Source organism: Dermacentor variabilis, chromosome 7 (genome assembly GCF_050947875.1).
Source record: "Dermacentor variabilis isolate Ectoservices chromosome 7, ASM5094787v1, whole genome shotgun sequence".
Taxonomy (NCBI): domain Eukaryota; kingdom Metazoa; phylum Arthropoda; class Arachnida; order Ixodida; family Ixodidae; genus Dermacentor; species Dermacentor variabilis.
In genome coordinates this window covers 115,694,258-115,817,776 of record NC_134574.1, presented here as the reverse complement: position 1 = coordinate 115,817,776, position 123,519 = coordinate 115,694,258, and the positions used below count along the sequence as shown (strand labels likewise).

At 44.9% G+C, this 123,519-nt stretch overlaps 3 protein-coding genes and 1 non-coding gene across 7 annotated transcripts; 2 read left to right on the top strand and 2 right to left on the bottom strand.

The window, feature by feature from the left end:
- The first annotated feature begins 20,410 nt into the window (after window positions 1-20,410).
- LOC142589142 (U1 spliceosomal RNA) lies at window positions 20,411-20,573 on the top strand. The gene has a single exon (XR_012829836.1). It is a non-coding gene; the product is annotated as a U1 spliceosomal RNA (small nuclear RNA).
- A 9,571-nt stretch (window positions 20,574-30,144) lies between these two features.
- Window positions 30,145-86,257, bottom strand: Gnpat (dihydroxyacetone phosphate acyltransferase). Of its 2 annotated transcripts, none has more exons than XM_075699091.1 (14): window positions 85,738-86,257; window positions 84,138-84,401; window positions 80,227-80,403; window positions 78,746-78,875; window positions 77,206-77,409; window positions 73,142-73,293; window positions 71,004-71,134; window positions 65,952-66,202; window positions 58,436-58,747; window positions 46,862-46,941; window positions 45,465-45,602; window positions 43,973-44,172; window positions 41,764-41,825; window positions 30,145-33,188 (listed from the first exon to the last, which is right to left on the bottom strand). In XM_075699091.1, the coding sequence occupies exons 2-14, from the start codon at window positions 84,330-84,332 to the stop codon at window positions 33,124-33,126; spliced, it is 2,097 nt and encodes a 698-aa protein (XP_075555206.1). In that variant the 5' UTR covers window positions 84,333-84,401; window positions 85,738-86,257; the 3' UTR covers window positions 30,145-33,123. The 2 variants fall into 2 exon arrangements, with proteins under 2 accessions (XP_075555206.1, XP_075555208.1); XM_075699093.1 differs by lacking the exon at window positions 85,738-86,257 and adding an exon at window positions 85,390-85,691.
- A 2,422-nt stretch (window positions 86,258-88,679) lies between these two features.
- Window positions 88,680-115,501, bottom strand: LOC142587810 (cytoplasmic dynein 2 light intermediate chain 1). 3 transcript variants are annotated; one of them, XM_075699088.1, is made up of 13 exons: window positions 115,372-115,501; window positions 115,019-115,071; window positions 114,695-114,747; window positions 113,658-113,762; window positions 109,614-109,702; window positions 107,591-107,777; window positions 104,736-104,804; window positions 104,018-104,181; window positions 102,849-102,919; window positions 102,033-102,069; window positions 98,867-98,915; window positions 91,531-91,620; window positions 88,680-89,457 (listed from the first exon to the last, which is right to left on the bottom strand). In XM_075699088.1, the coding sequence occupies exons 1-13, from the start codon at window positions 115,377-115,379 to the stop codon at window positions 89,389-89,391; spliced, it is 1,044 nt and encodes a 347-aa protein (XP_075555203.1). In that variant the 5' UTR covers window positions 115,380-115,501; the 3' UTR covers window positions 88,680-89,388. The 3 variants fall into 3 exon arrangements, with proteins under 3 accessions (XP_075555203.1, XP_075555205.1, XP_075555204.1); XM_075699090.1 differs by lacking the exon at window positions 115,019-115,071 and having other exon boundaries at window positions 104,018-104,211; window positions 115,372-115,457; XM_075699089.1 differs by lacking the exons at window positions 113,658-113,762; window positions 114,695-114,747 and having other exon boundaries at window positions 104,018-104,211.
- On the top strand, window positions 115,378-117,767 carry LOC142587808 (KIF-binding protein). Its single transcript, XM_075699087.1, has one exon. The coding sequence runs from the start codon at window positions 115,378-115,380 to the stop codon at window positions 117,361-117,363; it is 1,986 nt and encodes a 661-aa protein (XP_075555202.1). The 3' UTR covers window positions 117,364-117,767.
- The last annotated feature ends 5,752 nt before the right edge of the window (window positions 117,768-123,519 follow it).

Sequence of the window (123,519 nt, the reverse complement as noted above, 5' to 3'; positions counted from 1 at the left end):
CGCGTTTTCTTTCTCGTCTGCCATTACGACGCTCTGAGCGCCCCCGCTGCCCGTCGCCTCTTGATAGTGAGCGAACGGGGTGCACGGGGTAATAGCCACTGGCAGCGAGGGTCGATAAGCCCATTCGGAAAATCGGAAACACTTCGGCCAGGTCACTCAGTGCGTGAGCATGTAATCGTTTACTACCCAGAGCAGTTATTCTGCACAGCGTACGGAGGCCGATGGCATGGCGAACGCTTCCGCGGAAGAGGATGGCGAGGAATGAACGAAGGGTTCTAGTAGTAAGCATCCCTTCCGTGTTAAATGCCCGCAGCGGGGTGCTAAAACAAGCTAGATAGGATAACATTTGTCCTAGAGTGCATGGTAATCTGGACGCTGTTCTGGAATTCCACCATGTTGGCGCTTCGATCCAATCAGAGTAAGAGTAGCCAGGCTGTGAGCCAATCACAAATGACTAGACAGCAAACTTGGGCGTCTAGAATTCGGCACTGGCCTGCAACTGTCGGTAAGGTTACAGCGAATGCAGTTGGCGCTTCAGCCCATTTCAGTGGAGTCTGTAGTGCAATTAACCTTCCGTCAAGGTAATTGTAAGACACTCTCTAGTTTCTCACGCTTTTCGTTGGCTTCATTGTCTCTTGACTTCTTGTGGTTGTTACTAGAAACGATGGAGCCCTTCAATTTCCCTCATTCCTCTTGTACTTTAACAGTTGGCGTCATCACCACATGACAGACACCTTGCGCCACTTCGCGTGTTTTCATCCTCTATTTGCGGGCAAAAACCTGCCGATACGTTCAATCATGCTTTGCCATCCGAAAAGGTCACTAGAAACAAAGGTGATACTTGTTTTGTTTTTTACCCGGACGTGTGGGGCACGACTTGCGAGCTATCACGCCGTCTTCGGAGATGTTATTGTTCTCAGGCAATAACTACTGATGTTTTGTATGACACGTGGAAAAAAAGTTGCGATGCCACTTTTATTGCGATAGTTTTAGAAGCGAACATCACCTGAACCGTCGGCTGCGGAAAAAGATTGCGGAGCTAAACCGGAGCATCGAACAGCACAGCTCCACACAAGATAGGCAGCAATGGGACGATATCTGCAACATGACTGACGAGTAGGTACGCAAAGGCGACTCTTGGAACCTTCTGAAACACCTCTTGGACGGCGCGAACACCAAGACCTCGCAGAGGGACGCGATGAGCAAGCTGCTATACGAGGCATGCAAGACTGAAACACCGGCAGAGCTCATAGCAAGACTGACGGCCAAGTACTTCCCCGTGGCAGATTCAGCAGCTCTGGAGGACGCGACCTCCCAATACTCGGGTGGACCTAACGCGTAGCTTGAGGCCTACTTCACCACGGAAGAAACTATACAAGCGTTCAGAGGTCTCAACAGCCGATCCGCACCGGGGCCGGATAATATTACCAACAAGGCCCTCCACAATCTGGACGAGAGCGGCGCGGAACAGCTCACTGTTATAGTTAATGAGACGTGGCGTCTTAATACCAAACGGTCTCAATACCAAAACCCGGCAAACCTCTCAGCATGGACAATCTGCGCCCAATCTCGCTTACGTCGTGCGTAGGTAAGATCATGGAGCGTGCGGTGCTTAACCGTACTTACATGGAAGAGAACGAGATATATCCTCACAACATCATTGGCTTTCGTCAGGGGCTGGCGACGCAAGACGCTATGAAGCTAGTCTAAAGCCAGGTACTAGACAACACAACAAGAGGCGTCAAGGCCATCCTAGGCCTAGACCGAGAAAAGGCCTTTGATAATATACGGCACTCCTTCATTCTACAACAAATCTCAACACTCGGACTTGGTCAACGTCTCCATGACTACAACCGTGACTTCCTGAGGGGAAGGCAAGCCTCGCTACGAGTCGGGTCTCTGCAGTCGGAGCCAGTCGTACTGGGCGACAGGAGTACCCGGCAGGGCTCGGTGATATCCCCCTACCCTCTTCAACCTGGCCATGATAGGACTGTCCAGGCAACCGACTCGAATCGAGAACCTCCAACATACCATCTGTGCAGATGACGTGACCATGTGGGCGGCAAAGGAGAGCGAAGGACAAATCGAGCATACTTTACAAAATGCGATCCGAACCACTGAGGAGTACCTGAAACCAACAGGCCTGCGGTGCTCGCCGAGCAAGTCAGAGCTGTTGCTATATAGACCCAAGAGACGAGGTCGAAAACCGAAGGAATGGGACACAGGCGCAAACCCATGTGTCCGCCTGTACACCGCTGAAGGCAACGCGATTCCGGTGGTCGGTCACATCAAGCTGTTCGGCATGACAATAGAGGCATACGGCTCGAACACCATCGCAGTCGCTAAGCTCACTACGAAAGCCGAGAACGCCACACGCCTATTGAGACAGGTGTCCAACCGGCATCACGGGCTCAAGGAGAACAACCTGCTTAGACAGGCACAGGCCTTTGTAATCAGACACTTCGTGTACATCGCGACCATGCACAATTGGTACAAAGTGGAGAGAGAAGCTTGACACGCTCCTGAGTAAGGTCGCCAAGAGAGCCATGGGTTTACCCGCGCACACGAGCACGGAGGCACTGGTCGCATTAGGCATGTACAAGACGCTTAGCGAGATTGCGGAGGCACAGGAACGGGCACAGATAACCAGGCTGTCCAGCACACCTGCGGGCAGGTGGATCCTACGAGAAATCGGCGTCGCACCTCGAGAGATCCAGTGTAACAGCCACGGGCTAACACCCGAGCAGAGGAAAAAGATCAGGGCAGCCCCTCTGCCCAGGAATATGAACCCAGAGCACAGCATTGACAGAAGACTTGCTTGAGCCAAAGCACTCCTCCGACAGGCAGCCACCTCCGGGAAAGCATGCTGCTTTACAAACGCAGCCAGATATTCTGGCAGACGAGCCTATGTAGCAGTGGTGGTCAACAAAGATGGCACAGTCAACAACGCACGCACGGTCCGCACTGATAGTCCTGAGGTTGCCGAGCAGGCGGCCATAAGCCTTTTACTCCTAGGAGACGATAAAAGCTTGGCATACTGTGACTCCAAGAGGGCAATTCTGTCCTTCGGAACAGGGAGTATGTCCCCGACCGTCGGCAGAATACTTGGTACTCATCACCTCACCATCATTTGGTTCCCGGCACACATGGGACCATTGGAGGGGTCGCTCCCTAACCTCAACGAGACGGCACATGAGGCCGCACGATAACTAACTCACCGTACGAACCCAGAATCTCTCTCGGCAGGATGGGAAGTGAGTGCGACCCGCTCGTCACTTACAACCATCTCAGAAGCAGGCATCCTACTAGCAAGACGCATAGGCAAGTCTAAGTCCATCCTTATAACCTTTGCCCAGGGACCCACCCCCCTTAGAATTATTTACTGTGGGTGAGTGCACCCGTGCACGCCATATACGGCGCGACCAGAGGCCTGCACGAACTGTCGCGCCCCAGGACACAGACATGATGTGTGCCCACAAGAAAAAATACCGAGAAGTCCAAGATGCGGCGAAGACCACGGCGAAGACAGAAGACATCAGTGCGTGCCCCGGTGCATCCTGTGCGGCGGCGATCACCTTACAGGAACAGGATGGTGCAAAGCAACACAGCGACAACAAACAACGAAGCCTTCAGTTAACAAGAGCACAACCGGAAGACGGCAGCTACATCCCGAAGATTTCCCAGACTGGAATCCATCCGCCCCCACGAAGGCCCCCGAGGAGCTCACATGGGCAGAACGAATCGCCCGCAAATCAGACCCCCGGGACGAGGAGTTGGCGCGCCATTGAGAGGAGGTAAGAGGCTTACGACAGGCCATCACCCCAATCCAACCCCTCACCCATTACCCAAACCATCACCCAGCCCTCGCACCTACGTCCTGGTCACCCTTAATCCGAAACAGCTGAGACTGAACCATCAGACAAAACAGCTGAGATGGAGGGTCAGTTTGAAGCCAAACTTGAGATCAAATTAATTAACAGCGAAACTAGCAGACTTCCAACAGCAGATGCGCGATCAATGTCAGCAATTCCTTGAAAATTGCCTACAAACACTGGAGGCTCGATTTCCAACACTCGAAACTCGCATGGACTGCCTCTTTGACGAACGCTTCAAAATGTTAGAGAACAAACTAGATACCTTCTGTACCCAGCTCGGCACACAAATGAGCCTAATGGTGGCGGAGGCAGCCAACCAAATGCAGGCGGCCTCCCTACCCATAATCACCCTCCCCCCCCCTTCCGCTTCCAAAACTTCTGGCCAGCAAAATGGCAGGTGATTCACCTAAATCGAAGACTACCACTCCCCTTTTAAAACTCTGGCATTGGAATTGTAGCAGCATACGTCGTAAACGAGAAGCACTAATCAAACTCATACTAAATGAGGAACACCCACCAGACCTAATACTGCTACAGGACCCTAAAATTAGTGTTTCGCTCCCGAGATATACTGCTTATCACTCACCAAATGATAGTGCTCCAGTTGTGTCCACCTTTATCAAGCTATCAATAAGGCACACACAACTTACATTCCCACACAAAGTCCGAAACGTAATTCTTGAAGTAATCCCAGTCGACATTCAACAGAATTCCTTGCTCATCGCCAATATCTATAATCCACCAAGTACACCAGCAACGCGCTGCGCTAACCTAATAGCGCAAATAATCACAGCGGCAAATAAAACACCAATCATAGTGGCCGGAGACTTTAACTGCGCACACATCGACTGGGGATACCAGAAAACTTCCGGCAGAGGGGAGGTTCTTATGACACAAACTCAACAGTCTCAGCTCACGGTGTACAATGATTTCGATTGCCCCACCAGACAAGGTACAACAGGAATGATGGACACAAGTCCGGACCTCACGATGGGCAGACGCATCAACGATTTGGAATGGAATAGAACAACACATACTTTAGGCAGTGACCACTATATTATCGAAGTTCAAGTCTCAGGTCCCCAAGCGTCTCGTACGAGAATAAAGCATAAGCTAATCAACTGGGAGAAATTTAGAAAACAACGGGAAACAAACCAAGAAACTGGGCCGGTGAATGCGCGAACCTGGACAGCACAGGTCCCCAAGGAATATAGCCCAGAACAACAAGTCCTAGTTATGGACTCAAAATTGGCCCATATGATAGAAGCACATGAAAGTCTCAAGAAACGATACTTTCAGCAAAAATGCAATACGAAACTCCAAAACAAGATATCTGAGCTTGCAAAGCAAATTCAGATTATAGCCAAGAACTTTGTAGGCAGAATTGGCAGCCGATATGCGAAAGTCTCAGAGGCAATCTTAGTACCGCTCGAGCATGGCATCTTTTAAAACATCTAATTGATCCCATGAAAAGTCAACAACATACTAGAAATATCGTCGCTCGACTAACACACAACCATAAGTATGACACGCAGGCGCTGGAGACACTCAGGAGCCTACACACCTCGCCGGGCCCTTCGAATCCCTTACCGGAGTTCGCCGGCCCACCGAATACTGAACTGGACAGGGACATAACTATACAAGAATTTCGAGCAGCACTTCATGGACTCCGCAACACCACGCCAGGCGAAGACCGCGTAACAAATGCCGCTCTTAGGAACCTCGATGACAACTCCCTGCGAGAACTTACCAGTATCTTCAACAAGCATTGGCAGAGCGGAACACTGCCAGAGGAATGGACGCATCGAAGGGTTATTCTAATACCCAAACCTCGCAAACCAGTTGCGCCAGAAAATATGCACCCCATCTCCCTTACCTCTAGCTTAGGCAAACTCTTTGAGCAAGTTATCCCAGCTAGACTGCACGGCCACATGGAAGACACCGGGCAATACCAACACTCAATAATTGGATTTAGATCTGGCCTATCCACACAAGATGCCATGTTTCAACTCACGACAGCTATGCTGGACCCCCTCATACCAACGTACACCAAAGCGGTACTGGCGATTGACCTCAAGAAAGCCTTCGACAACGTCACCGACGAGGCCATCGTAAAAGCTATGTTATACCTAGGCGTTGGCCAACGAGCATACAACTACATAAGGGCTTTCCTGCAGAACCGAACGGCCAGCACGTGTGTAGACAGCCTTCGTACACGCTGCTACACTCTAGCGAATGTGGGCATACCGCAAGGCTCCATGCTGTCCCCTTTCCTTTTCAATGCAGTACTTATTCCACTCACACGGAAGCTGCAGCAAATTCCCCATCTTCACCATACTCTGTACGTGGATAATATCACCCTGTGGACTACATATGGATCAAACGCCCAAGTCGAAGAAACACTGCAAAAAGTCGCAATGCTAATACAGGACGAAGTCACCAAGGTAGGCCTCACCTGCTCACTGGAAAAACCTGAACTTTTCTTGATCCCGCCAAAGGGTAAAACGTATCATACTCCTATCAGAGTCTACGTGCACAATAGAGAGGTCCCATAGGTCCACACCATACGAATCCTGCGCCTCTACCTGCAACAAGATGGCAGAAATACTGAAACAATCAAACGTTTAAAGAACACACTAGCGGCCACCACGCAGCTAATACGCAGAGTAACAAATAAAGCTCACGGCCTGCGTGAATCAGATACTCTGCAAGTGGTACAAGCTTTTACCATGAGTAGAATATTGTATTCTGCCCGCTACCTCAACCTCAATGCAACCGAAACTCAAACAATAAATTCTATAATCAGGCAAGCTACCAAGGCAGCGCTCCGTCTGCCCAAAAACACCAGTAACGAACGCGTGGCGGAGTTAGGTGTGCATAACACCATACAAAATCTAACCGAAGCACACCTACAGGCATAATATCCCCGATTAGCCAGCACCCCTACCGGAAGGCATATACTTTCTAAACTTCAAATTAACATTCCTGCTAATCATAACTCGCTAAAAGCCCTTCCCATGGCAATTTGTCAAACGCTACGCATTCGACCGCTCCTCCGTAATATGCGCCCCGACCAAAACCGCGAGCGACGAAAAGCCAGAGCCGCAGCCCTTCATAAAAGGTACGGCGATGAACAGAATCCGATATGGGTAGATGCTGCATGTGATCAGCACGGAGCCACAGCGGTTGCTTAAACACCATACACCCCTCCCTTAATACAGAAACTACCCCCGGGAACACACCCAGAGGAAGCGAAAGAGATCGCTTTAGCGCTAGCGCTCGGCAGCTTCAGTGCTACCTACATTCTGAGTGATTCTAAAGCTGCGCTGCTAAATTATGCTAGGGGCAGAGTTCATCCTGCCACCTTCCACATACTGACCCAGAACCATCCCTTCTCCCGCAGCGCTGAGCTCATCTGGGTGCCCGCGCACTCGGGAAACCCCGGCAATGAGACCACCGATTCTTTAGCCCGAGAGTCGAGAAACCGGGTACAGGCGGACCTCATGAGGGGGTTTCTCGAGAGAGCGTGCCTGTACCTGCGCTGACCTCATCGCGAATGCTCATGCCGAGAGGCAAATATACCCCCCCCCCCGCTCTTCCCTCACTACCAGGGAGCAACACTTACGGCGCCGCCTGCAAACGCGCACGCTGCCTACTACCACAACCAACCTGTCCCACCTTCTTGCCCGCTATGCAATGCACCGAAAGCGAACCTCACCCATATACTCCTGGCCTGCCCGGCTTCTCCTCTCCCCGGCGGGCCGGTACCACTTCAAACCTGGGAGGACTGGGAGATCTCACTACGCTCCACGGACCCGGCAAAGCAGAAGATCGCCGCCAGCCGGGCTGCCAGCGCCATGGAAATGTTAAACATGAACGTTTGAGTGCAGTGGGGTAGTGCGGGGACCCAGGGCGCCTGGGAGGTCCAGAATTCCTTTGCAAAATAAAGTCTTTTCCTCCTCCTCACCCAGCACTATAAGTTAGCCAAGATAACCATGCCGCTACTGCACGAAGCCCTCAATAAAGCATAAGACGTCCCGTACAGGCGGCTTCAGACGGGCACCTACCCATGCCCGGCTTTCCTGCACAACATCTTTCCGGACGCGCACCCTCACAATGCGTGTCGCTTTTGTAAAGGCATAGCTAGCCTTGCTCACGTGCTCAAGGGTTACCCTCTGGCGCCGGGATCCAGGACCACCAAGGAAGAGTGGGATCGAGCTCTACGCAGCTCGGACCTTGAAGCACAACTCTGGGCTGTTCATCAGGCCCGCGACGCAGCGGAGGGGCATGGCCTATCTCTCTGTCCCGACATCAGAGCGGCCCGCTGCGCGCTAATCGCGCGCACCGAGGAACCTCAATTAAGTTATTCATCCATCCATCCATCACCTATTTTGGTGGTACCTAACAGAAAATATGGGCCGATAACGAAAGCAGTGCAGTCTAATGCATCTTTCAAAGCGCTGGATGTCAAGAGGGACGAATGCAAAAAAGTGGCACATGACGCACGCGACAGACGTTTTAAAGAGCGGCTTAGATACGCAATAATCAAGCCTGTTCGATCGTGGGCTAACGGTTAGAATATCGGGCAGCTGTGTTGAAAGACGAAGAGGTTTGATCCCACCATCTGTCATGCATTTATAGCATTATCGGCCCAGTTCACCCACTTTGCTGTTATTTAACGGAGAACTCGCGGTGTGTTGAGAAATCGCAAGTTTGTAAGATATACGATGTTTATAGGAATGCCACTTCGATAAATGAAAGTGTGCAAGGCCACGCATGAAGCACGTGAGTGCAGATGTTGAGATATTACAATCTAAGTATATGCTATAGCTTACTTTTAGAGCTATAGCGGTGCTAAATTTGGGTCAAGTGTTATTTTTTTTCGACTAGATCGTTTTTTAGCAGATTTTGATTCGCAGCAGCCCAATAACTTCAGGAAATGATACCTGCCGGTCGTAATGACATAGAGCCTCGTTCCCAGTAACATTTCATTCGGGGCATAATCGAGAACACTCTGGCCGAGTCACGCAGTGACGGTAATCTGTCCCGTTACGCAGTTCGTCTACAACGCGTAACGTGTAATTCGTTACATGGAACAGCAGCCCCTGAATCGCAGCATCGTGGTTGTTAGAACAATGAGAGGATTTCTTCAAACCTTAAGGTCATTCTGCGTCGCCCTGCCTGATGGTTCGCCCGAGCCAAATCGGCAACACGCATGCTGGTTTGGACCAGCAACCGCGTCCAACACTTCTCTCTCGTACGCGTTAGCTCGTCGCTATAATGCCTTCAGAAGTTGCATGGGCCGGCACGTGGTGTTTTGTGAACGCGCTTGCCGTTTGCGACCAATACATATGTGCTCAACTGTGAAAGCCGTCGCATCACTCTGGTGCGAGTTGCGTTACGAGCAAAACCAGAAAAGTTATAGGGCTACGCTCATGCCCTGAACGTGCGTAATGGACAACGAATACACTTCGGTATACTGCGGGACAAGTTCGAGTGATAGAGTTCAACTTTATTGGCGAAAGGTTGTTTGACCGCGCCTTCGGCAATGGTCCATCGCGAATTTGAATATTGGGGGACTTCACAATCCAAAAATCACTACATAAATATTTATATACGGGCGAGCCGGAACGAATTCGTCTATCCAAAAGCTACCTCAGTGATACAACACCAAGAAGACATAGAACACAGCTTTAGCCACCACTGAAACATGAAGACTTTGCGGATGTCTACTTACTCAAATGATAAAACGGAACTCCTTTTCTTCCTTCCGCTTCCGACTTTATCTGCTATAAACACGCCCTTTACGCTAAAAGAACTGCAGGTCATGCCATAAGCCCTCTCCATCCACGTTGCGCCCCTGGACCGTGATGGCATCACCAACCGAATGATTTCCAGTTTGTATGAAGAACTGAGAGGCAACGGTCTCACCTATTTCGATCATGTCTGGGAGACAGGAAACATATACCTTCATCATGGAAGGTAGACTGAATTGTGTCGATGCTGAAGCCTGGAAAAGACGGTACAGACCTGAAATCATATCTACCGGCATCCCTGACCTCGTAAGTAGTGAAATTGATGGAGAAGCATGCCTTTGTCCCACTAACGATGACAATCATGAGAATCTTCTAGCATGTGTGAGTGGCTTTCGACAACCCTTGAATGCCCTGGACACTGTCATCGAGTTGGTAAGCCATGCAGAACGCCGGCGCATATATTCCTTTTCAACGCTAGCCATATATCTTGGCGTTTCCAAAGCGTACGACTGTGTATGCTCCAATGTTCTATAAATACTCACCTTATGATTATGTGAATGACAGGGCACCTTCTCCGATTTGTGCACGCATTCATCAGTGGCCGAACGATGCAAGTGAAGTTATAGGGGCAGGATAGAGTAGTTCTAGGGCATCCACGAGAGGTATGCCGTAAGGTAGAGTCCGTCCTCAATGTAATTGAATGTGTCCATGGCTGGTTTACCCGACGCCTTGGAGAAAGTTTGCAAGACAGTATGAGTATATGAGTATATGAGTATATGAGTATATGAGTATGAGTATATGAGTATATGAGTATGAGACAGTATAACTGTCGTGAGTATACACTCACGACAGTTATGCTGAATGCAATTCTGTGCCATTGCCGCCAGTGCTTTGTGTTATAGGAATACGGCTTACTAAGGTTAATATGTGTTATAATGCAATCATATACACAAGCATGTCTCGAAGTAAGAGACTGTTTATAACTGAAGTTAAACAGCGCGAATAAAACAAGGACGCAAGGAAACGAATACCACAGACAAGCGCTGGTATTTGTTTCCTTGTGTCCTTGTTTATTCGCGCTGTTTAACCTCAGTTCTAAATATGAACCAACTAGCCCTCATCAAGATCTTACTAAGAGATTGTATACACAAACTCCTTCGCAAATCATAACGTAAGAACATAAGGTGATGCTACAATGCAAGAAAATATTTAATTGCCCGTTAGTTGAGGACAAAAGGGACGCAAAAGACCACAAAAGAAGCAAATAGCATTTCAGGACATTGGAAAGAAGCTAATATTGCCAAGAACCCACTGCTATGCTGTTTGTGAGTGACCGCTTTCGACGAATTGTCGCTTCTATGAGTGCATTGCTCTCGTACAAGACACGCTTACCGCATCCTAAACATCGTGAACATACTAGCAGCTTCAATAGTGAGACAAGCATGTCTAGTCAGGTTGCACGCACGAAGCGAGTATTGTGTTCTCCAGTCTCCACTCTATATACATTTCCGAACGGAAGCGCCATGCTATATGTGAGACGTGAAATACCACATTGCATTCTACCAGTTCAAGACCTTTGCAGCAGTGCTTTGGAAGTCACTGCGGTACAAGTGAGGCTGGGAAACCGGAGCCTCAGCGTGGCCTCCGTGTATGTGAGCTCTCGCCTGAAGGTCTAGATGGGAGAAATTATAAGAGACCTCTGCAGCCGCTGCCCAGCTCCGAGGATTATATGTGGGGACTTCAACGCGCACCATACTCTTTTGGGCGACAAGGCGACTGATGCACGTGGAAAGCAAATTGTTAGTGCTTCAAACACCGAGGGTCTCTGCGTGGCAAATGACAAACAGCCAACGTTTTTTCGACCACCGGCCTCTTACAGTGTCATTGAATTGACGTTACACTCAACGGACATCCTCGCATCGTCAACGACTAGCAAAGATAGAATGGGCAGTGATAATTTTCCTGTCTTCGTTAACATTGCTGGATATAGAACCAACGGCCGAAGATCCTGTCCTGTGACGCATTGGGAAACGTACAGGGACGGCCTAAGCGAATCATCTGGAGACCTGTTCGCGGACATGCTACATAACAAGAGCTTAGCTACCGCTGAGCTGAAACTACCCGACCACTTCCCCGCTCCGGATCTAAAGCTCAAAAATCTATGTGTTGCCCGTAGAAGAGCGGAACGGAGGCTGATGAGGACGAAGGGTGACCCACCAATGAAGACTATATATAACAGGATTGACGCAGTGATTCGACGTTATACAAGGAAACTGAGAAGAGGTCAATGGGCATCATTTTGTGCAAGCCTATCAGTTTTCACGCCAGTTCCAAGATTATGGTGGGTCGTTAATAACCTTGCTGGAAACTTTCGACCAAACAAGCCATTTGAAGCCCTAGCATTGAAGTTAGGCAAGACACTCGCTTGTCTTGCGAATGCCTTCGCTGAAATATACTCTTCCGGCAGGTCAGCCGGCACAACCAACCCGCCTCCGCCGCTATCGTCGTCTCTAATGGATGCTCCTTTCACACTCAGAGAGCTCGAACTAGCTATGAGCAGCCTCCGACGTCGCTGTGCGGTGGGATCGGACCTTATCAGTAATCAGATGCTGACTAACCTACCGGTTGAGAGACGGCGTGATTTGTTGGCATTTTTTAACCAAGTCTGGGCCAGTGGGGCTATACCACATTTATGGAAGGTAGCATGGGTGGTACCGGTTTTAAAGCCTGGAAAGAATCCTGCAGCTCTGGACTCATACAGACCGGTATCACTGACATCGTGTGCAGCGAAGCTAATGGAGAAGATGGCGTGCACAAGACTCACTTGGTGTGTCGAGCAGGGTCGAAAACTACCATCGTGCATGACTGGGTTTCGGCAGCGTCTAAGCGCTCAAGACAATGCGCTGGACCTGCTAAGCCACATAGAACATTACAGTGCGGATGGCCTGTCGACACTTGCTGTTTTCATGAATGTTTCTAAGGCTTATGACTACGTGTCTCAAAGAGCCATCATCAGCCAGTTACAAGTTATAGGCGTCACGGGTCATCTCTTGCACTTCATACATACGTTCCTCAATGATCGTAGCATCAGATTTCGTCTTGGCGACACTTTGAGCGATGAAATACGTATATTTCGCGGTGTGCCACAGGGGAGTGTTTTAGTCTCCCTTATTATTTAACATTGCCATGAGTAGCCTACCAAGAGTACTAAACCATCGAACACCAGTGAAGATATCTATATATGCCGATGATATCTGCATATGGGTCTCCGGCTACCAGCATCGCCGCCTCGCAAGAATAGCCCAGGGAGCAGTAAAAGTCATTCAGGGCCACTTGGCCGTGATTGGATTATCACTATCAGCGGAGAAATCATCATTCGTACTATTTCCTGGAGTGAAAAGAAAATCTACACGTTTGACGCTGAATTTGGACGGATACCAGATTCGACAAGTCTCCAACGTCCGATTTCTGGGCGTTACCTTAGACCACAGGCTACTCTGGCGCCGCGGTGTTGACCACGTTGTGGCGTCATCGTCCCCCAGGCTACATGTGCTCAAGCGAGTCGCTGGCATAGGCTGGGGCAACCACGCGACGTCGATGCTACGGCTACATACAGCGTTGGTTACCAGTCGAATCCTGTATCAGCTACCTCTGATGTCACCCTCAGACAGCCAATACGAGCGCTTAGAAGCCATCCACAGAAAAGGTATCCGACTTTGCCTTGGAGTCCCTCAGACAGCGTCAAACAAGAAAGTGCTCTACGAAGCTGAGTCACGCCCTCTACGACTTCAGGCTTCCCAGGCTTTGATGATCCAGCTACTACGATTGAGTGAGTCTACGCCCGGTAGAGCCCTCTTACGACGTATACGTAACAGGCCGCTCTCACATTTTTATGCAGCATTGAACACGCTTCGCGTATTAGGATTGCGCTGCTCGAGACAGAGGGAAAGGATAGAACCACCCTGGACATTCGAGGACATCACATGCAACTTAAGTGTACCACGATTGCAATCAAAGAGCTGCATTCCATCTGCAGAAGCCAAGTCATTAGTCCTGGAACACCTGAACACGACTTACCCGAATCACCTACAAGTATACACAGATGGCTCTGTCAAGGCAGACGAAGACCGCTGTGTAGCTGCATTCTATATTCCCTCTCTAAGATATACGTGGTCAGGCCGTCTAGACTGTATAGCCTCATCGACAGTTGTGGAAGGCGTAGCAATAGCTTCTGCTCTGCGCAAATTAAAGACTTTGCCTCCGTAGAATGTGGTTGTCCTTACGGACTCAAAGGCCGCATTACAAGTATACCGTGGTTTGCCATCCCTCAAGTTCCCACGCAAATCACTAGCCATCGTGAAAGAACTCAACAACAAAGGCTTCACAGTAAAGTTTCAGTGGATTCCCTCCCACATTGGTATCTCAGGAAACGAAAAAGCTGACGCGCTTGCATACGCAGCGCTGTATCATCCTCCCAAAATCAAGGCTCCAAAGAGTAACCAAGTGCAAAAATCTGACATTCGAAATCACTTTGCGTCGCTTTGGGTTCCACCACATATGCCCTGCGTAACCAAGAGATTGCACCGAGAGGAAGCCTCACTTCTATATCGAATAAGGACAGGATCTGCTAATACACCGGCCTGGTTATATAAAACTCGGCGAATCAATTCCCCGAACAGGAGACATTGAGCACTTCTTGTGGTCCTGCCAGCAATTCCAAGATGAAAGAGACACTCTCCTGAAGAATCTGCAAAACAAGGACCTTCCGCATGCGCTACTGCAACACCTTATATTTCCCGAGGGATCACTTATAGCCCGCAAAGAAACTTCACGTCTCCTCATCGAATTCCTAAGAGAGACTGGTTTGGTGGACATATGGTGAAACCCTTAAGCGGTATTGTGCGAGACGCTCGGGCGGAGCAATTGCCGCCTTGTTCGCCAGGCTAAACCCGCCTGTTGCTACAATTCACCACCACCACCATCTGTATACGTCTCAACCAGCGACTGACTCTGGAATGTACGGAGCTTACCGGCGTGCAAACATTCGAAATTTTCAATGCGAATCAAATGGCTTCTGGTATTTCACTTGTGTTCGATCCGTATTAGAATCGCTTTGAGTCCGAATTCCATTGGTACACAGTTCACTATTCCGGATTGTCGAATATTCGCTTCTGTTCGAGCGTAAGGAACATGCAACACGTATTGGACTCTCGAGGCAGAGAGATAGATGCAAGTGATGCCATTTAAGAAAAATTCTGGCTGCATGAGAGCCGCGGTCGTTGCGCAGAAACATCAGCTCCTACGCGAACGCGTTGGGCAGATAACTTCTGTTCCTTAATTTCCAGCCAGTGGATAATTCCATACTTTGAGGCCACCCATATGCGAATTTATTGTGTCAATTCAGGCAAGGCAATTCATTATTTGCCCAGTCTCACTACATTTGACCTTGTCTCCTTCAACGAACACAATACTCTACGCGCATCTGGTGGTGTGTCGTGCCCTTGTTTCATTGCTATTAATTGCAAAGGTGCATCAGACAACTCAAAGCAGCTCAGCAGGATGCGTGGTTGGGCAAGTTGGGTTCATTGTATTTGGAAAGATCGGATGCGCTTTGTGGACGATCACAACGAAGAAGACGGGACAGGCGCAAACTAACAACTGAGGTTTATTCGAGGGAAACACTTAAATATCAGTTCATGCCAGCGCAGGCGCATCAGGGCATCAGCAGCAGATAAGAGGAGAAAAAACACAAAAGCAGAAAAACCTAATGGTGTGACTCAGCTAATCGCTCAGTGTGTATTTCCCTCGAATAAACCTCAGTTGCTAGTTTTTTACCCGCCGTGGTTGCTCAGTGGCTATGGTGTTGGGCTGCTGAGCACGAGGTCGCGGGATCGAATCCCGGCCACGGCGGCCGCATTTCGATGGAGGCGAAATGCGAAAACACCCGTGTGCTTAGATTTAGGTGCACGTTAAAGAACCCCAGGTGGTCAAAATTTCCGGAGTCCTCCACTACGGCGTGCCTCATAATCAGAAAGTGGTTTTGGCACGTAAAACCCCAAATATTATTATATCAGTTGCTAGTTTGTGCCTTGCCTTCCTTGTAATCGTCTACAAAGCGCATCCAATATTTCCAAATTCAAAGTAGCTCTTCGACCCGGCGTTCCTTCGCGAACGGCTTTTCAGGCACGTGCCAAATAATGGCAATAAGATAGCTTTTTCAACCACATCGAGGGCATGCAAACTTTATTTTCACTTTATTTTTTTAGAAATCAGGAAATATTCTATATTTGATTCGATATTAGGAGATAGTTTTTCTCGGATTAACCATTTTATAGCGAAGCTCGTCATGCCGCTAGAAGTGCTCGAAGACGCTACGTGCCCAGTTTTAACTTTAAAAAAACTATATCACTCGCGAAGTTTATATGCTAAAAAAAATGCGGGGGATGTGAGGGGCAATTCGCAGGCAAATTTTGAAATCTGTGTGTCCGTTAGGAGTTAATATTGTTAAAATTCTCGTTTCCAGCCCGTTGAGCAAGGTTAAGTAAAACGCTTCAAAAGTTTCTCCGATTCTCTGGAAGGCGATCAAAAACGGCAGGAATTTCATGTTTTGAAAAAGCGGAGGACACGTTATTTGGGACGTGTACCCAAACTTGCAGTGTGTAGGTCAATTAAGTGCTTTGAAAATAATTGCAGGCTACTCGTCTTCTCATAATTTTTACGTGTTACACGAGGCGTGCTTTTTAACCCTCTCAGGTACGTGAGCCAATGAGCCGAGAAATTATCAATGCACTGTATATTTTTTTTCGTTATTTTGGCCTTCCAAAATATAATGGCACACTTTTCACGAACATATTTTTGATAGCTTATATGTTGCACTATGTGACCTATGTGCCACTGAACGAGAAGAAACGGGGTTATCCGAGGGGCCCAATTTTTTAATAATTTTATCACAAGAAGCCAACAACCAGACACCAAGGACAACAGAGGGGAAATAACTTGTACTTACTAATTGAAATAAAGAAACTATAAATTAATGGAATTGAAAGTGGATGAAAAGACAACTTGCCGCAGGTGTGGAACGTTGCCACATCCTGCGCATTTCCCGTGCTGTGCTCTACCAATTGGTTCTGAATTCAAGACAAATTCAAAAGGAGAATTCGTTTTTCCCGGCAACCACTGCACCAAATTTCACGAGGTTTGTTGCATTTAAAAGAAAAACTTAAAACCTAGTGACGGTCAGTTTCGGATTTTTCATTTAGATTGGCAATTTTTTATTAAAAAGTGGCAAAAATCGAAAATTTTCAGAACACGAAACTATCAAGTTTACAACTGCGTAACTCGGCAAAGAGAAACGATATCACAATTCTGTGAATTGCATCTAATGGTGCATCTAAAGCGGAAAAAATTGATATGTTGCACATGAATCTCAATAAATTTAGCGATATGAAAATACAGCTTTTGCTGAAATCTTGTACACAATGCAACAAATTCACGTAAGATACAAAATAGAGACTTTTAGCGTGTCCGCTATTCCGGCAAACTGGGGCGGTTTGGGCGGATTACCGGATGGTCGGGGGCGTAAACGTTAGCGGCCAGATTTGTGCCGCCAGCTGGTGGCGCAAAGCTCAACCACCTAAACACAGAGCCAATTACTATATTCTTCTTAGCTGGGGTGTAAGTTTTCGACAGTGGCGTAATTGTGAACACAATAACGCCACTGCCGAAATTTGCACCAGCAGCGAAGCAGAATAAAGTAGGTTACTGCAATTTTAGCTTTATGTTTGTCTGATTGAGCTCTACACCACCAGGCGGCTTCACCACTCCGGCCGCTCACGTTTACGCCCCCGACCATCCGGTAATCCGCCCAAACCGCCCCATTTTGCCGGAATAGCGGACACGCTAAAAGTCTCTAATGACATAATAAATTTGTCCGCTTTCAATGATCTAGTGGATGCCGTTTACAGAACCGCGACGTCCATTCTTGATGCAGAGTTATTGATTTCTAAACTTTCTGTTTCTATTTTTTTTTCAAACGTTCGAATTTTTGAAAATCTTTTTAACAAAATTCAAGTCATAAATCAAAATTCCGCTTCCAACAATGACTAAAGTTTAACTTTTTCTCTAATGCAACAAATTTCATTAGAATCGGTGAAAATTTCATTAATATTTCGAGGGCTTTCGTTAAACGCCGGAAAAAATCACTACGCTGCATGTACGTTGCCATAAAAAATTGGATCGGTCGATTTCGAATGTCCTCTACAATTTAACAAAACGCACTTGACCTTAAAGTGAATATTATTTTTGTTGCCTAATTGATCTTAGTTAAACAATTAAGCTCGATACGCTAAGGAGCGTCACATGACGGCAAACCAAATGTCGTTGGTTTCATTCACTTGCGGTAAACCACTTTTTAAAATCATTGGTTCAAGTTACGTGAAACACCTTGTATGAGAAATCTACGGCTTAAATAAAGGAAACGCTCCACGGGCCTCAACGCACTGGCTGCACTCGAAAAATGCGTCCTTCTAACGATTATAGCACCGGGCTGCTGTGCTAGGGGTCCCCTGTTTGAACCCTACTGTCTTCCAATTTTATGTGTGTGTATTTATTAATATGTTATGATTGTATGTGTAATAATACACATATCGATGTATATTTGGAACATCGCGGCGACCAGTGGTCTCCGTAGTACATATCGGCCCACACTTTTAGGCGACACCTCCTGATCCACCTGATCTGAAATCAGTCCACGATAAGAGGCTGTTGAATTGATCTATTTCATCATCATCAACACCTTCATCATCATCAGCAGCAGCCTGTTTCATGTCCACGGCAGGACGAAGGCCTCTCCCTGCGATCTCCAATTAGCCCTGTCCTGCGCCAACCGATACCAACTAGCGCCCGCGAATTTCCTAATTTCATCACTCCACCTTGTCTTATGCCGTCCTTGACTGCGCTTCTCTTCTCTTGCTATCGATTCTGTAGCCCCAATGCTCCAACGGTTATCTAACCGGCGCATTACATGACCCGGCCAGCTCTATTTTTTTTTATCTTAATGTCAATTAGAATATCGGCTATACCCGTTTGCTCTCTGATCCAAACCGCTTTCTTTCTATCTCGTAACATTATGCCTAGCAATCTTCGTTCCATCGCTCTTTGCGCGGTCCTTAACTTGTTCTCAAGCTTCTTTGTCAGTCTCCAGGTCTCTGCCCCATATGTCAGCACTGGTAAAATTCACTGATTGTACACCTTCCTTTTCACCGATAATGATAAGCTCACAAGGTCAGGAGCTGACAATGTCTGCCGTATGCGATCCAACCCATTTTTATTCTTCTATGAATGTCTTTCTCATGATCAGGGTTCCTTCTGATTATTTGACCAAGGTAAGCATACTCCTTCACAGACTCTAGAGGCTGTTCCCTTGCCAGGTTATTTATCATTATCTTTGTCTTCTGCATATCAATCTTCAACCCCACTCTCACACTTTCTCTGTTAAGGTCCTCAATCATTTGTTGCAATTCGTCTGCATGGCTGCATAGAGCAGTGTCATCGGCAAACCGAAGGTTGCTGAGATATTCGCCGCCGATCCTTACTCCTAAGCCGTCCCAGTCTAATAGCTTGGATACTTCTTCCAAGCACGCATTGAATAGCATTGGAGAGATTGCGCCTCCCTGTCTGACCCCTTTCTTTATAAGTATCTTCCTGCTTTTCTTGTTTAGAATTAAGGCAGCTGTGGAACCTCTGTAGACATTTTCCAAGGTATTTACGTAAGCCGTCTCTACTCCTTGATTACGCAATGCCTTGCTGGTATCTCTGCTGAATCAAATACCTTTTCGTAATCTAAGAAAGCCTTATAGAGAGGCTTATTGTACTTTGCGGATTTCTCGATAACCTGATTAATGACATGGATGTGATCCACTGTAGAGTATCCCTTCCTGAAGCCAGCCTGTTCCCTTGGTTTAGTTCATCAAACTCAATCACAAAAATACACATGGACTTGATTTGAAGTACAGCAAAAACATCGCCAACAATTTCACATTACACCGACAGCTACGGCACGTTATGATGAAACAGCAAGCATTGAGGTTGCATATATCTGGCAGGTGGTGTTACCTGCCTGGAATTAACGTGTAACAGCCACGCAGGGAACTCGCTAAATAATACTGTCTTTACTAGGCTGTTCTTAAACCTCTTTGGGTGCGCCGGTGGCACGGGGCTCAGTGGCAGCGCCAAGTGCGATCACGCGCGAAAATGCAAGCGCCTCTGTTGCCGGTGATAGACCGGCAATACTTCTATTTCGTTCCTTCGTGTACTTTTGATTCAATCATGATTCGGCAAGCACGACTGCCGGTGGTGTGGCCGCTATCTTGTACGCGTTCGAAAAGCCGACGTTCGGTTTCGCCTCACGCGATTGGCCTAGATTGACCTAGACCGCGATATCTGCGTGACCTGGACAATCGAATGAGGCGAAACTGAACGTCGGCTTTTCGAACGCGTACAAGACAGCGGCCGTTGAACGCTACGGTGCAACTGAACGTTCGCCCCTTTTGTCGTTTGCGTGAGCACACAGTTTTTTTTCTCAACGTGGCCTTTCGAAAACGATTGTGCCGCATTCTCTATGTATAGGATTGCCTGCAATACGCTCCCGAGTTAAATTGTTCGACTTTGCAAGCTTTAGCTATTTCGCTGCCCTTTCAAGTATGCTCTAATCAAACTTACCCCCTTGTTCCACATGCTGCTGTTCCTGGAATGGCCTGTCATCCCGTCGCGATCTATGGCATACTTACCTGGTGTCGGGCTTTCCGGTGACCATTAAGGCCGGGATCCCGCGTCGAGGCCTACCATTGCACTGCGGTTGGCTGAAGCACGACACTATCCCAAACAGAGATGGGTGGGGCATGTAATTTTTGGTAGTGGGGCTTGGCGTGCGCGCCAGCCCCTACACCTCCCCCCCCCCCCCCAATACCGAATCCAAAGTCAGATTTTTCGAGTTTCTACATCTAGCTTCACCGCACAATGGGTATACCAGTTCACGCAGGCCAGTGGCGCATGGAGTAGGTCGCCTACATACTCTGGGTCGGCTCCTATACTCTGGAGGCGCCGGACATACTCTGGGTCGGATGGAGGTCGCCTACATACTCTGGGTCGGCTCCTATACTCTGGAGGCGCCGGACATCCCTGCGTCGCTCGCGGACGAGTCAAAAGGGTGACTGTCTACGTTGGCAGAGACGCTCGCCTCCTGGTAACATGGCAACGCAATATTTCATGTTCACTCTCCTGTAACACTAAACCAACTAAATAAAATTCAGTGTCGTTCCACTCTGTGAAGGTGGGTGACCAGCGAAGCTATGTGGGCGCCTTAATGGCGAACTGTCCATTGCCGTGCGCCAAACGCTCGCTCCTCCACGATGCTGAGCCTCGGAACATGATGAGGAAACGGGGCGTATACATATTCATGCATGGTTGAAAACGCGGTACGATACCTTTTATTAACGAATCCTGGCACGCAGAACTGACACGCGCTTCACCGCACTCCGAGGGCACACACTGCTTCATTGTAGCCAAGACGATCGTGTGTTGGTCGACGTCCCACAGTGCATAGTTGCGACGTCACTCGAAAACCACAAGCGGTCGCACAGAACACAGGCCACACCAAATGGGCTCCCCACAAACTTCCTCCTTTGGTTATATTTATATACGCATGTCGTTATACATGCATACATACATACATAAATATATATATATATATATATATATATATATATATATATATATATATATATATATATATATATATATATATACGTTCGCGTGGACGACGGGACCAGCGCCCCGAGGGGCAGGAGGAAGAATTGGAGGACGCTTAAGCTTCGCCTTCAAGAATGGAACGCAATAGCATTATCGCACCCCTTTCGCACCGCCCACTCATTCGCTCGGCATGCTCTTGTCGAGACAAAGGGGACAAGCGGGCGAGTGGCGCGCCACCTGCGAGGAGGGGGCCTTCTGTGTTTGCCGCAAGATGGATCTGCGTGTGCGCCAAGCGCAGAAGAAATGTAGCGGAAACGTACTTCGCTACTCGTTTAACTGCGACTTCTGTAATTTACATGCTCATAATTACCCATATACACAGCCGTATAACTTTCTACGGCACGTTTCTAAGGCAACACCGCATTCACTAGAGGCGCTTTTGTCGCGCTTTGAACCAGCTGAGTGGTAGCGTCTCCGTCTCACACGCCGGAGACCCTGTTTCGATTGCCACCCAGCCCATCTTGCAAGTTGTTTTTATTTATGAATTGCCTTCCTGGATTTTTCGCTCACGGCCAACGCCGACGACACTGGCTTTTCTGCGGCACGAGCTCCTTAACGCTGTCGTGTTAAAATAGACACGCGTGACGTTTCGATGGAACCGTCACCCCGGAGAGCGGAAGGAAAGGAAATACGCAAGCGCCTGGAACGCCGACAAAGAGAGGGTCGTGCGAATGTAGACATGGAAGACGCGGGACAAAGTGTAGTATACGTTCTTATGAGCTTAATAGCTGATACTGGTTGTATTTGGACCCAAGATATCAAACTTATTTTTGCAAGTTGGGACCGTATAAACGTGTAAACATTCGCTTACTAACTGAATCAAAGAGCATGGTGCCGACACGCAAACATGAACACTTTACACTCGCTGTCAAAACGCCTGGTGTCGGCAAGCGCGGCAGCAGCAGTGAGCGAAGTGGCCCTTGCCTATCGCTTCAACCCAAGAGTGGCGAGGACACAGCTTGCACAAAGGTACGAGCCGTCTGCAGATCCCTTTCAAGATAGCGCGCGCGACCGCGCGCGGCCGTGGAAAGTGCGCACTTGTCCCCACTCCCTCCCGCGCTGCCTCCCCACTTTCCTCCACATATGGCGCGCGAGAATGAGCCGCGATCGTCAGTTACCCTTTCGCACGGTCGCGAAATACACAGTTGCTGCCGGAACACAATTAGGCCACCTCCCGTCCCATCCCATCACGGCCTTTCGTGCGACAGAAGACGGCGCTCGTGCTCTCCGCCTTTCTCCCATTGAGCCGCCCGCGATCGTCGGCTCCCCTCGCGTATTTTCAGTCGCACATACAGCATAATGCGCGACAGTGTTATCGCCCTTGGACTTTATGCGGAACCTCACGGCGACGGCGAAACCAACGGCAATAACGGACCTGGAGTGTCCTTATAATTTCTATCGCAATAAAGTTTGCAAAACAAGTGCTTAATTCGTCGACTTCCAAGTACCCGTTTGTGGTGTGATTGCACCAACTTTTCGTCAGCATTTTCCAATAGAGTTGTCAACCGGCATAAGATATTTCGGTAATGCAAGCTACCTAGTTCAGTAATTGCCCTCAGTAGGTTTCTAGGGGTAGTTCTCTCATTTATTTAACGTAATGTTACACACGAGGTGTTTAATGCAGAACTAGATGAATCTGGTTGATAGGCGCGTTTCGAGCGCGGTCCCAAGGCAGCTTGGCTAACATGGTCCTCTTCTTTCTTCCACTTGGTTGTCTGCGCGAAAGCCGTGGTTCATGACAGAGCTCGTGACAGTATATATCGAAACGTGCTTTACATTCAGGAACATATGTGTTCCTTGTACGTTAAAGGGACACTAAAGGCAAATATTAAGTCAAGCTAAAGTGATAGATTAGTGCTCGAGGAACTCTACGGCACCAATATTATCGCGAACAGAGCCTTAGTGTTCGAGAAAGAGAGGTAAATGCAGGTATAGAGGGACCTTAAATGCAGGGCACGATCAGAGAGACCCCCAGGCTATTTAAGTACTAGCCCGATGACGAAACCACTCCTCAGTTAAATTCTGTCACTAGTACGCAACTACTCCTCGCGAAAAACATCCTTGTATTGTATTATAAGACGAAGTAAAATGCTCTATGTCCAGTTCAATTTCATTTTTTAGAAAAAAGAACTTGAAATTACCCTTGACAACGACGCGGGCGGTCGAAAGGTTTCGTTTTTCTGGACTCCGCGCTGCCCACGTTTTCGCCTTTCAATAGTTTCGTTATCGCGTAGTGCTGCGCTCGTTTTGCTGGCTCATGAAACTCGCACAAACTGCAAGTAGCAAAGAATTCAACTTCCGTGTCATGTCACGAGATGCCCGAAAGGTCTACTCAACTTGACATAGAAGCAGCTGAAGCGGCTCGGTACCGCCGTCTGTCGGGCCCCGTTTTACTCACCGACGGCAGGCAGCAAAGAGTGGTGATGGCGTATGTGATGTCAGTAGTTATGGCGTATATGATGTCACCACTCCTCGGCTGGGTGGCGGGAGATTTCAATTTCGAAAAAGATATTCAGACCCGTCAGATGCAGTTTTCTCGTAAAGTAAGTCTTTGTACGAAACAAGCGTTGCGAGGTTTCTGGAATGGTATTTAAACAGTCCACGATGACTTAGTATTTGCCTTTAGTGTCCCTTTAAAAGGCCCCTCACCAGGTCTGGCCATTTTGAGCTGACAAGCGCAGAGCATATATTGCGCGATAACGATCGTGTCTGCAAAGTATTACATCACTACGCACAGCGGAAAAATCTGAAATTTATAAACCGAACGCCGTTTTTCCTTCTCCAGGCGGCTGCCGCGCTTCAAGCCGGACGGTGACGTAGTTGTGGCCCTGCTCCTACGTAGTCGTGTCCGCAGTGCGACGTCGCTCGTGGTGACACGTGACTTCGAGAACTATTCAAGACATCTGTTATCTGTGCAATATCTGTTGCTTGAATTGACGAATTCAAGTTTAGGAAAATAATAAAACACGCAAACGGAATGTCCGAGTGTTTTTTTTTGTTTTACTTCGCACCGAAGCAAGAGAAATGTACTTCCGCTTAGTCTGCTTGTTCCCACGGTCGTGTGGTTACGTGCGCAGGTACCGAAACTGCGCCATTTTCTACCGTGTTCCAACGCGTGATCATGCTCTGCGATCCACTTGTTCTGCATCAGTATTCGTGTACACAATTATACCGCGTCATGTTTCCTTGTGCACAGCGCGCAAAATCGTACGCTGCGCGAACGAGACAACAGCGTTTTCGAATAGGGGCCCCAATAGTTTGGAGCCCCAAAGAGCTTTGCGGGTGTTAGCGTTGGGGCACGCAGGAGTGAAGAGTTTTAGAATAGGGTTTTACGTTTGCGGATAGCATCTTGCGCTGACAGCGCCACTACGGCGTCAAAGAAAAGCTATTAGAAATAATTAAATCTGAAATACCATTTTATGATAAGAATAGTAATTTTGACGCGTGTATTCGCGTTTAATTACAATTTAGAGGTTATTCTGTAAGCAGCAAACAATTAGTTGAGCTTAGTTTTCAGAAAACCAACTTTACGTGCCTTCACCAGCCAAGCTTAGCCGTGTTAGGCCTACGAGGCATAAAATCCACAATCGAATTCTGAATTAGCGGCGTCTAATGAATCAATCTTCATAACACACGCTAGTTGAGAGAAAGCGATAACCGCAGTCACTTCTCCTAGCTCGCGAACTTCACGCGTTGCCACGAATCGAACCCAGTTTAGTGCTAGGTTAGGGCCGTCGCTTCGATGGGTGCCGCCATGTTTGCTGACGCAAAGCTTTTGGGGCCGCTATTTGGGCTCCCGCTAAATCGGTGAAATAGCGTTCCCAACGCAAAACCCAAACGCAGTTTGCGTCTCGCGCATGCGCACTGGCTTCCACGCTATTTCTGTGGGGGTCCCAAAACCTTTGGGGCCCCTATTCTAAAACTGTCCAACAGCTCGCACGCGACATCGTCGACGGAAGTGCGTAGCACCGAAAAAAAGAAAGCGACGAGAAAAATAAGGTGAGCTGCTGCGGCGTATGCGTCACGCAATCCTCGAGGTCCGGGGTACGGGAGAACGCAGGGAAGGAATTTCGCTAGCGCATGCTAGACGGGGCGATTGAAGAGAGCGTCTTGCTTGGCAGTGGAGCCCGCCTGCCGAAATCATGGGTTCGCGGCACTGAAATATTTCCGCAGCTATTAACGAGCCGATTTGAAAAAATTATTGCGGCAGAAGGCTCCCTGGAGGACACGTAACAACTTCCAGCGTGTAATCAAAATTTGCCATGGGGCCTGGTGAGGGGCCCTTTAAGAGGTTAAAGATCTTCCATGTGCATGTTGTTTATATATCGTTGATATGTAAGCACGTTGAGCTACCAACAATAAATGTTTAATCTGTGAACGTTAATTACAGCATTTGTGGAAAGTTCCTTACACAAACGTACCAGACTGTCATACCGATTTTATCCGCACTTCTCTCCAGAGTCATAAGGCCACCCCAAGAAGACAATCTTGTCTTGTAAAGTGTCAATAAGCTTCCAATTCGATTAAACTTTTACGTTTCTGCCTGAATAGAAGTGTTGCGAACAATTACTGTATCCTCGTTTACTGTATTACTATATCCCTAATTTCATGCGTTATACAAGGCGTGTAGCTGGTTTCTCCAGTGTTCTTGGTGAACTAAACAATACCGCTCGTTTACATATAGCGATAATAAGGGATACATTATGGGTAAAACTTAGACAAAGTTTAAAGTGTGTGGGTTTATTGTAGCTATTGCAATTAATTGCGTATGCAAGTACTCTGGAGTTTTAATAATTACGAGTCTGTTTTATGAGCGGCACAGAATTTAGCCTCCCGCCCTCGCACAACTACAAAATGCCACCAAGATCAAACTCGGCGACCATAGGGGGAACACTACTGCAACTAGTGCACAATGCTAAATGCATGTGGATCAAATACAGCATCTGCGAAAAATTATTTTGGCAAGCGCTCGAAAGGGTTATATGGTCATTCCCTGCTATGTTTTCCAGCGTCCCGAGGAAACCGCTCACTTCACGAAGTTTACATCTGGCAAGAATTAATAAGAGACACATTATCACGTATATGTAGATAAAATTAAAAGTGTTTGGGTCAATTACGACGTGAGCGATGCATAACTTATTCAGGTGCTTTCGAGCGTTATCAGTGTCTTACGAGAGGAGTGAAAGGTCGTCCGCTGCCCCGCTATGGGGAACCAGCGCTGGAGTTTTCACGACACCTACAGCGCCGCCCTGGCGGTCAGAACGTTCACAACTCAGCCGCTCCCGCGGACGAAAATTGCTACTGGTAGTGGCGTTGCGTGCGCTGAAAGTCGAAGGAAAACAAAAGGACGCCGGCGGTACTGTTGCGTATACAGGTGCCACAACTACGTCGGGATGAGGGAGGATGTATCCGTCTGCGTCTTTCCATCTGAACCCTACGAACAAGAACGGAGGCGGCGTTGGATACAAGCAGTCAGGCGAGCGGAGTAAGTTCCTGTCTTGTCGCCCTGTCAAGCGGTGTCGGGCTGGTTTCTAAATCGAATTTCGCGTGTGTGCTTGGTTTATTCGATAGTGAAGGCGGTCAGCCGTGGCAGCCAGTACCAAACAGCAGAATGTGCAGTCGGCATTTCGTCGGAAATAAAATGAGCAATAGCATGCACCATCCCGCATATGTACCAACCATTTTTCCTTCGCAATACCACCGCCAAGCCCCTTCCAATGCCACCGCACGAAGCGAACGATATGAAAAGTAAATATTATCCATTCATTGCCAAGAATTATATGGGAGGGAAGCTGCCTTGTAATACGAGTTGTGTGCGCATACTGCCGGCGCACGCGCGACTAAGCCGCTCATGTGTTTTTCAAAATGCGCATGCGGGTGAGAACTCGGCGCTGAGATGCATCCGGTAAATTTATGTAATTAGTGCTAAATGTAGCCAGCGTTGTTACGGATCCAGCAGCGGAGCACTCAAACCCTTGCTTGCGCGAGTCAGCTGATGCGACAAAGCTTTTCTTCTCCATTGACTGCTGTGGTGAAGTAACATATGAATTTTTTATGTCTAGCCAGAGAAATACGGAAAGTCTTCAGGCCAACTAATACTTCCGAAACCATAGCGCAGTACGACCGGAGCCATAGCTTCTAGATTTGCGAGGCAGGCTGCCCCGCACGCATGGCAACGGCACACGCGCAACCATTAAAGAAACACACGTGCTCGCCGCGACACACAGTGAAAAATATATAAAGCTTAGAAAGCTTCTTTCGTCATTTCTTCACTTGATGGCGCTAGCTTCTTTACGAAAACTGTCCACTTGAAGCGGCGCGAAAACGGAAACATACGAACTATAACACGGCCGCGCACGTGTGTGTCGTCTGGTCGAGCGGCTGGGATATGCCGCGTTTCGTCGCCAGGGCGGCGTGCAACGCACTCTTTTCGACGCGCCGCCTATCCAGCGCTGGTTCCCCATAACCAGACATCCCACAAAAATGGAATTTAGCGAACGTGGGAGGAACTCTATGGCAAATTTGTGCACCAAGTTGTATACTTGCGTATTAGATACAGATTTTGTAAAACATTTAAGGTGCTTGAACAGATGATATTGCAAAAAACGCAACATTTCTCAGTGCCACGAGGGAACTCTATGTTACACGAAGTTTATATTCGACTCAAATAAGGTGCATTTTATTGGGTATGCATAGACTAAATTCAAAGTGTTAGGTTTAATCACGGCGTCTTCAATTAATTACATATTCCAGCGCTCGGAAGCATGTATCAGGGAGTTTTACGAGCGCCGAATAAATTTATCACGCAGCCCTCCACAATTACAAATTCCATGCAAATCAGACTTAGTAGTAACAGACGGACCACTATGGCAAATATGTGTGCGAGTTAAGAGGAAGCTTTAGCTCTGGTGCTCCCATTTAAATTCACGCAAAAGGAGAATTTGTTTTTCTCGGCAAACACAGCACCAAACTTGACGAGGCTTGTTGCATTTAAAAGAGAAACTCAAAATCTAGTGGCTGTTGGTTTCGAATTTTCGATATAGTTGTCAATTTTTAGTAAAAATTGGCATATATACAAAACTTTCAGAAAACGAAACTATCAAGTTTACAACTCTATAACTCAGCAATAAAAAATTATATCATAATTCTGTAATTGCATCCGATAGTAAATCTAAAGTGGACAAAATTGATATGTTACACATGAATCTAAAAAAAATTCAGTAATATGGAAATACAGCTTTTGCAGCACCCTTGTACAAAATGTAACAACAAAATTAAATTATGGGGTTTTACATGCCAAAACCACTTTATGGTTATGGGGCAAGCTGTAGTGGAGAACTCTGGAAATTTGGACCACCTGGGGTTCTTTAATGTGCGCCTAAATAAATCTAAGTACACAGATGTTTTCCCATTTCGCCCCTATCGACATGCGGCCGCCGTGGCCAGGATTCGATCCTGCGACCTCATGCTCCGTAACCCAACATTATAGCCACTGAGCAACCATGGCGGGTACAACGTAACAAATTCACTTAAGATATAAATAGACATATCGAATTTGTCCACCTTGAATGATCTAATGGATGCCATTTACAGAACCACGATATCTGTTCTTGATGCAGAGCTATTAATTTTTATAAACTTTGTGCATCTATATTTTGCGAGCTTGTGAATTCTATCAAATTATTTTAACAAAATTCAGGCCCTAAATCGAAATTGCCCTTCTAACAGTCACTAGAATTTAAGTTTCTCTCTCAAATGCAACAAAATTACCTAAAATCAGTCCAGGGGTTATCTCAGAAACACATTTTAGCGTTTCACATGTATTTGGATAGGCCGTGTCAGAGTTGGGCCTGAGCTAAAGCTTCTGCTTAAGAGCACATGGATTAAATACATGGGAAAATGTAATTAATGTGAAACCAACTGTCATGTATCCCAACTGCTGACCTCATGGAAGTGAATCAAGAAAGTTTTGCGCGATGGCAGCTATGGTGCGGCATTCATTTCTAACCCCTTAGCTTAAGCTTTTCGCCATCGCAACAAAACAAAACAAAACCTTCCCAGATGTATGCCAACCTGACAATTAATTCTTCGGAGACAGTGAAGTTGTACGTGCGAGTTCTTGGAAGTACTAGGAATCCATTTGCTTGCTCAGGGCGTCGCTGGAATGCAGCAGCAGTCACTGCTGCATTCTGCTCACCACAATGTTGGCTTTCACTATCTCAGCCACAGAAACACGTAGCTGACCTCCAACGTGGGGGGATAGCATAATGAGACACGAGAAATAAATGACAAATTACCGGTTAGAAATACAGCGCACATAAGTTGTCTGTTTGAATTAGATATATACAGGATAACTGTTATTTTAAAATCATTCATCATTACATTTCAATGCAAATTCGGGGCTCTGACACATTGCACTGCATTTATATTTGACATTGACCACCCTGTCACAAGCTGGCTCTCGCGCAGCACAAAAACCATCGCGGAGCTCTCCTCAACAGACTCGCTGAACTTTCTTGAACGCACATTGTGCTTGCAACCAGAATAATCCTAACATCCTGCTCACCAAATGTTCTCCTGCTAGGCTAACCAGTTCCATCTGTTCAAAGTCATAAATGACAAGCACGTTTCATAAGCGTGTATATTAAACACCTGTGAGGTCAATACTCACTCACTCACTAAATGAGGTTATTCATAACGCAGGAAACAAAACAACAACGGCCACTAGGGACCCATTTAATGTTGTCTATGCACTTTCACAAGGACAACAACCACACCACAGGACAATGAAAGACTGTCACTAACGAAACGCTTTTTTTGCTGGCTACACAAAAACACCAAAATTGCATTACAAGGATGCATCCAAATTGCAACTTCCTAATGATGTGACTAAGCAGACAACAATACCTTAATTTGTGGCATTTTAACAAAGGCCAATTTGAATGCATTACAAAAGCATGTGACAACACATACAAGTCAAGTATCGATAATTCAAACTCACCGGGACTACATGTTATCATCTGAATTATGAGAAATTTGAATTACATACAGATTAATAACGTACGGCCCCAAACCGAATTGGGAGTTATTATACTGCCATGAACAAAAAATTCACACAGTTCTGCTTCTAGGGATAGCACACACTGCAGGCGACAGAAACATAGTACAGTCGAGCCCATTTATAAAAAACGGTTTTGATCGTTTTTTACCATTTTCTTATGGTTAAACCAGTTTAACCATAATATGGTCCTTATGCCAACCATTTTTTCTTTCTGCGCGCACATCCAGTCGCCAGAATTAACTGCTTTAACCGATAATGCAGCGTGGGAGCACTGTAGTAGTAAGTGGTTTATTTTTTCATAGAGCACAAAAAAGCTGCTCGTTGTTAAAGGGCCCCTCACCAGGTCCGGCCATATTGAGCTGACAAGCATAGTTCATACAATGCACGCTAACGATCATGTCTGCTAAGTATTACATACCTACATGCCGTTGAAAGAGCTTAAATTACAAACCAAACGCCGTTTGCCTTCCTTCCAGCCAGAGAGTCAACGTCAATCGCACAAGTGCACCTACATACATGGCCGTGCTGTGGCATTACTCACAGTGACATGACTTCAAGCATTATTCAAGGCAACATCAATTATTTGTTTCAATACACAACTTAAGGTTTAGAGAAATAATAAAACATACAAACAGACTGTCTGCGTGTTTTTGTTTTGCTTGGCACTGTAACAAGAGACAGGTCTTTCCATTTCGTCAGCTTATTCCCATGTCGTGCAGTCGCATGTGCAGAGAACGAAACTACTGTCATTTTCTACCGTGTTCCAGCACCACGATCATGCTCTTTCATCCTCTCGCACCTGCCTCAGTGTTTGCGATTGTGCCAGACTTATACTGCCAATCAGATGTTCTCGTGCTGAGCGTGCAAAATCGTTTGCTGCGTGAAAAGAGACAAATGCGACAGCTCGTGCGTGAGACCATCACTGGAAGTGCACCAGGCAGCAAAAACATGAGAAAAAAAAAGAAGGCGGGGCCCGTGACGTATTCGTCATGTGACCCTTTGGCTCCAGCATGGGAGAACGCAGGGAAGGAATTTCGCTTGCAGAGGCTAGACGATGCAAGCGCAGAAAGTGTCTAGGTTGGTGGTGATGCTCGCTTCCTGAAAGCATGGGTTTGCGGCACTTCAAACATTTCTATCTCTGCTATTCATGAAGTACTTTGAAAAATTCTTCAGGTAGAACACTCTTAGGGGACACGCAGACACTTCCAGCGTATAACCAAAATTTGCTGTGTGGACTAGCAAGGGGCCCAGTAAAGTCGGCCGGGCTATAGGTGGGTTCAACTGCACTTTTTGTCTGTCTGATTAAAATGTTTGGATGCTTGTCCCCCTTGCCCTTTTTCGTGCAACCCAGTAGTAAGAATTATCAGTTATAACAATCAGATTTTCTTGGCACTTTAATACTGTTTTAAGTGGATCTGATTGCATTACACAATCTCATAGTAACACCTGTCCACGTACACAGCTGCCTGATCGACAGATGTGGGCATTATTTTGACAAATTCATACCGTACGAATGCCCTTTCATCAGCTGTCTTGGCACTTTTCCTCTGTAGTAATACATTAACGTTCGAATTGAAAGCTTTGACGTAATGATGTGGCTGTAATATGCCATGAGAACGTTGGAGGCCAACCAATATATTCTATTTGGTATGAATTGCCTAAATTTTAAATCATTCAAGCTTGAATTATTGCGAGTCAGCTGTATTGCGGCAAACAGTGTGATAAGTCATGCTTGTTGCTTGGCATAAATGTGAAAAAGGACAACCATCAAATAAAGAAAGCATTCTATCTTTGCAAAATAAAGTTAGAAACGCGGGCAGCACTTCGTCACAAGTATTTTGTTAATTACAAACTTTCGCAATCGCTTCAACACGGAATGTGCACGTTGTAATCAGTGTGACCTCAACACACCGAGGCAAGACCGTGTCTTTGCGAGGTGCGCATTTTTATTATTGTTGTTCTAAGATTTGTACCACCTTAAACAGTGCCCGCACCTCTGGCTTCACTCTCTGCATACAAACTTTAGGGCTCGGTCAGCAATACTTTTAAACGTATAGCAGTGAAACCAGTGGCCTTGCATAATGTGCATGCAAACTCATTAGTCAAAGCAGCTTCACTTAAGTGAACACACCACATTAAAGACTCACCACCCACTAACACAACACCAAATAATGCCACAGTGGTATTCAATATGCAGAAGACGGTAGTCTTAAGCCATTAACATATAATGAACACAAGGACATCGTTAGTTGCAGAGAACTGGGAAATCACCCCGTCACGCTGTCACAAAAATCATGTTATGTTGCATTTCCCGTAATGTCGTACGTAAGTGCCACTAAATGTCATCAAAACATAACAATGAAGCAAAAGCCCCACATTGTTAAATCTCAATGTAGAAATGAAAGAGAAGAAGCATAAAAACAAATGTATAAGTGCAGTCAACACTAACAGTGCAACTGTGCAAAAGGCGCACAAGGAGTGCAAAATTACATCCCGTGACTCGTAAAGATGCTCATATTTGGGCTATACAGACTGACTGCAGCGCATGACGCCTAGGTGTTCATATATCACAATGCCCCTTGTCTCTACAGGAAGGAAATAAATAGGCTGCAGCTTCTCCTGGCTACAGCTTGGCTTGGCAGAGATCCGCGTTTCTTGGCGACCTTGAGGCCACGGAAAGGAAAACATCTGCATGGAAGCAAAGGCCATGAGCTATTCCCAGTATCATTTCTGTGTGCACTGAATGCAACAATGTGTTAACTCGATTTTTCCAAACAGTAAAGTTGACAGTTTGCATGTTCTAAGCTCCCTGCTGCATGTACAGGGATAACAACTGGCTCAGATGTTTGCGAAAGTATCGCCCAGTGATTAGGCATGCTGTTGCTATGTTCATGAAGTGTTGTAGGACCACTCAATGACAGCACAATGTAAGCCGCAGTTTTGTAGCAAGCTTCACTATTGCACCGGGCAAATCACCAATTGAACAACAACTGTTTGATGCTCAGTGAAGCAAAACACTTCCTATCATAGTCCATTTCATAGTTAGTAGGCAATGATATGAAGGCTAGGAACTTTCTTTCATCAACTGTTCGATGCTCAGTGAAGCAAAACACTTCCTATCATAGTCCATTTCATAGTTAGTAGGCAATGATATGAAGGCTAGGAACTTTCTTTCTCTGTTCACATTCACAATTGAAAAGATAGTGTACCATATGACAAAAAGATGTTGGTATGCATCTGTACAGTAACTGATGCAATTTGTAACACTATACTACGTCACAAAATACAACATAATGATTACATAGAAGTGCCACACACATGAACCTCCAGTCGATTGCTATTAGTCCGACCTCAGTTATTACAACTTCTGGCTCAATTTGAATGCACTGGCAAGTCCCAGCGGGAAACTGTACATCCCTATAGAAGGAAAACACAGTAATTCAAACACGAAAGTACGCCATTTTCATAACCCGACATCCACCGGCACTCCCTCATGAATGCAGTGGCCACTAAAAGCTTGAAAACAGAAGAAATAAGCACACGCCACAACTGCTTCGCTAGGTGTAAAGCTGTTTGATCTATAACTTCCAGCAGCCGGCGCTTTTTTCACCCATGAAACCATCCATTCCTGCCTGCCTGTTTCATGTCATGTCTAATGCGGAGGCAGCATTTAAACATGTCGGCGTACTTCTCAGCATGCTGGTTGAGTTGCACTTTAAGAACAAGAAACAATATGAAATTGCAGACTAGTTCAAGCAATAAAAAAAAAGATTTGAATCAGTTGATTTTGGCACAGTTTGTTAATTCGACCGCACGGATAGACCGACCGAACCTTGCGGTCTCACGAGGGTCAAATTAGCAGGAGTCGACTGTGTTTAACACTTGTGTAGTGGCACACTACTGCAACTTGCAGCTACAGCACACTCTTTACGCTTGCGACCAAGACATAGCGCAACACATACTGGACGCACGAATGTGCACAAAATGCCAGTTGTTGCAATACGTGATGTAGCTATTCTGTAGAAAGCATCGCAGGTCAAAAACAATTGCGCTGCGAAAGATGCAGAGCGGAACTTCTATAACCCCAACACCTGCACAGCTCTAGCAGCATCGCCTGCTCAGTACGAAACAGCGTATAGGCTAGGCAGCAGCACGGCTTGCAAGAAGGCAAGAAATTCCCTAGCCAAGGCAAAAGCGTAAGTGACATTTTGTTTCTGCCAAAATACAGTAGAACCTCGTTGACATAATCCTGCTTCATACGATTTCCTGGTGCCAACATTCGCGATCGTGAACAGAAACTGTTACACAATACAGTTACGCTTTTTCTTTACCGGTTCATATGTTCCTGGAAAACACAATCCTTCAGCACCAGCATTCAGTACATCACCAAACTGCAGCATATGATAAATATTAGATCCCATGATAACAAGTGATAAGATCCCAAGCGATAAGATCCCATGTCAACAAGAAAAGGCACGAGATGCACGCAACTGAGAACAAGAAGTGCTCGCTGCAGCAGCTACCTCTCAGTACTCGCCTGCCTGTCTCATGTAAAAGCACTGGCAGGCACTCAGTTTCCTATTCCAGTACCAGCAAATCTCGTCCCATGTTGTCACTCGCCACATTTCCAGCTATCGCCCCCCACCCTACTGCAATAAGCATCTATTTGCTTCACGGTGCGTACAGCATATTGCCGTTGGAAGCGCTTTTAACCCTTTCCCAACCGAGTTTCTCAGCCAAAAATAATGCAAAAATACCAATGCATTTTATTTGCCTAAATAATTCTATGTATCTTGACACAACCAAACAATATCCTTAAACGTAACAAGGTTGAAACATTTAAACAATGTAACAATATCCTTAAAAGCACTTTACTTGTAAGATACATGGAAAATATTCTTTTTTAAGTTTGGGGAGAGGATTGGCTTCACTGCACTGCACAGCGGAGAGTCTCCGACTTTCTGTAATCCTCTTTGCAAAGAATGGCTCTTTCGAAATTCAAGAGCAATACTGTAAGCTCATACTTGTGGCAAGAAATGTCAGTTCCCTAAATTGTAGACTTGGTGTGGTGCAGTTCAAAGCACGAAATGGGGCAGAGTGCTACTTCAGGTACAGGTAGCGGTTGGTTTCGCGGAGAATGAAATCTGTTAGTTCATTCATTAGAAACAATTCAAAACACCACGCACAGTTCCCGTCCTCTGTCACAGGCACCTTTCTGCGAGGAGCGGTCACAAAAACAAACCTTGGAGGCGCCGGTGGGGGCCACTGGACACCCTCTGCCAACACGCTCAGACGCTGTCGTCCGAATCCGACGACTGAGAGAAGATACGCTGCTCAGTGTCATCGCTGCCCCCCTTGGAGAAAAACCGAACTACTTATTCACTGTCCGAGTGCGACAAAACTTCCGCAAACAAACATTCTTTACCATTTTTCTGGAGCACAGCCGTTGCCGGCACGCACACGCACAGAGGATGCCATTTTTAAATCCCAGTTGCCATCATCGAAACGCTTCCCGACGAAACTGCAAGCTTCGAGTGTGTTTTTTATTTCTTTGCTGCACCATCTGTTGAAGTCAAAAAGAACTAAACAAAATTTACCAGGGTAGCTAGACTGCGGCAGTGCACAAGCGCTTGTTTCAGCGTGTACAAGCCCAGCTTGTCTTCGGTGGGAGTGGTACAAACTGTACGAATGAGCTCAGCTTGTCTATGGTAGGGAAAGGGTTAATAGCCGATAACCCAAATGGGCTGCCGTTCCGTGCTGCAGGATGCACGAAATTAGCGTCATGGTTCGCTCTGGCGGCATCGTAGGCCCTGTATCCTGGCATCGCCCACAACGATGCAGTAGGAAAACGACAATGTGCATCTTGGAGTCGCTCTGGCTCCACCAGTTCAACGCGCACTGATGTCTCATGCCGCAACGACTCGCACTAAATAATGTTCCTTTGAAAATGCCCCTCTAGAAGAAGCTTCTGACTTAAGCTGAATTTGAGGAGCGCAAACGTAAGCATGCCAAAGCCGCAAAATGACAGTGTGCATCTCGGGCCACTCATCCCACACCAGCTCGGCACACGTTAGCATCTCATGCTGAAACAATTCGTGCAGCACTTCACATTACGCTGTTCCAGTAGTTCCATGCAGCACTGCAAAAGCTACAGGCTCTTTGACCAATCAGTTGGGCGAACACATCTTAAAGGTGCCTTCCGTGCCCCTTTGTCAGCTAGTGGTGAGCATTGCAGTGCAGGTGGTGGAAGCATCCACTAAGACTGCAACCGCGCAACGAGAAAAGCTGTTGTGATAGCAGCAGTAGAAAATTCGTTCCATGTTCGCTCTGACACCAAAAATACGGGCGTCTTCAAGATATGTTGAGATACAGAGGAGAAAGAGGGTTGCAGTGACAGTGGAAGTGGAAGGTTAAAGAAGGAACGCTTGGCCAAGTGCCATTTTTGATCCCTCTTGTAGCCTCCACTACTAAATGGTGGTGCGCTCTGTGACATTCTAAGTGCAGCCTTTTCTTAATTAGAATTTGCACACATTACCACACTCCTTCTATACTCTTCCAAGCATGTTCAACGCCAACTTATTCGTTCCTTACGCTTGAAAGAGTGCAGCTTGGAACGATACTACAAAAGCAAGTCTGTGGATGCCATCCTTGCCAAGGAAAAAGCACTAACCAGGAGAGAGTCCTTCACGGTGTTGTGGCAGGGCCAACTACACGTATGAATTTAGCCAATGTCGAAGCAATTATTAAATTGTACTTTTGAAATGTAACTTTTTGTTTGTACGGCAGCATTGAATTAACTTCCTTGTCCTTTGCATTTTCATTCTAAGAAATGGAGAACTCTATTTTCAGTGTCATAGAGCCTCAACAAATAGTTGATTAAAAACAAAGCAAAATCGTGCAATAAACCACCCTACGGCCTGCACAAGAGCTTCCAAGTAAACATGTACCTGCCAACAAGATCACTTACAATTGTCAAACCCATTTAGTCAAGTTTCCGAACTGTTGCACTACATCTCGCTGTGCAAGAATCTGCACTTGCAGGTCATGTAGCCTTGGCTCTGCTGCAAGAAACTACTGGAACAGAGTATAGATGTCAACTACAGTTGAGTCTCCCAAATTTTTAGTGACTTCTGATCGTTCGTTTTCATCGTTAGTAGCATAGTAAACCCTCATTAATTTGGATTTCACGGAACTGAAAAAAATGTCCGAATGAACCAAATGTTGAATTATTGAGGGTGTCAAGAAAGCAATGAACAAATGTTTACCAAGTGAACACACTTTTATTTACTGAATGAATGAGCCAATCTTGTCTCTATATTGCAGAAAAGCAATGCGGAAGCTGCAATTCTCGTCATCTCGTGGCTGATTAGCACTCACAGTGGCAAAGGCCTCGAGACTTCCTTCACAGCATGGCTGCGACGCGCGTCTTCATCTGAGACAGACTTTTTACTACCATGCAGCCATCCCAATTATTTTTTCGCCAGTGAGCTGGTCGCTGTCTATCTGGTCGCTGTGTTCTTCATCCTTGAAAGCTTGTGAAAACAAAACTGCTGTTTGGCGCAACCGCCACGGACTAAACTGCGGCCGCTGTTGGTGCAATCATGGACGGCGACCTTGCAGTTTTAACGCGATAGCGTTAAGGAGCTCGTGTCGCAGAAAAGCCGGTGTCGTCGGCGTCGGTGTCGGCGTCCGCGGCGTTGGCCGTGAGCGATAAATCACGGCAGGCACTTCATAAATAAAAAGCAACTTCCAAGATGGGCTGGGTGGGAATCGAACCAGGGTCTCGGGAGTGTGAGACGGAGACGTTACCACTGAGCCACGAGTTCGATGCTTCAATGCGGTACAAAAGCGCCTCTAGTGAACGCGGTGTTGCCTTAGAAACGAGCTGTTTCTACGGCTCAGGTGTGCGTCGCTTGCTCAGGCGCACATTTCGTTGTCGCGCCGAACGCTGCGTTGCTCGACGCTCACCGCGTCCGATGCAGGGCGCGTAGTCGCTGCGCCGCAGCCCATTGTCTTACACCCCTTGGCGGGTCGACGGGAACGCTGTCGCGTTCCACTCTTGAAGGCGAAGCTTAAGCGTCCTCCAATTTTTCAAGGCGCGGGCCGATGCACGCACCATGTCAAAATTAAACTACCATTTGCTGCAACTGCAGAAAAAACCGCAGTCACTAATGATGCGGCCATGGATGGCGACTATATGCAGTCATGAAGGCACGCAGCCGTCGTGCAGTGCATAGTGGGGTGAAGGCTTCAGAGGCACAAATAGGCACGAAGCCTTCTGGCACTTTTGTCATTCATGTGTGATTTCCACTGATGACTATGGTGACACAGACTCTGCCGCTTCGTTTCAGTGGACACTAACGCCATTTTCGCTCTTTTGCGGCGCACATTTACGCCGCTCCGGCATTCGCCAAGCTCCAAGCGTTGTCCAAATTAACTTACGTGCGGCCAAATAAGTCTAAATTAACGAGTGTTTTATTGCATTAAATAACGCATACGCCTCCCGGGCCCAAAGGACGAGTCTGAATGATCAGATTTTCCAAATAGACGAGGGTCGAATAAACGATGTTCTACTGTACATCACAATTTTCCTCACAATTTTTCTCACAATTTTTTTTCCCCCAACGCATGAACAAGATTCTACTGTATTCACGACTTGGCTGCTACACAAAATTTCTGAAAAATCAAGTTAAGCAGCATACAGCATTCAAAATTTCTATCACCGCTGCACACCTACTCAATGGCGCATGTTGCGGTGCTGCCAGAGTCAGCACAATCGAGCATGTTAAACAAAAACATGTCTGAAATATCAGCTTGCAACAGTATATCCCCCATGGAGGAAGAAAAAAACTAAGGAGAGGCCCTACCCCACTACACGCTAGGAGAAAAGTGTGGAGGAAGTGACATGGTAGGTTCTCCTCTTCTTGCTTTCTTTTTGCTTTCTTTTGCTGTAGCGGCCATGCTTTCGTGCCACAATGGTGGCTTTGTTATGGTTCTGTGTGCTCAAACATGTTGCTCCATAGGTTTCGTACCGTAGCAAAGGCGTCGTATGAGTAGGTTTGCGTTAGTCTCCGTGTTTTGTTGCGCTGTGTTATCTGGACTGTGCTCTCCCGGATGTTGCTGTGGCCAGGTGGGACAAGAGGAACTAAAGCTCGTGAAATGAACGCGCATGCAACACTGTACGCAATGTACCATGCCACGGCAATGGCAATGGATGAAGGAATATCTGCGGGAAATTTTGCCCTCTTCGGCAGAATCATGCTAACGTGCCATTGCAGGACAAAGCCGATGTGTTTCAGAATCTGTACAATGAATGCCTTGCAGGTCAGTGATTCCTGCTTTTGACAGCGCATGGTGCATTTGCAGCACTTACAATGTACATTATTCAAGAAAGCGTAATCCTGGTTTTAGAACTTCGCATTCAGTCACAACTTGTTTTTGTGCATATTAAAACACATGTACTGTTGCTTGTTTCTTGTAATACTCTCAACAGCATGAACTCTTTTAAGCAGAGCGCTTTTAAGGTCCGCACCTGCACAGGTGTACCACGATACACATGCTGATAGAGTGTTACGCAGAATATGTGCATTTTGCTGCCCTCGGCACCGTCTGCCGGCCAGTCGACGCTTCATCCAGGAAGAAGGGAAAGAAGCGGTTGCTTAGACTTAAGGATCGGATCCTCCCTACCGCAGGTGTATCTTATCTGTAGGCGCAAGAAATGCAGGGAAATGAAGGTTAGCAGATGTGCTGCAAGGGTAAGCAAGGCTAAACAAAACCTATGCCAGCGAACACATCAAACGGCTGTTCCATGGTTGCGTGTAGGCCAGGTCCATGTCCATACTGTTCGGTACCGTGCCCCGGCTATCACCAAAATTCGGTTCAGTGAAGTTTCACTTACCGTGGGAAGAAGGCACCTCATGCCACAGTCAATGAATCTAAACGTGGAGTCAGACATGGCATTCTGCCTCCTTGCCGGTGCGCTGTCGTAATGATGCGTGGCCACTCGAAATTTGTTCAATAAAGCTTGATGATTCCTCAAGCCACAGCAAGAATATGTGTTTGTGCTCAAACTCCAGATAATTCGCAAATGGGTCGGTGTGTCGTATGCATCTCCAGTGCATTTTTGCAGTGCCGTGAGAATGCGTACATCTTTTCGTATCATCAGATGTCTAGATCACAAATCCGTCCGAGAGCCCCAGGAAGTCTAAGTAGAGAAACGCAAGTAGAAGGGAGCAATAAAGGTGACCTTATTTAAAAACACGCAGAAACTTGGCAGCGGTCGGTACCTACGGTTGATGAGAATGGTTCAGTTGGCTGGGCTGATAAATCGTGTTTGTTTTCATAAAAGTTGGTAAAAGCAGCCGATTCAACCTCACGGTACAATTTGCGAAGCTCATTACGAACTTCTTTCAGCATGACTTCAACAGTAACATGATTCAACATGGCAACAGTAATGTGATGAGACATCGCAATTATATCCTTTCGTTTAGTGTAGCTGCAGGGCGTGCGCGTCTGAGCAGCCCGGTTGCACGCAGCGCCGCGTGGTTTCGCGAGAAATATAAAAAAAGAGAGGATAACTGGCCCGACATGATGGCGGAGCAACGCCAACTTCTGGCTTCACGTAGCTTCACAAAGAGTGACGTCAGGGCCCCTCCTCAATTTTTTTTCCTTCCTCTATGATATCCCCGAATAAGGTGCTGCAGCAAAAAAAAAAAAAAAAAAGAAAAATAGCAGTCAAGGTATCTGCGATATCTTGATTGCTTTTCTGACAGTCTTGATATAGACTCAACAACCAATGTTTCGGATGCTTGATTTTTCCCCAACATTTCGGACATCTTCTCAAGCACCGCCAGGTACCCCTGGAGCCAGTGTATGGAACATCAGAAGCTTCGGACACAGAAACCCTTTGCTGTCTGATTTTCCTGATATTTTGCCGTGACGGAGTCCGAAACAGCATTATTCAAAGCCACCACCACCCCCATTTTGATTATCTCACAGCCTCGAACCAGCGCTCTCGCATGCCTATTAACTGCCAGCCGCAGTCAGCACCGTGGCAGGGTTAAGCCTACATGCTGTATGTTAGCTTTCTACAAATGAAAAAAAAAATGCATTTTGTTAAATGGGCACACCACTAGCCATGACGACTATAGGGTCCAACAATGTTGGGTGCACTTCTAACGAAATTTTCCGGCAGAAATATAAAACAAATAAAAATGAAATGAAATAATGCAAAGGCAGCCTTTACAAGTGCGGCTTCTCTCACCAATGCTCTCCAGGACCTTGGCAACGGTGTCGGCATTCGGGACTAAGACGGCAGCACCGTTCCTGCAATACGATTCAAAAGAATGTTTCGCAAGTGCTGCAGCAAAATCATCACAAGCAACACCTAACCTGTTCTCAAAAAAAAGTCGGCGTACGACACTTCGATAGGACTGAGCCCAAAGAACCATGCGTAAAAAGGCGCGTTCCTTACTTAAAATGCATCAGCGCAGCTTCATCTTTGTTTGCACTCAACCAAGGTGTTGCTTTTGAACATCTGGTTATGACCGGTGAATGCACAAGCTCCTTCTTAGGACGTGGCTGTAGCTGCCCAGCATGTGGCCTCCAAATTGGAAACAAATTTCTGTGTTCATTCCTGACTGCGAACCACTGTAAATAAGCATTCGCCTTGATTCAAGAAAAGAAAGAAATGGAAATGAAAGTGAGTGAAAAGAGAACTTGTCACTAGTGTGAGCCAGGCTCTAGCTCAGCGGCTATAGCATCAAGCTGCTGAGATCAAGGTCACGGGTTCAATCCCGACTGTGGCAGCTGCATTCTGATGGGCCCGGGAACGATGGGGACAGAATTTTGAGGAGGCCCGACAATCAGGTTGTGGCTTTGGCACGTGAAAACCACAGAATGCGTGTAACTCTACTGTTGACCACTACGACACGCAGAGAGGCTGTGAGTTTGGCTTGCGCTGGTCGCAACTCGTCTCCCCTTTATTTTTCATTCTACTTTTTTTAAGAGTACGAAGTTAATAATAAAATTAACTTTCAGCTGTAATTAATTATGCAGCTCAATTCTGTTGAAAATTTAATTTCCCCAGTACTTTTCCTGGCTTGTTTTTCAGACTTCACTTAACTACGACTAGAAATTAAGCCTCTCATAGTTCCTTTCATCCTTGTCGCTCATTTCAAACCAGCCTTTCAGGATAGTATGTATTTTATTAGTGACAAAAAGACAGGGAGGCTCAAGCCCATACAACTGTCATAATGGTCTTCATAATATTTTTGCCAATTTTTACACACAATTTTGATAACTTCATACTGGTCTTCATGAATCCAGTTTCTAGGGACAAATATTTATGCTGATACACTGTACGCAGTGACAAGTGAATGAAATAAGTGAAAAGAAAGCAAAGAAGTGGACGGAACGGAAGCCTTACCATTTATTTGCTACTATTTATGTTCACGTTGCACCAGAAAAATAAACTAAATAGCAGGATGAAAGGCAAAAATCTCGTGTGCAAGCCAATTTTCAGTGACCCTGCTTGATGCAGAAATGATGCCTCCAGACTCCGGTATCATCAGCTGATGTCTGTTTTGCTATTTTTGTATTGCGAGTGGTTGGTAACAATTTTTATTTCTTCGTTATCCTTGCGTGCCGTTTTCGGCTGTTTGTCATCAGTAAGGAGCACACACGGTCAACAAGGTTTTCAAAAGCGTGGTCATTCAGAATGCAACAGCAGGTAGCACGGAGCTGATGTTGCATTCCTTTTCATGCTGAGCTGCGCTGTGGTTATAAAACGGAAGCTTGCCAACTTTCCCAGCTCTGTCATTTTGTAATAACAGAATTAAAACAAATATGCTCGAGCTAAATTAAGAAGCCAAGTATAGGCAGCTATCCTGGCTGAACCACTGCCTCATTAACGTTCATATTTCACACAGAGATGGCATTTCGCGGTGCATTTTTGTTTCAACACCATCTTTGGATGCAGCCAGTTGCCTGTTTTTGTGCAGAACAAGTCACAACTACAGGTAACCTGTAGTGGTGCGATACAGAAAACATCACTGTTCGAGTGAGAGAGACAGATATACCATTTGTCACAATTTATGGCCCAGCAAGGAGTGCACAGTGTTTTGCCCTAACAGTTCCGGTGGCGCCACCATGTTGTCACCGAGAGTCTACACTTGTCCGGCTCTGCCACAAATGACACAAACCTCCCCTTTATTCTGAGTGAAAAAAACACCTGCATATTGCACCAAACATGGTGCCAAGCAATGTACGCTGCTAAATGCCACCTGTGTGCAAAATGCAAGTGCAAATGAGCCGTCGGTCTAGCTGCAAGAGTCTTTCACACCTTTCAGTACAGGCAACGAAAATGAGAGCAGACGAACAAACCACATCAGTGCCGTGTCCCTCCCACTACTGTGAAATCCATACAATGCCAACAGGCCTGTGCTTTTGCGCCTTGGAAAGGGGCTCCGTACCGCTTCTCCTTGTGAGCCGCCCCCAGGTTGCAGAGGCAGATGAGGCAGTTGTTGAGCATGTCGAGAGAAAGCACCCGATAGTCCGTGAGCCGGCCCTGGCGCAGGGACTTCTCCGCGGCACACTGGCACTTCCGCACTAGCTCGGGCAGGGGCACCTCCACCACATCACTGGGCTGATGGCGCAGGAACTCGCACACCGTCTGCGCAGGACAGGGAATCGGAAGGACGGCACCGTTAATGCAAGCCAACATGGTCGTCGTGAGTAGCCTCTGGTCTATCATTACCATCCCCAACATCGTCCTGCTTAAGGGGCAATAAATGCAAACATTAGGTCAAGGTAAAAATGGCTGACAAGAGACCCGAGGTGGCTGAAGCGTTGTTTTGTTGAGAACAGAACCTTTGTAAGTGAGAAGACGATGTAATTGTGAAACGGGATTGGTGTTGCCACTCTTGAAGCATGGCATAACCTAGCATGATGCAACATGTTTTATTTGTAATTTATGTGCTGTAGCCAACCAAAGAAGGTATAGTTTATTGCATTGCATTTTCAAAGTGATCCAATAGACACAATAAACCTGACTGACAAAATTCACTGACATCTTCAACAGAAGCCATTTATGGTTCACACCACTCGTCAGTGCTCGGTGTTCTCTTTACACACAGCTCTCACTAAAAGGTAAGCTGCAGTGCATTGCACAGCATGGCCTATGAAATTAAGATGGTCAGTACAGCTACCCTTAAGAATGAACACTCACCACGAGCGACTTAAATTGTGGAAGAACTCTGCAGCCCCTCCGGCCACCAATGCATTCGCAAATGAGTGAGTTCTTGTCGTAAAACAAATGTCTAAACGTCTCTAGACAGGTCATCTGAGACTCTACATAGACTCAGTGTTTGCACATAGTGCCCCTTTTACACAAAATGCAAAATGAAGGCCTCTCTCAACACACTCCCAACGGGCCCGCCCGTTGTGCTGCCTGGCCGTTCACTGCCCTCATTACTTCACATAATTCTCTGGATTGCTATTTTGGCCTACACATCCAGTTACCTTTTTTTTTTCGTATTCTTTTTTTTTATGCACATCAGCATACACAACAAATCTCTGTAGCGTCTTCTGCATCATACTCATCATACTATTTACCACACCTCAAGGCATCTTGTAGACCTTATACGCTCCTTACAAATTAAATGCCACGAGAAAAATCTGTTAGGGATTATGCTCTGTATCATTTTGATATAGGTTGTACTGTGCCTTCTGGAAAGATACAGATGTTATTGTTGCAGTCTCCGTTACTGTGATGCTCCTGGGCAGCATGCAGCAACTTAAACGAGAATAAATTTGAATGAATGAATGAATGAATCAATCAATCAATCAATCAATCAATCAATCAATCAATCAATCACTCAATCAGTCAATCAACTTTTAAAAAGGGGCACTGATTCATTCAGAAAGAGAGAACCAGTGCCCACACTACCTCAGGCAACTGCTCACCTGAAGCCCTTCGAGGAATGGTGCCATGTGACTAGCGAGGAAATGCAAGCTGTTTGTGCTCTCCGGAGAAGCCGGCTCTAGCCTGAGGACGGCAAGCACATTGAGACTCTGCAGGGCATACGTTGCTTCCAGGAAGCTCTGCAACAGACGTGAAGAGGATGCCATGCCTCGTCAGCGAGACTGCATTGCTGGAGAAAAAAAGCTGGCCACTTCGAAAATTTTTGAGATTACCATTCTGGGGTTCTACATACCTAAACAACAATCTCCTCGTGAGGCACACTATAGTGGGGGGAACTTCGGATTAATTTTGACAACCTGGAGGTCTCTAACATGCACCTAAATCCAAGTGCTTGAGTGTTTTTGCATACCGTCTCCACCGGAATGTGGCCACCATGGCTGAAGTCGAACTTGCGACCTTGAGGTCAGCAGCACAAACCTATCGCATCCAACTTTGAAGTGTTAGACAGAACTGTAGTAGGTAGTCGCAAATACAGTGGCAAATATTGTCTGGGTGGCTAATTAGAAAAATTAATTATTTCCTTCTTAATTATTCCCTTCAGGACACTTGTTCTTATTGCAAAATTGAAGACAAACGGTAAGGAAGTCGTGTTTTCTCAGCAACTATCTTAAGCCCAGAGCCACTTTCTAGATACCCGCCTCCAAAAACTGCTAAAAGGTGAACTGGTTTTACAGTTAAGATCCCCCCTAACTGCTTGGCGCAAGCTTTTGGGAAACTGTTAGCCCAAACACATAATTCATAGCACACATTAAGGCCGGACATCTCAAAAGTGGGGATATACTTAGGATTCTGCTAAGGAACCATGACTGCACATACTGCACGGCTTCAAATTGCAACCACAACTCGCACCTTAAAGTGGATCATTAAAAAGTGAATTATTCAATGGTGTTAATAAGCTGCCTAGACATTGAAATTTGTCGCACAAGTAATGTCCACCTCTTCCATAAAGGTGCCTTGAAAGGCGGAACGATGCCAGTCACAGACGATCATACAGAAATCTGTTCTCACTAAAAAAACACAGGTGGTACAGATGCACCAGCCAATTAAGCTTGCTTAACGTTAAGCTTGATTAAGGTTTTCAAAGAAAGCCTCGTTGTTCACCCATAGCGCTTGTACATCCCAGTAGCTCAACTTCTGTACATTCATCACATGCTTTTCTCACTCTCCCCATCTCATTGTACGGTGCACATAGTGTGGTGCATAGTGCACAATGTACGGTGCACACTGGATTTTAAGAGCCAATTCCTCCCCCCTCCCCCTACTACTATGCTAACTTGGGCAATACACAGGTATGTGAATGGATAAATAAATGAAATTTTGAAAAGCTGGGAAGTGGACAGCACGGCACAAGTGCACAGCCCAGAAAGATCCCACTCACCTCTTCCAGTTTGTCCACCTCAAAAACAAACTCTCGCTGGAGCAAGCTCTGTAGCTTCTTGAAGTTCTCGTACACGGAACCTGAAAGCAGAGAGGGCCGTGTAAACCAAGTGGGCAACTGCCCAAAGGTGTTGTTTGCCACGTTATGGAAGCCACAAAAGAATCAAGTATAAGATGTTGCACTAACTGCCCACATATGTAAATAACCTTTGTGCTCATTTCACTTCCACTATAACAATCATTCTCATCACCATGTCATAATCATCAGCCTTATCTGTGTCCACTGCAGGGCTAAGGCCTCTCCCCACAATCTGAAACTGCACCTGCGTTGCGGTAGCTGATGCCATACCATGCCTTGGCATTGAACCCCCTAATCCTCTGCTGTCCTCTATTGCACTCCTTTCCCACGACACCTATTAGGTTATATTATCCCTTTCAGGAACTGCGTGAACAATTGTGCGTGCCAAGCAAAGCATTGATGAAAATAACAATACTTGAAGGACCCTTGCAACACTGTTATAAAAAAGCTTCCCTGGGCAATATCAGATAGTGTCAATATCGATGGCAATATGAGGATGCAGCAATTTTATGCACTTCGTGTGACGGAGTTAGGCCGATGTGTCGCACTATAATCACTGGTTAACAATGTAACGCATAATCTAAATTAGCATAATGTTGCAAGTACTGTGTAAATTAGGGTTGTGTGAAGACTGAATAGTAAATTTCAAAGCGAACATCGAATCAAATAAAGAAAAAAAGATTTGAATATCAAATTAAATATTGCATATCGGATTTTCTAACGAAATTTATTTGTCAACAAAGTCTCGCTGCATATAGATTCCAACTTGTTCGATCTGCTGCAGTTTTCTTTTCCTCTGAAGCTAATGAATTACTGACGTTCTGTTGTACTGTATATCAATCATGTTCTCAGTATAATAGTCCACTTGTGTTTTGCAGTATTTATTTATTTATTGCATAGAAAGCCTTGCTTTTCAGTTTCTTTTTTCCAAAATACAGAGGGCCTATCCCAACTTTACAGCAGGTCGGTTATTGTAAGGCCAATCTGTGCGACAGATGGAAGAACTCCACATCACGTAATTTGCTCTCCACTCCATACGTAGCTGCAGCACCGACAGTAAAAGCAGGTGCCATTGTGCTGTTTTATTGTCAGGTTTGGTGTTACTTGCAGCCTGTCAATGATTCTGAAATCTGAACGGTCATGGAAAGTTCATGCAATGCTCGCTCCCCCCCCCCCTTCCCTCTTCCATTGTTCATTCGCCGTCCTCGCAAATTCCCACTAACAGGTCATGACACTTTCTCGGCCGCCGTGTAAATCCACAGCTAGTCTAGTGGAGGGTTGCTCGAAGCTACAATAAGAGACCAATGTGTGTCTATTAACAGCGTCGGGAACGAGAAGTCACCATACGGTGCGTTGCAACATTGGCGGCCGTGAACATTCATCAGTGATCGGTTCTGAAATCGTGTGCGTGGATTAGATTGACGAGCAGCATGAAGTTTGTGGCTGCGCATCCAACACAATCTAGGAGCCCTTCAGCGGCTAATCAGCCCAATCTTCGCACATGCTCGTACTTTACGAAGTACGTGCAGCTTCTGTTGCTGCACCCTCTGTCCACATTGCGTTATCATTTGGATTGTTCTTGTCGATCGGGACAAACCTTGTACCAACAGAGGCGGCCCATCCGCAGCGCACTCGGTCCTCCTTTTGCATCAAAAATAAGGTGACACACTCCCTTGGGCAGCATCGAGCACAAGGGGTGCAGCGGCGCACGCGACATGTGACACTGCACGGGTCTCTACACCGAATATGTCGAATGCAAGTAGACATCGATATAACAAACTTCAGTATAACACAAATCTCTATAGAACAAAGTATTTACCTTTCTATAACTTCTTGTCCCTAGAACACCACATATTTATAACCTTAATATAATGAACTGTGTCTATACACAATTACAATATAACGAAATTTCACTGCCGCCACGAAGGAATACTGAGACAACAAATGGAAACTACCACGGACACAGATGGTCAAATGGTTGGATTACAAGTGGCAACTGCACCTCTCAGATCACACGCTGCTCGACCAAGAGCGGCCATCAAAACAGAGCAGCATCATGTTACGTATAAAGTCATATCATACATGCAGCGCCTGCTGTATGCTTTGAGTGTGAGTGAAGGCATGCAATGGTCAGCCGAGAAGAATGGTGAAGTGACGAGCATCGTGTGGCTCCTTTTTTAGCACGGCCGTGGCTTCGCACGGCTGTCAGTGAGGCCCAGCACATACGCAGCTCACACGTGCTATTTCAGAGATAATCTGCCGCGTATGCAAAGGTTGGACGCGCCGAGATGGCATGGCATCATGTGTGCCGTCTTCCCATGCATCTAGTACTGGAGGTTACGTAATCTTGAGTTTCAGAGATGTGTTGAGGCGTGATGCAGATGAAGCATTCGCTACCAGCTGCTGGCGCTTTTCGTGACAGCGCTGTCCCACAGCGGGTGATACTATCAGCCATGGTGGCGGAGTGGATGCGAATGCATGGCTGGCTTCTCTTCTTATCGCCAAATTGAAGATGTTGTCGACATGGCATGCAACTGTATCTTTCTTAGCTCACTCTCAAATTCAACAAAATTACAATTTTTCATTCAAGTTTGCCAAAAATTCGGCAAATTTTGCAGCCCCTTCTGTGTAAGAAAATTAATCGCCGACTGTACTTAATTGCATAAAAGGTCGAATTTCGATATAACTAAATTTCAACATAGCGAAGCAAATTGTCAATTTCACCAACTTTGCCAATATCGAGGTAACTGTATTCGAGAAATTTTATAGCCGATATTCGATTCACAAATAAAATTATTTTAACAGTCACTATTCTATTCAATTTGTTGATATTCGAGTACTTGGACACCCTTGCTTCTAACTCCCAAGTTTTTCTTGAAAAAGTGCATGGAATTTCCTTTCTTTCTTTCTTTTGCAGTTTTCTCGCACATTACGTTCTTAGTGATAAAAATAATTGTCTGGCTTATTTCTTGCACTCAATGGAAACAATGAGTAAGAAATCAGCAAATAGTTCTTTTTTTCATGTACACAAATGTCCACAATAACATTCTTTACAATAATGACAGCAAAACAAATACAAACTACAAAATGATGAGCACAAGTGCCCGATGCAAGCAGTTATTGTTGTAATGAGTTGATATGCATGACCAATTACCACAGAGCAAAACAAACCCAAGAAAGCGACAGTAGACTTGTGCGACCTGGCATACTCGCAGCCCAATTTCCAGAAAAGCTGTTTCTTTCAAGCGGCTGCAGTAAGTATTTCAGGTGCTTGAAATTACACCATATACTTTAAAGCTTGCCTGCATTTAGCACTTCCAAGCAGGTCTCTATAAAGGCTGCATTTCAGCTACACAGATTTGACTGCGCATCCAGATCTGCTATAGCATATTCTCCTATATTTCACAAAATTTGACCTCGGTGGTGCTTATAGCTCTCCCGCAGTAGCGGGCAAAATTGCACACCATTTGTAAAACACATTCATAAAGTTCTGGATTGCTTGCTTATGTCATTTACTGCTAAGTCCGTAATAAGTCCATCCACTTTTAACTTCGCCAACACATCATTCTTAGTCTACCCCCTGTTAAAGTAAATAAACACAGACCACTTATAGCGTAAGTCACCGGAGTCACAAATATACATAATACAAGCCGTACCATACTATAACTAAAGCAAAGGCCGAACACATGCAAAACATGTAGATCAAGCAGCCATGCATATCTGAGAATCAAAGCACGGGAGCACGTGAGTGGGCACGGGAGAGCGGCAAAAATGATGTCGCTCACGAATCTGTTTTCTTTTCATGTGCAGGTTGGTGGTACTTCATCTCTTAATTCTAAACGATCGAACAATCTTTGCCTGCTGCTGCTCCCGTGCCCCAGTGTGCTTTACGATACTCTGTGCGAATGCCTTTTTGTTGCGAAACTTTTACTGCTTTGCGGGGATATAGAAGAAAATCCCGGTCCGCTAAACGCTGACTCCAGCAAATCGCACAAAGAATTGCTTGACGCCATAGGAGCCCTTTCAACGAAAATCGACAGTCGCCACTCAGAGGTGATGCATGCATTTGCTGAGCTAAAAGAAAACCAAGAGGAACTTTCACATACAGTCGCAGATCTTGCATGCAGATTGGCAAATCTTGAATCTACTGTCGAATGTCTTGAAACAGCGCTACCTACAGCAGATATCAGTAGTTCTGTTGCCCAGGCCGTTAAGTCTGAAAGTATTGCGTTGGCCTCGCGTCTTGATGATCTAGAGGATAGGTCACGGCGACATAATTTACTGTTTTTTGGCATCCCGGACGGCGTTTCCGAGACTTGGACACAATCGGAAGGGCATATCTGTGAGCTTCTCTCACGCCATTTAAATTTGCGTATTACAGATGGCATGGTGGAGAGAGCACATAGGTTGGGTGCTTATGTTGCAAATAAGACACGCCCAATCATCGTGAAGTTTTCTTCCTTCAAAACCAAAGAAAGAATTCTCTCACAGAAATCTAAATTGAAAAGTACAGGTGTTTCCATTAGCAAAGATTTCTGCAGGGCAACGCGATTGACACGAAAAAAACTTCTCGAATTCGGCAAGTCTAGCGGCCAGCCTTTTTCACTTCGTTTTAATAAACTAGTCATTAACAATAAAGCCTACATATACAGCGCAGTCACTGACACTGTTTGTGAACTGGTATCCACTGGAGAGGCGCGTGCAGCTTCCACTCGCAAAGCACCTGCTAACCCAGCGCATGACAGATCGGCGTAGCTATCTCCCCTATCTCCAAATGGTGCTTCAATCTTTTTCACCAATGCACGCAGTATTCTCAATAAACGAACAACTTTATCATCTCGCATTGACGCATGCTCAGCTGACATAGTTGTACTTTCAGAAACCTGGCTTTCGGCAAAAATAAGAAACGCTGAGATTTTCGAATGTGGAAAAAGCTACAAGATCTACCGGTACGACCGTGATGTTCGTGCTGGCGGGGGTGTTTTAATTGCTGTGAATGATCAACTTTCTTCATCTAATGTTCCAGTAGTGTCTGCTTTAGAACTTGTGTGCGTACGTGTTGTTATTGATAATCGTGACTGCATTTTTTGCGCTTGCTATAGACCCCCAACAGCACCTAAATCTTTCTGCGATGATTTACATGATGTTCTCAACAATCTAACTGTTCGGTACCCTACGTCACCTTTGTTTATTCTGGGGGACTTCAATTTTCCTAATATTTTGTGGAGAAGTGATTTTGGCTTCCATACCCTGGCAAAAAGCTCATCCGAGGACGCACAATTTCTGAATATCTGTTCAGACTTTAACTTGTCACAGTTAGTACATGAACCCACCCGTAAAACTTCTACGTCATCTAACATCCTGGACCTTATTTTCACCACTGTGCCTGACCTTGTTTGTAAACTAACTTACCTCCAAGGTGTAAGTGATCACTCCATTATTAACTTCACGTTGAAAATGCATGTATCTACCAAGAGACGATCTAAAATTATTGTTGACTATAACCGAGCTGACATACCCTCAATGACCAGTGAACTGGAAACGTTTACCAGCAACTATCTTATCAAATTCGATGAACGATCTGTCGAATAAAACTGGCAGCTCTACAAAAATAAATTGCTCGATTTAATTAACCGATTTGTACCTCGAAGGCAGATTCCTTATGACTCACGCTCACCTTGGTTCAATAATGACCTTAAGCGACTTCGCAACAGAAAGAAACGTATCTTCCGTCGTGCCAGAGAAACCAATTTTGCCGATCGCTGGGATGCTTACCATCGTGCAGAAGTCGAGTACGTTTATGCGGTTAGCAATGCCAAAAAAAACTATTTTAATGTCACATTGCCATCCCTCTTACTAACTAACCCACATAAATTCTGGAGTATTGTTGGCGACAAGAAAGCTGACTCCATTCATTTAGTTCATGTAGATGGCAGTGATGTTGACGAAAACGAGTGTTGCACTGTGTTAAATGAAGTGTTTACCTCATTCTTTTGTGATGATAACTTTGCCGATTTACCAAATATTCCTGATTCCTTGTTCTGTGCTATGCATCCCATATTATTTGATTGGGTTGGTATTAACCATTTGATTGATAATCAAAAGATCTCAGCTTCTGCAGGTCCTGATCTTATTAATTCAAAAATGTTAAAATGTACTGCATTATTTTCATCTATTATTCTATCTAAACTGTATACTCAGTCAGTACAGTGCTCATCGCTTCCTTCAGACTGGAAAACGGCGAGGGTGGTTCCAGTCCATAAATCAGGTAACGCATTATGTCCCGAGAACTACCGACCCATCTCATTAACCAGCATTCCATGCAAACTCTTAGAACACGTAATCTATTCTCACCTCATCGATATCCTGGAAAGCAACTCGTTCTTCCATCCATCTCAACACGGTTTTAGAAAAACCTTTTCATGTGATACTCAACTTCCTTGCTTCACTAACGATTTGTTTGCCGCCTTAGATCAAGGATTCGATATTGACTGTATTTTTTTTAGATTTTGCCAAAGCTTTCGATACCGTATGTCATAACCTACTTATCCATAAACTTAATCAGCTTAATATTGACCCAAATGTGTTGTCTTGGATTAAACAGTTTCTTTCTAATCGAACTCAGTATGTCACAACCAATAACTCTTCATCTGCATTGTTAACAGTTACATCCGGAGTGCCACAAGGCTCCGTCTTGGGGCCTCTACTCTTCTTGATTTATATTAATGATCTCCCTAACTGTGTAAAGTCATCATCAATTAATTTGTTCGCAGATGATTGCGTAATATACCGAAAGATTACTAACCCTGATGATTCAGATAAACTGCAAGGAGATCTTCACAATATATCACTCTGGTCTAAAAAATGGCTCATGAAACTTAACGCTAACAAGTGTAAATCAATGCGCATATCACGTAAAACCAGCAATAGCAATCAGTGTCGATATGTACTGAATGACACTTCATTAGCATCCGTTAACGCTCACAAATATCTTGGCCTCCACATAACTAATGATCTTTCATGGAATTTGCATACTAATTATATTACTGCTAATACTAATCGTATGTTAGGATATCTTCGTCGTAACTTTTCTACCGTTCCTACTTCGGTAAAACTAACGCTCTACAAAACCCTAGTTCGCTCAAAACTTGAATACGCATCTGCCATTTGGGATAACAATCAAGCATCACTAACCGTAACGCTTGAAGCAATTCAAAATCGAGCAGCTCGCTTTATTTTATCTAACTATTCCCGCCATTCCAGTGTTACATGTATGAAAATAACCCTGAATCTGCCAGATCTTTCTTTACGCCGCAAATGTGCTCGTCTTTGCCTATTTCACAAGGTTTATCACTCAAACCAGGTGCTCAAGAATCAACTTATCACCCCACCTTCCTACACTTCATCCCGTTCAGACCACAGATATAAAGTTGCCGTCCCATCCTCCCGAACGAACAAGTATCATGATTCTTTTTTACCCCGCACAAGTGTCGACTGGAACCACCTTCCTGCTTCCATCATTCAGATCACAGATGTAACTTCATTCAAGACAGCAGTCTACCACGCTATCGCTTAACGTTGCCTGCATACCATTGTCTGCATATTACATTGCTTTGTATGTACCACTCCTTTCTGTAGTTTCTTAGGGCCTTGAAAGTATGTATAATAAATAAATAAATAAATAAAGCGTGCGACCTGGATGTTTGCATCCCTCTAAATTTACAAACGTTGAAAGGTTATTGCTGAGGACCCATGGCATTTGCGTGAAGCAGACTAAAACGTTTGTTCGATTCAGAAAAGATGCGCGGTACCAAAAAGGATAAAGGTGCAGGTGGTGCCAGTTATAGTGTGCCGGGCTGCACCCGTTCACTGCAAGGATCAAGGGCGCACTGCACCGTGGCGGCACCTTACTTTGCACCCCCTTCGATCAGGCATGGGGGTGCAGGGCACACCGCTGCACCTCGGGGAATCAAAGGCCTTGGTGCAGACGCACTGTTACTAGGTGCAGAAGGCACAGAGAAACTTGGCTGAATCCAATAAACCTAAAGCAACACAAAAATAAATTTTTTTAAACTACATAGAGGAAAGTAAGTTGCCAACTAAATTTTGAGGCCTGCTCGATTATTCAAAATTTTCACCGGCTCAATCATCAACTTCACAGAACTAACGTAGAACGGCGACCGAAATTTTGGATGTCGTACAGTGTCTCGTTCCATTTCTTGGACTGACTCGCGTGCGCGCGACGTCGAAAACATGAGGACCGTGAACCAAGTTGCTGCAATTCGAGTGTTGCCCGTGCCACCTTTGCGCTCACTTTTGTTGTCAAGGGGGTTTCTACAGTACCTAAGTGCCATACAGCCACTGCGGTACGTTTGATTGATTCTCCACCAAACCACAACTTTAATCACCGACTCCCGAAGAGGCCCGCGGGTTAGGTCTAGCCGGCAGGGGCAGCGGGCGGCATGCCATCACGGGAAGCTCGCCATTCATTTGTTCGTAGCTGTAGGCAATTACATAGAGATTGAGCATGTGATAACGCACACACAGCATGTTTGAAACAGTGTTTGGTTTCTGGAGCGATCAGCTGCGGCAACTACTGCAAACGCCTGCCAAGTTTGTGTGCCCGCTTACTCGCAATAACGGCGGACTGCACTATAAATTGTATGTTTATATGTGAAGTTCTGTGACAGGATAAACAGGAGCCTGGAAGGTTCTGCACTATTAAGCAGTTACGCTATAAGTGCTCTACGCTGTATAAAGAAACAGCCTTGTTTAGTTTGCATCATATAACACATGAAGATTGTGAGAAAGCTTGCAAAAATTGCAGTAATTATTTCCAGAGTACGCAACAAACCTACACACTCCAAGCTTTCAGTACACATCGCTCATGGCGTGGTCCATGTTCTCTCTAAAAATGAAATCACTGTCATCTTTTGTCCTCTCAAGGGAACATTGTAAGCATTTCATATAACACCTCTACATAGGCAGAGAATGAAGGTTTAGCAAATTTCGTTTATCTCGAAATAAATCCCCACATTTCAAAATTTGCCTGCTTATCACCCCGCATGTTTGCCACATTTCCTCAAAATACAAACTTTGCAAGTGATCTAGTTTTTTTCAGAAAACAGTGAAAACTGGTGTACAAAGTTTTTAGCGCTTTTGGTCACACTAACAGCTTTGCTGTAAAATGCGGTGTGAATGAACAAAACTAATTATTGTCAAGATTGGTACTAACTGGCAGAATGAATACAGCTCAGGCTTAAAAGCTCAAAAGTTAAAGATCCACTGGAAGCATCTAGTTTCTACTAGGAGTGTCTGAACACTCCATTTAAGACATACACTCGATTACTCAATTTCAAATGAAATAGTGAACGTTCGAATAATTTGTTTTGTGAATCAAATATTTGGTGTTTGATTTTCGAATATTTACTTTTTCGAATATTCGGTATAATCATTGAATGAGCCAGCCATGATCGGTTGGGCACAATTTAACATTATCTCGAGAAGGTCGTAACACTTGCCATTGCCGCAGGTAAGCCGGTCTCACCACAACACCCCGCGCCCACTCCACCCCCACACGCGGCCCCCTTCCAACCGTCGGGTGCCCGGGCCGACCCCCACAAGCATCAAGACGGCCAGGCCAGATGAAGCGTTCCGCATCTGGAAGTGGACTGCGCGCTGACGTCCATCCTGCAAGACCTTTACTAAAGTTTGTCCAATCCAATCCAGCCATGGTCGGTGCTCTGACGCGCACAGTGTTCCCACAGTGCATGATCTCTATTGGTATAAGGTTCGACCAGGTCAACCAAACCGATGAAAACGATTAAAGGGGCCCCGAAACACTTTTTTTAACATAGCAAGAAGACATTGCCAATCTGTTAACGTGGCTCCTGTGTACATGTGAGCCAAATATTATTGCACTGCGTGCAGCAGGGAATTTACAATCTTGTGTCAAAAGCAGTGAAACACCGCTTGCCCTCGCTTCTGCAATGTCGTCATGCAACATCGTGGCAAGCAGCTGAACCCACAAGAGATTTTGGCTGATTCCATGACCGCCAGAACATTCTCAGTAATAGAATGATTGCTCATTTTAGTTAAATAAACTAAACCTATACATATGACTGCGATCTCAAAAAGACAGCAAAACCATTTCATCTTTGCAGTGCCGGTCTAAACACAACAGCCGTGTGTTGCTACGTCTGCTGTGCATGGCCTCTGTGATGAAAAGCGCAGCGTAGATGCCACGGCTGCGATGAGGTGCCACCATGAGCCATCTCGCATTCTACCTTTGGACAGGGCCAGCAGGGCATTACTCCCTTGCATTCTCTCACCACCTCCCCTGTGCAACTGTAAGCACGCCAGTGGAAATGGGAGAGAGAAGGCCGCTCCTCGGTCTAATAACTACGTCTAATTTCGCTTGTGCTTGAAGAGTGCAAAAAAACATTTTTGCGGTGGAATATTTGCGAGGTGACGTAAATTAATAGTGATGGGATTCTGTGATTACTTAAAAAGTGTTTCAGGGCCCCTTAAACGCTACACGAACAGAGGGAACAACAAAACAATGTGTGTGGAAAGCACAGAAGCATGTGTGAAGATTGGGCCGATTAGCTACTGGAAGGCACGCTGATCATATAGAATATGCAAGTTCAGTGTTTACGCAAGCAGCTTCGTGCAGTTTGCAGCTCTCTACCTAGATGAAAGCACACAGACGAACTTGGTATGCGTACTCGCAGTAGTTGTCGGCTAGCGAACGTGGACCCGAATGCAGCTTCAACAGCCATCAATCAAACCAATGCACGGGGTCTCCCAACTGATCACTGACAAACCATTCAAAGAAACATATTAGCAACAGGCTTTCTGCAACGGTTTGCGACCTATTATCACATTGGCCGGCGCCAAATTTTCGTCACGGCCACATCGCCTAGTCCGTTAGGCCTAATTGGAGTTGTGCAGTGGGTGTCTGAAGGTTAGAGTTTCATACCGAATCAATGAAGATCTATTCACAGCGGTCGCACCACCCACAGAAAGCTGACTAACCACCACATCGTCAACAAAAGCAAGTGCGTGGCATGACCATTCTTCACGGCCATCATCTTTGTGGAACACTGTGCGATGGCCCCTCATTCCAAACACCATTTGTAGGCGTGCAATGGTGTATTTTCGTAGCTTCGGGCAACCTGTCACAAGACTAGCCTTGGGTTTACATGGAGGGTTCGAAAATATTATGTGACTGCTGCACTGAGCCCATGGCTGCAGATGCATTTACACAGACATCAGATGGCTGCAGTGGAGCAAACAGCTTTAGAGGAAAAAAAAGCACGATTCTATTCGACATACATTCTATCACTAAAAGATAGTTTCCAGACCTTCTTACACGAACTGAGTTGTTACCAAAGCTGGCATACTAATTTGGTGTAGGTGTAATTTGGTGGTGTCATGCATTATTTGCTTCATAGGACCTCAATAAGGCTGCAAAGAATGAAGGGGATGCCTTACCTTGTGACCTAGGAGGGGGGGTGGCCAGAAGTGCGAGAGACGCCATGCACACTGGTGCCACCACTTGGAGCGCCTGGTTCCCATAGTGATAGAGCATCATCTCGGGCACGGCTGTCTTCACCGTGTCGGCCTCTATCCGCAGCAAAGCACCGGTCGGCTCGGCACTGGCTTCAGCTCCCACTGGAAGCATTGCCTTTGTGTCAGCCGGTGCTAATTCGATGGTGCCTTCTGGCGTGAGCCGGAACACGTTCGAGTGCAGACGGACCTCGCGACGAAGCCAAGTCACTGGGTTTGTCTGGTTGCTGTTTCCTCCTGGAAAACCAGATGTAGCAGCAGCACTAAGGAACTCCACTTTTGCATAGAGTAAAAGAAAGTGTAACAGAGAACAAAAAATCACCAGGCTGATTCGATCATTTCAAATTCCCTGTAGAAGGAGACAGTTGCTGCATAAAGTTGCTGAGCTCAGTCACTGGACGGGGCAGCATTCCTATGTGAATCCACTACATAGTTGGTTGCAGTGGCTCATCAAGCACTTATGGAGCCTTGTGTCATTTTGTAACAAACCTGAACAAGAGGAATAAGGGGACCAAAGGGGCTTGATGCTATGTTGCATCAGAGGCTTTATTCATGCATCCAAGGCTAGCTTCCTGCCCCTAAGCTCACACTACAGTTGAAAGGTGTGATAATGACACGTGTACTTAACTTTTATCAGGCGACCCTGTGCCCACAAAACATGCTACACATATAGCACAACGATAGTGGCAAACACGGTCGGCGATCGGCGAAAATCTGATCAGCGGGTCAAGCGCGTCGGCGTTTATGGATCGGTCGTCGAATGTTCCAGATTAACCGCTGGGACCCGCGTGTCTTCCACAAAGTTCTACACTATTCGCGTCACGCATAGATGCAATCAGATTACACAAGTTGCAGTGAAAGATAGTGGACAGAACCATCGATAACATTCCAGAAACTTCTTTTACATGCAGGCGCGTCCTGCGCTGTGCGATAACATTTGTTAGGCGGCAAAACGTGGTCGCTCAATAAAGTTAAGTACACGTGTCATTACCCTCATCAACGTCGTCCAAGAACACCGAGCAAGCCGCCGGCTACAGCAGCTGCCCCCGGAACACGGTCTTCTACCAGATATGACCAAGAAGATAGTCCAAGAAGATCGTCCAGAAACGACCAAGAAGACATCCCCAATGGCAGCCACAGCGGCCCAAATAATTCTTCAGCCCCCCCCCACCCCCAACCCCAGGGAACCACCGACATTCCGCGGTTCCACATTTGAGGACCCGGAAAGCTGGCTGGAAACGTATGAGAGGGTGGCTACGTTTAACAGCTGGGAAAGCAACGACAAGCTGCGACATGTCTATTTTGCATTGGAGGACGCCGCCAGGACGTGGTTCGAGAACAGAGAAGCCACCTTAACGACCTGGGACCTGTTCTGAAGCGCCTTCCTGCAGACATTCGCAAGCGTCGTACGCCAATAACGAGCCCGAGCACTATTAGAAACCCAGGTGCAGGTACCTAATGAGACAATCGCAATCTTCACGGAGGAAATGAGCCATCTATTCCGCCAAGCCGACCCTGAAATGCCCGAGGAGAAGAAAGTCCGCCTACTCATGCGTGGTGTGAAGGAGGAACTTTTTGCGGGACTGATACGAAGCGCACCGAAGACCATCGACGAGTTTCTTCGTGAGGCCACCAGCATCGAGAAGACACTCGAGATGCGAAACCGGCAATTCGACCGCCGTCAACGCTCCGCGCCCGTAGCAAGGTGAACACCCTCGCGATATCGCTGACTACCTCACCACTACTCAGTGGAGCTCTCGACGACCGTCGTGTTTGCCATCACCAGGCCGCTACCTGTCGCCACAGCGCCAACCACACACTGGCCCAGCCCGGGGCCGGTCAGCGAGCCCATATCCGGAAAACTAAAATCAGCTACCAATGGAGGTGCAGTCAAACTGACGAAGATCCTCCGCCGCCGATGAAGACGACGAAGAAACTACCTCGACGACATAACAACACGCCGCCGTCCCGACGAAGTCTGGAAGCAAAGAATGCGACGACGAAAGACGACCTGACGACGTCACATACCAGCCACAGGTCAACGCGACGCAGTCGTCATCCGACGCCAAGACCGAACTGTAATGCAAGACAAAGAACCACCGACCTCGACGTGCTTCTCGACGGGTACGCAGTCACCGACTTGGTCAACACAGGGGCTGATTACTCCGTCATGAGTGGACACATCGCCGCCCAGTTGAAGGAAGTTAAGACTACGTGGGAAGGCCCTCAAATTGAGACCGCTGGAGGACACCTTATAACGCCGACTGGAATGTGCACGGCAAGAATTACCATTCACGACCGGACTTACCCTGTCACCTTCGTTATCCTCCAACAGTGTTCATGAGACGTCATTCTCGGCATGGACTTCCTCAACCAACACGGCGCAGTCATCGACCTGAAGTCGAAGTCAATAAAAATTGTCGGAAGATCATGCGATACCGCCGAAGAGCCTTCCTAGTCACCGCGCCTTGAGTGTGCTCGAAGATCAAGTGAGCATCCCGCCTCGCTCAAGCATTGTTATTTCGGTCGGCACCGAAACACCCGCGGACGTAGAAGGCGTCATCGAAGGCGACCAACGTCTACTGCTCGACCGTGAAATTTGCGTCGCAAGAGGGATCGCTCGACTGAACGGAGGAAACACGAAAGTGTTGCTGACAAACTTCAGCCAGGAGTTCAAGCACATCAACAAGGGCACGACGATCACATACATCGAGGAAATTCTGGAAAACAGCAATGCATTTGTCCTCTCGGATTCTGCCACATCTACCCCGACGACTGTAGTTCCTGAGCCAGACTTCGACATAAATCCAAGTCTCCCCACGATTAAGCAACAACAGCTCAGAAGTCTACTTCGACGATACAAAGAGTGCTTTTCGGCGAACCCCAGTCGCAAAGCATTGCATAATAACCGAAGAGTGCACTCGACTTCTCCGCCAGAGCCCATACCGAGTTTCGACGCAAGAATGTGAAGCTATAAGGCACCAAGTCGACGAAATGCTGCGGAACGACATCATCCAGCCGTTCAAAAGCCCGTGGGCATCTCCTGTAGTCTTGGTGAAAAAAAAGGACGGAACCCTACGCTTATGCGTCGATTATCGTCGTCTGAACAAGATCACCGAAGAAGGACATATACCCCCCCCCCACGGAAAGACGATAGATTGGATTGACTCTGCAACGCTAAATACTTCTCGTCGATTGACCTCAAGTCTGGCTATTGGCAAATAGAAGTCGACGAAAGAGATCGCGAAAAGATGGCCTTCACCACCCCAGACGGCCTCTACGAGTTCAAGGTTATGCCATTCGGACTGTGCTTCGCGCCTGCAACGTTCCAGCACGTGATGGACACGGTTTTAGCAGGATTGAAGTGGCAGACCTGTCTTGTTTACTTGGATGATGTCGTCGTCTTCGCCAGAAATTTCAATGATAACCTGAGGCGGCTTGTGACAGTACTAGAGGCCATCAAGTCATCAGGGCTCACTCTGAAGCCGAAAAAGTGCCGCTTCGCTTACGATGAGCTTCTGTTCCTAGGCCACATAATCAGCAAATCTGGTGTCCGCCAAGACCCGCAAAAGACAGCTGCCATCACACAGTTCCTGCAACCCATAGACAAAAAGGCAGTGCGTAGATTCCTTGGCATGTGTGCCTACTACAGGTGCTTTGTCAAGGACTTTTCACACATCGCTGAGCCGTTGACACGTCTAACTAAATGCGATGTTGAATTCAAGTGGGAAACGCCTCAGTCCGACGCAATTGACGAACTCAAACGACGCATGCAGTCGGCGCTGGTACTTGCGCACTTCGACGAGTACGCCGATACAGAAATCCATACTGACACCAGTAGCCTAGGTCTCGGTGCCATTCTAGTCCAGAGGAGAAACGGAGTCGAACAGGTGATAGCTTATGCTAGCCGGTCGCTGTCAAAAGCGGAAGGCAACTATTCTACGACCAAAAAGGAATGCCTCGCCATCGTTTGGGCTACAGCTAAATTTCGGCCTTATCTTTATGGCAGGCCATTCAAAGTGGTCAGCGACCATCACGCATTGTGTTGGCTAGCGAATATAGAGGATCAGGACAACTGGCGCAGTGGAGCCTCAGACTACAAGAATACGACATCACTATAACCTACAAGTCTGGACGAAAACACTCCGATGCCGATTGCCTATCACGCGCCCCCATTGACCCGCCGCCGCAAGATGACGAGAATGACGACGCATTCCTTGGAATGATAAGCGCGGAAGACTTCACTGAACAGCAACGGGCAGACCCGGAGCTAAACGGCCTCGTCAAATATTTATAAGGGCACACCAGCGTTGTCCCCAGGACATTTAAGCGTGGATTATCTTCCTTCACGCTTGACAACAATCTACTCGTGAAGAAGAACTTCTCACCAGTCCGCGCCAACTACCTTCTTGTTGTTCCGTCGGCGCTGCATCCAGAAGTACTGCGCGCCCTATATGACGATCCGACCACCGGGCACCTCGGCTTTTCCTGGATGCTATCTAGGATACAAGAAAGGTATTACTGGCCGCGCCTAACAGTCGACGTCGCCCGTTATGTCAAGACGTGCCGAGACTGTCAGCGACGCAAGACACCATCGACAAGGCCAGCGGGACTACTACAGCCGATCAAGCCTCCTTACCGACCTTTTCAGCAGATCGGGATGGACTTGTTTGGACCATTTCCGACATCAACTTCCGGAAATAAGTGGATTGTCGTGGTGACGGACTATCTCACCCGCTTCGCTGAAACTAAAGCTCTACCGAAAGGCAGCGCAGCCGAAGTGGCGAAATTTTTCATCGAGAACATCCTGCTGCGACATGGTGCTCCAGAAGTCCTCATCACCGACAGAGGAACGGCTTTTACAGCAGAGCTCATGCAAGCCATTCTGCAATACAGCCAGACAAGTCACAGGAGGACAACTGCCTACCATCCGCAGATGAATGCTCTCACGGAGCGCCTGAACAAGACCCTCACCGACATGCTAGCGATGTACGTCGACGTTGAGCACAAGACGTGGGACCCGGTCCTGCCATATGTAACCTTTGCTTACAACACGGCGGCGCAAGAAACAACACAGATCACGCCGTTCAAGTTGGTTTAAGGCAGGAACTCGACGACGACGCTCGACGCCATGCTGCCGCACGTCACTGACGAGGAGAATCTTGACATCACTACCTATCTCCAGCGCACCGAAGAAGCCCGACAGCTTGCCCGCCTGTGGATCAAGAACTAGCAGAAGACCGACAGCCGACACTACAACCTCCGACGACGCTTCGTCGAGTACCAGCCCGGCGACCGTGTTTGGGTATGAACCCCGATATGACGACGAGGACTAAGTGAGAAACTACTCCGACGCTTTTCGGACCCTACAAGGTCATCCGACGTATTGGTGCTCTGGACTATGAGGTCGTGCCAGACGGCATTTCGCATTCACAGCGGCGCCGCGCACGATCTGAAGTTGTCCATGTGGTGCACCTTAAACCCTTTTATGGACGCTGACGAACTTCCTTATATTTGTTGCTTTCTTTGCTACGAGTGCTTTTCTTTATTACTTTCGTTTGCAGCATCAGGTCGATGCTTTTTAAGAGGGGGGTAATGACACGTGTACTTAACTTTATCGGGCGACCACGTTTCGCCGCCTAACAAATGTTATCGCACAGCGCAGGACGCGCCTGCATGTAAAAGAAGTTTCTGGAATGTTATTGATGGTTCCGTCCACTGTCTTTCACCGCAACTTGTGTAATCTGATTGCATCTATGCGCAACGCGAATAGTGTAGAACTTTGTGGAAGACACACGAGTCCCAGCGGTTAACCTGGAACATTCGACGACCGATCTATAAAAGCCGATGCGCTTGACCCATTGATCAGATTTTCGACGATCGCCGACCGTGTTCGCCGCTATCGTTGTGCTATATATGTGTAGCCTGTTTTGTGGGCACAGGTTTGCCCAATAAAAGTTCGTTTTGTCGTTCACAGTATTGCTACTGTGTTCTTCAACGACACCACCACGTGAAAATATCGCAGGCTGGTGTCGCGATATGAGGCTGAAGGAGGCTGAAGTGGACCCAGACAAACTGCAAGAGTTCATCAGGTTTACACACACGAAAAGACTAGTGCTATCAGCATGCACGACGTTGGTAGGCAACCTATAGAATTGAAAACCACAAAGGATCCAAGCCAAAATTCACAACACAACAAAAGGATGTTCCACGTCTGCTGCCATGGCCACACAAGTGGCAGTGGCTAACAGTCCTGGGGCCATATCTCGTACATGTGCGCAAGTACTCAAGAAAGTGAACTGGAGGATGGCCGCCACTGCCTTGGCAAAGCATTGCATACATGATGCGAAGGAGCAAGATGTGGGTTGGACTCTAACCTGAAGGAAGTTTAATGTGCACTATGCCTTAGGGCTCATTACTACAGACGTCGCACGGCCGAGTTGATGTTGATCGCAAATGGCCGCTTTGGTAAAAAAGTCACAGTCTTGGATCAGTTCACCCGCTGCTCAGTATTTCAGCTACTCCATTAACAAGCCTCACGCTGTCCTTGAAGAAAACAAGACAACATCAGCACCACCATGACGTGACAAGAAGTCGAGTGCTGGAAGAAGACGAATGAAGAGAGAGCAGTCATGCTAAATTACCTATTACCATTAGATGTAGAAGAAAACTTAAGGACTACCTCCACAACTGGGAAGGCGGCATACTAGAACATGAAGAAGGCATGGATGCCAGCTCTGTCTAGTACGCAGATGCTGAGCAGGTGTTAGCCAAGCGTAGCAGCTGCTGGTGCTATCGTGTTCTCCAGGATGGGCATTCTGCACTGCTGTAGCATGGCCAGAGTGGCTTAGCGGTAGAATCCTCATGGGGTATTCCGTAAGTGCCTATCTAGTGGACTGTCCATTTCAGCTGCTGCTGATTGGTTGGAGCAGTACGAAAGAGAAGGAGGTGGGCTTGGTAGCACCTGCTTTGTCCTCGCTTGTATCCCAGTCCAGCCAATCAGCACTTCAGCAGGAGCTGAAATGAACAGTCCACTAGGTGGACACTTACAGAATACCTCCCCCCCACCGCCACTCTGTTGGTCGTAAGTTCAAATCCTCGTGACACAATGAGAACTTTTCTCTTTCTTTTTTCTTTGTAGCTTTCTCACAAAGAATTCCAGCGATAGACATCAGTGCACAATGGTGCACATCAAAACGACCAGGGAAGTGAGCCCCCAACAGCTGTCATTGTAAGAAGTGTTCACTTCCACTATGCTTTTCTTGGCATCTAGTCCAACGGCAAACACTAGTGAAGTTAATTTTCTTGGCTTTGCTATGTGTTGGTTTTGCTCGGCACCAACAACCAGCTTCCTCTTCTTCTTGATCACACCCTTTCTATGGCAGTTGAACAAGCACAGGCACTCGGCTGAATCCCCTCTCGCGACGCCCAGAGCACCAACCTTTGAGGTGGACCAGAGCACCCAGGCGCTGAACCAGTTCCCGCAGCCAAAGCACCTCATCAGCCAGATCATGAAGCATGACCCGAGGTTGCGACAGCCCCCGGTTGCGCTGCCGACTCACACGTGCCTGGTAGCAGAGGCAGACTAGAGGAAAGGCCGACAGGGCCAGGGACCGGTGGTGGGCCCGGACCACCCAGTGGGCAAGGCGGGTGCAGACTGCGGTCTCCTCGGCGGTCACATGGGTCTCGAATCTGGGGCAGGCAAAGAAGAAATGTGCAACGATGGAGAAACTGCGCGCAACAAATGAGAAAACGACTGTAGACTTGAGACTGTAACACAGTAAGTTAGCCACAACTGTAATTTTTTACCTCTGTAACACAGTAAGTTAGCCACAACTGTAATTGTTCACCTCGTGTGCTGATGAGAACACAAGGGGAAAAAGAATCTGCCATTGGGCAGTTTGACAAAGCTCTCACCCATTTCTTACGTGAACCATTAACAGCACAGTACAGCACAGTCAACTTATAGAAATATCAAAAAGAATGAAAAATTCGATTGTTATAAGCGATCCACGCTATATCTGGACTGCCAAAAAAAAATTCTGCTAGACATACCCCTGTAGCTCTGAACCCAAATTTGTCATTTGCAGTAAAGAATAGATGTAGAAAGTGGGTCACAAAGAACACAATGTTTATTAATAGCTCTAAATAATGTGTCAAGCATTAGCGCGCTGAAATAGTCAGAAATGGTCACCTGCTTTTGCTGCAGTTTCAGGTTTACAACCGCACTGTGCAATACATTCAGCTGCTGCGCAAACACTGGTGGCAAACTTTTGGCGTGCACGACTCGATCGACGAAAGCGCACTTTGTGTGAACATCAGGGCCGAGGTCGAAGATGGGCCATTGTGAACCATCTCGTCATCACTGGTGCTGCTGTCGTTACCTCTGTTGCACAAGGTCGTCTGTTGCAACATTGATCACCTCATCAGAGATCCCTTCGCAGAATAAGGCAGCACTATCTGCACTCAGAAACTCTTCCATCTATGTGCTACCTGTTTCACCTTCAGTAGCAACATGCTCCCAGAGCTCAATAATGTCAAAGGCTTCCATGGTGTTAGTTTGTCTATTATGGGGGTTTTGCATTGGTAAACAAAGTCCACCTTTTCCGTTGATAAGCATGGCCACTGGTTCCAGCCTTCATAATTGAGGCACTCCTGTTTTTCAGAATCGTCCATATTGTCAACTGTGTGAGCTCATACTTCTTTGAGTTCTGGAAAATTTACAGCTTCGTCTCAAGCGACATACCTAGCTTTGAGCTTTGTCAACGTCATCATCTACAAAATGGGTTGTCCGCTGTTGGGGGACTGCTTCCGTGGCACATTTTTGGCATAGTTTTCGCACTTGCTGAGAAAGAGGGAAATTGTAGAAAAGGTGGCCGCCACCACCCTGCTATGCCTTTAGCCTCTCTCTCTCTTTCTCTCTTTCGGGATGCGCATGAAGCACAATCGTGGGCAATGTGGATGTAAAGCAGATGGCACCATCGTGTGGCGTGCTGCATCAATTTGTGATGCTATGGTGGCTAGATGAGTAGCTATGCCGACCGACCCATCTGGAACGTAGTCCACCACTTGTCTGCGTCATGACGCAAAAAAAGTCTTTGTAGTCAGTAGAGCGGTGTTGAGCGGTACGTGTGGCAGACAGTGCGCAACAAGTAAAGCACACTGAGTGAAAAGTTGTCCTCTGTAGCCATCAGTTTGCGCAGTGACGAGCTACTGGTCCCTGTTATTGCGCATTCAGAAGTGTTTGAAATGGTGTGGCATCCCTTGATGAAAAAAAAAATGAGTGGTGGCATTAGCACAAGCTCATCTCAAAGGCTGAATTACTGGAGACCGCACCGATTAGTGGCAGTATTTCTGTCTCAAGAAGATCGTCACGCACACTTATTTCTTCGCTCTGAACTATAAGTCATGGGATCTAAAGCAGCACTGTTCTGAGCACCAACAAGAACAACAGCAGACACCACTTATGTGTGAATGACACTCATAAGAAAAGTTCCTCAAGTGCAATTTTACCCATATGTGATAGGCTTAGACAAAGTTTACCAAAGATGCACTAATATGTTGCTTTCACTCATCTCTATAATATGAGACCCGAGAAATTAATAGCAACACATTCTTTGGGACTGTGATCACAAAACGCGATTAAGACTGCAAACGCACGGAGAGATCACAGCAACGAACTGTGAATGAAGCCTGCACAAACTGCGACGACTTCCCTATTTCTGCGCCAGCGCTTGTGATTCTCGTCAGCGTGTACGTGTTGCCCCAGGCACACTGGATTCGGCAGTGGAAGATCCTACGGCTGCCGTATTTTCTGTTTGTGCGAAATTACACTACAACATCACCCTCAATAAAGTTCAATCGGAAGCATGTGAGTGTCTATGCAAGGAACCGATAGCTGCACCATAAGTCTGCAGGAAAGGTAAGTTCGTTCATTGCTGAAATAGACAAAATGTTGCCAGTTACATGGCATAGAAAGCAGTGAATAGTTTTCACGTTTTAGGAAAGGCAAATGACATCAAAACTTCATTATATGCATGAGAGCAGTAAGTGCAGCTCCATTGGCGACATCCTTAACTGCTCCATACGGTTCTTACCCGCAGTGATGGCTCAGTGATTATCATTGTGCTGCTGAGGACGAGGTCAGGGATTCGAATAGTTACGATGGCGGTTACATCCTGATAGAGTCGGAATGCAAAACACTCGTGTAGTAAGCTTTATGTGCATGTTAAATATCCACAGCCGGCCCATGAGTATTCCAGAATTTCTTACTGCGGCTTCTCTCATAGCCCACGTGTTAATTGCTTCTGGACGTTCAACCTCATTACTTATTTGATTCAAACTATACTTAACTGCACCAAATCCATGAAAAAAGTTGCGTGCTAGTTCACAGTCTAAAACTGCAAAATAACACTGCACTTTTTTGAAGCCATTAGCACTGTAGTGCCAGGCTGCATATATGCTAGAAAAACAAATGCAGCATTTCGTGTTTTCTGACACAAATTGAACTTCCCATCCATCTTTGGTTGCGCTGCTCAAAACGGCATTAGAAGCGTACATCATACCGTAGCTGAAATCAACGGGAGCAATATCCTCAAACACACCTCTTGTTTACACTGCGTACGAGCAACGATGTGCGCCAGAGCACCGTTCTATTGACAGCCGTGCCATTTTCACGTAACGAAGCAGAGAAGTGGTGAACTACGCTCGGTCGACACACCCATTCCTCTAGCCAGCAGAGCAACGCTCAACGTGGATTTTGCAATCGGCGCGTGAGCAGGACGCACTGCGTAGTAATGGCTACAGATACGAACTCGCGTAGCAAACTTATCGCGCCACCTCGGCCTTGGTCATTTAGGAGAACTTAGTAATGCAAAATTTCAAGCTCAGTCTGCATGAAAAACACCGTCCAGAAGGCAACATTTTTATTATTGTATCCTGCTTGAGGTCATAACATATTGTTATATATGGGATTTTTTTCTCATAGCCCTGATGCATAAGTTGAAACTCTTAATTTGGCTCATTGTTATAACTGATAGGTCCTTATATGTGGTATCGTCATAAGTGCACTGCACTGTAGTAACAGACATGGCAGATCTTAAGAGGTCACACTAAGGCATTAAGTCAAGCTGAAGTGATGAATTAATGCTAGATAACACCTAAGTGTCTATAGGATCGAGAGCAGAGCTCTAGTAATCAAGGAATTGAGGTTAAATGCAAGACATGATTTCAGATTCGCCCGGGACATTGACGTACTAGCCCGCTAACGTAGGCACTCCTCATTATAACTATCACTAATACTGAACCAACCATTCATAATAAAAAGATAGCATTGCATTATGAGCAGGAACAAAACACTACTTGATTACTTCTATTCGATTCCTTAAAAAAAAAGAGAAAAACTTTTTCACGTGAGCTTTGACAATGACACGGGCGGTCAAAAGGTTTCGTTTTCACTCGACTTTGCACTGCCTGCGCTTTCACGTTTCGTTAGTTTCATTATTGTGTGGTGCAGCGCTCGTTTTGCTGGATCACAAAACTTGCACAAACTGCAAGTATCAGAGAACGAGGCTTATCGCAACAAGCATCAAATATCGTGTTTATGATTCAACTAATGCTTTACCTTCCTCTTTCGCACCATTGGCTCTGTCTTAGCTCGGCTTCTTGCCGCACTTTTGCGTTTTGAGCAAGAAACCGTAGCGCTGGCTGTCGGGTGCCATTTTACTCACCGATGGCAGTAAATTTCGGTGATGGCATATGCAGCATCATGATTCCCCATTCGGGGGCGGGCGATTCAAATTGCACTAGGGGTATGCGGACCCCTTCAAATGCAATTTGCTTTTCAACGTAAGTTATTTCCTGACAAGAACCAAGCACTGCAAGGTTTCTGGAATGGTATTATAACAGCCCACATTGACTTAATATTTGCCTTTAGTGGCCCTTTAACCCTTTCATCAAAATCATTTACTAGACTACCCAAAAACTGCCTATTTTCCCATGCACAGGAAAGTGTTAATCGGCAAAACAGCTCAACATATCCAACACAGCTTGCATGAGTTGAAATGACAGACTGATCAAGGAGCTTTAAAAGCTGAAGAAACAGTGGGACCATGAAAGATGCCATAGTGGATCTGGATTAACTTTGAGCACCTGGGGTTCATTAACATGCACTTTAATCTAAGTATGTGAGTGCGCTTGCATTCTGGTACCTAATATAAGTCGGCTGCCGCGACAGGGAACCAAACCCTCAGCCTCATGATCAGCAGCAGAGTTCCGTAGCCACTGCGCAACCATGGCAGGTTAATGATGCCCAAATCAGCTGCTGAAGCTCAGACACTAGCTTGCTCTAACATCTTCACCATCTCTCTCAATAGGATGGCATGAAGGTCTCCAAATAGCGAGCAACGAAACCCAGCGCAACGAAAGGGGATAAGGAGCAATGACTTTGGGCTCCCTTTATGAGATGTGACGCAAAACGCTTAAGACCACCCACCTTGGGTGCATGCTGTGAACAGACCGGTCAACCGAGCGACCGCAAAACTGCCGGACCGACACAGGGGAGCCAAATTTGATGAAGATGTTGCCGTAGTCGTCGTTCAGGATACCCCGGGCCTTCACTAGGCCCTACACAAAATTGGGAGAGCAGAAACAAGATACTATAAGTCACAAGAAGTCTTTGTTGGCGTAAATCTATTAAATTTGCATAACTAGTGCACAAATCCTATAGATTTATGCCACAAGACTGTTTCACACATAGCAGGCAATGTTGTGGTGGCTAGGGCAATCTTTCACACTACCTGTATCTGCGGCCAAAATATGGCACACACTATATAACAGCAAGAGAAAGGACTGCGCCATGTAATTTGGCACAACGTGGACATCATAAGCAAGAGCCACAGTAATAAAGCGACGGTACATAGATGACATCAGAAATGTTTAACCTATTGACTGAACAGCGGGAGCGACACGTTCGTAGGAGCACAGTCATCGCACGGCTTCACACAGCGCACCATCTGCCATTTGTCACGATAACATACAGTAGTGCGACACATGGTCATACCTACCAACCTGTGAACCTTGACATAGGTGTGGAGCCCATGGACAAGGCCAGGAGAACGTAAAACCATCCTAATCTCTTTTTTTATTCGAAATCAGCCATTAGCCATCCATGATAGATCAAAATGATTCAAATGGCTCAATGGAGCCAATTTGACCTATCGCAAAAGGCTATGGCGGTTCTAGAATAAAAACCTTAACCTTATCCTAGCCCAGGACACCGCAGGGAGTGTTGATAGCAGACATCTTTTAAATGTTTGCCCTGAACATTTGTGGGATACATGCAAACTTCTTTTAGACGCAGCACGAAAGTGGCAGCCCACTTGGAACAAGGAACACTGACAAGCAACACACAGTTTTTAGATAAGAGTGACTTCTTTAACAGCTTTGCTGTTGCTCGATTCGTCTGCTTCAACAACTTGTGCGAATAAAAATGCTTGAAGCAGGTACCCCTCTCATAGGCAGCATTGTCCGCAGTCACAAGAGGTACAATATCTTTTTCTTGCATGCAGTCTTTCTTTTTTTTTTTTCAATTATTGCACCTGCTCACTTTTCAACATCTTAAAAACTTTTTTGTGAACAGAATTTATTTTGTAAAACTTGACCCACCCTATGCGGAATCGTAGAATGAACCCAAATTTGTAAACATATTATAAAGGTCTGATGAGTTGGCAGGTATCCATGGTGAAAGAAAAAGGTATACATAGTACAATACATGGTTTTACGTAACATTAACTCCATGCATTATAGATCTAAGTACAGCAAAATCCTGATAACTCAAAGCTATAAAAACCAGAAAAATTCAAGGGCCCTTTATTATTCCTACGTGGATGAGTGCGAAAGCATTACGACCACCACGCGATGCTTAGACATTATGTGACAATTCAAGATCGTGGGTTCGACTCCCACCAAATGATGAGGATTCGACTCCTATCAAAGGTCATAGGTTCCAGTGCCTTAATCAACTGTGGTTTAATTAACCTTGCCTTAATTTAACACCAAATGTCGTGGGTTTAACTCCTACGAAAGGTCGTGGGTTCGAGTGCCTTAATCAACTATATCCTAATTAATTCTATCTTCATTAACTTCACCTTAATTAACACCAAAGGTCGTGGGCTCGACTCCCACCGAAGGTCGATGGTTTGTAGCCTTTTTTTGCCATTGTGTGGTCACGCTGCCAAAGCCGGATTTTTCACCACATGAGAACCCTTTCATGCTTTCACCTTAAAAAACTTCTAGATAAGGAAACTTTTGAGATAAGTGAAATACACAAAATAGAGGCCTGCTGGCTGCACATAGACCATAGGGAGCCTTTTCAAGATGGTGCCAGTAATACCCTCGTTCGATCACTTTCGTGTGACTTGCCATTGGACTCGTCTGTGTGTAATGGGCAGCTGTGTCACTGGCACTGTGATGAAACGGCATGCTTGCTACTGAGTCCGACGACTGATCCTTATGCAGGACTTCAAGCCTGTCATCCGACGAGTTCAGAACCAGTTCTAGACTTGGAAAAACACTGACGCTGCTCATTCCTGCACCTTAAGATTGCCACGTAACCCCGGTACTGCTGCTCACCGACGTGGATTCCTTGGGCTTGGGCACACCCAGCAGCTCGAAGGCATAGAGCTTCTCCTCAAGCGTGCGGTCGTAGGTGATGGTGATTGGGATGACAGTGATGTCTGACACTTGTGAGGTGAAGAACATCTCCAGCACCGTCTGCAGCAGACCTGAAAAAGAAACACGCACCGTGCACAAAGCGAAACATCAGTTACGTTCTGTGCAAACCTTCCGAAGCCACATAACACGCGCAGGGGATAGTTGCCACCTACACAAGTATTTTTTCAGAACAATTGCAAGTCGTCCAGGTCTGAATGGATTTATCATAAACAATGCACAGAAGAGCTAGGACACAATGCAAAGAACAACAAGGATGCAGCACACTGTTTCAACTGGATGCCTTTAGTGCTTGTCAAGTGCAATCTGCTTCAGCCTCCTATAGTGAACAGCAGCTTACATCTAAGAAATAAGCCACTCTCGTTTGCCCATTCATCCTGCTTTTGTTCATGCAAGGCACATAAAAATACACCAGCAAAGCAGTTAATGGCGCAGTGACAATGGCAAGGGTGCGACACCGGTGAAAACATCTGCAGTATGCTGGCGATGGCACGACGATGGCAGAAACAGTAGTGTGACAACGGTGGTGTCATAGCAGTTACAGCGACAGCGAGGCAAACACAGTGGCATGATGACAACTGGGGCATGACAATCGCTGCAGCATAATGATGACAGCGGGTGGATGACAACCAGGACAACAATGACAAAGGCTTGACAATGACACTGCATTGACCGACATCTAAGGCAGTGACCACATAGGGGTCTCCTAAACCTATTCACGACTCTGGCTCACGACTCTTGTTCAAAGGCTTTAGGTTAGATGTGCAAAAGAATTACTGGAGTCTGGATTCTTTTGTCTGCAGTTTAGTTTTGTTTTCTTACTTCCCCAGTCAGAATCTTCTGCAGCAACACAAACTTGCATGTAGAATCCATGGGGAGACTCAAAAATACAATGCCTTGGCTTCAAATCCTGCTCGCCTGCTTCCATGGCATGTGAACAGGACTCGTACAATAATGGGCAAATGCTCACTTCATGGAACATGCAAAATGACCTCGCAAGGCCTTGCCAATGATGCAGCACCTCCGAGGCTTGCAAGCAAGGTAGAAGGTAGTTTCAGCAAGCCATACTCAGACTGGTCTGAGTATGGCTTGTAAAAAATGTCCATTAACCATTTGCAGCTGTGAACAACTACACACTTTGTGGTCATTCCGGTCAGAAACTATTTCGCATGTTTTGCATGCTGCACAGAAAGAGTACTGTTGTTAAACGCTTAATTGCCAGTGACAAGTTAACCCATTGTGAATTTTGGCAATTATTTAACGTGTATGTGTTGAGTATCTTGCAATTTTGACAAGAAAGCAATAAACAATGGCTTTTCGCAATTTTCTTCTTGCACTTCTAAAAATTTTTTTCCGAATTTGTCACAGCAGTTAAGGGGTTAAGAAATGTGTAAGTGTTGTGTAAACTGATTAATTTACGAAAATTTTGCTATCTCTAAGGATTTTGCGCAATATAATGTCTTCAGCCAGCATCACGTTGTATGTTATCACCACAGGAGCTACTTTCTCAAGATGTTCACCATCGCTTTCTTCTCAAGTGCTCTTGACCAGGAGTGTTTTCTGGTGATCTAAAGGCAGGATACATTCCTCCTTAACATTAAGATCATCTTCAGAATAGCTTAACTAGCATGAGCTCTTTCCGTAATATGCTCGGGGCGACAATGTTACCATCCTGTTGATGCTTTGCAACATGATGAGCACCTACAGAGAAATCTCCCCGACACGAATCTCTCAGGATGACGAAAAATTCGTATCACCCTAATTCATATAATCTAACATCATAGAAATCTAAATATTAAGGGGGGTCGCAGCAATGAAATGACGACTCGCTCAAAGTTCTTTTTTTTTTTTCTGCAATCCTAAGACGATCCTTTTTCTCATGGAAAAATATGTTGAAGAATTAGAGAGCAGAATTTGAGAAAAGTGCACTTTATTAGCGTGTTTACTTCGAAAACAGGAAGAAGTCGGGCTTCGGGAGGGGCTACCGCACCACTGATCACGCAAGTACAGCTTCCTGCTGACCCAGCGCAGCCCATCTCAGTAACGCCGTAAACATGAGAGATCCAGGTAGCTGTAGCAATGCATCTCTAATGCAAAAGTAAAAGCAACAAATGCTTGCCTAAAAAGGGGAAACTAATGTCGCAATTCGTTAGTGCAGTCACATATAATGCAGGGAGCACATTACGTGCCCCGGGAATGATTTGCTGACACAAATTTGAACCACTGGCGCACTTGTTTCGCACACATTTTGGCAGCAGCGAGCTGTGCACTTCGCATGTTCCAAGGCCAACATTTCAAAATATGCAAGGCTATATATAGTTTCTTTTGTTGCAGCACCCCAGCTGCTCCATCACGTTGATAAGGACATGATGTGCACAAGATAGAGGAATTTGTTTGCTTTTATTTACAGTGGAAAAGCTACTCTGTATCGTGTGATCTGAGGGGCGCAAATTTAGAAAAGCTTCGAATTGTTAAGGAGCGTCGAAGACGATGGAAGGTGTGTACCACAGAGATAAGGCTGCCCACGGAAGTGAATGCTGCCGATCTTGCAGACATGGTGCAGCCAAGCCATGTGTCATTGCCAGCTCCTGATAAAGTTACAAAGTGTTTGTAAATGGACGAAGTTGCACGACAGTGCAGAAAGCAAAGTCTGCCTGCTTTTCTTCTTCTTCTTCTTTTTTTTAATGGGAATTGGGCAGTCAAGGCAGAGTGACGTAGGTCGCCCTAGCAACAGGAATGCGGCCGACGCATCCGCTCTGCCGACCTGACAACAGCCACTATCCAGTGCTCCTTCTTGGCGCGACCTCGGGGGTCACACTCAAGCCTGCACGGCTATGCGAAGTAGTGCAAAAAATTACTGCATTCACTTATCTTCTTCTCTGTGGGAGAGCGCGCAGGCAGCCGCAGCTGGACCTGGCCTCCGAGACCTGACCTCCGGACCTGGCCTCCGAGAGCCACGCCACACTGCGCCGCTGCCCGCGACAGTGCCAAAAGATTTGCGCATTTACTTCTCTCGCTCCTTGCGGCGCGCAGCGTGGGTTAACAGCTGGATGTGGCCTCCTAAATCACATTGGCACCGGTGCAACCTCAGAGGCCACAAGCTGGCCAAGCCAAGCCTGCCAAGCCAAGCAGGCATGGCGAAGTTCGCTTGCCTCCTCAATGCTACGTGCTGCTCGACCACAATGAGCCAAGTGGAAAGCGGAACAGAAAGGGCCTCACAATGGAACAGAAGGCGGCTATCTAAAGGCTGTTGCTTCAGGTGCTAAGAAAACGGGTGTTGCACGTGCCGAAGATTCCTTATTTGTTTTATTCAAATATCATTGCACACATGGCCGTATAGCAGTTCTGCTGGCCGCAAAGCTGTATTCTTATTTCCATGTATACAGTGCAGTAAATAGCCGTAATGGATACAGTTGAACCTGGATATATTGAACCCACATGTGATGAATTATTGTGTGTAACGAACAATTGTAAGAAAATTTGCATAAAACTTTTATTTTGTATATTGAGTTACCCATATTTTGAACTTTTTTTGTGATTCCCTTCAGACTCGATATATCCAGGTTCGACTGTATAATGAAGTAATGGATATAACAAATTAATTTTGGCTCCTCTTTCAACTTCGTTATAACGAGGTTCAAGTATATTGCCGGGTTGTTCGTAGGCTATAAGTTATTTCCAACAAAAGCACGAAGATCTTAAAAGTGTATGCCACACTTTATATAGAGTCTTTCAATAAATTTCAGTCATGCAATGTTTAAACACGGTGTGCTTTATCGTGTTTTCGTTTGGTCTGTATTTTTTTCACACAATAAGTCTTACAACAACAAAATGGCACTCCCTTCTCCCCTTCTCAATGCCGGCTTTCTCCTTAAGCAAAGATGGCAACACTGGCAACCGCACCATATCAATAAATATAACGCACCATTACTCCAGATTGATAAACACAGTGCACCAACACTCACCAGTTCGCGGGCAGAGCGACTTGGCTGTGCGACTCCGCGTGCCCTCGACGAAGAACTCGAGGGCGTGCTCTGAGCCGGCAATGAGGGAGTGGATGTACTGACGGAACACCTCCCAGTACAGTTGGTCCGTGCCGAACGTGCGCCGGATGAAAAAGGCACCACCGTTTCGCAGCAGCATGGTGACTGCGGGCATGCCCAGAAAATCTGCAAGGACAGAAAGCGCGTTAAGGTTAGGCACAAGCAAGGAACCTGCACGCACCATGTTTTCAATGTCAAGCCCGTCTCTGTACAACCGCCGGAGAAAACTCTCTACTGCTCCCAACAAGTGCTGGAAATGACAATGTGACACCTTCCCTTGAACTGTCAAACGAGCAAATTTTGCTTTAATGAACCTCGAGCATTCTATCAGACCAACATAGTAGTCATCTTCATGGCTTCTTGAAGGGCATCGCAATGGTCTTGAGTAGCCATGACAGTGCGAGGTTGTCCAGAATAAGACGCCACGAATCAAATGCCAGTTCCTTGCAAAACGCGCAGAGCAATGCAGTTCTATATAACACCCGCAACTGAGCAGTCTCAGCGGCATAGCCAGCAAAAGATGGAAAGGAATGTATAGGCGTTCTACTGCTAATCACTAGACAAAGTCAGGAACACACTGCCGTTTTTCCTTTTGTTCTCACACATTTTGCACCAAGGTGCTTCAGTTTTCCGTTGACGCAAACATTTAGCACTATGTCAGAGCCCAATGGCCGCGCACCTGATTTTCACTGACATCTAAACAAAAAATGGCACCCAACCAAAGGCAATTCTTTTTACTTTAGGTGAAAGTCAACGTGGCTTTTTTGGCATTTGTTAATGCCATTTTTGGTAGGCATCTTGCTTTTGTTTCGTTGTAACCTTACTACCTGGACAGATGCCATCATACCCCAACCATCGACATCACCTGTTTCAATTACAATATCTCAAAGAATGGGAGCATGTGCTGTACTGTCTGCGGTCGTTCGAGTACAAACAGTGAAGTGCGTGGTTGTTGTGCAAACTAGCAAAGCGACAAGGAGTGCGCAGCCGTCTGATGAACCCTGATGCGTCACAAACACCGCTCGTGACATACCACAGTCGGTCATGCATGTTCACTCTCTTTGGCTTTCACTATGTCGCACGAAAATCTCGCACCACACTGTTCGCATTTGAATGACTGCAGAGAGTACATTTCCCACCGCTTGGATACAGTGAAAACTAAGCCAGCTGAAAATAAATTCTACTCTCTGAATCAGAACATGCACATGTTTGTTTCAGAAGCACATCCCCACCTTTCTTATTCTTTTGTTTGTTATCTATTATTTCTTTCTATTTTTCTTATTTCGACTGCCTGGCCAGCCTTGCACAAAGTACAAGCATGACACTTTGTGGGACTATTTATGCCAAATCCTTAGGGCCGAAAAGCGGGGGTCATTTCGGTCACCTTACACAAGGGCATGAATTATACGAGCAAACGCGATATTCCCAACACAAGGCAAATTTTAACTCGACGGGTACATACCCATTCCCGCTGCAATAACGGGTAGTGGCACATTGTAGTAGAAGCACACATAAGACATGAGCAGGAAGTCATTGTAGCTGCGATGTGTTGGCAACAGTAGCACTGGGTTTTCAGCAGCAGCTTTCCGGTACTGCAAGGCAGGCATGTAAAAGGAACATGCCATTCTTAAAACATCTCTTGACGAGCTTCATGTGACAAACTCCAGCTCCAACTAATGAATGGCAGGAGAAGTTGGCGAGACAAAGGAAAAGTGAGAAGTCACAGAATAAAAAAGAGAGAGAGCTGCTAGTAGCTGAAACACTTTAATCAAAGATGTACAGCCTACAAGAAATTGGCCAGCTCAAGATTATTTTCCAAAGATATACAAAGAAAAAAAGAAAAGATGTAATCAGGAACACAAATTCAAGGTTACTCTGACAAGTGCAGGTGCACAAAGCAGGGCAAACAGAGCCGAAAACAAAAGTGAGAAACACGGATACTTAAACAAAATACTGATATGCAATCGAACAATACTGAATAAGGTGTACACTTCCAGAGCTGGCATTTCCAAAGCAACAAAGAACTAGACGTCATCAGTATTATTATTATAGATGTTATCACCAAAAGCTGAATCAAAAATTTTCACTGGTCCCTGCACTACACCCTCTTTTGATCACACCTTGGTGCCCTCTATTACCTTGTACGCTTCTTTTGTTACATGCATAACACACAAACATTTCAGATGCAAGCCAGACAAATCTGTGGTGTTCCCTTCCTAATTGCATTTAAATGCTACTTAATGTGTGTGTGTCACTTTAAGTACACACACTAGAAGGACACACACATACACGTAATTTGTGTCTCTGTGTTTTTCCTTTGTATGTCTCCTTCTGCCCCCCAAAACAATGTTTAGCACACCCCTTCAACTTGCCCGAGTCCTACTGAGCATCATCTGTTGTTTTAATGAATATGTATGTACTAACCAGCCCAACAAACACCTTCCTGCAGAAGTTCCCCAAATATCTCACACGCTAACCAGCCACTAGACCTTTCATTCTACCTGTACCAATATACATGGGGCAGAAAAGATTAATGAAGCTTGAGATAAGACAGAGACACCGCAATGGAGCAATGCAACAAAACACCCTAAGTCTATCATTACAGCAGAGGAAGACAGCGGTGCAGATTAAAAGAGCAAACAGGGGTTGCCAATATTCCAGTTGAGATTAAGCGACAGAAACAGCTAGGCGTTCCACTAATGTGCAGGGCAGATAACCGGCGGTCCGTTATAGATGTGGTGCCTAGGGAAGGGAAATGCAGTCAAGGGTTAGAGAAGAACATAAAATAATTTGATAGAATCAGGAGATCTGCAAGCATAACAATGCAGCAAGCTGACACAATTAGAGATGGCAGGGAGGACCCTTCGTCCTTCAGTGCATATAAATTAGGATCATGAAGATGACTCCTATCTTGGGGTCGAGACCCCCCGACTTCCTTCTTACCCGTTCCATGCCCTCAGAGTGAACATAGATTGCCCGGTACATGCTCTTGTATGACTTGCTGAACAGGTAGCCGAGGAAGCGGATGTTGCCCATGCGCATGTTGTGCCCCATCTGCTCGAGGATGCGGCGTGCCTCCTCCGACACCTCCGCAACCGGTCGCTTCTGCTCGGCGCTCACCTGCAATGGGTAATGAAAGCACAGTGTCATGCACGGTCAAAAAGAGGGAAAGACATCCTCTCAACCTTCAACCTTCGGCACACTTAAGTTATTAACCACGTGAAGCACCATGACGAGCCCAACGACATGACGGCACTTCATCGACTGACACCTAAGACAGCAAAACGACAGGTGAAGAGCAACGACAGCGAAGTCTTTGCGAGAGGAACACTGCGGCACTGAAAACCACATTGCGAGTGACCAAACTTTACTTGGCCTTGAATGAGCCATTTCCAGCAATAAGAAGCATTTGAAATTTTTCAAATCTCATCTTCAGTTCTTCCGACTCTATGTCAAACCTTCAGCCTCTTTTGATTTTGCTCTACTACCTGAGTCAGTTCTCTTGAGTGCAGTACACAGTGCAACACACAAGTTCATGCATTGCAAGTTCTGTGCAGCACCCAGCATGCCTTATTGCCCTTGAAAATCGATGACAAAAGTGTAGCGATGGAGGTGCTCTGTCATCTGCTAGGGGCAGGTAAGCCTTTTCAACAAAAGCACACATACGAATGAGGAAAGTAATGGGTTTATATAATCGCAATAATCACCATCATGGCAGTAGTTCACAGCCATCAACAACATAGTGGTGACCATGGATGCAATATTTTTTGTCAGAAAATGTGTACAGATAGAAAGACTCTCGAAAGAAAGCAATTTAACATGTTACATGCCTTCACTAATATGCCCTGGCAACAATCCATGCATCAAAGTTTTACCTTACTTCGGATACAAGCTGGCATGATTAGGAGATATTCACATCCACGCAGCACGAATCAACCAGCCCTGCGCTGTTTGTTGTCTGCTACCAAGAGCTTGCCCGTCACCTACAGTTCCAAATTAGCAAGTGCAGGAGAAAGCACTAACTTCTGCTGAACTGGCTTCTGCACCAAGTCGAATCAATGAGCACAGTGCAACGGAGCATGCATTGCACTATCAAATCGAGGTCAAAAGTGCTGCGTTCCCTGAATTAGTGCAGCCAAATCACGGGGCCACTTATCTCCATATCTCTCTTGGCATGCTTATAAAAATGTTTTAAATTGTGCAATTGGTGCCACACTACAGCATGATGTACCGAACACTAACTCGCATCCGTAAGAGCACAGAGGATTAATGGACCAGCCAAGGGGGAAAAAAAATTTACAATTACATACTTTAGGTTATGATTGTTTGTGCAACAACAAATGATTATGACAAACAGAAGTAAACAACGTGCAATGTTGGACAATCCGAACACATAAGTGAGTGAAAAGAATAGTTTGTGCTTGAAATGAACAAGAAGTAGTTGAGATAAACTGTTGTTACTTGTCGCACATTGCAGATTATAGCATTTTCTGCTCTTCTATTAAGTGTTGGGTACATCGTTGGGGGGCGGGGATCAGTCACCTTCACTGGCCAGCCCACCAGTTCCTCGGGCATTAAACACAAACACCTGCTTGATTTTATGTGCACATTAGACGATACTCCAGTAACCAGAACTTCATATAAGAAGTATCTTTGGGTAACTGTAACAAATAGGTTTTTAGTTAGGAAGCCCACATAATAAAAGTTTGTCGCAAAGCTCAAGGTAAATTATCACAACTGAAAAGAAAACTGCAAAGAGAAAGACCACCATTAAATTGAAAGCTTAGAAATCTCTTGTAAGACCCATCTTACAATACAATGACATAGTTTGGAGCCCACATCAGAAATATTTGTACCATAAAAACTAAAACAAACACAATTAACAGTCCGCGTAGTCTATTCAGATTATTCAAGGTGGACCAGTGTTAGCCATTTAATTATGAAGGCTGAACTTCAGCCACTGGCTCGTCGAGGTGGAAATTTATGTATGTGCTTTATAATAAAGTGAAAATGAGACATCCACCCAATCATAGCAATCGCTACAAAGGAAACCCATACAGGCTCCACGAAAGAGAAGCCTACACGACCTCAGAGGGCATTCACACCATGTGGGTTCACAGCATAACATGGTGAAACAAACCAAAAGTCACATTGACTCTCCGAAATATGACTTGTTTCCAGCCACAAGAGGCTACCGAAACAAGCTACCAGACTTAGTAATTCCCCTCTGCAGCGGTTGACTCTTTCCTTAACGTTACTGTAGACATCAACTTCAATATGTACCCTACTCATAACATGTCCCTGCACAACACACAATTTGTATTTACAATTTGCAATTAAGTAATTAAAGCTAGCTTTCCTGTGATACATTTATATTGCATGCTTAATATGCTGCTCATTGTATTCTATGTTTACTTCTTCACTCTGCTTGGGCTTGACAATAGCTTGCAGTATGTACTAAAAAGAAAAAAAAAAGAGAAAACACACAATCACATCCACAGAGGTCGCAGATAGACAGTTGTGCTCGCTGCAAGAAATCTGCAGTAAGATTTTTATCTCATGGAAAACGAGTGCTACTTTGGGCTATATGGTACATGTTGCTAACTACAGTAAACTTCTGTTAATTTGACCTCGGTTAACTGGACTTTTCGCGCACCCACTTAAAAGTCCCGGCAAGGAATTGTGCATTCCTATGTAAGCAAAACTCATTTAAGCCAACTCAAAAGCATTCCATTTCGGTTAATTCAATCCCCACCAAACCGCATTGGCGCCTCTTTAGGCACGCAGTGGTCACTATATAAGCATATGAGCTTGAAAACCCTAGAAATTTAGCATACAATGCCACTGCTTTTCTAGGCTCCAAAGGTGTTTTATATAACCTTTTTTTTTTTCACTTTTTAGTGGGCGACGGTCCTTCCACCTGTGAAGAAATCCATTGCGTCTACTTTTTGTGTCATGTCACACTGCAATAAAAAAAAGGATGTTTATTCAGTCCTTTTGCTGACATCTGTTAATTTGGCCTTTATTGGAAGTCGACCATAATTTGCAGTCCCACAAGGGTCGAATTGAATGAGAGTCGACTGTATCAAGTAACAGCACATAAAACAAACAGGACAGGAGAGCACAGGACAAATAGCCCGTCACCCATTTACTCTTGTATCTTCTGTCCTACGTGCTGTTGTTCTATTTATATCCAAAACCTCTCCACCTCAACTGTATGTTTGATGCTGCTTTTCAGTGTGTTTGAAAGTTCCTTCTTCAAGTTCCTTAAGCTTATTTTTTCCACATAACTTAGCAACGTACATATTCTGTAAAGTTATCAAAAAACAAAGATTACAACACATTGATGGAACACGGAGTCACAACATTACAGCGCATGGTACTGAGAGTTCCGAAGATTCCAAGAGGGAGCATGACACAAGAATTCTTCTTGTCGGCCAGGTTGGCTGCTCAGTCCAAATGGCTGCTTCATGTGTCTGCTCCCTCAAGGGCTGGCCACACTAATAAAGAAAAATGAAATTTGACGCAAGCTAGTGAGGGGGTGATGCAAGGAACGTGGGCACAAAGAAAGGTGTGCGAGCCCCTTGGATCACCCTATACTTCTGGCTCTTAGCCGGCACAGCACGAAGCAGCATGAAGAGTAAATCAAGGTCTTTCAGTTCACTAAGCCGAAACAGGGATAAAAAAGCTTTGGTAAGCTTTTCAGATCAGCTATGGTGCAAGAAAAAAAAAACATCGAAAACTTCAACGGGTTATTCTTTGCAAAATATGGCATCTGAGAAGGCGTGAGTGCCCTGATTGAAGCAATCTTTGCAGAGGTTTCATGCTCCATGGTTCAGCAGCTCAAGTCTTACCTTGGTGATTGCTGTCTGGACACGCGCGCTGCCCAGCACCTCCTGCTTGATCTGCTGTGGCGTCCGGTTGCCGAAGAAGCGGTACTTGGGGCAGCTCCATTCCCGCGTGCACCACGACAGGTCTCCCACCGTGCGCCGGTCGGCGAGAATGTCGTCAAACCGCTCGCCATTCAGCGTGATGTAGCCGGTGCTCATGGTGGCAAAGGTGTTGTGCTTGCCTCACTCCCGTTCCAGACTCCTCTCGTCTGGTCTCTGCGAAGGTGACTTGAAGAATGCGACGTGAGAGGGAAATTGGTAGGGCCAATGTGCACATGCTTTAAAGTCTGGGCAGCTTTCACCAAAACAAATTTACGCAGGTGTTGGATTTAGTTCACGTGTTACGAAGACATCTTTTCTTGCTGCTGATAACTGTCAGCTAAGCATGTGTCAACAGCATGTGTCAAAAAGAGGACTGTCATCAAAGCTTGAAAGGAAAACATAATAATGTGAAAGGTTTATAAACGAAATCTCTGCCTATTTTAGCAGTGCCAGTCAACGAGCACAATTAAGTGAGTATTTCAACACAACTACTACTTGAAATATTCTGTGATGGCAGATTTATTTCATCCACTCTTTAAGGGAGGCAGTATGTGAGGTAGGAGAAGTATGGGGCGAGACGTCATAAGCTACACCATCACGTCATAAGACGAAACTGTACATCATGCATACTCTCCCCATTTATACATAGCCTATGGAAAAGCAAGCAGGGAAAAGGGAAGGGTCAAATGCATTCTCAGTTTTTTCAAATAATTTTTTTCAACGGTTACACTAGGCTGAACGATCAGAATATTGAACGCAACAAGGTAAAACAGAAGTGTCATGTTTTACGCCTCTTGAAACACGCCGATGCACGCCGATTGCAACAGTTTTGATCGCCGCGTGTTATTTTTTTTAACATTTATGACATTGTCCTTGGTGTCGCTGATATAACTGTGCAATCACACGCACGAGATGTTCTCGACAATCAAAAACTGTGCCGTACGCCTGTTACACCATGCACAACTTTCAATCAACAAAACAACACTCCTCCGCTTTCAACGTTCCTATTTCGTAAAACACCCAAATGTTTGCGCTACCTGTGCAGAATTTGCCGCAAATACTGAAATCAGTAGGTAGACAGGGCGCCCGAGCGACAGAGGTTACAGCGCGGTCGTGCGATACGCGTGTGGACGATATGACCGTCTCCAAGAATATAGCGTGAAAAACAAGGTACCAGAAAGGGCCGTTCCGAAGCTCTGGGGTATAATGGCACAAACGTTCGTTGGGATCACCGGATAAAGCACCAACGTTCAAGAAAGTATGCCGGTAAACACAGAAACAGCGTGCAAGCAAAGTGACCACGGGAAATTCACGAAAATATTTAACTCGAGCGAGAACACTCTACCAAACGTCGATCACTGAAGTGCGCAGGCCATGGAATAAAAAAAGAAGTCGCCAAGATCTCCGTAAAAACCACACTATTGAGCTGCTGGAAAGCCACACGCTTTCAAAACGCCGCAGGCATCGAGGAAAACTGCACGCACGGGTGCATGTGCATTTGATAGCCAGAGAAACCAGTCACCTTTACGTCGGCATCGACGACATAGCGGTGTAGAAGTGCAGGTTTTTTGTTCCTTCAATCGACTCGATTATCGCTCAAATGAGCGCCAGGATCATTGCCAAAGCGCCGATGTATCGGGCAAGCCGGTAGGCAGGCGCGGTTCTCGTTTCTGTTTTGCATTTCGCCCCTTCTTTTTGTTGTTTCTTTTTCTTTTCTTTTTGGAGTGTTGTGCTGCTACCGGATTGGTCGGCGATCATCACGCCACTCAATAGCCGAGCCTGGCCGAGCCGCTCGCTTCGTTTCCGTGGAGGCCCGTTTCCGCGCATGTGTTCGCTGCTAAGGCCCAAGACGTCGTTGAGATTAAGTATCGTATACGTCTGTTATTTTTCGTCCGTGTGATTACTTGAAAAACGTTCATCTGAATGTTCACCGCGCATTAGTTTGAACAAAATTGAAAGGCAGACCAAAACCGAAACCATGCAATGCGTGTGGTTGATTTTCCCAAAGTTTTAGCTGGTTATAACTACACTGTCTATATACGTATATATATAGTTTTTTTTATGTGCCGTCGACATCCTCACATTTGCGTTACAAGGTGCGCGAAGGTGTCAACGCCGATTACGGAGCAAGAATAATTGAACTGTAACATAATCTTAATCGGCAGCACACAATTTCCTTCGTGTACATTGGGAGCATCGCGCTCTCTTACAAGTGGCCCAAATGTAAAACCAATGCCTCCTTTCTGTAGAATAAAAAACAAAAAAGGAGGGAGGGGGGGTTTCAATACAAGACTTCTACAGTACACACAACAGCTGTTTTGTCACGCCTGGTAGTACGAATGCCTTTAGGTATTCTTGAAAGCTTGCACAGCTTGAAAGTCGGCTAAAGATGTACACCAAATGAACAACAGAATTGTGCACTGTTTTATTCCATTCAGAAGGTGCACACTAAGCGTGAGACATGACAATGATGAAAAATGTTCACGAGATAGGTGACATATAAGCAAGCACACCAGCAGATCTACACACTTAAAGAGCAAAAGTAAGGCCTCCTGTTTGAACTGTTGGTTAAGTCCTACTGTTGTTCAACAACATAACTTTTAGGAAATCCATTGCACTGTAACAACAAAAAAGGCATATGAAGTTGCCAGCTTTAGTCATATTCAGGCACAAATGCGTCTAAAAGCGGTTTCACTCGACGTTTCCAAGGTTCTGCTATTAGTGAGCCCATTGAGCACACTCAAACATATACATATTGTGCTTCTGTCATCAGAGACGTACGTAGGCTACAACTACACATACGATATGTTGGCCATGACTGACAAGAAACATAAAACACGAACGAAATGTATGGAACTCATCTTCTCATTGACCCTTTGGACTTAGCATTCTCCTAGTGGGATCACATTATTTTTTTCTCATTAGTACAAGTGGCAGCAGCTAGCGCATTCACTTTGTCTCACTAACACAAATGGCATTACCCATACAAGCAGAAAAACAATAAAAAGTGTTAGAATCACATTTGAGTAAATGTAAAGCAGATACTATTTCTCTAGAGGTTGGCAGAAATAAAAAACAAATTTAAATGGGCACTGGTCAGCTATGAAGGTTCTCTCCCTATATATAGTAACGTTATTCTTTGAAGTGATCCCAACTGCACACAGACTACTGTCGTCCAAGAAAAGCTACTTTTTTGAAGAACTTGTTACATTTTGATGCACTGCGTCTTGAGCAACTGTAGCAGTTGCAGCCTACACACAGGACGCCAATTAAGCGTCGTCGTCTGCTTTCTTATACCTCAAGATTGTTCAAATGCTGGCAATACTCCCCTCACACCTCCTCATTAACTGAATCGCTCAAATACAAAGCAAAAAGATTAAAGGAGACAGAAGACACCCACTTTGTCGGCGCTATATAATGCATTCTGATTCACGAAAAAAAAGAAAGAGAACTTCGATTAACTCAGAAATGCTTGGTTTATTAATTTATTATGTTTGTTGATGGCTTATCATGTATTATGTTGGTTTATAATTTATTTATTAATTTGTTAATGATTGGTTATTAATTTATTGATTGATTTTAACATCCTGAAGCAACACGCTGACCATATGAGATACATAGTGGTGAAGTATGGACGAATTTTGCCCAAGTGGGGTCCCTTAATGTGCACCCGTCTCTGGCTACACCCCTGCACCCAAAGCTCGGAGCATATATGAATTCGGCCCCCCAGTGAAAAGCAGCCGCGGTGGTCGGCAATCACACCATTGCAGTCATGCTCAACAGCAGGACGCCATAACCAGGGAGCTACCATGGCAGGTCTGCCAATTCCACAGCCATCAAGTTCAAGGTGATGCCATTCGGACTTTGCTCAGCGCCTGCAACGTTCCAGCGTGTGATAGACACAGTTTTGGCTGGACTGAAGTGGCGGACTTGTCTCGTCTACTTGATGGTTTCAGTCTTTGTCACGAATTTCGAAGACCACCTGAGGTGGCTTCAGACAGTACTAGAGGCGCAAGGAAAAATACAGCTGGGCAACTTCTCAAAAAACAGGGTCAATCCAGACGAATGAGTCCTACAAGCATGACAGGACACAGAAGGTACAGAGGATTTTGCTCGAGGAATAATATAGCTTGCTGTGCTCATTGTATACGTGTGTGCTCTTCAGTCTTCGTGTGTGTCTTGGAATACTTAACACATTCAGTTTTCGAGATGTCATAGCAACTTGCTACATTCTTTGCTCTTCTAAGTGACGACAAGAGAAATCATGTCAGTCGGCAACCTATATGATAAGAGCTTATCATGACAAAAGGTAAATGATTTCAGATTAAAAAAAAAAAAAGGACTAAAAGCATCCACGCATAAATTCATATATGTGTGAGCAAAAAGAGAAAGAAAAGATATTCTCTTTATATGTCTGGTAGTGCAGTTTTGCATTCTTCAAAATAAACATGACAAAACACAGTGTAAAGATAAATAAAAAGGCTTATGTAACAAGAGGATGACTATGGACATAGCAGCATTAAAAAGCAATGCATTAAGTTTGAACCTCTGCCTTTGTATGTTGCTCCAAACACAGGCACTATGTTCTTTTTTTTACACAAAAATATAAATAAATGAATAAATAAATAAATAAACAGTTGTCTGCAACTCATAAGAAACCTGTAGACAATGGGCTTGCTAGACCACACTGAACATACATCACATGATTTCCCTTCTCCTGACACTCACCCACATTTCGGAGGCTGTATTCTGTAATGAACATAATTTTTTATTCCTTCTGCCCTTCGCTGTTCGCTTGGACACCATCACACCACTGTTATCACTGAGATTGGGCACGTGAGGTCAAGTTAATAATCATGGGGTAAACGTCGAAAGCAACACATGAGCTATGAAAAACAGTTGCAGCATGTGGAGCTCCAGATTTACTCTGACCAACAGGGAGCTATTTAACATGCCCACAAATCACAGTAAACAAGTGTTCTTGAATTTCTCTTCCATTGGAATGCAACTGTCTCGGCTGGGAATTGAACCTGCAGCTTCACACTCAGTAGTACAAACCCATAACCACTGATTGAGTCACTGTGATGGGTCTCTTGGCATGATGGTTAAGAAAAGAATGGAAAACGACACGGTTCATTGCACAATATGACTCCTGGTCACCCACAGAGTCCGCCTAGTCAAAGTCGGGAAGTTCCTTTGCCCTTTCTTCTTCCTGGCGCCTCTTGCGGAGTTCAGCCAATTCCTGAAATGGCAGCACACAATACAATCCCCTATGAGAGCCCAAGGAAAGAATCGAATAAAGGATGCAAAACAGATATTTGAAGACAATATTATTATTTTTAGAAAACGTAAACAGGTAAGAAGATAGTTTTTCTTTTCCTGCACTGTGTCCTTCAACATGATAAAAGCTCCAGTTAGCTAGTATTGTGTACACAGGAACAGGGAAAGCACATAAGGATCACAGGGTTACCACAGACCACTGCAGCTGATGTTGGAGTATGTTGGCTGTTCACTATGCTGAACCAGTGCTATGAACAAGGAGACAAGAAGAAAGTGACATGACAGCGATTGCTCAAAGCATGTAAATAAATTTGCATTTTGCAAGAAGAGAGGAGTTGTCACTGCCTCAGAGGTGAGCAATGACTCAGAATACTACAGTAACAGTGTTGCTAGATGGGCTAGTTGATATGGATGCATTGATACAAACTGCGCAATGAGACTGGACACAAGGAAAGAAGGGGACAGACCAGCACAATAATTCTACAGACCGTAAAGAGACATACATGTAAGGTGTACTTCTGGTCTTCTCCTACAAGAGCATTAGTAAAACTAGGTTCATGCATGTAAATGAATAGCAAAAACTCTGCCGAACAGATTCGCCATAAAGCAGTCAACACCTCTGCCAAATTAGTTCCCACTAGTTAACTAAATTTTCAAAAATATTTCCAAGGACACTATTCCAGCATGTTTTTCTGTTTCTTTCCTTTTCTTTTTCTTCTTTTGCAAGCAGTACCCCGGTGCATGTTTAATTTGCTGTGAAGATCTTTTCTAAGTCACGTTAGGTTTTGTAAAAGCTGCATTGTTCCGGTACTGTGTTGCTCAGGGAAGCAAAGAATTAAGCCTATATACCAGCCAGAAGCCACATCTGAATTAAAAAGAATGTAGGAGAGCAAATAAAATTTTCAAAGTTCTTTGAATTAACTGAACTTATACCTTACCCAAACTTGCATTTTCGGGTTCCATTTCTTGCGCAGTAATGAAGCATCACTATCGCAACACCAAATTGAACTACAGTAGAACCTCGTTCATATGTTCTAGAAAAAAACTGCGAGATACGCAGGTACTAACTGGGAAAAGGTGTGATCCCGAGTCAGTAAAACATTTCGCAGACTCAATCGTAGTGGACTTAATTCTTCATAATGCGAAGTGTTGCACACAAATCGTTGCAGCATGAGATACCAACAAGCGCGGAGCTTGCGGAGCCCGAGACGCGCGTCGTCGGTTTCCTATTGTGTAGTGTTTTCAAACAATAACGGGATACTGAAATGGAATTTAGCTGATTAGCTATGCCGGAATATGAAGCCGCCAGAGCGAAACATGACGCTCATATCTCACCATCTGCAGCAGAGAACATGTCAACACATTTGGCTTGTCGCCTATCAAAAGCATGCAGTATGCTTCCAATGGCACTACCACAAGCACCGTGAAACAGATAAAGGTGCTTATCGCATAGCTGTGAACACGAGGTGTGACAACCCATGAGGAGATTTGCTGGTACTGCAAGAGGAAACTGAGAGAATGCTGGCATTTTCTCGAGCGAGTACTATGGCCAAGCAGCCGTAACGGGCCCTTACCGCTCTCGATTGTGTGTGTCTCGCGCCTTTTCTTGTTCACATGGGATCTAGCGGCCAGAAAATGTATCGTGTGATTGCAGTTTGGTGGTGTACTGAACGTTGGTGTCAAAAGACCGTGTTTTCCAGGAACATATCAACCGGTAAAAAAGAACCATGACTGTATGGGGTCATTTCTGTATGTTCTTGATCACAAACATAGGCGCCGGGAAATCGTACGAAACGGGATCGTGCCAATGAGGTTCTACTTAGCAGCAAGGAATGCTAAAATAAAGCAAAATTTTAAATGTGGGATTCTTTCCTTTGTTCATGAACAGGCATTTTTTCTTGTACCGCGTATTCTTTTTGGCATTGCTGCAGTTATGCATTCCGTAAATCAACATCACTGATTAGTGTTTGCTCCAACTGATTATTACATTTAATCACAAGTTGACTGCACACACAAGAACACTTCGCAAACGTACAGCTTCCTTCTGTGCTTTCATGGCATCAATGTCCTTTTCCTTGAACTTTGGGTCACGGCTGGGATCTTCTGGAATGGTCATTTTCTGTTCCTGTAAAAAAAAGCGAGAGTGAAGGAAGTGAATTTTAGTCGACAGCAGGGTACGCGCACTGTCTTAATTCACGCACGACACATACACAGCTATTGCTAGCACTTTTATCCTTAGCTGATGAAAAAATTTGGAGGACGCTTAAGCTTCGCCTTTAAGAATGCAATAGCATTCAAACACCCCTGACCGCTTCTCACACTTCCCAGCAACTGCAGCTTATGTAACTGCAATGTTTATTGGGAAATGCTAATGCTATGCACAAAGGTGAGCTTTTTGGTAGAAACGTGGCCTCTTGCATGAGCCGCGCATGCGCAGAGGCGAGCGCCATCTGGATGGTGCTCGCCAGGAACCGGGCATGCCATTCTATGAATGGCAGAAACGCTGGAAAAGGGGCTTGTGTTTGAGTTTCCACGTAACAGAATTAAGCTTTCTTGGATATTCAAATTACAATCCAACGCTACCATGTCTGTAGGTTGTGTGTAAGTCGTACTTTACGGTTTTTCTGATACATTTTACTTTGAGAAATTCAATTAGTTCAGTTATGCCTATGCGCTACACAGAGGGCCTGCGTGGTTGGGTATGCGAGGTTTAAAGCGATTTTTCGCTCGCGAGACGGTCGACACGGGACATGGGACGCCGACGTCGGATTTTCTGCTACACGAGGCCCTTAGGACTATAGCGTTAATAAATCGTCTTCATGGCAGAGAGCATCCAGTACATTATTTGGAGGCAATGGCTATTAAACACACAAATATACTTCACTTTATGAACCACCTTTGCAATGAAAGTGCAAGAAACTGGGCACAGGTCACATTTGTGTTGGAGAAATACTAAAGGCAAAAGTTTAGCACTGCTAAGTTAATAGGTTCATGTAAAAAAAAAAAAAAAAACAAAGCGAAAAAATTGCCACTGTTTCTGAGAGTGAAGATTCCATAATTTTTTTTAAACATTATGTAAACCTGACAGTGCAGCGGCATCAGCAACTTCATAAACATAGAACAATCTTCCACTGAGGCATACCGTCGTGATAGCAACTTGTCCTGGTAATACTTCAGTTGTGTGTCAACAACTCATAATTAAAATGCAAATTATATTGCCCTTAAAAAGGATAGCAGGCGCAGCTTAAAGACTTCTATTGACTTTTCTACATAGCTACATTTTTTAAATGCTCTGTTGACGCTATAAGTTGGCGTGTGGCATCCTCTGTGTGCAAATGACAGATCAGTGGGATGGCACAAGGGTGCTGTGCCTAGATGATGTGCATGTTTCATCTATTCACAAACAACTTCGGTTGAGGAATAAGGCATGCTCTCTACATTTGTGATTTCCTTTTGTGGCAGTCATCTTTGGCCTCCATCCTTATACGCCCGTATAAGGATAGAGGGGGCTAAACTCCTTTGTCAATTTTCTTTATGACGAGCAGTACCCTACAGCCAAACGCAGCTGCAACGAACTTAACCATTTGTGATGTGTTCATTAGATATGGATTTGTTGCAGATAAGAAAGACCAAAGGAATTCATTTACTGAAAACAAAATTAGGTGTAGTAGGCATTGATTGTTCAATAAGCTGCCTAATTACTGTAGGCATGTGTGAATATTCAAAACTTTTGAACAACGAAGTAAATTTTGCCTTATTCGAATCAGTCTTCGAAACTTTGTCGGTAAGTTTTTCAATATTTGAAGATCGCCAACTGTGTGCAATCAAGCATAAAATTGGAACAAGATGCAATGAATTTCATCCTGGTGACCACACAAGTCTTAACACATAACAAGTTATGCAGTGGAACATGCCGCATCACTCAAAGAGCCAGATTTTTCCACCTAAGCAGCTAATATTTGCCGAGTCCCGAGTATGCGAATAAACTGCTTATTTGCTGCTAAAGCTTCAGTTATGCTTTTAATAAAAAATGCTTAATATGCAATTTAATGACATCAACTTGCCAACTAGGATGCAAAAGTTGTTTTATAGTAACGCAGATAATGGCTGTTCCATTACTCAAAAAAGTACTTGATGCTCGATTCTGTCTCGCAAATTATCACGTATTTGTATAAACCCTACTAATTACTGCAGTAAAAGTGCAAGCTTTGCAGCAACACACATGCAAGCACTTGATGCATGCTTCTGAGCATTCTCACATGCCCACTCAAAACAAAAGTGTTACAACCTCCCTCCCCCCCAACCCCATACGCTGCACCCTCTGGATGTATGTGACACTAGTGCGCTGGCAGCAGTCATGACGAGTTAGATATAACCATTGTCCAGCTCATTATTAGTGAGTTATTCTACATGAGTATCGGTCAGTAAGTTTCACATATTGAATATACAGACTAATTCGCTTTATCCCAGTTTCTTATGTCCAGGTTAAACTGTATTAGAAGCGCCACTTTCTTTTTCACCTTGTTTATCTAAAATGACTAAGGCGGGACAATTGATTGATTAACCTTATGATTTATTAATTCATGCTTTACTCGCTATTAGCACATTTGACTGTGATCTACTGGTTGTGGTCACATGAGCAAACTCAGGCAAGTACATATCTGCACCGATGTTTTCACTTTCCCTGCTCAACAGCAAGCAAGGTAACGACATATTGATCTACAATGTTCCAATTAGACGGCACCTGCGTGTTTCTGAAGACAAAAGTCACTTTGAGCCAATGGAGGGACAATCCAGGCTCTGCTACAGTTTTTAGTGCATGAGCATTAAACGAAGTGTGCTGGAAACACATCAAGGGGGTTTGTGCATCCCACAATGGGACTGCTAGAGAACATAAACAAGCTTCCTTTCCTTCACAGCTGGACTTACAATTTATTTGTGTGTCTATTTATTACCTAAGGCCCTCTAGTTAAGAGGTACAACATGAGGGGGTATTGATTTTGATACGCTTGACACATCTGTTGACGCAAAGTGTTGTAATATTAATGGCAATGTTTGATTTTTCTTAAATGTTCATGCACTTGAGAGGAAGCCTTCACTCAGGAGCTCTTACCGAAATAAATGAGCATGAAAAAATTGTTTGGCTTGGCATCGACTGCACTGAATTTGATGACATTTGTTGCATTTAAGAGAAAATGTTAGAATCTAGTGACCATAGGGAGCATGTTTCTTGTTTAGGCCATCAATATTTTAACGAAAATTGTTGCAAATTACAAAATTAAGAAAATATCTCAGGTACCACATTTTAGACTCTAGAGCTCAGTAATAAATGATGATGTCACAATTTTGTAAACTGCACTTAATAGAACATCTACAGTGCACAAATCTAGTCCACTCTCATACGTGCCACTATATTATGTTTTATTATTACTTACAGCGCACACTAATAACAAGGACGAAGAAGAGAGACGAAACACGAGCGCTTAGGTCTTGAAAAATTGTTGTCAAGAGTGAAAGTTGCAAAAGAACACCAGCTTCAACTCTTCTTTAGTGCGAAGACCCATAAGCCTACTATCCCTTTCCGAACCATTATATCTGAAAGGAATTCTTGGCAGTTGTTGGTTTCATCGTACTCGCAGCAACATTTGCCAAGTCTGTGGTTTAATGATCCTTTCATGATTCCGAATTCTGAATGCGTCGTCGAGTTTCTGAGAGACCATAACCCTGGAAATAGCAAGGCTTTTAGCATAGATATTGAAGACCTATACTACTCACTGCCACATATAGCATTATTAAAAAGTGTGAAAGCCTGTATCTGTGATTTAAATGATGAGAGAAGATTCATTGACCAGGGTGGCATTAGCATGGAACCATTCCTTGAATTACTTTTTATGTACTTGAATTCTACCATGGTGTGTAGGGACAACACCTTATATTTACAAAACTCTGGTGTTTGCATTGGGGCAAAAGTGGCCCGCGCTCTTAGTAACATATTTTTAGGTTTTGTGGACAGAAAAATTCAGGAGAAGCTCTGTGGTTTGGCCACGAAAATCTTCCATTTTGAGGACAATTATTTAGTTGTGGTGGATAATTCTGAGTTTAGCCAAGTGTATGTCAACGTACTGAAGATTTTTCGCGAAAATGGAATGGTACTGAAGTCTACTACTGAAGTACCTCAAGATAATATGCTACAGTTTCTAGATTTGAGGCTAAGTTCTTTGCAAAATCATTTGTACTGGATGTATAAGCCCTGTTCTGTGAAACCTTTGCTGCCGTACAATTTGTTAAAAAATAATACCACCCCGTCTTGCCTCCATTCCGCCATAACAAAGTTTTGTCAGCACCGCTTGCTGGAAGGGGTTAACGATCAAGTCAACAGGCTAACCATGGCTGGTTGCCCCGAGAACACAATCAGGACAACTGCCCAAAAAGTGGCGAAATGGTTAAAAAGCAGAAAAAGAGCAAGCGATAGAAATGACACTGGTGACCTCAAAAGGGCAGCAGTTATTCGTTATGTACATAGGCTAGCACATAGCCTCAAAAACGTCGCAAACCGTTATGGTGTAAGAGTTGCTTTTTCTTGTCCGAAGAAATTATCTAGTCTGTGCCAGGTTGTGCAATCACAAGCACAAATGTCAGATTCGGTTGCATACAATTCATGTAAGGTAAAACGTAGACCTAAATTCGTGGCGTGAAGCAATAATGTTGTGTGCGAGATTCCCTTGTCATTTGGATCTTGTTACATCGGCCAAATGGGCAGGTGTATAAGCAAAATGTTACAAGAACATTCCTCCAGATTAAAGAACACAGGTCTATCACATTTGGCCACCCATTGCACAGTTTGCAGGTGCAAGCCCATTTTTGATCGCACACGTGTAACCTGGACAAACAAAAATGAAAAGGCCTGCCTCCTTTCAGAGGCCTACTTAATCAATAAATGTGGTGACAGGTGTGTAAGCCCGGCATCACTCGCACTACACAACAAGGAAAAATTTTTTCAGAAGCATCTGATCGTTAAAATTATCAGACTTCTTGCTTTAGCGCTTGCCTTTATTGTTTCGCTTTTGCCTGAGGGAATGTATGATCCATGGGTGTACGCATGTGCGAGTTTTTCTATTTATGTGGCTGCTTAAATGCAATGAACCTTTAGTCATGAGTCAGACAAAAAAAAAAAAACAGCGCTCATGTTTCATCTCTCTTCTTTGTCCTTGTTATTAATGCACGCTGTAATTAATAATAATGCAGATGTACCAACTCACCCAGCTAGCTACTGTACTATTAATTTATGAGTAGGGTTTTAGCAAAAATCCTCGCAAACACATAAAAAATGTCCCACAACTTGTTCATTCATCTATCAAATTTGTCCGCTTCAGATGCTCTAACAGATTCACTTTACAGAACTACAACATCTGCCTTTGGTGTATAGTTGCAGATCTGTAGTCTTTGTGTTTAAGTTTTTTTTGACACCAACCTTTGGCAGTCTTTCTAAAATGTATGGGCTCATAAATAAAAATTCTGCTTCCTACAGTCACTAGAGTTCGACATTCTCCCTCAAATTAAACAAATTTCTTTCAAATAAAGCCAATGGTTGTCTCACGAGAGCAGTTCTGCGTTTTAACACATATTTGAATAGGGAAATCAGAGATGGCCTCGAGGTGGAGCTTCCTCTTAACTCACCAGCTTTAACTTTTTAGGTGATGTACCTAAATAAACAAATCCATTTATTTGACTAATTATTCAATTAGAAGGTTCAAATTAATCAATTAAAAGTTAATCATACCCTGAAACCCTGAAATTGATGCTGTTCTAATAGAGAGCATGGCGGCTCACTGAGCAGCCAATACCAGTGATCCACCTATACAATTTTTTCAAGGTAGTTGTGCTGCAGTGATAAAGCATAATAACATGCATTCCAGCTTAAACACCAAAACACAATGAATTGTAACTGCTTGCCCGCTTTTCACGATCATGCTGCTTACAGCACAAGGACAGGACAAAAAGACGAGATTGTAGACTATCAGCTAGGAACGTGAAATTAGTGACTTTCAAGACCAAATCAAATTGCACAGTGTATAGTTTTCGAACAGCCTTCAAATAATGAACAGCCTTTTCCATCATTATTACAAAACAATGTTCTCATCCTAGTAATTTACGTCAGCAAATTTCTGTCATCACACTGCACATCACGAAGCATGGTTTATTAAAAGTAAGAATGCAGCATTACAAATATGACAAAGTGTGGACACAGGAAGATGACTTGAAGTGATGAACAACGGTCCAGTAAGAGAAACCCCAGTCTGAAGCCAACGTGTCAAGAGGGGAACTTGTTTTGTCAGGACAACAAGTGCTTTCCTCGGCAGCATTTATATAAATGGAGTAGAATAAGCAGGCAGTTTGTTTCCATACTGAGAGTGCTTCACAGCATGGCGATGAATGAAGCTTAGAAAGGCAGTCCTGTGAGCCAGCTAGCATCTGTGTGCACCGTCGAGACGACATAGAAATTTTTTATGGCAATGACGGAGGAAAAAAAAAAGAATTTTATGTTTGATTAAGCAAAGCTGACAATGCGACGTATGTGAAAACTATTTGAAAAATATTCCAAATTTGCACATAGCATTCTTCAATTCAAGGAATGAATCAAAAAGAACAATGTTCGATTCCTTACTGAAATGTTTAAAACATTCACACACCCATACTATCGGCTGGTGTTCATTGTTAGATTCTGTAGAATATATATGTGGTGCAATCAGAGAAGCAAAAAGAAACATCACTTCGGGAAGGAACGCCTCTGGCACATCAACTCTTGCATCATGTGTGACATGTATCCAAGAAATAAATCTTAGTTCCTACCTAGCCTTCATTGCAGTGCACAAGCCATGGCTGGGAATCAAACCCTGTGACCTCATGCAGAGCAACAAGATGTCATAGTCGCTGAGGCACCACAGACGGTAGCTTATCAGCCCAATACAATGTGCTTCGTACTTGAAGCAGTACTATGCAAGTCACCGTTTGAAGCGCACACATAACGCACTTTGTAGAGCATGCACCATTCTAAACTGAGTTGTGTGCTACAAGTATCACATTTTTCAGGTGAAGATGCACTTAATTGAGTGCAGTGCCTCTACTTAGAGCCCCTCTAATCCTATAGTTGTACATGCACACTGAGAGAAAATTTATTTGTACTCGTACTGCCTTCACTTCATAAACTTTTGCCATGCACTCGTACAGGCAACGTTGTGATAACTGAGAAAGTTACACTTCTGACACAAGTATTACTGTGAGAGTGTCATGGTTAATGACGAGAGTAATAAGAAGACAAACGTTGAAGCACGGTTTACACTAGGTGAGATTATGTACGCGCTCATACTTACCACTTGTGGGAAGATCTCTGTAAACGCCTTCTTCACTACAGCGTAGCAGCTGAAAAATGACATGATGTAGCATCGTGAAGTGGAGGCAAAGCACGTTTCTGCATGCCCTATTAATACATTTGAGAGGTAAATGAGGGATGTTGTGTGATTTCCACAAAGATGACACCATCTTTCACAGCTCTACGATAGTGCTGAAACAAATTTCTGCACAATACTTCTGGGGACAGACTGGGAGAGATATGTTTGAGGATTATACTTTGAGGATGAAGCTTATGATGGTACCCACGTAAAATATTTTTCTGTGGTTCCTTTCTTTTCTTTTTGTTCATGTGGCAATACACAATTTTTCAGTGTACTCACTTTTTCTCTCGTTTAATTGCATTTTTAGTTTATTATCAGTGTACTCTTTCTTATTCAGTTTTGATACTTTCCAGCCATTACAGGAATGTTAATATAGCAATGCAGAATTTCATGTACACTTTTCCCCAAGAATGTTCCACTGTGATCTGATTGTCATCTTGTTCTAATTTTCAAGGTTTCTTCTTTTTCTTTATAATATAGTACGTAAAAATTCACACTTTCACATGCCCTCTGCTGTATGTATAAAGCTTACAGTATTTGAAAAATAAATAAATAAATAATAAATACACGTCATGAGACCACTGGGAGATTCTTCAGAGTGCATGGCAAGAACCATTGCTTCAACAATGACGACATCAAAGAGCAACATTGCAATTACTTCCACATCCCAGAGCTGACTAAAACTAGCGTCATATTATAAGTTTTCTTTTTTTGTCATCACGAAACTTCTATGGGAAAGCGTCATACGCCACCCAAAGTGGCCGCGACATGATGCAGCATCAGTTACAAGGCACATAGCCAATGGCTGGGGAAGGTTAACTTGAATGCGTATTCCAGCGAGTTGTGTAACCTTTCCTACTGCAGGGTTGCAGGAGAATGCAAAAGTGATGCATTCATATGAAGACCACCAGCCACACTATTCTTTAATATAAGAACTGGTGAAAGCACACCAAATGCAAACAAAATTAGGTAATTACTATTACAGTGGCCAAAGACATGTGCACTGTGACTGGTGCTTTAACCAAGGCAGTTATCACCTGACAGTGAAAAATTCCCCAAACATCACAATCGTACAACAGTTACTAATGAAATAAATAAAACATATGCGTTTATTTTCCTTCTAGCAGTTATTAATTAGACAAATTGTGCAGCTGGAGGTATTCACAAGAATTTAACACTTCTTTTTTTCATCATGCCGCAACACTGGAATAGAAAAGGCCATACAGCACGCTGGAAGGCGCACACATGTTAGCCTTCCGATGCTGCGCCATATCACGGCTACTTTGGGTGGCATATGAAACTTTCGCGGAGAAGTTTCACGACACAGAAAAAAAAAGTACTATCAAAGAACTTCACTAAACTACTGAACTCATCTACTTTGGCAGGAACGAAAACTGCAATGGAAACAGCCCAAGTTTCAACTAGGCAGCTAAGCTTTTAACAAACTACGAATTTGTACAAGTTGGCAGTTCCCTCAAAGTGTGCTTGTCTTTGCGGAGCTGCGAGTTCCTGTCGAGAGGGGAACATGTGAGCGCATTGTCAAAATACTGAAGAGCATGTTGGCGCATGTTTGAGAGCACTGACAAAGGCGCTGTCTGCAAGATGAGATTTGTGGTATGCCAAAGGGTGGCCATTCATTCAGAAGAAATGCCTGCTCTATTTCCTGCTTCTAAGCTTTTGAGCATATTGTGCTCTTTTTACAATGAACGTGTCGAAGACAGTCCTGCAACAGCTTTTGTGCGGCAGCATGGTCGACATCAAACGTAAGTGCGACGCTACATGTGTTCGGAGCCCCAAATTTGCTTTGAAACTTAATAATCAATTATTATCAAATAAAAGTTACTTCACAGATTAGTGTCATTCCAAGGGGCAACCTATATATTCTTTTTTTTTTACCAGTAATCTGAAACTTTCGTTTGTCACGTCACGTTATGCCAGCTCCACACTGTAGGTCAGCCAGGAGTTTGTAGTGCTACAGCTGCGAAATAAGATGCCGTGGGGGCAGCCTGCATGGGAGCTGTCATTAAGAACAGCCCGGCACCTTCGGCTGCTGCTGCTGCTGCATTGATGTGAGGCCGTGAGACAGCAAACAGACCCCTAGTACTTCCGAAGAGCGTCATAACTTGCTTAAACAGCTTCGCTGTCTTTTGATGTCTCAGTTGTCAGACGGGCATACATACATTAAAGGATTTTTTTTTACATCAAGATAAATAATAAATGCTTCTGCGAGGAGCCCCAACTATGATTTTCAACAACATAAGCAATATAGACAGGCCCTTCACTAACCCCCGTATTGTCGAACGAACCTCGACTAGAAGCTCTTCCTCTACTCCATGGATGGATGGATGGGATGGATGTTATGAGCGTCCCCTTTGGAATGGGGCGGTGGATCGCGCCACAAAGCTCTTGCTATTATACTGCCTAATCTCCTACCTAGGTTAAACCACACCCAAATTTTCTGATCCCCTATTGCAAACTGTGCTTTTATATGCATCCGTTTTTTTTTCGTTTCCCTACTTTTCTTCCACTAATCCTCTAATTGCCTCTTACTAATTCCTATTGCGGGCATGTTTCCACTGCTCTCGCTGAACCCAAGGGCTTCAAGGAGGCCAGTGGTGCCTAAATTGACCGCTGGGTGGACGTCTTCACATTCTAATAAAACATGCTCCATAGTTTCCCTAGCTTTACCACAGCAAGCACATGCTTCTTCTTCCTTCTTATATCTCGCTTTGTAGGTGCATGTTCTAAGGCATCCCGATCTCGCTTTGAAAAGTAATGAGCTTCCCTTTTAGTTATCATAAATTGTGCTCTACTTTCTTTGCTTCACTGAGTAGAGCACAGCGCCATCCCTTGGCTGAAGAAGGCACTACTCTTCTCAAGAGCTGCCGTGGTAAATCAATGAAGTGCAGTGACCCCTTCTGTTAAAAGGTGGCGCTGCCATAAACTTTGTTGAGCCGAGGTGGAGTGTTGAGTGGAGGGGAATTCTAGAATACGGGGGTGAGGGTTGCTCACAAATTTGTGTGCCAGACAATTACACACAAAAAAATAAAGAAAGCGACAATACAGCTAATGTACATGTACTCACTTTGAAACCTGAGTCGAGCTGGCTGGTGTGGAACCGTCTAGAGACAAAGGAAGGCATTAGAGTGTTGTGAACAAATGAAGACTTAAAATGATGGTACAGATGAGCCTCGATATAACTAACATGGACATAATGAATTATCGGGTATAACAAGGTAAATATGAGATCTGAGATGTAAGAAAGGTATCTTCGTGTTACATGCGACTTCATTACAATGACGTTTGATGGTATCTGTAAGCATCAGTGCATTTAGCGTGGCAAAAGAACTCTGAACCACATTACACAAACAGTGGCAACTTATTTCGGATTTAGACACTGCTCAGAGAAAAAAAAAATATTCGACAAATTTAGCATACTAGTACGCAGTGTACAGCACTATGATGGGCACTGCAGTTACATACATTCCTGTGTGCGACTGCGTGCGCAGGCGTGTGTGGGAGTGAATATGCGCACGAGTCACGGCAGTGGGAGCGTTGTAGGCATGATTACTGGTTCTTGTTAATAATTTATTTGCTAATTCATATTTCTAGTTATGTCGACTTTTCACTTAGGCCCTCGAATTTTCTTTATGTCTATTTTATCGTAGCTTTCCTCTCGCCTATCTATCTATACTCTTACCCTGTATCCTTCCCATAACCACGGAACAGTTGAGGTGTCGACTGGCAAGTGTAGCAGTTACAATGCCTATGTCCCTTCATTTCATTCCTCCCTCTTGTCCTTTTTAATAAAATAAGCTATACTACTTTTGTTGACTGTCTAAAAGACTGCTTGCAAGCTGTTCACTCCCACCAAAGCAATGCACTTGAAATTTAGACTTACCAATCTTCTCAAAGGAATCTTCTCCAAACGTAATGTGGAGGGGCTTGTTATAATCTGTATGTGATGCCTTACTGAAAAGAGCCGCAAATGATTGAAAACAAATTATAAATGAAGCAGAGAAAAGATTTCCTCCAGATCGACCTGCAGGATTCGCCTTCAGAAGCAACACAGTGCCATAGGGTGCAACGGCATCAAGGGTCAACGTTGGCGAGAAGGACCCACTTAATTGATATTACACCACTTATAGTGAGTAAAGTGTGCGCTAAACATAAATCATGGATAGCATGAACAGTATGCCAGTTGCACGTTCGTGCGTGCCCTCTCTTCTTCACTGTAGTGGTGTCTTTGTTGGTACATAATAAATTTATAGATGTAAAATGGCAAGCTAAAGAGTGTGCATAACTAAAAGGATAGAGAGATGGTGCCACCAACCCATACGATGTTACGCGCCAGTCGAGCACTCCTTCTGAATTCTTCCCTTCATTTGTCTCTTCAACCCTCCTCCTCTTCCATGAACTTCAAGCAGACGAAATATAATGTTGCACATGGCCTTCCGACCCTCCAGTCTCTACGCACCCTACATTTATATCGGCATGTAGTCACACTCCTTCTAATACCCCATATGCTTGATACACACAGCTGAACCATGTTTAACAAAAGTCCAGTGTTCTACAGCCCACTAAACAAGACATAACAAAATAGTGTGAGTGTGTATTGTCAAGTTTCAGGATGTTTGGGGAGCTTCAGGATATATGCTTTGTTCAACATGTACTGGTTCATAGCACACCCTCACTCCGAACCCGTCTGGACACAGAAATCGCGAACAATTGGCTGTCCAGACAAGGTCATGTTGGGACTCTGGAGCCCTTCATAAAATCTGGGACAGGCTGGCAAAATCCAAGGTGGATGGTAACGCTATGTTGTATGTAAACAAATGAACACAGCAGTGTGCATTATCCCCATCACCCCAACGCTGACCGCCACCATCAACAGGGAGCTAAGCATGAGCACACGAGCTCTGGAATGACTGGCTTAGCTTGCAGCCTTGCGAGGGCCGACAGGTTCTCGGACCTCAATAAGTATCCGCCGTGTTGCCAAGTAATCTTTTCCTTTCCTTGGTTACGTGACACTCTACGTGCAACAGATGATGTAGAAGTGTCAGTGCTCACCTGGGGCCCGAGCCGGAACCAAAAGCCAAGTACGCCAGGCTCGTCTTGAGCCTCGAGATGAGGGCCTCGTTCTTGGAGCTCGTGAATAGGAGGGACGCCCCGTTGGCGTGGGCTACGTGCCGGAGGTAGCGGCAGGTCACTTTCCTTTTCTCGGGCTCATAGTTCTGGGGCAACAATAATGAACAGCGCACGCACTGCTCTGTCATATCAGATTGAGTCAAAGGAAAGTATTTCGGGGGCCACATGACAACGCTTACGCTAACACTGGGGTTTAAATTTATTTTCTACAAACTGCACGACAGAGGAAATGCATACACGAAAAGACACTATAACACAAGCACACAACAGTAAATTTAACCTATGCGCGTTAAAACTGGGAGCCTAGAACCATCGTTCATTGTTGATTCGGGGGCGTTTTCAGTGTACTTTACGCTGCTGTGTATGACCACTCCACGCTGCATAATGTCTGTTTTTACAACTCCCACCTCTTGCAAAGCGAGACTCGTCACTTTATTTTTGCGCATTGTACGAAATAGGGACAAATATTCTATTTAGAGCACTTCTCGCAAGCCAGCTTTGCATTCCATTTTATTGTTCACAGTAAAGACATTGCATAAAAAGGAGCATGGCAGATAATAGCAGAAGCACTAGTTTGACCATACTAAGCAGAAACGGAGTCCAATGTACTCTGAGGAACCAAAATACACGCAACACATACCTGAAAGATGTCGTACTTGGAGCCGAGAATCAGTAGTGGTACAGGGAATGGTGTCATTGCCTTCTTGTCCTGAAAACCATGCCATTGTGTCGCTTCAAAAGTTCAGATTCGATCACGGGAGAGAACAGCACAGCACAGTCTTAACAAGCAGAACTTCTTGTTGGGCTATTTGGTGCATGTTACTGAAATACTAAAGTGCCAAACAGACGACACAAGAAGAGTCACGGACGAGCGCTTACCAACAACTGATGCTTTATTGACAGAAACACACAATATATGTGCAAATCTGGCAGCACAACTCACACGTCAAAAATCACATGGTAACCAGGCAAAAGGCGATAAGAAGATTGTAAAGAATGACGAAACTCGAATAAAAGATGACCTTCGCGGCAATGACACGTGGTGTATAGGGCCAAAGGACCACAAATGATAATGGTTACGCTATACACAAAACACCGCTACTGTACCCCGGTAGAAACTAAAAGATTAAGATTGTTCCTCAAGCGCAGGTTGCATAGCAACGTGCTAAGTTCTAACTAAGGGCCTCTAAAAAGGACATTTCACTTTTATAAAGTATTTTTGATGGTTCGCTGACGCATTCCAGGCCCTTCCTTTTAATGTGGAAGGCTTCCTTCAGCTCACGGGCAACGCTGTCTCGACTTCTGTCTAGAACATTGCTATCTCTTAGGCGAGGCTTGCACCCGCACTCTTTGCAATGGATGGCTATATTGGAACCAGTCCCTCTTCCCTGTGAGCATTCATGTTCTTTTAGCCTTTCATTTAAACATCGCCCCATTTGTCCAATGTAAACCTTTTTGCATGATAGTCGAATTTGATAAAGCACCCCTTCCTTGCAATTTACATGTGGATCGGTGTGCTGGGTTCTGCAGGTCATGCATTCTGTTTTTTTGGTTGTTAATGCGAGTGCACAATGCACCAGGTTTTGAAGGTGCTGAGAAAACTATCGGGACTTTGATTTTACTCTTGACCTTTTTCAGGTTGTGAGCTACACGGTGAGTGTATGGTATGACTACGGGTCTTAAACTCCTGGTTTGTTCTTGTGCGTTTTTTTTTTCTTTACCTTTTATCTTCTGGAACAGGGTCTCCACTACTGAATTTAAAACTGATTTTGACGTGTGATTTGCACTGCCAGATTTGCGTATATATTGTGCGTTTCTGTCAATACAGCATCAGTTGGTAGTAAGCGCTCGTCCATGTCTCTTCTTGTGCCGTCTGTTTGGCGCTTTAGTACTTCAGTAACAGTCTTAACAGTATGCCAAATACACCAAATGCCAGCAAAGTACTTCAACAATGCTTCAACAAAAGCATTTCCTTTTCCAAAATTTCCTGCACATATGAGAAAATAAAAATGCTTCGACAAAGATCACCAAATAACTTTTGCTCGCAAAGCACAGTGATGTGGCATTTAGAACAACCTTTCGCATGAAAAGATATGCAAAACTTTCGAAGAGAACAAGGCGGCAAAATACACACGTAAGAATGAAGCAGAATAGGCTTAAGTTGCACAGCTCAGCTAAGCAAAAAATGAATTGTGGGGCAATAGACTATGGGCTGTCATTGTCTCGAATGAACTCTTGATGCTGCTTGCTACATCTGCTGGGAAGATTCTCTGTGTGCACTGCCGAACAGTAAGCAACGAAGAAAAATTACTTGCAGCATAGCCTCCAAGATTGGCACTAGTGCACGTACATCTGAGGACATGTTGTACATGGCCTCTCTTCGTTGTCTGCCATACGGTAACACACACTGCTACTCTTTCAAATAGGTACAGTGAGTAATGGAGAAAAGAGTTGCACGCAACATGGCAGGTAATAAAGCTTGCAACAAGCTACAGAAGCATAGGGCACACGATGCTGGGTGTTTTATCTTTTAACGTTAACCGAATTCTTAAACACTGCCCATGGCATCTATCACAATACTGCTTCTATGAGCTGGGTTACTAAAAGGCAGACATTATTTTCATGAGAAAATTAAAATGAATACTTTACTAATTACAATCATTGGGTAATTAATTTTAAGACTACTCGCTTTACGGCACATATTGTATTCAACAAATTGTAGCCAGCGCGTTCACAAGTAAACTCAGAATGAATCCTGAGGATGACACCAGTTTCAAGATATGCGTTTCCAAAATGTCGAGAGAAGTGAACTGGCGTTCCTATCGTTTTTGAGTTTCAATGCTTAAAAAGGTATGTTGTTGAAAAAATAAGTAGGGACACGGTAAACTTTTGCCGCATATTTGATGCTGCTCATCTGAATACATACTGGTATTACTTGTGAAGTTCACCCAGTGGACATGACTTTTTAAACTAGTGGTTTTCAATTCACAAATTGCTGATATGTGTTCTAACGTAATCAGTGAAATTGTGTTAATTTGTCAATTAAGTATTTTTATTCATTGTGCAAGTAATGCCTGCCTCTTTGAGTAATCCAGATCAATTAATAGATATGCACTATAATGTCACAGGCACTTTGAAAAAATTCTGCTAATGCTTAAAGAAAACACCCGGTATGTCCAAATAATAAGTGGCCCAACCTAAGAATAAAAGAGAGCATGTGGGTATTTGAAGATATAACGCCGTGATGCTTGGCTAGATTATTGTTACTTTTTTTGTTATGAGGTGCCTAAACTCCAATTTGTGTCTGCTTAAAAACCTTTCTTTCTAGTGCTTCAGTCTGTTTAGCCTTGTGTTTACAGAGCTGGTGCGAGTACTCAAAACAAACAAAGAAATCAGCACATTAAACTTTATGTTTACAAACAGAAGTGATGAAAACTAAGGCTCCATACAACATAAAATGAAGCAAAAAAAGAAATGAAAGCACAAGTGGCTTACGGGGTGCTCATCTGGTAGCCGAGACAAGGTGGCTTCATGGATTGCTTCGTTTATACTTGCATCATTCTTCAGAGTGGTGTCAAGGACTCTGTCGATTCGGGACTGCAGCGCCTTGAGTAAAGTCTCGAACAGGATGCATAGGACCTCAGGGGCAGACAGGTCTAACACCATGACCACTGACAAAGACCTGCGATTTTGATAAATAACGAGAGAACAGACAGGAAGCAGCAGTACGACAATCACTCATATCTGTGTAAGTTCATGTGTAGTAAATAGTGCATTCAAGCTGCTAAGGGCTTTAAAAGAGCTAATATGCAAATTATCATGTCAATATAGCACGTCCTAACAACAAAAAACAACAACCTGGAAACAGATGCTTCTAGAAATTAGCTGCAAGTGTACTCGGCCAAACTCCTTTTTCAAATCAAATAAATTTTTATTGAACATCTCAGGCATTGGGAGCACAGACAAAAAAAAAACTAAATTATGATGGCTTGACAGGATCTGTCATATACCTCCATCATATACACCGCAACGCTTGACATACATTTGTGAATAGAAACATGAACTAAATCTATGCAAGAAGTGAGTTGCCTTTGCCTTGACAAAAGCCATGCTGGCTTTGAAAAAAAAAACTAAGGCTGAGGAATTTCCTTATCTTTACTGCCCATTCTCTACACACCTGCATGACAGAGCAGTTAATGTTTAAAGTGGCCAACAGCAAATTTCTAGGGTAGCCATTTTTTTATGCAATGTAAAGCTTACTAGTCATAGTGTCCTATCTCATATAGTGGCAACAAAGAAAATGTTGTGGAACATTTTTCATCAGAATCATTTATCGGCAGCTGCAACCATGTTTATGAAGTCGTACGCTGCAGACATGCTGGAAACATTGGCGAGCAAGACAGTAATCCTACTCCGGCACTGATGGGAAGCAGACAAGTGCAGCCATGGCTGCAAGGAATTAATATTTTGTTTATCAAGCGGATGTTCATGCTATGGCATTTTGTATCTGACGGAGAGACCACAGAACCTGAGGTGCTCACTCACCAACTCGCACGCGTACAGAAGCACTCATGTGCGTGCCGTCATGCAATGGCAGACGGCACGGCTCACCGTGGTTCTCCAGCCTCACTCGCTGCCACGTAGACAGCACCGCTTGTTAGCGTGAACTTACTTCTTAGATCGTAATACATATACAATAAAGCGCATATGCCCTATAAGCAATTCTAAACAATAGATATGGTGCCCTTAATAACAGCCAACTTGCACATAGTAACATGTGGCCACGTGGCCAGCATCCACCTCTAGAACCAAAGTTTAGCCATAAAATGGCACAACATGAAATTTTTTACGACTTTCTGTGGCAACTTAGAGTTACAATTCCTACTCAAATCCCGAGCAGCACACTCAGTTCTGTCCCTATAAATCCCGTTCTTCTCATTTTCATCAAAATTCTCATGACACGTTCCAGGCAGTTGTCAGTCCCTTTAACCTCTGTTACCCACATGATAACACATGAATTATCCACCATCATGTAGATAACTCTGTTTCGTACCACATGAAGCAATGTTAAATGTAGGACGATTGAGACAAAAAGTGTTCTCTAGGACTTTGAATCATTGTGAGTCGATCATACTAGACGATGGAGAACAACTGTCGCAGCGACCAGCATGCTGACTTCAGCACACGGGTTCAACAAGACACCCATCACAATGCATTACTGAAGTTTCTGCATGGAGCAGGGGTGCATCATTTATTAGCTGTTTGTTTAGTACTATCTATGCCTTAAGGCAGCTGCTCTTGAACTAAACAATAAAGAAGGTTGTATGCAGTTGGATTGGCTGTGAACAGGTCTGTCACGTTGTGCACGTAAACATGAAAGTGCAATCCTCCAAATGGCAAGACTGCAAGCACAACATAAAGTAGGCGGCTAAGAGCACCTTTAGAACCAACACCTGCCATGAGCTGCCAAAAACGCCCTTAAGAGACACCCGACTCTCTACACAGGCTCAATACTCACTGCAGCGTTTCCATGGTAATCGGGATTTCTAACAGGTCTGTGGCAAACGCACCTCCAGCCAGCTCCCACATGTGGCAGATGTCCTTGAGCTGGAATTAAAGCATCCACATCTAGTAGGCACTCATGCAGGACGCTCACCAATCATCAGTGAATAGGCACAGATCCTTCACTTATAAAACGAAAAATGCAAAGCGTCTGTCACTGGTGGATCCAGACGCATCTCCTCAAGACAAGCGGCTGACAGTATTGAGCGTGCAGCGATCCCCCTCTTCCTTACACCCCCCTTCCTCATTTTTTTCTGCGTGCTTTGATTAGGGCCACATCTTAGAGGGGCCCTGAAACACTTTTTGGACATGGTAAGAAAATGCTGCCAATCTGCAGAAGAGGCTCCTGTGAACATGTGAGCCGAGTATTGTTGCACTGCGTGTAGCAGGAAATTTACGATCTCGTGTCAAAAACAGCGAAAAATTGCTTATTCTCGCCTTCGCAATGTCATCATCGCAAGCACCGAAGCCCACCAACAGCTATTAGCTGATTTTCTGATCACGAGAGGATTCTCAGTTTATACTGTTGTTGTTAATTTTGATGTAGAGAAATGAAATATATATGTCTATATGTGCCACAACAAGCCCTCTCGCCGGTGAGACACCCAACTTTTGGGTGCCCCCTTGCCACCTCCCCTGTGTAACTTCCAGCGCATTAGTGTAGATGAAAGGTTAGAGAACAAGGCTTATTGGTGCAATAACTACGCCTAACTCCACTTGAAGGACTTGAAGCATTTTTCAGGCGATTCATGAGACAACGTTCTTTAATCATTAGGCAATTCTGTGATTAGTTGCAAGAGTGTCTCAGGGCCCCTTTAAAGGCTACCCTGGTGTCCATCCAGGCCTATGTTGCGAAAAGATAATGGCAAGTCCTTCAGCACATCCTGCAACTCTTCTTGAACACTGTAAGCAATGAGGCCCAGATGTCAAACATTCAGCGCTCTCACGAAAGGCTCCGTCAAATGTTATTCCTGTAGAAGCAGCAGCTTAAAAACATTATCTTCCAAAAAGACTGCGAATGCTTCCTTTCACCTTCAACCCTTCAATATCCCGCCACCATTCCTGCTTATTGTGAAGCACCAATATGCACTTACGGTGCGATAAGCAAGATGACATGAGGGACACGAACAAAGAAATCCCATGACTGTTAAGGTGGTGGTACCACCCCTCACTGCACTAATACTATTTGGATACAACAACCTGCAGCTTTCTTAATTGCAGTAAGAGGCTTAGGGCAAACAAAGAACTGCTTCATGACATGTCTGTCGAAGTAGGCAATGGTAGGCACTTATCTCTGTGATGTCCCATACTGTGGGAAGAAAGTTTGCCAGAAGACAAGTGAGAGGACTAAATTGGATTGAGCTGGCAAACATGCAGACGTCACCGTTGCAGCAACTACTGAGGATGTACTGTGTATTGCAGAGAATGTGCTTTTTTTTTTCACACCAGAAGCAACTAACAAGAAATTTTGAGGCCACATGCATTATACTTCATTGTATATTCAGCAGGCAATGCTTCAAACGTTATGCAAGTAGTACGATAATAGATGTCTCACTCGACCTGTGTCGCAACACAGTTCTTCTTGATCTGTGATACTTTCTACAGAATAGCTACTTCACATATTACAACTACAACGTAACCAAGTAAGGCTGTATCAAATCACATATCATTTGTTCACATTTCTGCTTCCATTACACAATGGACTATCCTGCGGCCATGAGTGCAAGCAGCGCACTGCTGCCATTGGTTGGAGAAATGTGTCCTTGTGCTTGTGTGGTGGCAGATAGCTTCAGATGTGCAATACCTATAGTGTAATATACATATATCATATTTTGCGACATAGAAGCATCAGACGTCAATTTTATGCCAAATTGCACATTTTGTATGCCTATCATCATCAGCAGCAGCAGCGGCAGCAGCCGATGTTATGTCCACTGCAGGACGAAGGTCTCTCCCTGTGATCTCCGATTACCCCTGCCCTGCGCCGACCGATTCCAACTAGCACCCACAAATTTCCTAATTTCGTCGCACCACCTAGTCTTCTGCCGTCCTCTACTGCGCTTCCCTTCTCTTAGTACCCATCCTGTCACCCTGACGGTCCAACGGTTATCTAATCTGCGCATTACGACCTGCCCAGCGCCATTTTTCTTTCTCTTAATGTCTATTAGAATATCCTCTATCCCCTTTTGCTCTCTGATCCAAACCGCTCTCTTTCTGTCTCTTAAAGTTACACCTAGCATTCTTCGTTCCATCACTCTTTGCATGGTCCTTAACTTGTTCTCAAGCTTCTTTGTCAGTCTCCAAGTCTCTGCCCCATATGTCACCACTAGTAAAATGCACTCATTGTATGCTTTCCCTTTCAATGATAACAGAAAACTCCCAGTCAGGAGCTCACAATGTCTGCTGTATGTGAGCCGACTCATTTTTATTCTTCTTCGAATTTCCTTGTCATGGTCAGGGTTCCCTGTGATTAGTTGACCTAGGTAAATGTACTCCTTCACAGACTCTAGAGGCTGACTTGGGATGTTGAACCCATGTTCCCTTGTCCGGTTATTTATCATTATCTCTGTCTTCTGCACATTAATCTTCAGCACCACCCTTACACTCTCCCTGTTAAGGTCCTCAAATATTTGTTGTAACTCGTCCACAGTGTTGCTGAATAGAATAATGACGTCAGCAAACCAAAGGTTGCCGAGGTATTCGCCATCGATCCTTACTCCTAAACCTTCCCAGTTTAATAGCATGAATACTTCTTCCAAGCATACAGTAAATAGCATTGGAGAGATTGTGTCTCCTTGCCCGACCCCTTTCTTTATAGGTAGCTTCCTGCTTTTCTTCTGTAGAACTAAGGTGGCTGTGGAATATCTGTAGATATTTTTCATAGTATTTACGTAAGCCGTCTGTACTCCTTGATTATGCAATGCCTCTATGACTGTTGGTATCTCTACTTAATCAAATACTTTTTCATAATCTATGAGAGCCATATAGAGAGGCTTATTGTACTCTGTGGATTTCTCGATAACCTGATTAATGACATGGATGAGATCCATTGTAGTGTATCCCTTCCTGAAGCCAGCCTGTTCCCTTGGTTGACTAAAGTGTAGTGTTACCCTTAGTCTATTGGAGATTATTTTGGTAAATATTTTATATAATACTGGGAGTAAGCTAGTGGGCCTATAATTTTTCAGTTGTTTAATGTCTCGCTTTTTGTGGATTAGTATAATGTTTGCATTCTTCCAGTTTTCTGGGACCCTTGCAGTCGATAGACACTTCGTAGCCGCCAGTTTTTCTAGCATTATGTCTCCTCCATCTTGATTAAATAGACTGTTATTCCATCCTCTCCTGCCGCTTTTCCCCGTTTCATGCCTTGCAAGGCCCTTCTGACCTCATCTCTAGTTATAGGAGGGGTTTCTGTATACTGTTCATTATTGTTTCGAATACAGTACTCCTGAGTCCTCTGGGTACTGTACAGGTCAGTAGAGAATTCTTCCACTGCTTTTATTATACCTTCGAGATTGCTCATGATATTACCCTGCTTATCTTTCAGGGCACACATCTTGGTTTGTCCTATGTCAAGTTTTCTTCTCACTGATTTCAGGCTGCGTCCATTTTTTACTGCTTCTTCAGTCTTTCTCACGTTATGATTTCTAATATCACTTATTTTCACTTTGTTGATCAGTTTTGACAGTTCTGCAAATTCTATCTTTTTGTATACCTATATCTTTTATACACGACGCACTTTTTCTTTTGGCTGCAAACGTGAGCAATGAGAGCTCTCTAGCGTTTGCAGCATTGCCTGCTATATTTGAAACAGAGTATATGATAACCTGCATACTGGTCTCTATTCGCAGATGTGTGAATACAAAGTACAGGCGTACCGTGCAACACCTGTTCCCTGTTTTACTTGTGTCATATCACATTGTTTTGATTGGGCAAGGCTGTGCATGTTTCCACAATGTATTATGCGACTATAATTGTGCAAGTCATGTAGAAACCATACCACACCAGCACCATGTGACCGTCGCCCAAACATGTACTCGAGAGCTAGCGATGGCTTGGGCGTGTCTGTCTTGTCCAAGAAACGGTGCAGAAGTGTTGTCTTCCCCTGGATCATATGACACGAAGAAAAAGACTAAGGAAATATGGGTAAGAGACAGCGAAACGATTGCACAAAAAGAAAAATGCAGGATGCTAGTATTTCTGTCACCAAATGCTAAAGTAAGTGCGATACATCTAAAAGAATGGTGATGATAACACCTCCGGCTGCAATGTACAGACACTGTAAGAAATAATTGTGCCGTATGTTGTCCCCCTACAGTAATAATCAGCTATGTTTCATGGGCTTCCTTTCCTTGACGCTGTGCACCCAGTGCTTTCAGGTCCCAAATGGCATGCACGCATCAGCATGACACAGCTTTCTTAACGAGACAGTAGAGAATTCAGAGTGTTAAATAAACAAAGTGTACATAAGGTTAATAACAAACATGTTGTTGATTGAGGGACAAGATATGTGCCAAAGGGTGTAAAATTGGACTGTACGTTATGATCATGCCCAGTTAATATGCTTCGGAATACACGTCATTAGGAATGTGCAAGTTCTGCTTGAGAGAACAGCTCTTTCCATTTCTTGGGCCCCACTCCAGATATCAAGTGGAAACGATCTACATACGAATGTTGAAAACAAAGCGCTTTTCCTAACACTGTGAGTACCTTCAACACGTTTGCACTATGTACAACGAACAGCACAATGTGTGCTTGTCTCATTTCTTCAATTTACATGGATAAATATTTTGCCACAGCTATGTATAGCAATAGGTTTTATTGCAGGACTGAATTGCTTAATTGTACAGTATGTGATATTCTGCGACGTTACCAATATGCCTTTTGTGTTGCTCTAGTTTTCATAACTCTTTTTCAATGCTATACAGCTCGTGTAATTTGACATATGTGAAAAGAAAAAAACAGTAAATTGTGCATGCACATGAAACCTAGCAATTATATAAGTAATTACATAAGTACAAAAAAAAAAATACTCACACTCTGTTTGTTGCCAACTACAAGAAGTGTGGTCTCAATATTCTTTGAGGTACCTGCACAATATTAGAAACGCACAAGCAATTTAATTTCATTCTTGAATTTCCCACTTCTACAAGAGGTGCATTTTACAGACATCTCTGCCTTTCTGTAAATAAATCTAAATTTCTCTAACGTGCATAATAGGAAGAGTACGGCGCAAAATAAATCTTGGAAGTTTGTATGTTACGTGTGCGCGCCACATGTGCTTAGAATGACAAAAAAAAAAAAGTGAGTGTGAAAGAAGTTTGAACAACCTAAGTTACAGTGAGATACACCAACAGTTACCATTTTTCTCGGCCTCTTTACTGAGTCGCACTGCAGCATCCCAAATGGTTTCCCTGAAAACAATTTTCATGTATCAATAAACGCACTACAATAACCCGATCGCACGTGAGCAAATGGAGAGCCGAGTTGATATTCCTGCAATGATGCACACGGCAGGAGTATCGAATCAGGTGAAGAAAGCATCAACACGCGGTAAACAAGACAGAGTCGGCGAAGCGGGGTCAGGTGTTTCTCCGGACCGCGACTTATAAAGGCAATGGAGCGGCCGCCCGGCCGCACACTAGCCTTCTCCGTCAGCTAAAAATAAATCTTCCGCGGTTATGCAACGGCGCGAAGATGTAACGACGACTTACGTCGGCATGTCAAGCGCCTCGGTTAACGGAGTTCAACGCCTCTCGAGCGTTCAGGACAGAGGTGAAATGTGTGCGTTCGCAAGACGCGCAACTCTTGACAAGCACAAGGCTCGCGAACCACCACGCCGCGGCTTCAGCGGTCGCCATGGCGACAAACAAGACAGCAAGCCGCTGGCCGCTTCACGTGCCGTAGCCCATAGCTGGCTGAAATCCAAAACCGTCATGGCGACCTCCGACGCCGCAGCGTGGACGGCGAAGCTCGCCGAATATCGGTCGCAGTACGAGCGCGTCCGAAAGTTAATCGACGTCGACAGTGGCTCTGACCCTGCGACGGAACCTTATAGGTCCAAGTACGAGGCCAGACGCATCCTCAAGGAGCTGCTCGAAGACCTGGGGCGAGTCGAGTACGACTCGCCGCGCAAGGACTTCATCCGAGCCGTCGCGAAGTACGAACTCGGGGTCATCGCCACAGACACCGAAGAAGTTTCTCTCGGTCAAGAATACCTGGAAGAATGTCTGAGAATTGTCGGCGAAGAGCGGTACGCGGATCCCGAAAGCCGATTGGTGGTGGTGGCCGCGCTCAATCAGCTCGGCATCGTTCACGTCAGGCGCGGAGACGCGCCCAAAGCGCTGGACTACTTGAAGAAAGCCGAGGCCATATACGCCAAGGTGAGCGCTTCGCCCGAGGAGATCGCGAGGACCGTGAACCTGACAGACCTCTTTGTTCCCGACGATGCGGCGGATCGAGCCGAGACGACACAACCTGGAAGCTGCAATCCAAACTTCGAGCTAGCGAACGCCCACACACTGTACTACTTGGCGCAGGTCTATGAAAACTTGGGCGAGAATGCCAAGGCCGCGATGTACTGCCACAGCACTCTGAAGAAGGAACTGACCCTGGAGAATTTCGACAGCATCGACTGGTCCATCAACGCCGCAACGCTGTCCCAGTTTTTCATCGCCAGGGGAGATTTCGGAGCGGGAAGACATCTCCTAGCCTGCTCCAAGCACATTCTCGACGTGTACGAGAAAAAGCTGGACGCCGAGGCGTTGACACCCGAGGAGAAAGCGGAAAAAGAGGACAAACTGCGGCACAGGTTTGCAGATGTGGCTCGCTGTTGGGCTAAGTACGGCCTCTTCCTCTTGATAGCGTCGAGGGAGGAGCTGACAGATTCGAAGACGACGAGCGGCCGACAGAATGGTGTGGGCACGGACAGCAAGCCTCACGTCCTGATCAAGTCGCCGGAGGTGAGCCAGATTGAAGACAGCATCACCGACAAACTGGTCACGGATTTCGAAGGGGCGCGGCCTGTCTTCCTCAAGTCGCAAAAGTGGCTCGAAGATGCGAAGCAGTACTACACGCTCAAGGACCACGCGACCGATTACATCGAGATCGTCCAGGAGATGAGCAAGCTGTACAGGGAGCTCGCCACTTTCGAGCCCGCGCCCGACAGGAAGTGCAAGATGCACAAGAGGCGCATCGACATGCACGAAGAGGTTCTCAAGGAAGTCAACCCGCGGTACTACCTCGGAGTCTGCCGCCAGATCATGTTTGAGCTCGGCGAGGTCTACAGCGAAATGATGAGCCTGAAGCTCGCCACGCTGCCTTCGGCCGTCAATCCACACTCGCCAGCCGTGAAGAAGGTCAACTCCATAATCGACAAAGCCATCCGACACTACTTATCATTCCTTGATACTGTCAAGGATCCCAATGGCAAGTATCCGGAGAAGCTCCCAGAGGACCTTGCACGTCCTGTTCTGGTAGCACACTTCTACATTGGCAGGCTTTACTCTAGCGTAATCGCGCAGGAGCCCCGAGAGCAGTTCGAAAACTTTGAGAAGACAAAGGAGCACTACGAGTTTGTCCAGGACTACTGCAAGAGGGTTCCGGAACATGAACACCTGATGAAGGACGAGCTTCAGATCATGGCTGAACTCTTGAAGCTCATTCCCGGGAAGCTACAGCAGATGATGAGCACGACCCTTTACTGATCTAATTTATTTTTTGGATCACAGAAGTTTGCTTCCTCTTGCTAGCTTGTGCAATGTTGTATTCAGTAGGACTTCCTACTAAAGGCCAGTGTCATTCTCAAATATATGAGTACTTTAGCATCACATCTTATATCGCATCACCATGGAGCCACTGTTTAATATGACCTATCATTGCTTTTCTCCAATGCTGCAGCCTTGCTGCTAAAAGCTGTGGCAACTCAGTGTGCAGCGATGTTGCCACAGAAACCATATGAGAGTATCTTTTTGCTCGCTCATGATGAACACAATGTACGCTTGAAATTCTGCTCTATATTAGAGCATTTGATGAACACCCTATTTATTGATACTGCTGTGTGGTTTTCCTTTTTCTGTGTGTGTAATAAATCATCCACTCTTTGATCTCACTGAAAATGTGTTTGTTTTAGTGTTCAGTTTAATATGCCATTTGTTGCGACTTGAGGTGGTGTTTGGGCCAGGAATCCACCAAGCTCATCTACGAGTATGTCCAGTAGTAGGAATGAAAGAAAAACGGTTTATTTTAAATTGTTTACACTGCCTCCAGATACCGAAGTTCACTCCATGCTGGAGCATATACCCGCCATGGTTGCTCAGTGGCTATGGTGTTGGGCTGCTGAGCACGAGGTCGCGGGATCGAATCCTGGCCACGGCGGCCGCATTTCGATGGGGGCGAAATGCGAAAACACCCGTGTGCTTAGATTTAGGTGCACGTTAAAGAACCCCAGGTGGTCAAAATTTCCGGAGTCCTCCACTACGGCGTGCCTCATAATCAGAAAGTGGTTTTGGCACGTAAAACCCCAAATATTATTATGCTGGAGCATATGAAACGTCTTGAGTTCACATCAGGACACATCAGCCCAACCTCCCTCACTGCCCGAAAGGTCTTCACTTCTAATACCACCGTCTTCCCTAGGTGACTAGACTAGGGAATCTGATGGCTATGTCGCAACCAATCACCGTCGTCGAATCAGTCGCAATTTCCTGCCCATGATATCGCACCATTCTGCCAAACTCTGCCTCCGATGCTGCACCTTCGCTCCCGCGTATTTAGCAACTGGGAATCCAAGGTAGAAGCAGTTCCCACGGTATCATTCGACATTGGCCCTTTTCATCATTAGTTCAGGTTGTCAGGTTCTGGTACAGGGATCTTTCGTTGACCTATGAACAGTCGGCATCAGAGCTGTCTTGACTTCAGGACAGGCACTGATGAATGGGGGATTGCCTAGTGGTAAAACGTCTAAGTAATGCCCTTGGCCGAGTTGAGGCATAACACTTTGCATATGCTCTTACTGAGTCTCCAGTGACTCACAATTGGTTCTAAGTCATCACTGTCCTAACCTCACAGCTTTAGCAAATTTCATGAAGTGCTTCGTCGATTCCATGGTGCATGCTGAATGCATGTAATTTTGGGCCACATAATAAGCTTCATTTCTGATAATGTAAACACAGAGTGTATCATGTAAGCACACACTAAAACTACTTTAGCCAAACTGAAATTTTGTTGTAGTTGGCCCTTGAAGGATAATGACCTGAAGGTTTTGCGTCTTGCCCTTGCGGCTTGTTTTGAGGTAGCTGTCAACTCTGTAATTACAATACAAAACCTCAATTCCTTGAGAGCACCGCAATTCATAATGCACGCCAAGCGCAGCACAGCTTTGGACGTCAGCAAGGAGACTGTTCGCATCACCAAAAGCAGAGGGGGCCAGTCGCACGGTATAGCAAATTCCAAGAGCGGGCCAGTCGGCACAGTGCGGTGGTTAGAGGCCAATTAATGACCGTGTTGCCAAAAGCTGCCGAATTGGCCCTTTCATCTGTGGGCTTGTCTTGGAAACAGGGGAGCCCTCCCGTCCCTCTTGTCTCGTAAAGTGTTGAATGACTCGGCTTTAAGCAGCACGATCATAGTGTGTCTACATGTCAGCAGAGTCTGGTACCACGTGACCGTTGCACCAGGCTTCAACAATGTAAACAGTCTCCCATATCATGTCCAACGTGGCACTGCACCTGGTGCACATTTTGAATTGGTCACACTCAAATTTGATGCACTTAATTATTTGTTGCTCTCTCAAGGAATCGGGGGCTCCATGATGTAATTACTGGGTCGACAGCTGTCCAATAGAGACACAAAAACAAGACAAACATTTTCTGTTAGTACAGCTTCTCTTTTGCAGTTTACTTGTAGATGGCCTGCAAGTGGGTGTCACCAAGGCCATGTTGGAGCGTCATTCGTAGCCTCCACACCATTACTGGAGATTAGCAGTACAGACTTTTTCAACGTGGTAATGGTCTTCCAACACCATCGATATGCGGCGCAGGCATCGCCATATTGCAATTCTTTCTTGTAAGGTTTCTTTTAAAGCTACATTTAAGTTATGTATAACCCGTTAAATGTTACTTTCTACAAGAAAAAGAAAATTAATGTGAGATCTTTGCCAATATGAAGAAACTATTGGCCTCGAGTACAATAGAGACCATTAAGAGTTTTAAATCTTTAGGAATCTGGTTTATGGAAGAACTGCTTTGGGATACCCATGTAGATCATGTATGCCTTAAGGTTGCTCGTGTGGTCGGCATACTCCCTCAGTATCGTCATTTCTTCTCGCCTAAAATTAAACTGGTTTTGTTTCAAGTCCTTTCAAACCCAAATGTGCGGTACTGTAACCTAGTGCGGGGAACTGCTTCATACACCACCCTTCAAAAAATCTATCTCCTTCAGAAGAAGGCTTTAAGAATTGCCTTCAAGCAACCTTATGATCACCCCTCCGCAGACCTCTTCGACGACAGCAGTATACCATGAATATTCAGTCTTTTCTATATACGTCTGTGCTTATGCTACAAACGGGAAACTCGGGACGTTTCAACTCTGTCAGAATTGGCTAATCTAGAACTGCTACTGCTGGCATACCCGTTACGCCACCCAAGGCACTCCACTCTTAACACACCAAGGACTAACTATGGACAACAGACGCTTAACTATTATCTTCCAGCAGTATTGAACCACCTCTATGATCCGTCCCTTGATATTAACAGGTGCAGCAATGCCGACCTCCGAGCGTTCTTTTGATAAGTGTTTTTCTCATTTTGTGTATGGTTTGGCTGATCCTTGTGGAAGTACCGGTTAAAAGTGAAATGTGTAGCTTGCGGAAATATGTAGTGAAGCCTTCCTGTGAGTAAACATCATATCTTGATTATTTGTGCTCACATTATTTTGCTTCATACTGTTTCAGTAGGTAAACATCCTATCTTGATCATGTGTGCTTACAACTCAGGCTGCATTGAAATGCTGGATGAGTTGGGAGTGTCTCCTTATGCTTTTGTATACTGTCTCCGTTTTTTACACTTGTGTATATAAAACCTTGTCATCACTTTTTTTTTTTTTTTACCTAACCTTACAGCCAATGTATTTGCTACAAAAATGAAATTAGTGCCATTATCCCTGTATATATTCTTCTAAAGTCGCGTCCTTCAAGCCCTTAATTTTGTATTTTATTTGTCGTTTTGTGTGTGTATCTTATACTGCCGTTTTACTTGGTGTTTTTTGTTTGGTAATGCAGAATCTTGTCAAGCTACGGCTTTTTTTCCCTAGGTCCACTGCTCTTTGAAGCAGGAAATAAAATGAAATGAAATGTGAGAATCAAGTACCATATGGTGTTATCAGCAGCCATGCACATTCCAGCGCACTGTATGATGTATACAACTGTACAATAGCACATTGTAGAGAGACATCAAAGGCACAAGAAATGTTAAGTTATGTTCATAATTGTTTATATTGGCAGAATAATGCTTAGCCTTTTGAAACAGCCACAAAAGTGAATATCCTCTTGAAAAATGCACCTTACAATATTTTTAAGATGACCTGCAGAAGTGGCTTCATGGTGATTCTGGAACACACATATTTATAGCAGTGCCTACATGAGTACAAAATCAGAGTTGGTTTTTTTTTTCTTTTTCTGCAAAGTTATATTAAATCATTCAGAAGATAACAGACATTGTGCAAATGTTTTACTATTTATTTCAAATATTACCAGTCTTTGTTCTGAATTCTCTAAAATTAAATGATTTCCTCTTAAGGAGCCCACAAGCCACTAAGACGGCAACGTGAACACCTCGTGAATCTAGTAAATTCACTACCGCAAAGGTGAACGACTAGTTCTGCCAGTTAAATGAGCTGCATTGCTGGGCTACTTTCCTCATATTGGCAAAATAATAATTAGTGCAGACTTAGATGAGGGCAATTTGCCTGTTCCATGTGTTTCTTTCTTTTCGGTCCTCATCTGAGTCTGTAACTTTTGCATTATAATCTACCCAGCATGCGGCACAAATTCAAACTGCCGAACGACAGCTTGCATCTGTTATTCATGAAAGCTATATTAGAAATGACGTCTTGAGTGTGTTTTGTGGTGCTTATTTTTGTATCTTTGGGACAGAAATATTTTTCTTATGTGTGTTCTGTTACCCATGATGTAAGCATTCTCCCGCACCATCCGTTTCATTGCTGCTTTTGTTACCTGGGGGTGGCGGGGCTGGTTGAGCTGCTAAAATGCAGCTTTTTCCTCATTATCATCGCCACTACGGTGTCTTGCAGTGTGTACTGATGTTGCGCAATAAAAGAACGAAAGAAACCTTGCAGATTTCCTTGTTTACGCATTCTGCTGGCTTCCTTATGTACATGAAATCACTTTTATTCGTTTTCTGCATTAGGTCCTAAAGTCATAAATAAGGGAAAGGCGGCTCAGTTCCCCAAGAAATCAACCCATTTTGAAACGGTGAACTAAATGATAAAAGAAGGCATGATAAGCGTTTGACATTTTAAAACAACAGCAGAGGGCTTGCAGTTTGTGAGGTTGTGTGGAAAACGAGGTAAGCATTATTATTAAATAACAGTGTTTTCGTAAAGGCTAGCAAGCATACAGTGAACGCTTATCAGTGTGCAGTAGGCCAAGTCGTGACAAAGCTTGCACTGCCTATGATTAGAGCATGGATCAAAGACACACGCAAGGTTATCGGTAGGAATTGCCACTAGCTCTGGTGTACCAACCAATTTCAACACCTGCGACGAGGCCATATTCATCTATAGCATGGCAATCTTAATGATAATTTTTGCACGGCAGAGCAGCAGGAACTTCTTTAACACTAATACAACAAACAACCACCATTCCCCGTAGGGGACGTTTAGGTCATCCTTGGAGGAAGGCGCACTGACTCAAATGTGTATTTCCCGCTCTTGACCGTGCGAAAAATGCTCAGAAGAGTCCTGGCATCCTAGTTCGTTTGTAAGATGGGGAGCTTATGGACCATAGTGCTTGAAGAATGTTGAAACCATGTTCACAAACTTATTTCAAAATTTTCGTTCACTCCACTGAGTCAAAGAAGCCCACAAGTGCAAGCAAAATTGCCACGCAACTATCTGCTGAAGGCTCTTTACATGTATTCAAGTGCTTATTTCACTCTCTCAAAAACACTCGGATGTATGGCTCAAGTTATGTGGGACACCCTGTTGTGTTATATATATATATGTGCAAACGCAGCGGCTACAATTCGTAAATTGCAATATGTGCATAAAGTAATTAATTCAAAAGATAATTTATGGATTTCTAGAGATTAGTTGGATATGTGTTTCGATTTCTCATGCTAGTTATGTCTGCCTCTTCGAATAATCCAGCTCGGGCACAAGAATTATGCTGTCTGCCAAAGGGAATTTTTCAAAATTTCGTATAAGTTTAAAACGATCGCCCTGTATATGTGCGTGCAACACGTACAAATAATGACTTCAAGCACAGCTTTTATTCATATGTCTTGGCATTATACGGGCAGCTTCCAGGGGCTTTATTCTTTGTCATTTTTAGCTGCAGAATATGTTATTTTTAATACTTTGTATCAATTCGAATCTGCCTCGGTACTTTATCAGTAGGAGATGTGTTTTTAGCATGAGAGACGATCGAGTTCAATTAGTCAATAACTATATAATGCAAACAAACGCTGAAGCAAAGAAAAGCACAGAGGAAATTACCTTTTATATATAGATAAATATGTTTCGTAATCCTAAAGAGTGAAATTCTACCTATTTAACTCCCCATCCTTCATAAATGGAAAGGCTGCCAGTAGGAGCCAACTGCATCTTTGATGGGTATTGCGCAGTCA

Bases quoted from the DNA above. Each gene is read 5' to 3' on its own strand.
- Gnpat (XM_075699091.1), bottom strand. From the start codon at position 84,332: ATGAGCACCGGCTACATCACGCTGAATGGCGAGCGGTTTGACGACATT. The intron at 80,404-84,137 runs GTAAGACTTGAG...TACCCATTGCAG, and splicing joins TCCAGACAGCAATCACCAAG to GTGAGCGCCGAGCAGAAGCG. The intron at 58,748-65,951 runs GTTGGTGCTCTG...CTGGTTTTCCAG, and splicing joins TGCTCTGGTCCACCTCAAAG to GAGGAAACAGCAACCAGACA.
- LOC142587808 (XM_075699087.1), top strand. From the start codon at position 115,378: ATGTCAAGCGCCTCGGTTAACGGAGTTCAACGCCTCTCGAGCGTTCAG.
- LOC142587810 (XM_075699088.1), bottom strand. The intron at 102,070-102,848 runs GTAAGTCTAAAT...CTTTGTCTCTAG, and splicing joins AGATTCCTTTGAGAAGATTG to ACGGTTCCACACCAGCCAGC. The intron at 98,916-102,032 runs GTGAGTACATGT...GTCATTTTTCAG, and splicing joins AGCTCGACTCAGGTTTCAAA to CTGCTACGCTGTAGTGAAGA.